General features: G+C 39.2%; 1 protein-coding gene and 1 pseudogene across 7 annotated transcripts; one reads left to right on the top strand and one right to left on the bottom strand.

Annotated features, from left to right (window-relative positions):
- Positions 1-43,951: 43,951 nt before the first annotated feature.
- Wac (WW domain containing adaptor with coiled-coil) lies at positions 43,952-106,817 on the bottom strand. 7 transcript variants are annotated; one of them, XM_038332768.2, is made up of 14 exons: positions 106,422-106,817; positions 105,442-105,478; positions 103,806-104,001; positions 72,740-72,846; positions 67,935-68,050; positions 66,986-67,098; positions 61,911-62,219; positions 56,192-56,437; positions 54,713-54,835; positions 53,786-53,934; positions 51,515-51,633; positions 49,882-50,068; positions 49,250-49,377; positions 43,952-46,903 (listed from the first exon to the last, which is right to left on the bottom strand). In XM_038332768.2, exons 3-14 carry the CDS (start codon positions 103,942-103,944, stop codon positions 46,834-46,836), a joined length of 1,806 nt encoding a protein of 601 aa, XP_038188696.1. In that variant the 5' UTR covers positions 103,945-104,001; positions 105,442-105,478; positions 106,422-106,817; the 3' UTR covers positions 43,952-46,833. The 7 variants fall into 7 exon arrangements, with proteins under 7 accessions (XP_038188696.1, XP_038188694.2, XP_038188700.1 ...); XM_038332766.2 differs by lacking the exon at positions 106,422-106,817 and adding an exon at positions 105,847-106,299 and having other exon boundaries at positions 49,882-50,065; positions 103,806-104,019; XM_038332772.2 differs by lacking the exon at positions 106,422-106,817 and adding an exon at positions 105,847-106,297 and having other exon boundaries at positions 103,806-104,019.
- LOC119817883 lies at positions 82,284-85,049 on the top strand (annotated as a pseudogene).
- Positions 106,818-144,179: the final 37,362 nt, after the last annotated feature.

Consider the following 144,179-nt stretch of genomic DNA (forward strand, 5'->3'; position numbering starts at 1 on the left):
ATTGGCGTGTTCTCTCTCTGCCGTTTCATTAGTTTGGCTAAGGGTTTGTCAATCTTGTTGATTTTCTCCAAGAACCAGCTTTTTGTTTCACTGATTCTTTGGATTGTTTTCTGTGTTTCTATTTTGTTGATTTCTGCCCTCAGTTTGATTATTTCCAGTCTTCTACTCCTCCTAGGTGAGTCTGCTTCTTTTTTTCCCAGAGCTTTCAGGTGTGCTGTTAAGTCACCAATGAGTGCTTTCTCTGTTTTCTTTAAGTGGGCACGTAGTGCTATGAAGTTTCCTCTTAGCACTGCTTTCATTGTGTCCCATAGGTTTGAGTATGTTGTCTCTTTGTTGTCATTAAATCCAGGAAAGACTTTAATTTCTTTTTTTCTTTATTTTTAATTTAAAAACTTTCCATCTCCTCCCCTCTTCCTCCCCCTTCCCTCCCCTCCCCTCAACCTGTACCCTCCCTCCCTCCCTTTTCAGGTCAAGGAGTCATCGGGATTCCCTACTATATGTTAAGACCAAGGTCCTCCCAACTCCCCCCTGGTCCAGGAAGGTGATCAACCAAGCTGAGAAGGCTCCCACAGAACCTGTCCATGTGGAATAGTCAAAGATCAGCGCCTTTATCCTTGGCTTCTCCGTCAGCCTCCACCGTCGGCCACATTCAGAGAGTCTGGTTTGGTCTCATGTTCCATCAGACAACATCCAACTGGAATTGGTGATCTCCCATTAGTTCTGTCCCACCGTCTCCATGGGTGAATGCACCCCTCACGGTCCTGATTTTCTTTCTCATGTTCTCTCTCCTTCTGCTCCTCATCAGGACCTTGGGAGCTCAGTCCGTTGCTCAAATGTGGGGCTCAGTCATTTTCTTCATCTATCGCCAGGTGGAGGTTCTATGGTGATATGCAAGAAATTCATCAGTATGGCTATAGGAACTGGCTTTTTCAGGCTCCCTCTCTTCAGCTGCCCAAGGAACTAACTGGGGGCGTCTCCCTGGAAACCTGGGAACCCCTCTAGGGTCAAGTCTCTTGACAACCCTCAGGTGGCTCGCTAAATTAAGATATATGCTTCCCTGCTCCCATATCCAACCTTCCTGTATCCCAAGCATCCCATTCCTCCGAGCTCCCCCCATTCTCCCCTGCATGCTTTTTTCTCCCCATCTTCCCTTGGCCGCGTCTCACCCAACCCTCAAGTTCCCAATTTTTGCCTGGCGATCGTGTCTACTTCCAATATCCAGGGGGATTACTATATCTTTTTGGGGGGGTTCACCTTCTTATTATCTTCTCAAGGATCCCAAATTATAGGCTCGATGTCCTTTAATTATGGCTAGAAACCGATTATGAGTGAGTAAATCCCATGTTCATCTTTTTGGGTCTAGGTTACCTCACTCAGAATAGTGTTTTGTATTTCCATCCATTTGCATGCAAAATTCAAGATCACATTGTTTGTTTACCGCTGAGTAGTATTCTAGCATGTATATATTCCACAGTTTCTGCATCCATTCTTCCACTGAAGGGCATCTAGGTTGTTTCCAGGATCTGGCTATTACAAATAATGCTGCTATGAATACAGTTGAGCAAATGCTTTTGTAGTATGATTGGGCATCTCTTGGGTAGATTCGCCAAAAGTGGAATTGCTGGGTCCTGGGGTAGGTTGATCCCGAATTTCCTGAGAAATTTCCACACTGCTTTCCAAAGTGGTTGCACAAGTGTGCATTCCCACCAGCAATGGATGAGTGTACCCCTTACTCCGCAACCTCTCCAGCAAAGGTTATTATTGGTGTTTTTGATTTTAGCCAATCTGACAGGTGTAAGATGATATCTCAAAGTTGTTTTAATTTGCATTTCCCTGATAGCTAAGGAGGTTGAGCATGACCTTAAGTGTCTTTTGGCCATTTGAACTTCTTCTGTTGAGAATTCTCTGTTCAGTTCAGCGCCCCATTTTTTAATTGGGTTGATTAGCATTTTAAAGTCTAGTCTCTTGAGTTCCTTATATATTTTAGAGATGAGACCTTTGTCAGTTGCAGGGTTGGTGAAGATCTTTTCCCACTCAGTAAGCTGCCTTTATTTCTTAGTGAAAATGTCCTTTGCTTTACAAAAGCTGCTCAGCTTCAGGAGGTCCCATTTATTCAATGTTGCCCTTAATGTCTGTGCAGCTAGGGTTAGGCGTAGGCAATGGTCCCCTGTGCCCATTTGTTGTAGAGTGCTTCCCACTTTCTCCTCTATCAAGCTCAGTGTGTTCAGATTAATATTGAGGTCTTTAATCCATTTGGACTTGAGTTTTGTGTATAGTGATAGATATGGATCTACTTTCATTCTTCTACAGGTTGACATCCAGTTATGCCTGCACCATTTGTTGAAGATGCCTTCTTTCTTCCATTGTGTACTTTTGGCTCCTTTATCAAAAATCAGGTGTTTATAGGTTTGTGGTTTAAGATCCGGGTCTTCTATATGATTCCATTGGTCAACTTCTCTGTTTTCATGCCAATACCAAGCTGTTTTCAATACTGTAGCTCTGTAATAGAGTTTGAAGTCAGGGATGGTAATGCCTCCAGAAGTACCGTTATTGTATAAGATTTTTTGGCTATCCTGGGTTTCTTGTTTTTCCATATAAAGTTGATTATTGTCCTCTCAATCTCTGTGAAGAATTTTGAGGGGACCTTGATTGGGATTGCATTAAATCTATAGATTGCTTTTGGTAGAATTGCCATTTTTACTATGTTGATCCTCCCAATCCACGAGCAGGGGAGATCCTTCCATTTTCTGGTATCCTCTTCAAATTCTTTCTTCAAAGACTTAAAGTTCTTGTCAAATAAATCCTTCACTTCCTTGGTTAGAGTTACTCCCAGATATCTTATGCTATTTGTGGCTATTGTGAAAGGTGATACTTCTCTGATTTCCCTCTCTGCTTCCTTATCCTTTGTGTATAGGAGGGCGACTGATTTTTTGGAGTTGATCTTGTAGCCTGCCACATTACTGAAGGAGTTTATCAGCTGTAGGAGTTCTTTGGTGGAGTTTTTGGGGTCGCTTATGTACACTATCATATCATCTGCAAATAACGAAAGTTTAACTTCTTCCTTTCCAAATCGAATCCCCTTGATGCCCTTATGTTGTCTTATTGCTATTGCTAAAACTTCAAGCACTATATTGAAGAGATAAGGAGAGAGTGGACAGCCTTGTCTTGTTCCTGAGTTTAGTGGGATATCCTTGAGTTTCTCTCCATTTTATTTGATGTTAGCTGTTGGCTCGCTGTAAATAGCTCTTATTATATTTAGGAATGAGCATTGTATCCCTAATCTCTCCAGGACCTTTTTTTATCATAAAAGGGTGCTGAATTTTGTCAAATGCTTTTTCAGCATCTAATGAGATGACCATATTTTTTTTCCTTCAGTTTATTTATATGATGGATTACATTGATAGATTTTCGTATGTTGAACCAGCCCTGCATCTCTGGGATGAAGCCTACTTGATCGTACTGGATACTTTTTCTAATGTGTTCTTGGATTCGGTTTGCCAGTATTTTATTGAGAAGTTTTGCGACAATGTTCATGAGTGAGTTTGGTCTGTAATTCTCTTTCTTGGTTGAGTCTTTGTGTGGTATAGGTATCAGGGTAGCTGTAGCTTCATAAAAGGAATTTGGCAGTGACTCTGGTGTTTCTATATTATGAAATACCTTAAGGAGTATAGGTATTAGGTCTTCTTGGAAGTTCTGGAAGAATCCCACATTGAAACCATCTGGTCCTGGGCTCGTTTTGGTAGGGAGGTTTCTGATAACAGTTTCTAATTCTTCGTGACTAACAGGACTATTTAGAGCATTTACCTGGTCCTGGTTTAACTTTGGCATATGGTATTTATCTAAAAAAGTGTCCATTTCTTTTACATTTTCCAATTTTATGGCATACAGGCTTTTGTAGTAAGATCTAATGATTCTCTGAATTTCCTCTGTGTCTGTGGTTATGTCCCCCTTTTCATTTCTGATCTTAATAATTGGCGTGTTCTCTCTCTGCCGTTTCATTAGTTTGGCTAAGGGTTTGTCAATCTTGTTGATTTTCTCCAAGAACCAGCTTCTTGTTTCATTGATTCTTTGGATTGTTTTCTGTGTTTCTATTTTGTTGATTTCTGCCCTCAGTTTGATTATTTCCAGTCTTCTACTCCTCCTAGGTGAGTCTGCTTCTTTTTTTTCCAGAGCTTTCAGGTGTGATGTTAAGTCACCAATGAGTGCTTTCTCCGTTTTCTTTAAGTGGGCACTTAGTGCTACGGAGTTTCCTCTTAGCACTGCTTTCATTGTGTCCCATAGGTTTGAGTATGTTGTGTCTTGGTTTTCATTGAATTCAAGGAAGACTTTAATTTTTTCTTTATTTCTTCCTTCACCCAGGTATGATTCAGTAGTTGACTGTTCAGTTTCCATGACTTTGTGGGCTTTCTGGGGGTAGCATTGTTGTTGATTTATAATTTTAATCCATGGTGATCCAATAAGACACAGGTGGTTACTAATATGTTTTTGTAACTGTGGAAGTTTGCTTTGTTGCCAAGTATATGGTCAATTTTTGAAAAGTTTCCATGAGCCACAGAGAAGAAGGTATATTCTTTCCTATTTGGGTGGAATATTCTATAGATATCTGTTAAGTCCATTTGGTTCATTACCTCCATTAAGTCTTTCAATTCTCTATTAGGTTGTGTCTGATTGACCTGTCCATTGGTGAGAGAGGAGTGTTGAAGTCTCCAACTATTAATGTGTGTGGTTTGATGGCTGCCTTGAGTTCTAGAAGTATTTCTTTTACATACGTGGGAGCTTTTATATTAGGGGCATAGATATTCAGGATTGAGACTTCATTCTGATGGATTTTTCCTGTAATGAGTATAAAGTGTCCCTTTCCATCTCTTCTGATTGATTTTAGTTTGAAGTACACTTTGTTGGAAATTAGTATGGCCAAACCGGCTTGTTTCTGAGGTTGATTTGCTTGATAAACCTTTTCCCAACCCTTTACTCTGAGTAGGTGTCTGTCTTTGTGGTTGAGGTGTGTTTCTTGTAAACAGCAGAATGTTGGATCCTGTTTTCGTATCCAATCTCTTAGCCTGTGCCTTTTTGTAGGTGAATTGAGTCCATTGATATTAAGTGATATTAATGACCAGTGGATGTTAACTCTGGTTATTTTTTTTTTGTAGTAGAGTTTGTGTGTTTCCCTTCTTCTAGTTGTGCTGGTGAAGGTTCGCTAGATGCCTGAGTTATTGTGGGCGTTGTTGGACTCCTTGATTTTTGATTTTCCTTCTATTACTTTCTGCAAGGCTGGATTTGTGGCTACGTATTGTTTAAATCTGTTTTTGTCCTGGAATATCTTGTTTTCTCCATCAATGGTGAATGCAAGCTTTGCTGGGTATAGTAGTCTAGGCTTGCATCCATGTTCCCTTAGTGTCTGTAGCACATCTATCTAAGCTCTTCTGGCTTTCATGGTTTCCATTGAGAAATCAGGTGTAATTCTGATAGGTTTCCCTTTGTATGTTACTTGACCTTTTCCCTTTGCAGCTCTTAATATCTGTTCTTTATTCTGTATGATTTGTGTTTTGATTATTATATGGCGTGGGGATGCTTTCTTTTGATCCAGTCTATTTGGTGTTCTGTAGACTTCTTGTACCTTCATAGGAACATCCTTCTTTAGGTTGGGGAAGTTTTCTTCTATAATTTTGTTGAATATGTTTTCTGGGCCTTTGAGTTGTAATTCTCCTTCTTCTACCCCAATTATTCTTAGGTTTGGTCTTTTCATGGTGTCCCAGATTTCCTGGATGTTTTGTGTTAAGAATTTGTTGGATTTGATTTGTTCTTTAATCTGTGAATTTATTTCCTCTATAGTATCTTCAGAGTCTGAGATTCTTTCTTCCATCTCTTGTATTCAGTTGGAAATACTTGTCTCTGAAGTTTCTGTTTGTTTACTCAGAGTTTCCATTTCCAGTCGTCCCTCAGATTGTGTTTTCTTCATTACCTCCATTTCATTTATCAGGTCTTGTACTGTTTCCCTTACCTGTTTGATTGCTTTTTCTTGTTTTTCTTGGGTATCTTTGAGAGATTTATTTATTTCGTCTACCATTTTGTTTGTCATCTCCATTTCTTTATGGCAGTTTTTTACCTCCTGTTTCAGGTCCTCTATTATTTTCATAAAGTACTGTTTAAGGTCGGTTTCTTCTATATCTTCTGGGGTAGGGTGTTCAATTCTTGTTGTTTCGGGATGTCTGGATTCTGGTGATGTCATGTTGCCTTTCATGTTGTTGGAGGAGCTCCTGCATTGGTGCCTGCCCATCTCTTCCTTCAAATAGAGCTGGGAGGCACTTGGTGTCCTAGACCAATCTTTGCTGTGACTGAATCTGGTTGGATCTCCCCAGTGCCAGAGGAGGACCTATTCCTTGTGTCACAATCTGAAGAAGCCTGCACTCCCTTGCAGGAATCCTCAGACCTGCCTGGAGGCCAGAGTCTGAAACCTTTGGGTGGATGACCTTAGTACAGGAGCAGGACACCTGAAAACTCTAGGGAAGGCTTGGGAGATGCAGGGACATGAGAAACAAAGACAAGCCTGCAGAGTGAGCTGGGCAGAGGGGGTCTGTGCTCTCTTTCAGGGCAGGTTGCCACAGGGTCTGCACTCACTCACCAGTCCAGATGGAAGTTCAGGGCTCAGGATCAGGGATTCCAGGCAGCCCAGGGATGCCGCCCGGACTAAAGGGCCAAGGTGGGGGCAGGGCGGGATGGAATATCACACAGTGAACCTGGCAGCACAATCTGAAGGAGCCCGAACTCCCTTGCAGGAATCCTCAGACCTGCGTGGAGGCCAGAGTCTGACCAAGACTTTAATTTCTTTATTTCTTCCTTCACCCAGGTGTAGTTCAGTAGTTGACTGTTCAGTTTCCATGAGTTTGTGGACTTTCTGGGGGTAGCATTGTTGTTGATTTCTAATTTTAATCCATGGTGATCCGATAAGACACAGGTGGTTACTAATATGTTTTTGTAACTGTGGAAGTTTGCCATTTTACCAAGTATGTGGTCAATTTTCGAAAAGGTTTTGTGAGCTGCAGAGAAAAGGTATATTCTTTCCTATTTGGGTGGAATGTTCTATAGATGTCTGTTAAGTCCATTTGGTTCATTACCTCCATTAAGTCTTTCAATTCTCTGTTAGGTTTCTGTCTGATTGACCTGTCCATTGGTGAGAGAGGAGTGTTGAAGTCTCCAACTATTAGTGTGTGTGGTTTGATGACTGCCTTGAGTTCTAGAAGTGTTTCTTTTTACATAAGTGGGAGCTTTTAGATTAGGGGCATAGATATTCAGGATTGAGACTTCATTCTGATGGATTTTTCCTGTAATGAGTATAAAGTGTCCCTTTTCATCTCTTCTGATTGATTTTAGTTTGAAGTCAACTTTGTTAGAAATTTGTATGTTCACACTGGCTTGTTTCTGACGTTGATTTGCTTGATAAACCTTTTCCCAACCCTTTACTCTAAGTAGGTGTCTCTCTTTGTGGATGAGGTATGTTTCTTGTAAACAGCAGAATGTTGGATCCTGTTTTCGTATCCAATCTCTTAGCCTGTGCCTTTTTATAGGTGAACTGATTCCATTGACATTAAGTGATATTAATGACCAATGGTTGTTAACTCTGGTCATTTTTTTGTAGTAGAGTTTGTGTGTTTCCCTTCTTCTAGTTGTGCTGGTGAAGGTTCGCTAGATGCCTGAGTTATTGTGGGCGTTGTTGGACTCCTTGATTTTTGATTTTCCTTCTATTACTTTCTGCAAGGCTGGATTTGTGGCTACGTATTGTTTAAATCTGTTTTTGTCCTGGAATATCTTGTTTTCTCCATCAATGGTGAATGCAACCTTTGCTGGGTATAGTAGTCTAGGCTTGTATCCATGTTCCCTTAGTGTCTGTAGCATATCTATCCAAGCTCTTCTGGCCTTCATGGTTTCCATTGAGAAATCAGGTGTAATTCTGATAGGTTTCCCTTTATATGTTCCTTGACCTTTTTCCTTTGCAGCTGTTAATATCTGTTCTTTATTCTGTATGTGTTGTGTTTTGATTATTATATAGCATGGGGATGCTTTCTTTTGATCCAGTCTATTTGGTGTTCAGTAGACTTCTTGTACCTTCATAGGAACATCCTTCTTTAGGTTGGGGAAGTTTTCTTCTATAATTTTGTTGAATATGTTTTCTGGGCCTTTGAGTTGTAATTCTTCTCCTTCTTCTACCCCAATTATTCTTAGGTTTGGTCTTTTCATAGTGTCCCAGATTTCCTGGATGTTTTGTGTTAAGAATTTGTTAGATTTGATTTGTTCTTTAATCTGTGAATTTATTTCCTCTATAGTATCTTCAGAGTCTGAGATTCTTCCATCTCTTGTATTCGGTTGGAAATACTTGTCTCTGTAGTTTCTGTTCGTTTACTCAGAATTTCCATTTCCAGTCTTCCCTCAGATTGTTTTCTTCATTACCTCCATTTCATTTTTCAGGTCTCGTACTGTTTTCCTTACCTGTTTGATTCCTTTTTCTTGTTTTTCTTGTTTTTTTTGGGGGGGGGGGGGTGTATCTTTGAGAGATTTATTTATTTCGTCTACCTTTTTGTTTGTCATCTCCATTTCTTTATGGCAGTTCTTTACCTACTGTTTAAAGTCCTCTATTATTTTCATAAAGTACTGTTTAAGGTCGGTTTATTCTATTTCTTCTGGAGTAGGGTGTTCAATTCTTGTTGTTTCGGGTTGTCTGTATTCTGGTGATATCATGTTGCCTTTCATGTTGTTGGAGGAGTTCTTGCATTGGTGCCGGCCCATCTCTTACTTCAAATGGAACCAGGAGGTGCTTGGTGTCTTAGACCAATCTTTGCTGTGACTGAATCTGGTTGGATCTCCTCAGTGCCAGAGCAGGACCTATTCCTTGTGTCACAATCTGAAGAAGCCCACACTCCCTTGCAGGAATCCTCAGACCTGCCTGGAGGCCAGAATCTGACCCCTTTGGGTGGATGGCCTTTGTACAGGAGCAGGACACCTGAATACACTAGGGAAGGCTTGGGAGAGGCAGGGAAGTAAGAAACAAAGACAAGCCTGCAGCAGGAGCTCTCTCTTGGGGTCTTCATTGCTGTCTAGGTTCTCTGGCATTGTGACTTGTAGGACTGGTTTTATTTTCCATTATGTCTAAAAGCCACTTCTGAGTGAGTAATATATTTGTCTTTCTGGGTTTGGGTTGCCTCACTTAATATGATGTTTTCTATGACATCTTAAAATTTCCAGCCAATGGGTCCTCCTATTTCAATCACTAATTAAGAAAATGCCTTATAGTGTTACCTAGTGGCTCGTTAAATGGGGCCATTTCTCAACTGTGGTTTCCTCTTTTCAGGTATGTCTAGGTTTGTATCAAATTGATATAAACCAAACAGCATATTCTGTGCTCAATCATGAGAATTTGTTTTAAACAGAAACCCTGAGGGATGGATAATTATATAGTTCTGACCAAGATAAAGTCTTTCTCTGTGTCTGGGTCTCTCCTGCAAGGTGGTCTATCAAGCTATCAGATTGTGTGAACTATCTTTCCAGGAGTGTGATGCTCTGGCTTGCACCAGGCTTCCAAAATACTTTTTCCTCTTTGGGAATCACATTCCTGGGAAAATTCAATTTGGAAAGATACATTGTCACAACATTCTGATCACCAAGAGAATGGGATAAATATATCAGTATAATGCCCACATTTCTGATATGACCATTACAATTGTACATAAGTAATTGTTTTATTTCATGTTTGATAGCATTATTTTTTATATTATAAAAAATTTCTGCCTCCTCCCCTCCTCTCACTTACCTCCTCCTCCCACCTCCCCCTCCCTCTCCTGTCTGAAGAGCAGTAAGGGTTCCCTGCCCTGAGGCAAGTCCAAGTTCCTCCCCTCCTCTATCCAGGTCTAGGAACGTAAGCATCCAATCAGGCTAAGCCCCTCCAAAGCCAGAATGTGTAGTTGGAACCATTGTCCTTGGTTCTCAGCAGCCCTCCCGTGGTTTTTCAGTCCCAGTCCAGCTGGCCTTGGTGAGCTCCAATTAGATCAGCCCCACCATCTTGGTGGGTGGGAGCACCCCTCACAGTCCTGACTTCCTTGCTCATGTTCTCCCTCCTTCTGCTTCTCATTTGGATCTTGGGTGCTCCGTCTGGTGCACCAACGTGTGTCTCTGTCTCTATTTCCATCCATTGCCAGGTGAAGGTTCTATTGTGATATGCAAAATATTCATCAGTATGACTATAGGATCTGGCCTTTTCCAGCTACCTCTCCTGAGTTCTTTATGTATTTTGGAGCTCAGACATTTGTCTGTTGTGGGGTTGGTGAAGATCTTCTCCCAGTCAGTAGGTAGCCCTTTTGTCTGTTTTTCTATGTTTGATAGCTTTATTTTTTTATATTATTAAAAATTTCCACCTCCTCCCCTCCTCCCATTTACCTCCCCCTTCTCCTCCCCTCCCCGTCCCTCTCCTGTCCGAAGAGCAGTAAGGGTTCCCTGCCCTGAGGGAAGTCCAAGAGCGTGGGTGAATGGGATGGTTGGGATACAGGAAGGGTGGATATGGGAGCAGGGAAGTATATATCTTAATTAAGGGAGACATTTTAGGGTTGGCAAGAGAGTTGACTCTAGAGGGGTATCCAGGGAAATGCCTCCAGCTAGCTCCTTGGGCAACTGAGGAGAGGTAGGCAGAAAAGGCCAGATCCTATAACCATACTGATGAATATCTTGCATATCACCATAGAACCTTCATCTGGCAATGGATGGAGATAAAGACAGAGCTACACATTGGTGCACTGGATGGAGCACCCAAGATCCAAATGAGAAGCAGAAGGAGGGAGAACATGAGCAAGGAAGTCAGGACTACGAGGGGTGTTCCCACCCACCAAGATGGTGGGGCTGATCTAATTGGAGCTCACCAAGGCCAGCTGGACTGGGACTGAAAATCCACGGGATAAAACCAGACTCCCTGAACATGTCGGACAATGAGGGCTGCTGAGAACCCAAGGACAATGGCACTGGATTTGGTTCCAACTACGCATTCTGGCTTTGGAGGGGCCTAGCCTGATTGGATGCTTACCTTCCTAGACCTGGATGGATGGGGAGGAACTTGGACTTCCCTCAGGGCAGGGAACCCTTACTGCTCTTCGGACAGGAGAGGGACGGGAAGGGGAGGAGAAGGGGGAGGTAAATGGGAGGAGGGGAGGAGGTGGAAATTTTTAATAATATAAAAAAATAAAGCTATCAAACATAGAAAAACAGACAAAAGGGCTACCTACTGACTGGGAGAAGATCTTCACCAACCCCGCAACAGACAAATGTCTGAGCTCCAAAATACATAAAGAACTCAAGAAACTAGACTTTAAAATGCTAATTAACCCAATTTAAAAAAAATGGGGCACTGAACTGAACAGAGAATTCTCAACAGAAGAAGTTCAAATGGCCAAAAGACACTTAAGGGCATGCTCATCCTCCTTAGCTATCAGGGAAATGCAAATCAAAGCAACTTTGAGATACCATCTTACACTTGTCAGAATGGCTAAAATAAAAAGCATCATGATAGCCTATGCTGGAGAGGATGTAGAGTAAGGGGAACACCCATCCATTCCTGGTGGGAATGTAAACTTGTGCAACAACTTTGGAAATCAGTGTGGCAGTTTCTTTGGAAATTGGGAATCAATCTACCTCAGGATCCAGCAATACCACTCTTGGGAATATATCCAAGAGACGCCTAATCATACTACAAAATCATTTGTTCAACTAGGATTATAGCAGCATTGTTTGTAATTGCCAGATCCTGGAAACAACCTAGATGCCCCTCAATAAAAGAATAGATAAAGAAAGTGTGGAATATATACACATTAGAGTATTTTTTACTACTCAGCTGTAAAAAATAATGACATCTTGAATTTTGCTTGCAAATGGATGGAAATAGAAAACACTATCTTGAGTGACGTAACCCAGTCCCAAAAAGATGAATATGGCATGTACTCACTCATTAGTGGACTCTAGCCATAAACAAAGGACATTAAGCCTATAATTCGCAAGCCTAGAGAAGCCAAATAACAAGGTGAACACAAAGAAAAACATATATAGATCCTCCTGGAAATTGGAAGCAAACAAGATTGCTGGGCAAAAGTTCGGAGAATGGGGGTGGAGGTAGGGTGGGTGTGAGGTTGGGGAAGGGGAGAGGGGGAGAGAGAAGGGAGAAAGGAAAGACTGGAGAGAGCTTAGGGGATTGGGAGGATGGAGATGGAGGAAGGGCGGATATAGGAGCAGAGAAGAAGATATCTACATTAAGGGAGCCATTTTATGTTTGGCAAGAATCTTGGCTCTAGAGGGGATCTCAGGTGTCTATGGGGATGTCACCAGCTAGGTCCTTGGGCAGCAGAGCAGAGGGTGCCTGAACTGGCCTTGACCCACTATCACACTCGAATATCACCATAGAATCTTCATCCAGTGATGGATGGAGATAGTGACAGAGACCCTCATTAGCACAATGGACTGAGCTCCCAAGGTCCAGATGAAGAGCAGAAGGAGGCAGAACATGAGCAAAGAAGTCAGGACCACGAAGGCAGCTTCCGCCCACAGAGACGGTGGGACTGATTTAATGGGAGCTCTCCAAGGCCAGCTGGACTGGGACTAAACGAGCATGTGATCAAACCAGACTCTCTGAATGTGGCTGACAATGGGGGATGACTGATAAGCCATTGATAAAGGCAATGAGACTTCTTTCTACTACATGTACTAGCTTTTTGGGACCCTAGTCTATTTGGATGCAAAGCTTCCTAGGCCTGGATATAGTGAGGAGGGCCTTGAACTTCTCACAGGGCAGGGTTCCCTGCCCTCTCTTAAGGAGGGAGGGGAAGGGAGGAAAGTGAGAACGGGAGCAGTAGGGGAATGGGAGGAGGGGAGGAAGTGTAAGTTTTTGAATGGTAAAATAAATAAATTTTTAAAAAAAGAAATGGAAGAAGATACCAGAAAATGGAAAGATCTCCCATGCTCTTGGGTAGGTAGAATTAACATAGTAAAAGTGGCAATCTTACCAAAAGCAGTCTACAGATTAAATGTAATGCCTATCAAAATCCAAATACAATTCTTCACAGACCTTGAAAGAATGGTACTCAACATCATAAATCCAGGATAGCCAAAACAATCCTGTACAATAAAAGAACTTCTGGAGACATCACAATCCCTGACTTCAAACTCTATTCCAGTGCTACAGTAATGAAAACAACCTGGTATTTGTGTAAAAACAGGCAGGAGGACCAATGGAACCCAATCAAAGACCCGGATATTAATCCACCACCTTTGAACACCTGACCTTTACAAAGAAGCAAAAAATATCAAATGGAAAAAAGCATATTTAACAAATGGTGTTAGCATAACTGGATATCAACATGTAGAAAAATGAAAATAGATCCATATCTATCACCATACACAAAACTCAAGTCCAAATGGATCAAAGACCTAAACATAGAGCCAGCTACACTGAATCTTACAGAAGAGAAAGTGGGAAGTACACTTGAATGCATTGGCACAGGGAACCACTTCCTAAATATAACTCCAGCAGCACAGACATTGAGAGAAACAATTAATAAATGGTATCTCCTGAAACTGAAAAGTTTCTGTAAAGCAAAGGACATGGTCAACAAGACAAAATGGCAGCCTACATAATGAGAAAAAAATCTTCACCAACCCCACATCAGACAGAGGTCTGATCTCCAAAATATACAAAGAACTCAAGAAATTGGTCAGCATAAGAACAAATAATTTAATTTTAAAAATGGAGTACTGACCTAAACAGAGAACTCTCAACAGAGGAATCTAAAATGGCTGAAAGGCACTTAAAGAAATGCTCAACATCCTTAGTCATCAGAGAAATGCAAATCAAAACAACCCTGAGATTCCATCTTACACCTGTAAGAATGGCCAAAATCAAAAACACTGATGACAACTTATGCTGGAGAGGTTATGGGGAAAAGGAACACTTCTGCATTGCTGGTGGGAGTGCAAGCTGGTACAGCCCCTTTGCATGTCAGTATGGAAATTTCTTAGAAAATTAGGAAACAACCTTCTTCAAGACCCAGTAATACCACTTTTGGGTATATATCTAAAGGATGCTCAATTGTGCCACAAGGACATGTGCTCAACTATGTTCATAGCAGTATTGTTTGTCATTGCCAGAACCTAGAAACAACTTAAATGCCCCTTGACTGTAGAATATATAAGGAAAATGTGGTAAATTTACACAATGGAGTACTACACAACTGAAAAAAATAACAGCAGCTTGAAATTTGCAGGCAAATGGATGGAGCTAGAAAACATCATTTTGAGTGAGGTAACACAGACACAGAAAGACAATTATCACATATACTCACTCACAAGTGGTTTTTAAATATAAAGAAAAGAAAAACAGCCTACAAATCACAACCCCAGAGAACCTGGACAACAATGAGGACCCTAAGAGAGAGACATACATGCATCTAACCTACATGGGAAGTAAGAAAAATACAAGATCTCCTGAGTAACTTGTGACCTTGGGAGAGAGTTGAAGCAGAGGAGAAAGGCAGGAAGGGGATCAGAAAAAAATGTAGAGCTCAATAAAAATCAGTTAAAAATTCAAAAAAATACTAAATAAAAACTTATAGCTTAAATTTACTGAATGTTCTAACATGTGCTGTTTTGACCAGAGTAAAGTACAAGGACTCACATCTATGGCTTCTTGGTGATTTCACATCTCTAGAAAGAACTTTACAACTGCAAAGGACATTACATCAATTAAGAAAGGCCATTGAGTATGACTTGTTAAAAACACTTTTGAGACAGTCAGTGGTGGTTCACACGTTTAATCCCAGCACCCAGGAGGTAGAGGCAGGCAAAGCTCTGTGAGATAGAGGCCAGTCTGGTCTATAAAAAATAGTTCCAGGATAGGCTCCAAAACTACAGAGAAACCCTGTCTCAAAAAATGAAAAAAAAAACTTTTGAATTTCTGGTATACCTACTGTTTGTCTATTACTTCTTTTCGTTTATGTTAACCAAGAAATGCTCAATGTAACATAAACAGGTACAAATAAGAAACTTGGAACACCAGGTTGACCCAATTGTTTCATAATAATGCCAACAGTATTTCCTGTGAAAGTGATGAGGTATACTTGGCTGTTTTTCTTTTGGGGGGGGCCATACTGTACCGGCAAAGGTACCGGCGGTTATAGGGGTTAGGGAATAACCACGATAGTCCTTTATAATAAATCAGTTTTAATACAAGGGGAAATAAGGGAACTTACAGAACCAAGGGTCCAGCGGAGCAGAAGGTACGCAGGGGAGAGCAAAACGGGGCTCCTTCCGGCGCCCCGATCCTATTTAAGGGGTATCCTACTCCGCTGGGGCAGCCACGCCCCTGAACGCAGGGATTGGGCCAGCTGCCCCAACATCTCCCCCTTTTGTCTAAATAAGACAGATTCAGAAACCAAATACAACTATATACAATGGGAACAGATCATATAAAATTACAAGAAGTAAACAATAGCAGGCGAGGAGTATATAACAAAAAATTTTTCTAATCACTCTACTTTGGGAAGTCTAAATAATCTAGAAGGTAGCTACCATTATCTAATCTTCAACCCCATCAAAGATCTGAGAAGGAGAGTAAAATTACCAAAGCAACCAGGAAGCATAAACGAGAAACTTCCAAAATGTGCAACAGAAGACAGAGACAATTGACTACCTGGGCAACCACACGAAGTCTTGATAGCAATGTTGAGGCAACCAACTTTGGCTGAGGCCTGAAAAAACCTGACATACCATTATACAATGGCAAGGAACCTTTAGTAGAACTATCCTATCCTGTCTTGGCAAGATAAGACAATTCTGTTTTATCCACTTATGGATATTTCGTACTTTAGTCAGTAATGGAGGTATGGGCTTTTCTTTGCCCCAAGGCCAGTTCTGCCAAGTAGAAGACAAACTCCCAGTGGAGTGTCTTTGGTGCTCAACGTTCTCTCAGGAGTAGAGCATTGTTGCCAGGAGTGATTGTGTCTCATAAATACAAAACTCTAGGTTAGATTAAAGGCCATGTTCTACAGCTCTTCAAAGAGGTCGAAGATTATGCTATCTATACTAAATACAACCTCTATGTGTCTAAAAAACCTGATTGTCCTAAATATAAATACGAACAACATATGATTCTCAACACTTATGTAACTGTATGACTAATAGAATAGACAACTGTACAATAAATGAAGACAATGATTTCCAAATGTAAACAGGGTCATTACATAAATAATATCTGAGGTAGAAATGTACATTGCAATATAGTAAACAATGTCATTACATAAATAGTATCAGAAGTAGAGATGTACATTGCAATATAGTAAACAATGTCAATATAACAATTGTTTCAAACAGAGGTAGTATCATACTCTCATACAATGTTCAATATATCAATATACAAGAATCAACACTCATATAGTTTTTCAAAAAACAATAACTCAAAAAAATCAATTATTCCTTCAGATCACCAGTTAATCCCTCCCCCCCTTTTTTTAATATATATATATATATACACATAATTTATACTCCTGAGTCCATATAAAGCCTTCCACAACCCGACCACCCTATACCAGCCACCAATTAGTGTCCCTAAACCTGAGGGTAAACTTTGTTGGGAGGGGGGGGCGTCGTCATCTAAGATTGCTTCCAGCTGACATAGGGGCGACTTTTCTTCCCAGGGGTTCCTGTGAAAGCACATGATGGTAGAATACCCAGGGTAACATTTCATCTAGGAAAAATGTGTCCAGCCTCTGAATTTTTTTAGAAAATGAGGCCAGAATGTTGTCAAAAATGTGCACCATTCAAAAGTGTTCTGTGCAATTGGTACCAAAAAACAGGCCAAATATTAGCGCTACAAAAACATGACGTCATAATAACCAGTTGGAGTTGATGTCGCGGGGCCCCGTCTTCATCCTGGAAACTGCAAAGATTACTGAAGAAAAAATTTTGTCGTTTGTTGCGAGAGAGATAAGCATTATCTACAAAGACACATACAGACGTATATGTGCATATCTTCAATGAAAGGTGCATTAAAGACAACCATAGATATGAATGAAGGCAAAGAAGGCAAATATATTGGTACCATTATCAACATTATTGTTATTAATATTCTGTCTCATAATTTGACTCCTAACCTGAGACAGAAACTCTGAGAAATCTCTTATAAACAAGCTTGGAATTGGAGAGGTGAATCTGTAGTGTGAAGCGGCGGGGCTGCGTCCAGCCACCCGGCCGCCGGCTAACTTTACACCTGAAATAATTACATGGAAACTGTATTCTTTTAAAACACTGCCTGGCCCATTATCTGTAGCCTCTTATTGGTTAATTCTCACATCTTCCTTTAACCCATATTTAGTAATCTGGGTAGCACCACGAGGTGTGGCTTACCAGGAGAGATCTTAACCTGCATCCATCTCGGAGAGGAGCAGCATGGAGACTCACTATGGCGACTGCCTGAAGCGTCTCCCCCACTCTACTTCCTTGTTCCCACAATTCTGTTCTGTCTACTCCACCTACCTAATTTTTTGTCACTTAAAGGGCCAAGGCAGTTTTCTTTATTAATTAACCAATGAAAGAAACATAGACAGATAACTCTCCTCCATCATTTCCCCTTTTTCTGTTTAAACAAAAAAGGCTTCAACTTTAACATAGCAAAATTACATATAACAAAACAGTTATCAAGCAAGTATTACAGTTACAATATTTAAATCTATTTTATCTTTTATCATAACTAAAGAAAACTATAACTATCCATTCTTCAATTCCATCAAAGACTCCAGAAGGATATAATACTACCTAAGTAAACAAGAAATATGCAGCTGTCAACCTCTAGAAATGACAGAGACAATTCGCTGCCTGGACAGTCACCCAAAGTTCCTCTGTACCGTTGGGGCATCCATCTTCGGCCTTTAGGCCCATAGTGTCCAGCAGACATTCCCATGAAGCAGGAAATTCCAAAGACAGTTCAGTCACTTTCTGCTGTGTCCTGCAGAATGTCTCACAGACTCTTTCACGAATCAGGAACCCCAAAAGACCATCTCACCTTTAAGTAAGTTCAGCAGTCCTCTCTCTGCGGGTTCTTTGTGTCCAGTTTATGCAACAGTCCAGGCAAGAGCAGTTTCTTGCCCAAATGGCTATCAAACTCTATAAGGAGCCTCTTCAATACCCATCTTCCTCTTGAAGTAGATAGTTGCTGCCAGGAGCAGATGTGTCTCATTGTCATGAAAAGCCCTAAGTTATTAAAACATTAAATGCCATATTCTACAGTCTTTGAAAGATATGAAGAATGTCTATCTAACTGAAATATATTTCTACATATCTAGAAAATCTAATAACATGACTACAAGCTTAACTATTATCAATGATTATCCATTAACAACCTATATTTCCTAATTATACATTACATTTTTAAATGAACTACACAATTACAATACCTTAATCAAGATCAGAAATACATATACATATAACAAATTGACCTTAAAATCCATACAAATTTCATACAAATATTCATACAAATAGAAATGCAAATTCATATCTATATCATCTCCCCCTTTAAATGTAAAAGAACATTTATAAGCAATATTTGGGAAAATGGGCACAGTTTTTTCTCTCCAAACTGCTTCCTGCTGAATGGGGGCGCTGTTATTTAGGTCTTTCATGGTGTAACCTGTGTGCTAGGTTCCTCTCAGTTGGCAGTTGAGTGAAGTAATTTTTTGAAGATGTTCATAGCAACCTTTCAAGAGGGCGTGGTCTATCATACCATATTGGGATAGAAGCAATCCACAGAGTCTCGTCCTCTGTGAAAACAAAAGAAGAAACTCTTCCAAAGCATCATGTTCTTAGATCCAAATCCTGAAGTCATACCATTAAAATGTCCATTCTGATCTAGCCTGGCAGCCCATATAATGAAATATCTCTCTGTATTTAGCTCCTTTACAGTCAAAAATTTCAAAGAAAACACAATAAAATACATAATCCAGACTCTCTGTGAATTTTCCATTTTTACGTGGCTTATATTTACTCTATCAATTAATTTATTCTGTCTCTTTAAACACTTTACTCTTTTTTTAAAGGCATTAACTTTATTTTCTATATTTTATTTTTTTCTCTTTTAAGCCTACGTGAGCCATTTAAAGGCCTTCTATGTCTGAATCTTTCCTATTGTGAATCTGTAATTTTTTAATATCCAGGAGCACTTCTTAAAAGGTTAACCACTTCTTAAAAACTTAAGTTGCGCCAGGTAGAGGTAATATGGTACCGCCTGTTTACAGCCAAGTCTAAACCTTAACTGCGCTGTTATTATGGTAATTACGAAAGACCTGCCTGAGGTCAGCACAGTTTAGCATGGCGGAGCAGAGCCAGAGCTGCTACTGCCTCAGTCATGGTGGCAGAGCACCAGGAAGCCGCGTTTTAAAATGACTCAGCTTTTTCTCTGCCGCTATTGCCAAAACAGGAAATCTCTCTATGGCACGTCCAGGCAAACAGCAAAAAGCTGTGTTAAACTCTCTCTCTCCTTTATTTAAAGCCCTCTCAGGTTTTTAAGTGGATTTAGTCACCACGTTGGAGCGCCAAATGTACCGGCAAAGGTACCGGCGGTTATAGGGGTTAGGGAATAACCACAATAGTCCTTTATAATAAATCAGTTTTAATACAAGGGGAAATAAGGGGACTTACAGAACCAAGGGTCCAGCGGAGCAGAAGGTACGCAGGGGAGAGCAAAACGGGGCTCCTTCCAGCGCCCCGATCCTATTTAAGGGGTATCCTACTCCGCTGGGGCAGCCACGCCCCTGAACGCAGGGATTGGGCCAGCTGCCCCAACACCATACCACCCAGCTCCCAAATAAATTACACAGTCTTAGTCTTTTGAATGTCTGACCTTAGCTTGGCTTGTTGCTAGCCAGCTTTTCTTAACTTAAATTATCCCATCTACCATTTGCCTCTGCGCTTTTCCTTGTCTTACTTCTGTATATCTTAACTTTCACTCTACTCCATGGCTGTCTGTGTGGCTGTGCAGCTGTGCAGCAGGTGACTAGAGTCTTCATCCTCTTGTTTCTTGACCATCCTCTTCCCAGATTCCTCCTCCCATTTATTCTCTCTGCCTGACAGCCCCACCTATCCTTTCCCTTGCCTTGCTACTGGCCATTCAGCTCTTCATTAGACCAGGCAGGTGTTTTAAACAGGCAAAGGAACACAACCTCACAGAGTTAAACAAATGCAACATAAAAGAATGCAACACATCTTCACATCATTAAATAAATATTCCACAGCATAAATAGATGTCTGGAATAATAGGAATAATACTTCTGTCCCTCGAGCAAACACAAACTGCTAGCTCCCCATTAAATAGATTTAAATTTATTATGAGATTTTTTAAATACATATGATGGAGAAGTGTCTATGTGTTACTTTCATTATTAATAAAGATACTGCCTTGGCCCTTTAAGAGAACAGAAGATTAGGTAGGCGGAGTAGACAGAACAGAATGCTAGGTAGCAGGAGTGGGAAGACACTTCAGTCGCCATAGTGAGTCTCCATGCTTCTCATCTCCGAGACGGACGCAAGTTAAGATCTCTCCTGGTAAGCCACACCTCGTGGTGCTACACAGATTACTAAATATGGGTTAAAGGAAGATGTGAGAATTAGCCAATAAGAGGCTGAAAGTATGGGCCAGGCAGTGTTTTAAAAGAATACAGTTTCCGTGTAATTATTTCGGGTGTAAAGCTAGCTGGCGGCCGGGTGGCGGGATGCAGCCCCGTCGCTTCCTTCTACATACATGCACAACACTCACATACTTCTCTTTTTTCAAGTACATTTTTATCATTTGTTGATGGAGCAGCAGGGCTGCGTCCCACCACCCGGCTAGCTTTACACCTTAAATAATTACACGGAAACTGTATTCATTTAAACACTGCCTGGCCCATTAGTTTCAGCCTCTTATTGGCGAATTCTCACACCTTGCTTTAACCCATATTTAGTAATCGGTGTAGCACCACAAGGTGGTCGCTTACCAGGAGAGATCTTAACCTGCATCTGTCTGGGAGAGGAGAGGCATGGTGACTGCATATGGCGACTGCCTGAAGCATCTGCCTCACTGCCTTCTACCCAGCATTCTGTTCTCTTTACTCCGCCTACCTAATTTTCTGTCCTATTAAAGGGGCCAAGGCAGTTTCTTTATTAACCAATGAAAGTAACACATAGACACTCCTCCATCAATCATTTTTTTTTAAAAAAAGAAAACAAACTATTTTTGTCATTTTACATACCAATCCCACTTCCTACTCCCTCCCCTCCTCGTAATCCCTCCTAGGCTGAGCAAGGTATCCATCCAAAGTGAATGGGTTCCCAAAAAGCCAGTACAAACAGAAGGGATAAATCTTGTGCCACTGCCAGTGGCACTGCACTTTGCCCAGCCATACAACTCTTACCTACATTCAGAGGGACTAGTTTGGACCTATGTTGGTTCTTTCCCTGTCCAGCTGGATTTGGTGAACTCCCATTAGCTCAGGTAAACTGTGTGAGTTGGTGTTCCCATCATGGTCTTGACATTTTTGCTCATTTTGTTATTATTCCCTCTTTTCAACTGTAGCTTGGGAGCTCAGCCCAGTGCTCCACTGTGAGTCTCTCCCTCTATTTCCATCAGTTGCTGAATGAAGGTACAAAGGTGATATTTAAAATATTCATCAAACTGACTACAGGGCAAGACTAGTATGGGACCCTCTCCTCTATTGCTTGGGTCTTAGCTGGGGTCATCCTAGTAGATTCCTGGGAATTTCTCTAGGGCCAGGTTTCTTGCTAGCCCCATAATGGCTCCCTCAATCAAAGTATCTCTTTCCTTGCTCTTTTCTCTGTCCTTCCTCCATCTCGACTATATCGTTCCCTCACATTCTCCTCTTTCCTTCCTTTTCATTTCACCCCTCATTCTCCTCCACCTCCATGCTCCCAATATTGTCAGGTGATCTTATCTATTTCTCCTTTCTGGGTGGACCTATGTATGTTTTTCTTAGGGTTCACCTTGTTACTTAGCTTTTCTAGGACCATGAACTAGAAGGCTCATTATCCTTTGCTTTCCACTTATGAGTGAGTACATACCATGTTCATCTTTCTGGGTCTGGGTTTCCTCATTCAGGATGGTTTTTTCTAGTTCTATTAATTTGCATGCAAATTTCAAGTTGTCATTGTTTTTAACATTGAGTAGTACACTATTGTGTAAATATGCCACATTTTCTTCAGTTGAGGGGCATCCAGGTTGTTTCCAGGCTCTGGCTATTACAAATAGTGCTGCTATGAAAATACTTGAACCAATGTCCTTGTAGTTTGATTGAGCATCTTTTGGGTATATGCCCAAGAGTGGTATTGCTGGGTTCTGAGGAGGATGATTCCCAATTTTCTGAGAAACCGGTTTACTGATTACCAGAGTTACTGTACAAGTTTGCATTCTCACCAGCAATGGAGGAGTGTTTCCCTTTCTCCACATCCCCTCCAGCATAAGCTATCATTGGTGTTTTTAATCTTCACCATTCTGACTGGTATAAAATGGTATCTCAGAGTCATTTTGATTTGCATTTCCCTGATGGCCAAGGATGTTGAACATTTCCTTAAGGCCATTTGAGATTCTTCTGATGAGAATTCTCTGTTTAGTTCTGTATACCAATTTTTATTTGGATTATTTGGAATTTTGAGTCTAATTTCTTGAATTCTTCATGTATTTTGGAGATCAGTCCTCTGTCTGATGTGGGATTGGCAAATATCTTTTCCCATTTAGTAGGCTGCCTTTTTGTCTTATTGACTGTGCCCTTTGCTTTACAAAATGTTTTCAGTTTTAGGAGGTTCTATTTATTTGTTGTTGCTTTCAGTGTCTGTTCTACTTGGGTTATATTTAGGAAGTGGTCTCCTGTGCTCATGCAATGAAGGATACTTCCCATTTTCTCTTTTATCATGATCAGTGTGGTCTGATTTATATTGAGGTCTTTATCTCATTTGGACTTAAAATTTTTGTGTAGGAATAGATAATGGATCTATTTTCATTCTTCTACATGTTGATATTATCAGTTATGCCAGCACCATTTGTTGAAGATGTTTTCCTTTTTCTATTGTATAATTTTAGGTTCTTTGTCAAAAATCAGGTATAGATTAATATCCAGGTCTTAAATTTGATTTTATTTGCCAATCTGTCTGCTTTTATGCCAGTACTAGGCTGTTTTCATTACTGTAGCTCTAAAATAGAGCTAGATTTCAGGAATGGTGATGTCTCCACAAGTTCCCTTATTGTGCAGGATTGTTTTGGCTATTTAGGTTTTTTTGCATATGAGGATGATTTTTGTTCTTTCAAGGTCTGTGAAGAATTGTGTTGGGATTTTGATGGGGATTGCATTGAATCCATAGATTGCTTTTGGTAGGATTGCCATTTTATTATGTTGATCCTACTTATCCAAGATCATGGGAGATCTATCTATTTTCTTCTGTAATTTCTTTCTTCAAAGACTTAAAGTTCTTGTTGAACAGGTCTTTCATATCTTTGGTTAGTGTAATCCTAAGATATTTTATGTTATTTGTGGTTATTGTTAAGGGTGATGTTTCTCTGATTTCTTTCTCCAGCTTTTTTTATCATTTGTATATAGGAGAGCTACTGATTTTTTTAAGTATATCTTACATCCTGCCACATTACTGAAGTGTAGGCTTTCCCTAGTAGAATTCTTGGGGTCACTTATGTAAACTATCATATCGTCTGCAAATAGCGAAAGTTTAACTTCTTCCTTTCCAATCTGAATCACCTTGATCAGGATTTGTTCAGATGACAAGCCTGGTAAATGGATTAGACTTGAAACATTTTCTTAAGGGGTTATTTTAAAACTACTTCCTTACTACCATGTATTTATCCTCCTCCTAAAACCTATTCTACATCTCTTTCCACCAAGTATTCCTCATCTTAATTGAGTGAAAAGTGTCAGGTTATGTACAACTACATAAAACACTTAGTATATAATATATACCATAAGACCTACATCAAGCAATTGCTAATACAACTGAACTGTTTATTAAATAACCATTGTGACACTATCCTTATCAACTTACCTCTTACAGTAGCCCCAAACCTAGCTTATAACCCCACACATTTGTGAATCCACTTCCAACATCCCAAACCTAATAAACACAAACATAGGCACACTGACTACTTGAGCTGCATCCTGTAGTGAGAAGGCAAGCAGGCCTGCTTTTTGTCCTGCCCAGCTCCCTCACAGCTAACTTTACACCCAAATTAACAACACAGAAATTGTATTCATTTAAACACTGCCTGGTCCATTAGCTCTAGCCTCTTACTGGCTAACTCTCACATCTTTATTAACCCATTTCTATTAATGTGTGTAGCACCATGAGCTGGTGGCTTACCAGGAAGATTCTAACCTATGTCCATCTTGGGCCGGAGCTTCATGGTGACTGTCTGACTCTGCTTTCTTTCTCCCAGCATTCTGATCGGTCTACTATCTAAGCTGCTGTCCTATCAAAAGGCTAAGGCAGTTTCTTTATTAACCAATGAAAGTAACACCTTCAATGAAAGAAGACCTTCCCATATCAGCATCCAACTTCTCAGTCTATTCCATTTTATAATTAAGATGACATTCAGACTTAAAGCATGCACCAATGTGATCCTTACAAGATTTTATGGAAATTATCTCTCAGAAACTAACACTAGTCATTATTCCTGTATTAATTCTTGAAAAATATTCAGTGTTACTTTATTAATACCTATTTGTACATAAAAGCATATATAATTATGACTAAGAACAAGACCACTTGTTATAATATGAGTTATCTCTATGGTGATGAGGAAATTAATGCAGCATGTTTTGGTGTAACTGACAGAGTCAGAATTACCATAGGAATTTAACAATAAACAAACATATCTGTTCTCTGCTTCCTGCAGTACTTTATTGCATCATCATTACAATAAATACATAGACAGCAACAGCTACACTGTCTCTAAGAGCATTTCATCATTCACAATCATCACAGGTTTTTGGTTTTTTTGTTTTGTTGTTTGTTTGTTTGTTTGTTGTGACATAACCTCATGTAATCCAGGCTGGCTTCTAACTAGGTACACAGCTAAAGATTTTAAACTTCTGATTTTTCTGCCTAGAACTAAACTGTGTTAGCATATAGCAGGTGACTTATATGGTGCTAGGGAATCAAACTCAAGGCCTCACATATGTAAGGCAAGTATCTTACCTACTGAGCTCTATTCCAAGCCTAGACTTACCAATCCAACTTTATAGTGTTAACTCCATGCCTCCCATTTCCACAAATTGAGTCATCTTACCCTTGATTCTAATATAACTAGCCAATACAGTATGAAACACAATTTACTTCCTTGAACTTCACTTTATGTGTAACATATTTCTTTAACTACTATTATGCCAAATATTCCTTCATATATACAGAAAGGTCAAGTAAGTAGTCTCATCAATACAGTAAATCAGAGAGGTTAACATTGTCATTTCTAGATTATAAGTATGGACCCTGCTCTTAAGAAATCAAAAGTCTGTGTGTTACACATTACAGCATGTTCTATAAGCTGGGACAGCTAAAGAAGCTGTCTGTCCCATACCGTAAAAATGTTGGTGTCTACCCTCCCTACTCCAATACATCTCCTAATTCAATATTTAAATTATCTTTGCATCAGGCAGCTTAACTGTCAAATTCACTGCACAGTTATTGTTTATAATATCAATTTAGAAATAAGTATAGCAGCAATAATCCCAATTTTTGTCAACAATTGAAAACCAAAACCTGGGAAAACAGCAAATAATTTTAGCACCAACAGCAGCTTCCATGAGTCTGATAATAGCCATTATAACTAATCTGTTTACCAGAGGAGAGTTGACTCAAAACAACAGATATGAATTAGTTCTTCTCATAATACTGCTAGCTTTAGCAAGTCTTACCCCAGAGAACTAGCCAAACTGTTCCAGGACCATCCCGGTGCTCCAGCAAAGTCAGCAGGACTCGGAGAATGGTTTGGAAGGTAGATGGGCTCAGAGAAGGATCCGGAAGATAAGTAGGCAAGGAAAGGTTCTGGAAGGCAGGCGGGTGAGGAGAAGGATCTCAAAAGTGGTTAGCTGGACATGAATCTACCCTCGGCTATGTTTCCTTGAACACCTCTATTGCCAAAGTGAGCTGTTCCCTGACTGTTCTACTCATCCTTCCACACCTGACTGGTGTTGAGGCCTGGCCTCCAGCTCCCTGGGCTCCACCATCAGCCTTGGTTGACTCCCTGCCCAGTTTGACTCAGGTCCTGGGGATAGCCAAATACCAGTTCCAGGGTTATTGATACACTACCCCAAGGGTGATGCTCTGGGCTGGAAACAGCTGAAGGGAAAGCTAAAGCCAAGTGACCAGTAGGGACAGCGCTATGTGAGCTCAACTGCCCTCCCCCCCCCCCCCCCCCGCGCCTTTCTGCTGGTGCTCTAACCTGCCAATCACCTGGGAGAGGAGCCCTCTCCTGAATCCCCTCACAGACACGGCCCCAGTGTTCTCCTTACTGTTGCCTTTTCCGAGATCCCTACACAGAAATATTCTCCCACCCTGACTCAGAAGACCTGGGGATCCCAGGGCAATGGCAGCACTGAGGGCAGAGGCTGGTCGGGTAGAACTGGAGCAGCTACAATGGAGAAATCAAGGACAGTAGAAAAAGCAGTCAGTCATTAGCTGTAACATTGGAACCCTGGAAAGCAGACCTGGTCCTCTAGTGTAAGAATCACACAAAAGTTCGGAACTTGAAGCAGGCCCAGGTTTGGCTGACTCTGAGCCCTGCTGGTCTAGGATTTCTACCCTTTCCATTAAGGGGATCTCAAGTTAAGGTGAAAACACGCCGAGCCCAGTTAAACAATGATATATTCAACATAGTTCTGAGCTCTGATTTTCTTTCAAGGACTGAGGGATGTTGCTGTTATTAAAGTAATATTCAAGAATTTAAAGTTTTTGATAGATTTGTGTCAACAGTAAGATAAATTGTGTACACCCACTGCCCCTTTCAACATGTCAGGAAGGCAATACATTTTGAGAATTAATGAAACCAGTACGAAGATACAGAAAAGCAATCCAGGCAAGAATTCTCATAGTACTATTCTCCCTTTTCTTACCCCCAGATACTAAAGGCAAAGTAAGAAAGTTCCCATTAAAAAGAAAAGTTTTTAAATCAATTGTAAATTGCATTATTTTTTTCTTAATGTCTTAGTACTTAATACTTAAGTACTTAATACTTAAGTACTTAGTACTTAAGAAATTAGTTATATATGGCCTTCCTATCTGAAAGAGAATTGTCTGAAAAAAATTATCTTTATTATTGTTCTGTTTGTTTTATTTTGGTCCTTGAAATCTTTTCTGAGACTATTTTTTTTTACTTTGACAATTCATATCCACCCTGAACTCTTGCCTACAATTCGCTCCCAGACTCTGCTTCTCCCTCCCTCCCACACACACACACACACACACACACACACGCACGCACGCACGCACGCACGCATGCACGCACACACAATCTGAATGTATATAAAATATTTATGAATGTATATACAATTTGCATAACTCCTTCAGTCCAGGTAGGACAGTTCTCTTGCATAAGGATATAGTGCCATCTACAGGAGCATAGATAACCTCAGTAGCCACACTGTAAATAAAAACGGTTCCCGTCTCCTAGCAGACACCCACTGCTAGTAGCTTCTTAACTAGGGCTAAGGCCACATGAGCCCCTCCCAGATCCAAGCTGGAATGTTGTCTCCCTCCATCTTGTGCAAAAATCCAGATTTGCTGTGTTTTCCTGAGTGCAGCTGCCATGTCATGTCCTGAAGACAGTCTTCACAACATCCTGCCCATCCCCAGTTTCGGCATTTTTCCATTCTCTCTTCTATGATTTTCCCTGAGTTTTGGAGTGGGAAGTTGATTAAATGGAGTCCCATTTAATAAATGACACACCAAGTTGTAACCAGACTTAGCTCTTAACATTTGCTTAAAACTATACCATTTGATGCTCAACTTCCTAGACCTGGATGGAGGGGGGAGGACCTTGGACTTCCCACAGGGCAGGGAACACTAACTGCTCTTTGGACTGGAGAGGAAGGGGGAGGGAGAGTGGGGGAGGGGGAGGGAAATGGGAGGGTGGGAGGAGGTGGAAATTTTTAATAATAATAAAAAAATTAAAAAGCTATGCCATTTGAATATTAGTTCCTATGAAGAAACACACATTGGCTTTCTTTTTTACCATCAGTTTTTTATTATTTCAAATGCATTTTAATTAAAATATAATTGCATCACTTTGCTTTTCCCTTTATTCCTTCTTACCCTCTATGTCACACCTCTTTTTCACACACACACAGAGAGAGAGAGAGAGAGAGAGAGAGAGAGAGAGAGAGAGAGAGAGAGAGATTTGATTTCTGCTGTTCCCCAAGGGGCACAGTGGCAGAAATGCTGCAGGTCCCCAAGTGGTGGCTATGGGCAGCAGGTCCTGAGACCCTGGAAGGCCATGAAGGCAGCCAGGTCTCAGGCAGGGAGCCACATGGCAAGTGAGAGACCAAGACAGATAGGCATGCCATACAGAGAAAGTGGGTATTTATTTAGTGGGTTATGAAAGGGAAAAGGGGGAAGGGGAGAAGGGAGAAGAGCAGAGAGAGGCAGAGGGGGGAAAGGGGAGAAGTGGAGAGAAGGGAGTGAGACAGAATCTGCCTCTTTGGGAGAGAAACCAAAAGGAGGAGACTTGGGCTGCAGGCAAGAAGGAAGATCTGCCTGCTTCAGGGGTGAATGGGACAGGGAATGGGTGGGGCTTGTCTCTTAAAAAGACAGGACAGACCAATACATTTCTATCTCATTTTTATAAATAAAAAGGCAGGAGATTAGACACAACAGGTTAAAAGGAATCGGGACAGCAGATTCTCAAGACCACTTCCTGCTTATTTGTGGGTGTTGTCTTGAAGGAAAATCTGAGAAAGTTGGGTGCTGGTCACATCCTGGGGGTGTTGGTCTCTTTGCTTCTGTCTGGTATTTGTGGTATGGAAATGTGTGGTGTCTCTTACACCTGTTTAAGGTATTGGCAGAACATAGGACAAAGGTAAGTTTAGGAAAAATAATTAGGACCAGGGGATTAAGAGAGGTGTATATGAGCAGTTTAAGGTGGATCCTTCAATTTGGCTCCCTGGAATTCACAAGAATTTTTGGAGTTTATGAAAACATAACTTTTAAACAGCAGAAATTTTTATCAGAATGACTGTGACAGATATCTTTGCATAATAAAAAGTATCTTTAAGATTATGGAAGGCACAGATTGAACTCAATACCCATCAAAATCCCAGCAAAATTCTTCAAAGATTTTTGAAAGAACAGTACTCACCTTTATATGGAAAAGCAAAAAACCCAAAATAGACAAAACAATCCTGTACAATAAAAGAACTTCTGGAGTTCAATCCCTGACTTCAGACTCTACTACAGAGCTACAATACTGAAAACGGCCTGGTATTGGCATAAGAACAAACAGGAGGAGCAATAGAACCAAACAGAAGACCAGGATATCAATCCACACATCTTCGAACACCTGATTTTTGATAAAGAAGCAAAAAATATTAAATAGAAAAAAGAAAGTATATTTAACAAGTGGTGCTGGCATAACTGGATATTAACGCATAGAAAAATGAAAATAGATCCATATCTATCACCATACACAAAACTCAAGTCCAAATGGATTAAAGACCTCAACAAAGAGCCAGCAACACTAAACCTTATAGAAGAAAAAGTGGGAAGTACACTTGAATGCATTGGCACAGGGAACCACAGCAGCACAGACATTGAGAGAAACAATTAATAAATGGGAGCTCCTGAAACTGAAAAGCTTCTGTAGAGCAAAGGACATGGTCAAAAAAACAAAACAACAGCCTACAGAATGGGAAAAGATCTTCACCAACCCCACATAAGACAGAGGTCTGATCTTCAAAATATACAAAGAACTCAAGAAATTGGACACCAAAAGATCACATAATCCAATTAAAAAATGGAGTACAGACCTAAACAGAGAACTCTCAACAAAGGAATTTAAAATGGCTGAAACACACTTAAGGAAATGTTCAACATCCTTAGTCATCAGAGAAATGCAAATCAAAACAACCCTGAGATTCCATCTTACACCTGTAAGAATGGCCAAAATCAAAAACACTGATGACAACTTATGCTGGAGAGGTTATGGGGAAAAGGAACACTTCTGCATTGCTGGTGGGAATGCAAGCTGGTACAACCCCTTTGGATGTCAGCGTGGCAATTTCTCAGAAAATTAGGAAACAACCTTCTTCAAGACCCAGTAATACCACTTTGGGGTATATACCCAAGGGATGCTCAATTGTGCCACAAGGACATGTGCTCAACTATGTTCATAGCAGCTTTGTTTGTCATAGCCAGAACCTGGAAACAGCCTAAATGCCCCTTGATCAAAGAATGGATAAGAAAAATGTGGTACATTTACACAATGGAGTGCTACACAGCAGAAAAAAATAAAAACAGCTTGAATTTTGCAGGAAAATGGATGGAGCTAGAAAACATTATTTTGAGTGAGGTAACCCAGACACAGAAAGAAAATTATTATATATACTCAGTCATAGGTGGTTTTTAAACATAAAGCAAAGAAAACCAGCCTACAAACCACAATCCCAGAGAATTTAGACTACAATTCAGACACTAAGAGAGACTTACATAGATATAATCTACATGGGAAGTAGAAAGTAGAAAAGCATAAGATCTCCTGAGTAAATTGGAAGCATTTAGACCTTGTGGGAAAATTGAAGGGGAAAGGGGAGCAGAGAAAAATGTAGAGCTCAATAAATATCAATAAAAATGTTTTAAAAAGATTATGAAAGGCAGTGTAAGAGAAATTTGTTAACTTGTATTTGTCCTCACACTTTTTTAACTTGTAGGTACATGCCTTAATAACTTGTATTTTTATTTTGCTAAAATTTGTTTGGTGAGTTGTCTTTTTAAACTGATAAAACCTCTCACCTATCAAGCTGCTTCAGAGATCTTTGAAAGAATAAAATCTTATTTGAGTTATTGATTAAAAATGACAAAGAACTTACTTGGATGGCACCTAGAGCTGCTCCTCAGGGTCTTCCACGGTTGCTGAGGGTCATATTTGCCTTTTTGCTGTTTATTGCAGGAACTTCCAGGCTCCAGAAGATCCTGTGGGCTAGAAATCTGTAGGAAGACAAGCCTACCTTGACCTGAGCAGCTAGACTGTTGATTCCAGCAATTCTGTTCACATCTGGAAATCTTCAGTTTAGATGAAAGGCAGTTTTTTTTCCCAGTGGTCAGCACTTGGTAGTTGAAGCAAATTGAGAATGAACGTCGTTTTGTGCCCATTTGTCTTTGGCCTTCTTTGGAGGAAATAGAGTACTGCTGCTAGGAGCCAGCCTGTCTTTGTATAGAAATTTTTTTAATAATTAAGCATTTAAATGCCATATTACCCAGATCTCTGAGAAGATGAAGGCTGTTTGCTGGGTATAGATGAGTTATAACTACAGCATAGAATCTGCCTGGAGAGCTGAGTCTGAGCTTGACTGTACTGGATCTCAACAGGTAAAGCAAGGTTGGATTAAATATATAATATTTTATTTAAGAGAATAAAAATAACATACCAAATTAAAACATGAGACATTGCTTTGTAGACTGGAATTAGAGACAATGAACAGACAATTATAACATTTAACAGTAAAAATAGGTATATTTAAGTTATATGTATGAACACACACACAGTGAACAGGAAGTGGAGCTCTTGGTGGTTCCTATCACAGTCATGCCATTGCTCAAAAGAGACATGTAACAGAGTCAATAGAGCCCAAAATTCCAAAAACTCACAAAACAGACCTTAACATAACAGGTTTATCACTGACTGCAGCAGTGTCTCCTGGATGTTAAGGTAATACCATAATGCTAAAAAGAACAAGTGCCTTAAGATTTGCTTCAGGTAAAACATTAAGAGGTCTAATAATTCCCCTTTCTAATAATTCCCCCTTCTTTTCCTCCCTCCTTCCCACCGTCTTCCATTCCGATACTATATCATTGTAATCATAAGATTTTAATATGTCTAAAATTTATTTCTCTTCAAACATTTTTTCATAAGCTCCAAAGAGCCAATTGGACCTATGTAAACAAATCAGACTCACCCAGAATAAGTGTCATTCTAATTTTTCCCTTATAATTCCTGGTCTTGGGAACCCCTGGGAAACGCTGTACTCTGCCCCTAAAAAAAAACCTCTATCTTCCATCTGACTTCCTCTAACTTCCATGTGAGAAGTCAGGTGTAATTCTGATAGGTTTCCGTTTATATGTTACTTGACCATTTTCCTTTGCAGCTCTTAATATCTGTTCTTTTTTTCTGTATGTTTTGTGTTTTGATTATTATATGGCATGGGGATGCTTTCTTTTGATCCAGTCTATTTGGTGTTCAGTAGGCTTCTTGTACCTTCATAGGAATATCCTTCTTTAGGTTGAGGAAATTTTCTTCTATAATTTTGTTGAATATATTTTCTGGGCCTTTGAGTTGTAATTCTTCTCCTTCTTCTACCCCAATTATTCTTAGGTTTGGTCTTTTCATTGTGTCCCAGATTTCCTGGATGTTTTGTCTTAAGTATTTGTTGGATTTGTTTTGTTCTTTAATCTGTGAGTTTATTTCCTCTATAGTATCTTCAGAGTCTGAGATTCTTTCTTCCATCTCTTGTATTCTGTTGGTAATACTTGTCTCTGAAGTTTCTGTTCGTTTACTCAGAATTTCCATTTCCAGCCTTCCCTCGGATTGTGTTTTCTTCATTACCTCCATTTCGTTTTTCAGGTCTTGTACTGTTTCCCTTACCTGTTTGATTGCTTTTTCTTGTTTTTCTTGTGTATCTTTGAGAGATTTATTTATTTTGTCTACCTTTTTGTTTGTCATCTCCATTTCTTTATGGCAGTTTTTTACCTCCTGTTTAAGGTCCTCTATTATTTTCATAAAGTACTCTTTAAGGTTGATTTCTTCTGGAGTAGGGTGTACAATTCTTGTCATTTCGGGATGCCTGGATTCTGGTGACGTCATATTGCCTTTCAGGTTGTTGGAGGAGTTCTTGCATTGGCGCCTGCCCATCTCTTCCTTCAAATGGAGCCAAGAGAGACTTGGTGTCTTGGTCCAATCTTTGCTGTGACTGAATCTGTGTGGATCTCCTCAGTGCTGGAGCAGGAGCTATTCCTGACTGCATGGAACTCCTCAGCACTGAATAAAGGATGCTGGTAGCCCCAGTACACCGCAGACAAAAGGGCAAACGTGGTGGCAGGGCGGGGTCGAGTATCACACAGTGAACCTTGCAGCACAAGCTGAAGGTACCCACACTCCCTTGCTGGAATCCTCAGACCTGCCTGGAGGGCAGCCTCTCACCCCTCTGGGTGGATGGGCTTGGTGCAGGAGCAGGACACTGGTCCTGTGCCAAGGATCTTGAATACACTAGGGAAGGCTTGGGAGAGGCAGGGACATGTGTAACAAAGACACCCCTACACCAGGAGCTGGGGGAGTGGGGCTGTGCTCTCTTCCAGGGCAGGTCGCCCCAGGATAGTACACACTGACCCATCCAGATGGAACTTCACAGCACTGAATCAGGGATTCCTGGTTGCCCAGGGACACCGCAGGGACATAAGGGCAAATGTGGTGGCAGGGTGGGGTTGAGTATCACACAGCGAACCTTGCAGCACAAGCTGAAGGTACCCGCACTCCCTTGCTGGAATCCTCAGACCTGCCTGGAGGGCAGCCTCTCACCTCTCTGGGTGGATGGCTTTGGTGCAGGAACAGGACACTGTTCCTGTACCAAGGACCTTGAATACACTAGGGAAGGCTTGGGAGAGGGAGGAACATGTGTAACAAAGACAACCCTGCTGGAGCTGGGGGAGTGGGGCTGTGCTCTCTTCCAGGGCAGGTCGCCCCAGGATAGCACACTCACCTGTCCAGATGGAACTCCACAGCACTGAATCAGGGATTCCTGGTAACCCAGGCAAAATTTTCAATAAATAAACAAAGAAGAAAAAAACAATAGATTCAATAATCTACCTTTTGATCCTATTATTCCTATATCTCCCTCTTTTTTTCTTTTCAGAGATTCCTGAACATACTATCTGGTTTACTTTCCTCCTTGACTATAACCAATAACAACTTGCATCTAATCCCCTAAATGATGACAAACATTCATAATCCACCGAATAATAAAATCCACCCAACTATCTCTTGGGAATGTGCATGTCATAGTCTTAAAATTATTTCCTGTTGTCTGATGATGACATCTTTTTTTTTTTTTTTTTTTTGGTTTTTTTTCGAGACAGGGTTTCTCTGTGGCTTTGGAGCCTGTCCTGGAACTAGCTCTTGTAGACCAGGCTGGTCTCGAACTCACAGAGATCCACCTGCCTCTGCCTCCCGAGTGCTGGGATTAAAGGCGTGCGCCACCACCGCCCGGCTATGATGACAACATCTTTAAGTGACCCTGAGAAAATTGGGATAATGGTCAAGTCCTAAAACAGGTAGCTGTACCATTTGTTGTCCATTCTGTGTGTGATGGGAAAGTGCAGGGCTCATCTGGAAAAGTTTGGACCCTCACAACTAGCAATTTTGGAATTGTCTGGAAATTTTTGCAGTTCAAACATGTTTGGGTGGTTTGTTTGTCAGTTTAGTGGTCTTAGAACAATCTAGTGGGATTATTTATTGCAGGACCCCATCATCTTCTTGGAGACCTTAAAAGCCACTGCTAGGAATGGTCTCAGTTTACTGCAGAAAACAAAACTATTTTAAATCCTATAAGTAGTGTATATCCAAAAGGTAACTGGACCACAATATTTTAAGTATACTTAAGTTACACAGACTTAGTTTTTAGTTCCCTGCATCAGAGTCAAATATGAAATCAGGTACAGGAAACTAAATGAAGTTTATATCTAGAATTAGGTATGCTGTATATGACCACTAATATCATAATAGAAAGTTTAATTATATATAAATAATAATCTCACAGATTTTGAGATAATATTTATACCTTCTGTAACTATTTCAGCCACATAAAGCTGATACTTCTGGGTTCTAGGGGCCATACATGTGCAGACAAACCCTCACACAGAAGTGCCTAACAGCCCCCAGGAATATTAAAGGGCTCCATGTGACCGCTATGTGGCATGGATAACATCATCCATTATGACTCAGTTAAGCCCTGTGTGCATGTGTGGTTGCACCATCCATGTATGACTCAGCTAAGCCCTTGCACACTTGCATGGTTACAACATCCATGTATGACTCAGTTAAGCCCTTGCTTGCATGAGTGAACCCGTCATCTATGTATAATGTAGCCATGTCAACCCCCTATGTGCATGTGCTAGGCAGCTTTTAAAAGCTGGATGTACCATCTTTCTCTCTCTCTCTGCACACTGACTTCCCCAGGCCTGTATACATCTTCTCTAATAAACTCCTAAGTGGGTTTATTGTGTGTTCCATGTTTCCTTCTCACTCATGCCAAGTAATTTCATTGGTGCTGTGAGACTCAGGAGGCTCTCCCACCCCAGGCTCTCCCAGGGCCAAGATCCAGAACTGGGTATTTTTTCCCACAACAACCATGTGTTCCATTTGCCTAAGCACAATTTCTATGTACACCACCAGCTTCAATTGGTGAGTTTCCCCAATTCTGGTCATCTTAAACATTTCTCTGAACCCAAGGACTTGACCATTGAGCACCCAGCAATCTTCTGGTGTTCCTAGAAATGGGGGGGAGACAGCCTTCAACCACCATCTTTATGGCTACTGTTAAGTCCTTCATTGACATTCATCTCTGGATTGCTTCCCTTAGCTAAAATCATGTTTGGATGACCCGGAGTCGGTCCTCCCGTGACTGGGGGTCCAGGGTCCCTCTACTTTTTTCTCTTCTCCCCCCTCCAGCCATGAGAGGCTGCTCAGAGTGACCTCTGACCTCCCTAAATTCTGAGTCGCCCTGACCGGAGCCAGTCAGGCCTTAGCACCCAACCTATAGGCAGAGGAAGCTCTCCTACATGTCCTGCAGGTTTATCACCATTTTACACCCTGCCTATAGAGGGGAGACATCTCTCTGTAGGCCTTGTAGTATCTGTTTTCAAGGTTTCAGCTATGGTTAGCAAGCCATCAAAGACTATCAATTCAGCTTCCCCACTGGGATGCCATTTAGAGGCCCTAAAACCCCAGGACTAAATGCCCTACTTACAGATTCCCACACTTGTCCATCTTTGTTTTTAAAAATGGCCTTATTACAATCAGATAACAATCTAAAGTGACCCCTAATGGCACTTTTGATCCCAATATTTTACAGGAGCTTTCTAACTACTGTCAGCACACAGGCAAATAAAAGGAGTTTCCTTACATCCAAGCCTTTTACTATCTAAGCTCTAAGCCTAAACCCTCTGTCCTTGCAAGTTTCTCACCTGCTCATATTTTCCTGGCTATGCCATCTGAACTGGAAGAACCTCCACTTCTGCTCTGGACCCAGCTAACAAACACCTGCATTTCCAACCTCAGGGGATAGCTACCTCTGTTCCTTCAACTCCTACCCCCATTCCTCCAGTCCCTACCCCTGTTTTTTTTTAGCTCCTACCACCATCCTTCAGCTTCTACCACCATCCTGTCAGCTCCTACCCCTTGCCATCTCCCTCCTCTCACTCTTCAGCTCTCTCTCCCCCTAACTACTCCATCAGCCCTGATGGATCATTCTTCCTCTCCAGTGCCTGGCAGCTGCCCAGTTCTGCCATCCACTTTACCCCTCCTCTCACATGCTTACATGCTGCTATGGAACCCAATCTTGACCAAGCCAAGTTGGCTACAGTTCTCCCATTGTGAGAGGTGGCCAGCGTAGATGGACTGATTAGGGTACATGTTCTTTCCTCCCTCTCAGAACTCTCCCATATAGAACAAAACCTGGTCTCCTATATGTCTACCACATTTATGAAGCAATACCAATATATTACCCAGTCTCATAATCCCACCTTTCATAATACCTATATGATCCTATCTTAATGATCTACTTCCTGAAGGGTGCAGGCGTGTTTGTGAGAAGACCAGATGATATTCACCAAACATGCAACACACCCTTCAGAGCAGAGACAGTCCCCGAACAAGAACTTCACTGGGACTATAACACTCCAGTTGTGATTTTAGCTAGGGACTGGTTTTAGACAGGCTGCCCTTAAGCCAGTAAACTATAATAAGCTCTCAGAGATTATTCAAGATATGAAGAAAATTGCATTTTTGGAACACCTCACTAAAGCCCTGTTACAATATACTAACTTAGATCCAGAAAGCATGGAAGGCAGTTACTTATGACTCATTTTTTTCCCCTCAGTGCTACCCTGACATTAAGGCTAAACTTAGGCTATTATAAAAAGGCCCCTTGACCCCCAGGCAGAAGTCTCAGAGTTAGCTTTTAAGAGGTGTGTCATGCCAGGAATTACAAAGCCTGTAATCATTGTCATGTGCTAGACACCACAAGAGACCATCTGATCCCTGCTGTTTGTGCTGCTCTCTTGCCCCCAGGGCTCAAGAATTGCCATGCCCATGTTTCAAATGTAGTAGAACTGGTCACTGGGCCCAACCATGGCCTAATCTTCATCTTGATCCCACAAGACCTTGTCCAAGATGCCATAGGGAAGGAATTTGGGCAGTCGATTGTCTTTGTGCACATAGTGGCATAGAGACATCAAACTCAGAAAATTCCCCAGTTGACCTTCTAGGTCTGGCCATGGACAAGTGAGGCTGACTGGGCTCCTTTGACCTGACCACAACTGTCATCTGTAACTGGGAGCCATGGGTAAACATCACGATATCAGGACAGCCCATCTCCTTTCTCTTGGACGCTGGAGCCACATACTCAGTACTGAGGGAATTCTGGGGGCCTACCTCTCCTTCTAGTTTCCGTGCTGTTGGGGTATGGGGACAGCCTTATCTACCTCAGCAGAATCCACCACTGAACTGTGGTTTTAGGGGTACTTATTCATTTTTAGTCATGCCAACCTGCCCAGTACCTTTTATGTGCCAATTCATGCCCACTGCTGATTAAAATAGGAGATCAGGTACTATTCTCTCCCCCAGACCAATGCCCCTCACCCCTTTCCCCTAAATGGCAGGGCCCCTTTAAAGTAATTCTTGTAACTCCTACAAAATCCAAGCTCGAGGGACTCTTATTGGATCCACTTAAACCTTTTACTCTTCCAGCTCAAGATAACTAAAACAGGGCTCTGCTTTGTTACTGACAAAAAGATGAGTAACTTCTCCAGTTCCAGAAAAATAGAAGTCACATCACTGTACTCAATTTTCCGTGCCAAAAAATCTCCATGTACTCTCCCTTTCCTCTTTCTCATTTTACCAACTTCTCTATATCTCCAATGTCATACTTAAATTTCCAGTTAACCACTCAGCTGTTATTACAGGGACCATCATTAAACATAGAGCCAGAGGTACAAGGATTGCCAAAAGCCCAGGTGGTAAGAAACAATAATGAGTTTGGGGAGAGTCACAGCCCCAAACTCCAAAAACTCACAAAAAAAGACTTTAATCAGGTTTATCACTGACTGCAGCATTGTCTCTTGGATGTTAATACCATGATGCTAAAGAGAACAAGTGCCTTAAGATTTGCTTCAGGTAAAACATTAAGGGGTCTAATAATTCCCCTTTCTAATAATTCCCCCTTCCTTTCCTCCCTCCTTCCCACCATCTTTTATTCCAATACTATACCATCATAATCATAAGTTTTTAATATGTCTAAAATTTATTTCTCTTCAAACATTTTTTCATAAGCTCCAAGGAGCCAATTGGACCTATCTACATAGACCAGACTCATGCAGAATAAGTATCATTTAATTCTTCCCTTATCATTCCTGGAAAAATCCCTGGGAAATTCCCTCCTCCACCCCCCCCCAAAAAAACCCTCTATCTTCCATCTTGGGACTCTCCTTCCTTAATCACCGGGATCTAATTTTTTTCCAGACATAATTTTCTGCCTTTCCAGCATCTTGCGAGGTCCAAGCCTCCAGCCAGCAAGTTTCACAGAGCACCCAAAAACACAAAAGTAATCAGCCACCCCAAGAAATGGCCAAGCATCTCAACTCTCAGAAGCCCACAAAACCAGCAGAAAGCAGTGATGAGAGACCTTATGATACCCCATTCCCACCAATTAAAGACCCTAAACTCTACCAAATTTTATAAAAGGGTGGAATGTAATGATTTCAGTCACATACAGCTGATACTTTCAGATTCTAGGGGCCATGCCTGTGCAGACATGCCTCAGGCAGAAGTGCCTAATGGCCCCTGGGGATGTCAAGGGGCCACATATGACCCAGGTGTGGCATGGATTACATCATCCACGTATGACTCAGCTAAGCCCTGGAGCGCATTTGTGTGCCGTCATCTGCATACAACATACCCACATGTGCACATGTGCTAAGCAGCACTTAAAGCTGGATGTGCCATCTTCCTCTCTCTGCACACTGACTTCCCCAGGCCTGTATAAACCCCCTCTAATAAACTCCTAAGTGGGCTTGTTGCATGTTCTGTAGTTTCTTTTCACTTGCACCAGGTAATTGTCCATGGCCAGACCTACAGAAAAGTTCTAAAGAGTCAAAGTAAACCAAAAGATTATGCTATTAATGGCAATAGAACAGTCCCTTAATTTTGGTTTTTCTTCTGTTCCATATGAGGTACACCTTCTGACATGACACAGAGATCTTGGATTTTTAACAAGCATCCTTGGCTTTAGAAAAGAAGAGAGTCACACTCCAACTCTAAAGTCAGCTTTACTTTTTAATTGAACTGGAGCTAAAATAAGACTAATTTTTTAAAGTTTGTGCAGAGCAGCAATAATAAGCAGTTGGGAAGATTTATGAAATTCTATCTTTTTAGAGGTGTGCTAATGATAATTAAGGCAATTTACTCATTTGCATGTGGTATTTTCTCTTGATGATTCAACCTTTTTCAGATGTCTCATTTGTCCAATAGACTCCAGCTATCTCAGTTGGATGCTTTTAATCTCCTGGAAAATCAAAACAAAATGCTGTCCCTACCTTAACTTTGGGGTGTTGCTTTTTTTTGGCACCCAAAAAAAATTTTTTAAGGCAAATATTTTTAAGGCAAAATGTTTTGAGCTTTTTTTTTTTTTTTTTGACAACAAAAAAGTATTGTCTCTTAATAAATTTTTTTCATACCCGAACAAAGGCATTATAAGTTAACTGGATTGAATGGCCAGGCTGTTTGGTGAACTAGTACCTCTCCTTAATCAAGAGGGCTCTCCTGTTTGAATCTAATCTTTATCAATCTTGATGTATCCATAGCTGTTTTTCTCATGTAAAAACAAAAGTAAAACCTCTTTCCCTACATTAACACATATCCTGGTTTCCATTCTGAAGTTAATACATCTTAAAAATACATAGACTGATTTAATTCAGCATTTTTTCCTACTACCCAATGCCTCCCTGCAGCTGACCTTTCTCATTAGCATTTACAAAATTTAAAGTTAATAAAGCACTGTGTAATCTATATCAAGGTCTTTATTACCCATTTGTTTGTTAAGCGTATCTTTTTCCCCCAGTGTCCTAGAGTCAAACTTAAGGGGGTTTAAGCGTATCTTTTAAAGTGAGACTAGATCTTTCTATAACTGCCTATCTAGTAGGATTGTGTAGTATACCTGTAATATGCTTTATGTTAATACACCAAACTAATTTTACTAGAGCTATTGGTGGAACACTGTCAGTCTCAATTTGTACAGATAGCCCCATAAATGTCCATAACTTCTAATAATTGTGTAATTACAGAATTATCCTTTCCAGAACATAAAGCAGTTGCTTATTGAAATTCTGAGTATGTGTCTATGGTATGGTGAACAGACTTTATTTTCCGAATTTCAAAATGAAGTACATATATCACAATTATGACATTTTTAAAAAATTTACTTGGCTTGTTGCAAAGTGATAGGAAAAAACCCTTGCTACCAACATAGTGTTTCTTATGAAATTCTGAGACTTGTAGTAGACTTTTTACCAATAGATGATCAATTTAATTATTACCTTGTGCTAGCAGGCCTGGTAGACTTCTATTGGAAATTATATACAAGGGATTATTTCTAATTATTGTAAATGAATAAACAACAAAGTTAATTCTGAATCATTTGGAATAAGTTTAGTGGTTTTAATATGTAAAATAACTGCATATTGAGAGTAAGTGCTTATGTTCTGGAAAATTTAATAATACCATGAGAATAGTTCTGATTTTTGAAATGAATCATAAGGGCTTTCATTTTACTTAATTTCCCTGACTTATAACCCATCCTTCTGATTTTTCATCAGTACAGAATGTAAAAAATTGGTAGCCGGGCGGTGGTGGCGCACGCCTTTAATCCCAGCACTCGGGAGGCAGAGGCAGGCGGATCTCTGTGAGTTCGAGGCCAGCCTGGTCTACAAGAGCTAGTTCCAGGGCAGGCTCTCAAAAGAAAAAAAGCTGCAGAGAAACCCTGTCTCGAAAAAAACCAAAAACACCAAAAAATTGGTGCTCCTTTCACAATATGATGGAGAATCCAATTACTTCTTTTTATAAAGTCTCCTGCTTTGGGAATATTTGTTGCTAATCTTTCCCTAAAAAATTAAGCTCTTTGCCAGTGCTCATATTCTGCCCATAATGAGGTAATTTCAGCATTAATAAATGGTACTACAGTTTCTGCTGATTGCTGATTCCTTTCAGAATCTTTTTTCTAAATAGGTCTTTTTTTTTTTCCTGTTTGTGTGGCTTAAAAAATTTATTCAAAGATATCTTCTCTGGTAAGAATTCCTGTAGGAGAATGAGAAGAGCAACTGGAATACAGTCAAGGTCTGGATCCAACCAATTCAGATGTACATCTTATTTCTTTACTACAAAAGCCAATTCTCTCTTACCCTAAGCTGTTTTCTTGAGCTATTTAAATCTATTTAAATTACCTTTTAAGGTTTAAAATAAATTACTTAGCTGGAGTAGTTAACCCAATTTTGGGACATAGCCAGTTAATCTCTCTCAGCAATTTTTGAAAATACTGAGTTTGTAATTGATTTCTCCTGATTTGTACTTTCTTTGGTTGAACTTTCTGTAACATTTATCTCATATCCTAGGTAATTAATAGATTCTACCCTTTATAATTTTTCAAGAGTAATTCATAATCCCCAACAAGTTAAAATTCTCTGTATTCATCAAATATTTTTCCTAAGGTATCTGTCTAAACCACTAAGACTTCATTCATTGAACAATAAATTATAGATTGAATAAACTATGAATTATTTCAAATAGCTGTTGCACAAAATATTTTCCAAGGTGGCACTTTTAAACATCCTTTGTGGAAAAACTTTCCACTGATACCTTTGTCTATGATGTGGTTTACCCTAAGAATGAATTTTAAATATTTCACAAAACATTGAGCACTACAGGGAAAGCATTGTAAAGACACACTTCACCCTCAAGGCTTTTGTTTAGCATTCATGTTCCTCCAGAGAATGGAAACAATACTCACAGATAAAAACCATTGTCCTTATATCCTGATTATATATATCCAGGAAGTTTCTGACAAATAATAATCAGTTGATGCTCAGGCCACATCAGGCGCCCAATCATTCAGATGTACTCCAAGGTTGGGCAATTCTCACATTGCAAGCATTTGCTAGTAAATGTATGGTGAAACATTAAAATGGGCACTGTTTTTGTGCTAAAATGCCTGAAGTATATAGTTGGGTAAATGAGAAATAGCCTAAGCAAAGGTATATTGTCTATTGGAGACATCTAGAGAAACCTGTAGCCATCACCTCCTCCCATGTCCCTTTTTGCTGTTCTTTTCCTGCCGCACCAGAAGTGCTCAAAACGAAAGCATAAAAGAATTTAAGGAACCTTTGTAAGTTTTAAATTCTGGTTCCCTCCAAAGCCTTGTGACAGCTCAGCATTAAGGAAATATTAAATACTTAAGACATATTGTATGCAGTGCTCTTTGGAAGTCAAGTCAATAAACAGGCAGCAAGATTTCCTACTTCTAGTGGGTATGGCCTGCAATGTGGAAGTGGGGAATTGAGTTCTTCCAAGGCTTGAGGAGAAATCCAGACATAAAATCAGCCTAAACTGAGCAGTAGGTCTGTCAGATTCTCTATACAAACGGTGTAGTTTACCTCCCAGCCAGGGAAAGGTACAGATTAACAGGCAGTGTGATGTATACGGGTGTAGGATGAGTAGTAACTATGAGAACCTAAAGCAGAAATGTTAGGATGTACTAGTGTATGACAGCAGAGTAGACTACCATGGTCACTTCTGAATGGCATCAAATGCAGTTTGAAAGGCGAAAAGCTGGAGGGTAGGCTATGCATGACAAGGAGAAAAACGATAAGACTAGAGTCTTCAACAACCACAGAGAAAAAAAAATCTAAAGAACAAGTCTTTTCCAGCTACTCACCTCATCAAGGCAAATGCAGACACTGTCATCAAGAACTCAGTTCAGTGCAAAGGAAATCTGAATGTCTTGAGTGAGTCTCTCCATTCAAGATATCATCTAGGCAAGCCGCATGTAGGAACCCCCACCCCCAACCAAAGTGCAGGAATCAGGAGCAGACAGCAAAGCACATCAGGGCCTGAATCTCTAAATCAACCCAGATTTGCACTTTTGGGAGAGGGGCTTGTTCTGAGTCTTGGGACTCACACACAGTGTGAACACAGGTCCAGACCTGAATATCTAGATCTCTTGGAATTTTCACTCAGATCACTGAAAGAGCACCAAAACACAACTACTAACATTTTAAGTAGCTACCTAGTACAAGTATTTTAAGTTTCCTAAAAAACACAATTTTACCCCTAAGAGTGTTTCCACACATTTCTGAAATAACTGCACAATAGAGTCAAAACATTTTTTATTACTTTTTAGCATCATTTTGTATACTTCTGTACAAATACAAGAATAAAGCCATATTTACAGGTGTTGAAAAGAAATCTGGATACTTAAACCCAGCACCTAATTACAGTAGCTTGAAGTAGGAACTGCAAGACTCTGGTAGGCAGAGTAAATAGTCTTTCCTGCATGTTCCCTGTAGAGCTAAGGTATTGATAAACAGAACATGGAATGAAAAAAAAAAGCAAACTCATTTGCTTTTTTTGAAAAGCCTCTCCTCCCTAAGATTATTTTACAAACAAGCATGAAACAATAGTCGCCCACTTAGGGACTCTTACAAAAAAAAAAAAAAAAAAAAAAAAAAAAAAGTAGTCTGTGTGCTTACATATTACTTTTAAATTTACAGCCCCAAGTTTGGAAACCAAGGTAAGACTAAATAGAAAAAAAAAAAATAGAGATGCCAGTTCTCTTCAGAGGATGATTTTCTAACAGCTTTATCTTCATCCATGTGGTGACAGTAGCTACAAAGTTTAAATATTTACTTTTTAAATGGGGGGGGGATGTCTTCTAGAGCTATCCAGAATTTCTAGTTTTCAAATTCTTTAGACCAGGTTACATGTTCAAATTGATGGCAACTAAGGATAACCTGGGATACACTGCACCTGCTCTAACAGCTATGCCTTAGTCACCTCAGAAGAGGAGCTAGGCACAGCATGTGTATTAAAGTTCAATATTTTACAACAAAAATACAATTGGAACAATTAGAAAGTATTTCTACAAGATACTGAAAATTAAGCATTTTTTTTTTCTAATATACTTAACTAACCCACCAAAGGCTGTAAATTTTAAACAGGAATAAAGTGACATAATAAAGGGAGTATTGACAACAAAAATCATTTATGCAACTCACAAGTTAAGCTATACCTGACCACAAAAGCAAATTCTGGGTTTTAGCTTGACATAGTTCTTCAGGACTCTATTTACACATATGCGCACAATTCAGCAGACGGTAAAAACCTCCACAGGTATGAACATTTCATTGTAACTCCTGACAATGCTCTCTTCTTGATATTTAAAAAGTACTTGTAACAAGAGCAAGTTAGCTTCTAAGGTAAAGTATCCCTCCTCTCCACCATACCATAGCATGTGTGTTAGCAAACACCAATACTTTTAAGATTTGCTGGTAAAGTTAGAGTTTCAATATTACCTCCCATAGCTTAAATATAATTAAATGAATCTAGTCAAAGCCAAAAGTAATTTTTAGAAGTATTTCAGAAAGTCAACATTGATTTTGGAGCAAAACAAAATTCAGCCTTTGGTGATGATAGATCTGGAAGCACACAGCGTACCAACAATGGCAAACAAACAGAAAATCCCCTTAAGTCAGAAGTTACAATTTTGAGTTTAAAAGACGTGTCTGAATACAAAAGCTCCTGTGATTTGGTACAACACTGGCAGTGTCATGCTAAGGCCATGTGACTGACATTTTTAAGCAAACGGGGGGAGGGGCAGACACAAGGTAGTTTTATAGTAGCAATGGTTTCTTTTTTTTTATTTTAAAATACTTTAGGAAACAATATACAAAGCTGAGCTTTCCCACAATTTCTGTGTAACAGCAGGAAACTCCGATTATACAAACTGAGCATTTTGTGATGGCTAAGAAAAAGCAGCACCAGACTTGGAAGAGTTAACTACAACGCAAACATCCTTCAAAATGAAATGCCATAACAGCAAGACCAGTAAACCAGCTTGAACAAATGACACCACTTGGGAAGTGACTTCATCATTCTTGTTGAATTTCACATTCATTAAACATATTTTCCACAATTTATTGTTAATATGATTTAAACAAAACCTCCCTTTTAGGAATAACTGTAATAAGATATAAATATTCAACAAGAATAGTTATGATAAAGGTTCCCCATGTAGTCCAAATTCTAATATGCACTGACCGAAGGAAAAGAAAGTAACAAAATTTATTTGTTTAAACATGTTTATTACAACAGATACAATTCACATCTGACTAGCTTTGCTTCCTTTTCCCCTCCCACAACCACGTTCATTGGGCCACTTCCTTATATTTGAGCCGTCAATGTACTTTCAGCACACTTGCCCAGCAATACTTTTAAGTCCATTCTTACAGGGTGCAAATGGATTTCAATAATTTATACAAACATGTGGGTTATGCTCAATCACTGCAACTTCCAGCTACTGTACACAGGAATGAGAAGGTTATAGAAAAGTGCCACAGCAACAGTGCCCTAAGAAAAGAGAAGGGGCACCTTAAAAAAATGGATAAAATCAGGCCAAGAACTTCAGAGGGAATGGAACATACAGATAACGAAAACATTTCTTTGCAAAACAAATGAGCAGCACTGCTCCTGATCAGGTCCAAGTGTGGAACAGTTGTCTCATGATATTTGTACACTGCTCAAAATTGTATCCTTAGACACAGATCGCCTGGCGCTTGCACTGGATTTTTGAAAATGCAAGATTTATGAATGATAAATTAACCCCCCAGATTTTTTCTTTTTTTTTTTTTTAAAAAAAGCTAATTTTGCAGACAGGTTCTCATGTAAAAGGCTAGGTATTTAGCCACCTCAGCATTGATTAGTTTTGGATGTCTAAGCTCTGTTACACATGGCTTCCCATGGCTTCACTCTACAAAACATATTTACAACGTGAAGATACATCTACAAGAAATCTACATTTCAAGGGTTTTACAAATCAATCTTGTATCTTTCCCCTGAATTGACTCTCACAGATCCCCGTCCCCTTGTTATTTCATTTGCCCAGCTTAGCGGTCCACTTAATGCAGCTCAAAACGTTATGACTGGGCAAGAGATTTACAGTTCCTATAGGATATCATGTGCAATTATTCACATCTTCAAACCATGAAGGAATTCTGATTTTTCAGCTTTTCAAGTTCCTTTATTTGTTGTCTCAAAAACAGTATCCTGAAATATAAAAACATATTAAGATCTGTATGTTACAGAAAACTATAAAATGAATACTAACGTTGAATGATTAAAGGCTTAGCTTACAATTAAGAGCACTTAACAAGTCATACATTAAAATATTGGAAACATAAACTGGAAAATTTCTTAATTTCCTATCATTTTTCAATATTTACTTAAATATACAGAATGATTTGAAATTTATATGTAGTACAAGCATTAAAGAGTAGGTAGTAATTGAGATAAAGCTGTCTTGCATTTATTCTTGCTCATATTATTATTAAGGTTAGAACTAAACAGACAAAAATCTATAATAATTATTAACAGATGTAGATAAAACGTATGCCAAATAAAATCTATCATTTCAAATATACCCATGCTACCTAATCTTATCTACATGAAATATCAGGTAAGTATATACACAGGGGGAAGTTCTAAGTTTGCAAAAACACTGTATCTTGGCTAGAAAATATATGCTTTTATTTCCAATGGATCTAAAAATATAAACAGCAATCTCAAATTTTAACTGAGCCAACTTAACCATGCAATCTACAGCTAACCTTAAATCATGAGGGACATTTCTATTAGCTGCCATAAACATCTCATTTTTTTTTTTTTTTTTTTTTTTTTTTTTTGGTTTTTCGAGACAGGGTTTCTCTGTAGCTTTGGAGCCTATCCTGGAGCTAGCTCTTGTAGACCAGGCTGGTCTCGAACTCACAGAGATCCGCCTGCCTCTGCCTCCCAAACATCTCATTTTTAAAGTAATGATTCCTTGTGAAGCAGTTTTAAATCAAGAAATCAGAGTTATAAACCTAAGAGAAAAACTCCAAATAGAGACTATGAGGCGCCAAAGCACTCAGCAGGCAGACTAAATATTAAAAATACTTCTAGAAAATGATAAAATTACAGATCATGAAGATCTCAATTTGATTTATATAATGCCTATGTCTGACTGACCTAAAACCAGGTAAACCTCAACCTCCTGAAATCGACAATGGTGTGTTTCTTCCAATCAACTTCCTGTTTGCACGCTTATCTCATCTAGATCACTCTACACTCGCCAGCTACCCCTTTCTTAGGGTTAGAGACTGACACCACCAAGGATGCCGTCGCCTTAGTCAAGCAACATCAAATACCCAGGTCTTTCTGCTGTGTTCATCTTATATTTGAAAAGCTCAGGAAATGAACGATTCCTTAGGTTAAACTGCACTCTTCTTAGCTGAATGAGTGTGCTCTTCTTGTCCTCTCCTGCCCTAGCATGTGAAACATCATCTTGTATAGTATAAACAAGCTGCACATGGTATCTAAACCCCAACTATTTAATCACATTGTCTCTTTCTTAAGTATCAGACTGACTTTTTGTTATCGCAATGGTTGTATTCAAGAAGCCATTATTTACTAAATAATACCACAACACAGACATGATGCTTGCAGTCTACTACACAGAGATCCTGCAACCTCCCATGACATTGACAAGTCACTAAATGCTTCCTTAAGTAAGTGAAAAGGTGAAGCTTAACAAATGTTAAAAGAAAATTAGAAGCTGGAGTTACCAAACTTAAGAATTTTCTATGAAATTATAGCAGATAAATAAAATATTCATGCTGATTTTATTATTGTAACTCAAACTTGAAAAGCCATGAACAAAGTTAAAACCTGCCCAGATACTACTGTCCCAATAAAATTACAGGATTTGCTACTAGTTTTAGACATCTGATGTGGGGTCTTAAAATGTACTTCCAGCAGATACAGGCAGGAGAAAAAACACTATATATAATTCCTGCAAAGACAATTATTTCAGGGGCTAGAAAAATGGTTCAGTTAAGGAAGCACTCGCTGCACAAATATGAGAATCTTAGTCTGTATTCCCTGAATGCACGTTAAAAAGTCAGGTGTGGCAGCATGTCTCTGTGACCCTAATATTGGCGCTGCGGAAACAGGAGGATCTCTGGAGTGTGCTGGCCAGCTTGCCTATAAGGTCTAGGAGATACTGCCTGCCTCAAAAATACAAGCTTGCAAGCAACTGTGTGGTATACATGCACACACAGATTAACAAACATATTGGCTGTCATGTGCTGTTTAAACTATCAACATGTTTATTTCAACCCACTGACCAGAAAAATGGAAAACAAAGAACAGTTGGTAGGGAAGTGACTTTACTGTCTATCCTATGCCTGAAAACATCTCACTGCCTGATTTCTTCTTTTCTTATCGACATATCTGTGGCTTTCCTCTTACTTTTGTTTGCAATATGCTTATTCAACTCATTCAAACCATTGCAGTGATTCATCATATGGGAAAATACACATGCAAACACAAACACACATGTACCATCAAAGAACTTACCTCTGCTCTCGCAAAGTTGCTTGAATTTCACATACTCGAACTAAAGATCTCAAATTTTTTAATTCAGTACATATTTCTGACATGTGAACACTTCCCATATTATGGGCTTCTTCACGCAATCTTGATGCCTATAGTTAAAGGAATGAACAAGCATAAAAAAATATAAGAACTTAATACTAAAAGTACAAAGTGATAAGCAGTTTTTTCAGTGGTGCAAAGTGTTTTAGTTTTTCCTTTGGGGTACCTTAAAAATATAGTTTAAACCAGGCGGTGGTAGCACATGCCTTTAATCCCAGCACTCAGGAGGCAGAGGTAAGGGGATCTCTGTGAGTTCGAGGCCAGCCTGGTCTATAAGAGCTAGTTCCATGACAGGCTCCAAAGGTACAGAGAAACCCTGTCTCGAAAAACCAAAATAAAATAAAATAAAAATATACAGTTTCAGTAAGATTAGGTATGGTTTTAGTTCATCCATATTATCCTAGCACTTTACCAGGTAAATGATAAGATATTAAGTTCCAAGCAAGCTTTGCATTTACATAGTAAATTTCAGACCAGCATCACACAGAAGAAAAAGGAGAAGTGAAAAAATAGAAAAGAGGAGAGGAGGGAAGACAGGAAAGGGAGAGACATACCTGTTTCTCTGCATGGTCCGCAGGCCACCCTTGAACATGTTTTATGAGATTATCATTGAAGTGTGCTGCTAGTGTAGGTGTTAATGAACACGCAGGCCGAGCAGATGTATTCTGTGGTACAACTGTTGCATTTGATGCATTACTACTGGAAGTATGATTTGGACCAGGTGATGGACTTCTCTGGCTGCTGCAAGAGAATACAACTGAATTCTGAAGCTGGCTTCAAAGTAATTTTTAAATACTAAGAAACTGTGTATTAATTTTTAAAAAGTCCAAATTCTTACAAAAATTTGTTTTTTTTTTTTAAGTATGCTGATCCAAGATAAACTAAAAAAAAAGTCTTTGGAACTTTTGGAACATTACTGTTTATATAAAGTTTAAATTCAAGCTGCAAACAACATAATAGCTGACTTCAGATACAACAAACATAAAGCAAATATCAATAGTCACAAATGTAAGGCACATGTGAATACTTCACAAATTTTTAGTTAAAGGGAGGTATATCTGTTCAATATCAAAATATTCTTCAATCAGAGGATGAAATAAAATCAAGCAAAATACAGCCATTTCATTAAAAACTCTAAGTGAGCACACTGATAAAAATGAGACCAAAAAAGCCACACACTAAGATTAGTTGTCTTCCTTTAAAACTGAATGGCTCGGGCACGCATGGGGTGAAAACCCAAATTTCAGTCACTCAAGATGATTTCCTATCTGCTGCACCAGACAACTTGGTGCTGAATGGATTTCAGCTAATTCTAAAATGTAAATCTCCCCAAAAAAGATTTTTTATCACTAAAGATAGATTTAAAATAACACTGTATCCTTTAAGGTTGTTTAAAGAGTTTCCTAACACTCTCCCAACGGGAACATTACTAAAGTAGCCAGCTTCCAAAGGGGATAACTTTGAAGGGAACAAGTCTCATTTGAATGATAAATTCTTAAATGCATATATATATATATCAGTCAGAGCTGGGGAGTAGTGGTGTATACCTTTTCTCCCACCACTTGAGAGGCAGAGGCAGGCAGATCTCTGTGAGTTCAATACCAGCCTGGGCTACAAAGAGAGTTCCAGGACAGCCAGGGCTGTTAAATAGAGAAATCCTGTCTCAAAAAAAACCAAAATGTCCATTATTTTGCCACTTCACAGCAAGAAATAAAAACAGTAAAAATCAAGTAAAAAACATTTAATACATTTCATTTGAAATTGTATCGTAATGAACACAGAAAAGAGCAAACACAATACAATCCTATATAATATTAAACATGATTTGTGTAAGAAAGGTCAGATTTGAAGATATTAGGAAAGTGTAACACACCAACTTTGGAGGTGAGGGCTTTCGTTTTTTACTTCATCAACACTCTCAAAACTTGAGTAGGCTATAAAGCAAATATAGTACCAAACATGAAGTCGTGTGCTTTCCATGTATAAGTATCATATATTTTAGTTCCACTAGTTAAATTTTAAAAGAGCCATTTTCTTCAAATAATCCAATTATAACTGTTGTACGGTCTTTATAGATGGTTTAACTCTTTCAGTAAAGCCACCCTATCAATAAGTTCTTCTGTGAAGTCTGATCGTGTACATCTTGCTCAAACACCACAAAATGCCACATTAAAAAAACCAACTAACCTTAAGCGCTGAAGACTTCGAGGAGAGACAGGCTCATGACCCTGCTGCTTGTCAGCAGTTATAGGCTGCTGTGTGGCCGACTGTGACACTGGTCCTTGCTTAGCTACTGGAGTACTAACCTAAAAATGTCAAAATTGTAAGACAAGCTTTAACCAACCCAGGCAAATAAGCAAAACAAAATAGTTAAGAGTTGTCACAACTTTGGTTCACTACATTAATATTGGTGATGATTGTTTGGCTTTTAATTATACATTTACACCCACATCTAGTCAATGAAGCTTAAAATTAGCTATTTCTACAAAGTCAAATTAAAATTGTATGTGTATTTGCCCATGTAGGTTAGATTTTTGAGAGCTGGTTCTAGATGTCTGGGAGCAACCCATACTGAGTGCTAGGATCCAAACTTCCACCTCTCTTCAGTAATAATAACTCTTTCACAACTTAGTCATCAGTTTGCTCCCAATATTAAAATTTGAATCGTTTGTTTTATAAAACATTCTATAGTAAAAAATCACCAGAGCACATTAACCGAACAGAAAAAACTGTTATTCAGTAATTTTCTAGTATACAATAGCATTTCTCTTTATGATACCTAAAAAATTAAGCATTTTAGCCGGGCGGTGGTGGCGCACGCCTTTAATCCCAGCACTCGGGAGGCAGAGGCAGGCGGATCTCTGTGAGTTTGAGACCAGCCTGGTCTACAAGAGCTAGCTCTAGGACAGGCTCTAAAGCTGCAGAGAAACCCTGTCTCAAAAAAAAAACCAAAAAAAAAAAAAAATTAAAAAAAAAAAAATTAAGCATTTTATTACTGGAATACGGATATTCTGATTATCAAAATGTGTTTGCAAATATACATTCATAGTGTGTGTGCACTCAATTTAAGAAATGTTCAAAAGATAGAATATACATATTCTATAGATAGACTATATATCCCCATAGATAGAATATATATATTTACATGTCATGGTCAAAGAAAATGAAGTTTTAATAATTCTCTCTGAAAATTTCTTCCCTTTATCAGTAAAAACAAACAAATGAACAATAACAAAGATACGAGCCCACAACTTTTACACACAGAAAGCTCTAACCCTCACTGACAGAATATCTAAAAAGGTTGAGAGATGACTCAGTGGACAAAGGCCTTGCTATACAAATGTCAATACAAGACTAACAGCCCCAGAACTTTGTAAATGTCAGCCTAGCACAGCAGCCAACCTAGAAAACCAGCACTCAAAAGGCAGGGGCAGGATTCCCACATCAAATTGGCAAGTCTCATTAGCCTTATTCATAATCTCTAAGTTCAACTAAAAGACAATAATTAGGTGAACAACTGAAGATGACTCCATGTGTGTATAAACAAGCCTCTACACATAAATACATAAAAAAAAAAACAAAAACAAAAAACCAAACAAAACCGGAGTCAGAAGAACTGGCATTGACTTATGAATTGTGGTCAAGATTCAAATATGTGGGGCTGGAGAGATGGCTTAGCGGTTAAGATCATTGCCTGCTCTTCCAAAGGTCCTGAGTTCAATTCCCAGCAACCACATGGTGGCTCACAACCATCTGTAATGAGGTCTGGTGCCCTCTTCTGGCTTGCGGGCATACATGTAGACACAATGTTGTATACATAATAAATAAATATTTTTTAAAAAAAGATTCAAGCATATGAGTGATAAGTAGCAAAATAAGTGTAACATTAGTAAAACCCAGTTATACTCCAGTTATATTTTAAAGCTGTCTAAGCAGGTATTTATGGAAGGTTTTTGGTACCTAAATACAGCCAGTGATGTTAGGAAAAAATGATCTGTGTATTTAGGACCTTCACTTTCAATTTTAACTCCACCACAAAAACTAAATTTACACAGATATTTAATTTTACTAAGTGAAGCAAACAGTATGTGATTCTCTGGCAAAAGCTAAACATTGTCAAATTCTCCTAAGGTGGTTCACTTTTAAAAGGAAATTTTGGGAGAAAAAAAACAACAAAAAACCCAAAACCCAACAACAAAAAAGAGTCTAGAGAAATTTGATAAATACTAAGATTCTCCCAAAGATCCTGCATACCTGAATTCCATGTCACAATCACCAAAATAATCAGGAATAAATCACACAGTACAGTTCAGATTCAAGTCTTATCAGCATGACCCATCTAATGTCACCTACTAGTTATTCATTCCATGACTAACTCATTCTCATAGGGCCATTTCCTGAAATGTAGATTCTAAAATGTGATCATTTCTACAAGCCAACCATTTCCGTAATTCCTACCTTTGGCTGTGATGAAACAGGTGGAGTACTAATCAAAGGTTTGATAGGGACTGTGTTAGTCTGAGGTGTGCTTATTCTTGGAGACACATAGGATCTTGGGGATGAAGCATCAGACGTTAGAGACATTGGAGACTGATTAGATGGCTGGGCTGTGAGAGAATAGAGCAACTAATATCAATCACTCCAAACAACCTTTTCTTTGCATGTAGTGTCACTCTACACATTGCAAAGACACAAGTGATTATCAGAATCTTATATCCTCACTGAAGGAACAAAGCCTATAGTGAGGGCAAAGTCCCTTCCTTCTCATCCTGGAAAGCTAAGCCTGAACCTATTCTCACACAGCAGCCTCCTCATCATGCTTACTTAATTACTCTCCACTTAGGCTCAGGAAGTGTCAATAATACTCTGCCTCATGTGGCTAGTCAAGTGGACTTCTACTGTTAAACTTCTATTCCTCAACATGCTATGTCTGCTTTGTGGACTTTGCGACAGACATCATTGTGTTTCAGTATCGCCCTTTTGGATACATTTGAGGCGAGGAGACACAAACTAACTCAAACACAAAAGTGATTTCTGCATCCTCTAATCAAAAATTGTCTAACAACTCAGGGCAAACTTCCAAGTCCTCAAGAATGTGAGATACTTTAGAAAAGACTGAGGGTATAGTATAGCTTTCTTTTTGAGTAAAATAACTTATATTTTAACTTACATATTTGATATATTACAAACACATTAATACAAGTAAATACCAAAAATAAAATCAAAGGAAACAAACACAGTTGGGAGCAAGCCCATTATCAAAAATAAAGCAAAACCATTATTCTAACTGGTGTTTTCTCAAACTAAAAACAAACTTTCCCTTAATTTCAAAACAAAACAAAATGGAAAGAATCTTACAAATGACCTAAGAGAAATAAAGAATACCTTGTGTAGAGAGCTGGGCAGCTTGAGAAATCAGAGAGGTGATATTGAAGGCAGATGGTCCAGCAGTAAGAAACTTGTGGATGATAGACTGCAGGGAAGCTTGTGTCACAGCTGCTGTAAGAACTTAAAAATATTCAAAATCCCATCAAAATAAAGAAGTTTACCTGCCATTAGTGACTGAACTGAAACTTGAAAATACTAGTAATAGTAAAAAAGACAAACTGATTTCAAAAATATTCAAAATAAAAGCCTGGCACACATAAAAACATGGGCATAAGGACTTGAAATGACGGGAGGAAGAAAACAGGAAACAATAAAGGTTAAGTCAGTCATCTCAACTCAGCTGTCAAGAACAGTAGAGCCTATGTAAGTGAGTGTTTCATACATTATTGGCAATCAATTGAAGAAATGGCTGCTATTTCATATGACTTATTTTTTTCTACAAGCTGACCTAACAAGCCCTGCATAACAATATCACCATGTTTTAAAATTGGATACAAAAACAGCTGGCAGCCGGGCAGTGGTGGCGCACGCCTTTAATCCCAGCACTCGGGATACAGAGGCAGGCGGATCTCTGAGTTCGAGGCCAGCCTGGTCTACAAGAGCTAGTTCCAGGACAGGCTCTAGAAACTACAGGGAAACCCTGTCTCGAAAAACAAAACAAAACAAACAACAAAAAAAGAATGCTTTTTATCCACAAAACTAAAGAATAGCATGTATCTTGCCAGGTGGTGGCAGCGCACACCTTTAATCCCAGCACTCGGGAGGCAAGAGGCAGGTGAATCTTTGTGAGCTCAAGGCCAGACTGGTCTACACAAAAGCTAGTTCCAGGAAAGGCTCAAAAGCTACAGAGAAACCCTGTCTCGAAAAACCAAAGGAAAAAGAAAAAAGAAAAGAAAGAAAAAGAATAGCATGTATCCTACAGGATAAATCAAAAGCATCAAGAAGTTGAGAGTAACAAGAAAACCAACCAGTGTGAAACTCATCTACTTTTCTGGATGAATATAAATCACTTAACACTACTGTTAAAAGAAAATGCACAAGTCGACACTGATTAAACATATTTTTATGATTTAACATTTCAGTTTTAGTATTTTCAAATTTAAACTACTTTCTTTTTTGCTCAGACTTCTATGAGATGGTCCAAATACTTAAGAAACAATGAAAACTCAGATTAAAATGAATGTAATCAAACAAACAACAGAAACACTAATAAAAACAAATACAACTACTTCTATCCCCCTCTCTCAGAACTTCTAAGCCCTTTGTATTAGGAGACTTGAAAACTGTACACAAACACTGCTAACTCAATCATACAACCAAGGGCATTGGAGGTATCAATACTAAAGCAGCACACCCTAAAATTTTGAAAAGAAAACAAATATCATTGCTGAGTTGAGAATAAATAATAAATTGCTGAGTTTATAAGTAACTTTGCATAATATATTAATGTTCAAAATTGTTATTATGACTCCTTACCTTCATTTATTTTGGATATATCCACATTAGAATTATTAAGCTGTAGCGTGGCTTGTAAAGCAGGAAGCAACTGTCTAAGAAGATTTGGGTCCTGAAGTAAAGGAGGTATTGGTGATTGTGGCACAGGAGAAACAGGTACTGTTGAAGCAGAAGTTGGGGGTGCAGATGTGGGGTTCAGGCCAGAGGCTGAAGATGTGGAAGGAGTTGTGCAAGAATGTGATACTGATTTGTCTCCTGGAGCAGATTCTAAATAAAAGGGAGATGAGGTTCAAAACATTGTCAACATCAGAAACTACACACAATCATAGCATCATCTTCCACGTGCTACATACTTAGTACAAGATGCATTTCATCCTCAGAAAATTATAATATATAATATACTGAGGTAGAATCTCTCTCTCTCCTGGGTTTCTCTGTCTAACAGCCCTGCTGTCCTGGAACTAGCTCTTGGAGACCAAGCTGGCCTCAAAACTCACAAGAGATCCACTTGAGATCGACCTGCCTCTGCATCTCAAGTGCTGGGATTAAAGGTGTGTGCCACCACCGCCCGGCTGAGGTAGAAATTTTTATATTACTATTTATCATTTATCCATTATCTAGTATTTGAAAATAAAAGATGGATGAAATGTGTCTGGAAAGCCGCCACCTCTATCAATGTGTATATTCGATGCACCTGAACACAAAGCACCAATAGCATAATTTTTATAGGGCTTAACAAATTGGAAATATAAAGACTTTATTAATTCCTGGTGAAAAAGAACACAGCCGGCAAGATACCCCCTGCCTGACTAATACTAGCCCAATTTAACTTGTGTGGCTGTGTGTGTCTTTAAAATTATGAGGGTTCATTGGGAACGTGAAGCAGAATCATTCCAAGGTTCATGCCAGTGTGGGCAACATTAGTGAGATCTGCTCTCATAGTAATAGCAAACCAGAATATGAATTAAAGAATTCTAAATACCACTAGATTTTACTAAATAGACCCAAAAAGGGGGAACAATTCAGAAAAACAAGACACATCACATTGGTAAAACTTAATTCTAACAATATACTAGATGTTTATAGAGTAACAAAAACACTAACAATTCTTAAGGAGACTAAACTTGGCCACACTGAATATAATTCATGACATCTAGAAAAGGTGAAGATAAACAACTTCCTTCATGGTCTACAACTACTCTTAGATATGTGCCTTCAGAGAAACACACACACACACACACACACACACACACACACACACACACACACACACACACAGTAACTAAGCACTGCTCTTTATTTTAGTTCAAAACCAGTATGTGAGCTGGGCAGTGGTAGTGCACACCTTTAATCCCAGCACTTGAGACAAAGGCAAGTGATTCTGAGTTCAAGGCCACCCTGTTTTACAGAGTGAGTTACAGGACAGCCAGGGCTATACAGAGAAACCCTGTCTCAAAAATCAAACAAGTCCGATAGTGGTGGTGCACACCTTTAATCCCAACACTCAGGAGGGAGAGGCAAGCAGATCTCTGGAGGCCAGGCTGGTCTACAAAAGTTAGTTCCAGGACAAACTCCAAAGCTACAGAGAAACCCTGTCTTGGGTTTAGAAACCCCCTCCCCGCCCCCAAATCAATCAATAGACTATGAACATTTGTTAAAGCATCCCTTTATGTATACACTTAAAAATCATATACATATTATGATTGATAAGGCTGCATAAATAAAGTCAAACGTTCATAGAGTCAAGAACCACTGCATAAGAATCGCACTGTTAACTAACATGATCTTAAACACTTGTATTTAATTCTAGGAACTAAATAAGGCACTTTCACGACCCCAGAGACAGTGGAAATTACCAAACTTGCTGAGTATCAGTCTTTTCACAACACCAATTCCATGGTCAAAGAACTAGGAATAATACCATTCTAATGTATGGATTTCATAGCTACTTTCCCAATGACAGGCTAATAAATTTATCAGCTCAGAAGCCCTTAAATATTTTTTCAAACCCTAAGTTTAGCAGACTGCTTATCACCTACTTCCCAGTTTTGCTGGCTTGGGTTCATAGACAAATAAAAGAAATGTTATTGAAATGATAATTTATTTTTAGGAAAATCTGTTGTCACCTACTGTGGTTTAACTTAGGACACCTATTACTTATTTGTATTCATTAATATTTATTTGTACAAATTATAATTAAAACTTTTTTTAAGATACTGTCCCTTAAAAAGCATTCTCCTTTTACTTTCTTCAGAGAAAAAAAATGCTATTTTATTTACTACATGAATTATCAAATCAGTACTTACATTCCTATGGCATTATTTTCTCCTTTCATTGTAGAGTTTGTTCCCTTGATAGGCAGGGTAATGTTGGTAAAGGTAGAAAGTTTTCAGTTTTGTTCTGATGCTGCTGTGTCTACTCAAGAGCTTTCAAATGTAAAAACTTAAAAATTCTGCAGTATTATTCTTTACACCAAATAAATGAAACTCAGAAAAAAATGACACTAGTAGGTATCACATAAAGAAATAAAGTGGAATGTAGTACAGCAGTAGAGAACATCCTTAATCCCAAGAAACTGGGTCAGGTGGATCTGAGTTTTAGGGCAGGCTGGTGGACAAAAATTGGGCAGCCAGTGACTGAGTAGCCCAATATATAAATAAATAGATGACTAATTGATTGATATACAGAAGAGAAAGAGAGAGAGAGAGAGAGAGAGAGAGAGAAAGAGAGAGAGAGAGAGGGGGGGGCAGGCAGACAGACAGACAGACAGACAGACAAAGCTAGGCAAGCCTTTACTCCCAGCACGCAAAAGGCAGGGGCAGGTAAATCTGAGTTCAAGGCCAGCCTGGTTTAAAAAGCCTAGTTCCAGGGACAGTCAAGGCTACACAGAAAAGCCCTGTCTTGAAAACAAACAAAAAAGGTGCAAAACAAGTTTGCTTCTGAGTGCTATCACTTAATAGACTGCTTATCATAATTGCTTAAGTTACATAAAATATAGTATAATACAAAGCAGGGCATGCTCCACTTTTAAAATATATTTCTACAAGAAAGTTTATGCTTCTACTTATAAATTGTTGACTTGTACTTCCAACTTTTGTCAGAAGAGGGAGGAACTTACCTACATTTAAACTTGAAAAGAGTTCTACTGATAACTCTTCCAAACTACCCTTGGGAGAAAAAAAGCTAGTCAGAACGTATTCCATTTCTAGTCTGACAAGTAACTCCCTTCTGGCATATAGTAAGATTGTAAGAATCAGGTAATACTAATTAATTCTCTGTGGTGTTCTGACAACAGAGAGCACAGATACATGGAACTCCAAAGTACTGCTATATCCAATGAAGAATCATATTCTTATTTTGCACAAGTGTTTGTTTCATGAACCAATATAAAACAATAGGTAACAACCGCACCTGCTGTCAACACACATGCGCATGGACATGTCTTTTTCTACATGTGTATAACCATATACAAATAGTTTGCAATTGTTACTTCCATTCAACTGAGAAAATCTGCAGGCAAATTAAAAGTATGTCTGTCAATATAGCTCAGTGGTAGAGTGTTTATTATGTGAGTTCCTCCCTTCAATTCCTGGCAAAGCCCCCACAAAATGAGGGAAGTTAAAAAAGATATTCTTAAATTGCCACACTACAAGAACAAAAACACATTTGCAACGTTCTATACAAATACATTTTTCTAATTTGATATTTATCTCTCAATTTTTTTTGCATGTGTCACAGAGTTGTATTTTATGACTACAGTGAAATTTACCAATTTGTACAAAGGTAAACAAACATTTTTGGAATATTCAATGCTCATATTATTAGCAATTATCTTCTACTATTCTTTTTACAAAGCTGTTTTTGTTACACTTTTCAAAATGTCACCAAAAATGTACAAGTTAAACATACTTCGAAATTTTGCAAACAAATTTAAACTGATTACAAAAAACATACTTTACCACATTGCCTAGTATATATTCAACAGCATCTCTAACCCATTTGTTTTATGAAGATAGTAACCTTAAAGGTAATTTAAAACAAGAAATGGGGGGCTGAGGTTGGTCCACTTTAGTCAATTAATGTCCAATTTATGTCAACAACAAAAGGCCATTCGTGACTAAACAAAGTCTAGGGGGCTCTGTCATATTTTACTTACTCTGGGGCCACCTAAAACAAAATAAGGAATTTTAGACTAAGTAACTCATCCCGCATATTAATAAATGACTACTTGTTCCATTCTCAACCAGAATGTTAGCTATGTGACTTAGATGTGCTATGAGCTGGCATGCAGGTCTGCTTCCATACCTGTTTTGTCTTAGCAAAATAACTTAAAAGAAGTCATTCCTTTAAATTACTAAATGAAAAACTTGCTAATTTAAATTGATCTAATATAGGCGTCCTTGAGTAAAGTACAAGGACTCACGTCCACTGCTTGTTTTGTGATTTCACAACTCTAGAAAGGACATTACAACTAGAAGGGGCTTTGAGCTGTTAAGAAAGGTCATTGGGTGCTACATGATAAATATGATATGGTGGCATATCTAATGTTTATCTATTCCTTCTTGTTTGCATGATAAGACAAGCTAACCAAGAAATGGTCACAGTCACCTACTTAAACAGGTACAAGAGAAAACATGGGAACACTGGTTCACCGTAACACCATTATTTCCTGCAAAACTGAGGAGTTTCAGGTTTCCCCATTCTTCTGCCCTTCAAGCAAACACAAACTGCTAGTTCTCCATTAAATAGATCTATACCTACTGTGAGACTCTTTAATTAGATGCACAACACACACACACTCCTCTCTTTTTACAAGTACATTTTAAAACAGTGGCCAGTGCAGGTGTTTCTCCAATTCTACCATATTTATCACCACTATATTTCAGGTGTCCACTTCCTACCTTTTACAACAAACCACAAATGTCTGTTTGCCCAGGTCCAGAGCATCAATCACTGAAGGTCAGTAAACCAAAGATCCTGCTTATACACTAACACAGACCAACACATCAACCTAATCTGAATCAACAATTTCTAGTACATATATAATTGGGATTGATTACAGATTCCTTTCAACTTCCCTGAGAATGAAAACCATATCCTGATCTGCAAACCTGAATTAAGAAAGCCTTATGAAAGGGAACATTTTAACAATGCTTTTAGTGTCTACCACCCCCAATTAGCTCTTGCCACAACTTGAGCATGCTAAGGATATTGCAATAAGGATGGCAGTCGGGTTACAATGTTTCCTTCCAATTCTTAGATCTGAGGTCTAACAGAAGAGAAGCGAGGCTTGATTCATTTTATTTTCTGTTTCATGCTGTAGTTTTCTAATACACCAGCTGAGGCCAGTATCTCCTTGAAGTGGAAAATCATACTTTAAAATATCTTTAAGAGAAAACAGATCTCTCACAAGCTAACTAGTTAATAGCCACAAAACCCGAAAAATATTAAATGCAAAAGGAATGTACTGTGCCATCTGAATTCCACATGTTATTAAAACCACTGACTGCTAAGTGCTACTAACTCAATACTTGGTTTGGGTATCAAAGACAAAAAAAATTGAGTCTTGAGAATTATTTAAAAAAAAAAAAAAGCCCAATGACTATTTTTAGACCTAAGTCTGCCTAATAACATTCTAAAAGACTGAAAAAGAATTTACAATTAAGATCTTACTCAAGCCAAAGGAAAGAATATTACAAACTATAATTCAACGTGCAGTATCTAGTTAATAACAGCATACCTTTTCTCTCTGTTTTCTGTGCAGGGACAGAAGCTGTGGGTGTAGGCAGTTTTGATAAAGTAGATGCTCCATTAGCATCAAATGATTTCTTTGGCTGGTGATCAGACTGAAGCGTAAATGGACTAGAAGGAACAGTGCTTGGGGTAGCGGTTGGATGAACCACTGGTTTGATGGGGTGCTGTACTGGCGTAGAGCTACTGTGAGTCTCTGCTCTTGGCAGTCTGTAGTCTTTGTCATTGTGTCTGCTTGTTTGAGACAAAATATTCTGTGGGAGCAAACTACTGGCATCGCTGGAATGCTTGTCTTCCACTGTAGTTCACAGTTCCCAAAAGAGATGTTGGAAGGGGGAAGAAAAACATGCTGTTAGAATCCTGTGTTATGAACATCAGCTAACTGAGCAACATAAACTGCAATTATGTTCCTTTCCATAAAACTGCAAGCCCAGTTAGTATCTGTAGTTTTAACAAGTATAAATACCAATACAGCAAGTTTTAACTACTGTAAGTATTAATCCATACTCAGAATCAATAGGTCAAATTGTTTAATGGATTCTTTGAAGTTAAACTATTTCAAAAACTTTTAAAACAGTTATAACATTTTACTCAAAAAACTGTTTCCAAAAATAAAAAGGCAAGAGATTTTTTTAAAAAAAATATGGATCATAGATTCATATAATTAACAAATTATCCAGTGGTTAAATTAGAAGAGAACATTGGCATCAATAATTTCAGTTTTTTTTTGAATACTAAAGCTATTAATGTGGACTCTAACGTGTTTTATTTAGACCTTACAATGATTTAAGATGGTTTAACATATACAGAATTGTATATGTTACGTAATAGATAGATAAATCAGTAAAATATTTTTAATAACACTGACAAGGGTAAAGTAACCATATTTCACATTTACATGCTATTCTGAAGTCCAACATATATAAACATAATCAGAAAAATGTGCTTATCACCAGCAACTATATCAGAAGCATTTAAACTCACAAAGTATAAGAAATAGTTCAAATTCTGCCAATAATTTAAATTTTGATATGGTGCTCCCACAAAATAATACAAAGGGAGGAAATTTTTAAAAAGCATGCAGACAAAGATCATTAATTAAAGCAAAAAACCTCTAATATCAGAAAAAAATCCCCACCCCCCAAAAAACCACCCTAAGATTAAAAGGATGGGACAGGTTTTGACAGTTGCATAAAGGATGCCCACTGTTGAATGTTTTTGTCCCCTAATCTACAGCTCTTCTAAATCTTCAGATCAAGAAGGTATAAGCATAAGTCAATTTTAAATTGTCACTATAAAACTACGACAGTACACTCAAGGTCCTCAATTATAACAAAAGAAACTCTCCAGTTATTGAATATATAGATTCAGTATGATACACAACTCACTAGATGAGCTTATGACAGTGGTGTATAAAATACTGCACATACACACACCAGTAAATTACATCTTGTACTAACAAAATACTATTTGAATCTTACTCTAGTTTCTTCTTAAAAAAAAAAAAAGATGCACCTATAACAGAAACTCTCAGATATGTTCATCGGAAATAACACCATTTTAATTACTGTAACTTTTATTTCTTTACAAAAAAAACCCCTTTTAGTTCTATATAACTAAAGCAAAAGTCAAAATGTTCAGAAGAAAATTTTAAAATGTTAAAATCTTAAGTCAAAAAGACAGCATAGTATAGGAGCTGAAGAAAATGGAGCATCAACTGCTTCCTATCATCCATCACAAGACAGCGGGCATTTACAGAAGTGCCTCTATCAGTACCACTGCTCTCCAGACTTTTCTGAACGCCATGATGAAAGGTGTGACTAGCTAATCTAACATGTATTGATTTATAATACAGGACAATCTCTCTAACAAAGAATGGCCAGATCCAAAATACCCCCAGAGCAGTAAGAAATCTCAACTGAGGTTGCTCTAAATTTACAGAAATCATACTATTAAGTACAGAAAGAAATAATCCAGTAGAAGAGAAGTGCAGAAGTCCAATTTTTAATAATCAGATTGTGGTAAAAACTCTACTACCTCTCTGCATGTAAGAATCTTTCCACTCCTTTCATCTCTTGAAAGGAACACATTCTAAGCACTATTCTACTCAAATGTCAAACACACACAGAGACCAATGACAGTGCCAAGTAACTAAACGGAATATTGATTTTATTACTATAGTACCTTATATAACTTAGTGGAAAAATTAAACAGGAAAAAAATGAAACCTAATATAGCTGAAGTTCTTTCCAACCACTACGTAAAAGTTTAAAAATAGTAAATAAAGCATATATCTCAAAAATACTCCTAGGTCAAGAGACTAAAAGTTTAACATTCTACCTTTTTAAAAATATAGATCTACCTGTGTTTGTCTCCCTAGTATAGTGATTAAAAGTTGTGCACCACCATATAAAGCCTTTCTAACTTTTAAAATTATAAACATGCCTTATTTTGAAATCATGAACAAGATGCTGGTATATAACATACATACACAAAAAATAACCCGTTCATCACTGTTTCTTAAGAGTTTAATGCCAAGGACCTGCTTTGCAGGGGGAGGGAGGGTTTTCAGGTACCAAAGAGGGAGGGTGGAGGGGAAGTGATGGGGCAGGAGGACAAACACGATTTGAGGGTAAATCACATTGGCTGTCAGAGCATTTAATTGAAAAAAAAAAAAAAAACTATACTTTTTTTTGTTTTATGTTTGTTTTCTAGATAGGATTTCTCTGTAGCTTTGGAGCTTTCCTGAAACTCACTCTGTAGACCAGGCTGGCTTCAAACTCAAGAGATACTACTCCTGCCTTTGCCTCCCAACTGCTGGGATTAAAGGCATGTGCCACCTTGGCCCAGCTAGAGTACACTTTGTGTAATTGCACATAGGATTAAATAGGAGACAAAGGACTTGTGAGCTGGGGTGTGGCTTGAGATAAGGGATTGAGGAAGCTAGCCTTGACCTTGACAAAAGGCTAGAGTGACCAAGCAGTAACTTTCTACAAGTCCCCAAGGGAATGGAGACCCTTGTCCAGATGCCTGACCTTGGGGGGAGCGTGGAGGACTTCTGGGAAGCAGACACTATATATATATATATGTATGTATGTATGTATGTATGTATGTATGTATGTATGTATGTTATGGGCCTGTTTTCCTCATAACATTCCCAAAAGGGAAGGCCCCGATAAATTACTCTTTTCCCAATATACTGTACCATTCTTATTTCTCTACATCTATTAACTGAATTCTTGCCCCTAATGGCTTCAAGCTCGAGATCTGAATTGTAGGCATTTCATCCTTGGAATCAGGTGTCTAGTAAATCTCTAACTTTCCTGTTCTTGGTGCGGGGTTTGTAGGGCACAATGGAATTTCTGGTTCTGTGGTGGCAGGGATTTTTTTCTTCCCAAAGAATTACCATTGTACATTTTTATTCTATATCAAAGCCAACACAAAATTTCCCAAAGGGAAAGGCATTAATAATAAAATCATTAAAAATGAAAAGTAAAAAGGTGCTGGAGAAGTGTGTTCTGCAATATTAAAATGCAAGCAGCAATAGTAACCATGCATTCCAAGCCAGTTTCCCTTTATTTATAAACTCTAGAGAAGAAAGACCTTTCAAACTTTAAAAATAAGAAAACGTGACTTGCCGGGCGGTGGTGGCGCACGCCTTTAATCCCAGCACTCGGGAGGCAGAGGCAGGCGGATCTCTGAGTTCGAGGCCAGCCTGGTCTACAAGTGCTAGATCCAGGACAGGCTCTATAAACTACAGGGAAACCCTGTCTCGAAAGACCAATAAAAAGGAAAAAAAAGAAAACATGACTTTAGCTACAGACCCATGGACCATAGAGGAACTCAATTAAGGCACATATAAAAATCAGCCAGAAATGGGAGACATAGCCTTTCCTTTTTGAGAAATACCAGCCTAAAAGTAGTTACAATCAGTTGGCCCAATTCAGTGCCTTCTAATTCTAGGATTTATTTCACAAGCACAATAGATTTTCCTTAAGTCTTGATTTTAAAAGTTCTTTTCTAGTCCACGTGTGTCACTCCTACACAATCCCCCTCCCCCTGCCAGGCTATCAACTGCATGAGACAACAAACTATATGCTATTTAATTAACCAATATAAAAACGTAGGCTCCTTTTTGTTCAGTTTGAGACAAAGAGCAACACAGGATTAAAACCCACGATTTATGTCTCAAAATGAAATGTACTGTAATTCTCTAACTTAATACTTTAAATTAGTCCTTTTATTCATATTTTGAAGATTTAATGTAGCTATACTAAAAAGTTCACCCTAACTAATTTTCCTACCAAAGAATAAATACCCCTTATTGAAAATTAGTTGTATACAAAGTACCTTAAATACAGGTTGAAGAACAGCTTCTGTAATTAAATATTAATGTTTCTGTGAAGCCACAGATCACAATTTATACAGATCTCTATAAACACACTGGAATTAACTTCTAAATATAGATAATGGAGTTAGATCCCAGGAATATTATTATAAATCAGGGATACACCAAAAACACATTACAGCATGTGAGCTACTGAAATAAACAAGAGTACAGCCTAGACTACATGTGCACTCAGTACACAGTCAGGCAAAACATTAATTGTGAAATTTATTTTCTAATAAAGTGTTACTATCTGATGTGATTTTCTAACATTATAGTGAAAATGACAAAAGTTTTAAAATTTGCTTTTGTATTACTGTTATGTCAAACAAAATCCAAATTTGTGTCCATCTAACATATTGGTAACTTCTCATTGGTAACAAAATGTCAGCAGTGCACTGGTATCAATCTGTATGGCTAGAACTCAATTATTATTACTTTTTTTTAGTTTGAAAAGTAAAATCTTGCTCTTTACAAATTTTGTATTAATGAGAACCACATATACCACTATTCACCCTGAACCTGTTTCCCTTTCCAGGAAATAATCGAAGAAGTTTATAACAGAAATCACATATATTTCCATGGCAATTTACACATGCAGATGGCATTGGTAAATTAAAACAAACAATAGCAACAAATCAAAAGTACTGTTAGAAAGACAACAAAAGAACACTTACTCCCACTGGTGAACCCACTAGTGGCTGTTGCTTGCATCACCTCTCTTCTGTAATCCCTATCTTTTGGGAAACTATTAACTGCCAACTTATTTGCTTCTTTTTGTCTCTGTTCTCTAGAAGGAAAAGATCAAACATCAGTTTATGAATAAAAATGACATGAAGTACTTGAGTCTCTGTAGTAACTTTTCTTACCAAATGTTCAACATAACAGTACATGGAACAAAAGAGAAAATGGTTTGCAGTTGAAACTGGTCTCCAAAATAAAATACAGCAAACAGAGAACTAAGAATGTTTTTTAAAGAAAACCACCAGCTAGTCATACTAACTACAGTCTAAACTCCAGAAAATAGTTCTACTAAAAACTGTAGTAAAGTTTTCACATAAAGGCTTCTATTAAAATATAAAGATGTTGTCACGCATCTTTAAACCCAGCACTTGGGAGGCAGAAGCAGGCCTGTGGGTTTGAAGCCAGTCTGGTCTACAGAGCAAGTTCCAGGACAGCCAAAGGTACTCAGAGAAACCCAGTGTGTGCATGTGTGTTGGGGTGTGTGTGTGTGTGAAGTGTCCAGAAGGAAAGTGTGGTAGATAAAGGTGAGTATTAGGATTTCAAATCCAGCCTTGGCTAGAGAGAGAATATTAGACCAGCCTAAGTACCAAATTTCGCCTCTAAACAAATAAAATTAATAAAAAACTCTATTACAATGTCAGATGACACATTACTAAGGATTTCAGCAAATATACTGAGTGTTCTGAATATACAGGCCTTCATAGATGGTTGCCTGTATGTTCAAGAATTTTACATGAAGAGAAAACACAGAAATGGGACCATGACCAAAACTAAAGAAATAAATGGTTTCACTATGTAGAACCTAAATGATACTGTTTAATGCCACAGTATGCTGACCTTCAGAATTAAGTAGGCAGTACTACCAGATTAAAAAGCAAATACCTTTCAAGCCACTCTTTTGGTTTCTCCCACTGTGAAACTTCTGTGCGACAATTGTAGTAATATTTTTTTCCAGAAGAGCTAATATGCTCAGACCAGTCATCTGCAGAATCATAAGGCTTAAAAATAATTTTAAAAATTACAAAATGTCATTTAATCATTTGATATGAATATTAAAAACTTCAATGAGTTTTATACCAGACATACATACATATATACATATATATATTAGAATACTGTGTCTACTAAAACCTTTATATCTAGAAAGATAATTATATTACTTTATTAGGCTTGGGAAGAACATGAGATTATTAATATCTTGAATTTAGAAGGTTAAGTAGCATTATCTGCAAAACCAGTGACACGGGAAGGGGTGTTCTCAACCGACATGAAGGCATGAAATCATTATTTCTAAACTCAGAAGGAAAATGGCAAGCACAGTGTTAAAGGACAGCCGACCATTATGTGCTGTTACTTAGTGGAAAAAAAAAAAACCCAAAAGTTTTTCAAGACAAACAAAAAGCTGAGAATTTTGTTTGCCTTTAAAATCCATGGTATAGGCTAAGCACTAAGAAGAATCTTGTCTAATGGAGAAGACAAGGTAACAGTATAGTTCTTAACTAATTTTCAAAATTCTCAGTTGATTCTGTGTAGATGCTAGATAGGCCATGTGAAATCACGATGAAATTAGAGAAATCTGGAAAGTGGTTACATGGAACTGGTGCCTAAGATTAAAAAAAAAAAAAAAAAAAAGGGCAGGTAAGCCAAATTCTTGGTTCATCAACCCCAAGCTATCCAGGAACTGTTAAGTATTTTTGTTTTGGCTGTTCTCCTTTAAATGTTTGCTCAGAGGTTAACATTAGCCAAGAAATAATAAACGGTTGAGAGACTGGTCAGAGAAACATACTAAGATTAAGGCTAATAATAAACAGACAGTCAGCAGAACAGATAGATACCAGTGTCTAAACCACCAGTGCTTTTCAAAGTAATAGTCTGCAATATGTCTGCTGTCTCAACGGATTCAACATTCTGTATTAGAATATATAGGCTCAGTGCTTCTTTTACCAGCACCTGTCCGGGAAGGTGCATGGGGTAGGGGTAGGGAAAGAGAGATGATAAACAACAGTGTTCATTTTAGAGACCCGGTTTACATTTAAGCAATCAAAAAAAAAAAAAAAAAAAAAAAAACCAAACCAAACCAAACCAAACAAACAAGCAAAAAAAAAAACACCTCAAAAGTTCACTGAACATATAATCCAGTAAAACCCTGTCTTCTACCACACAACGTTCACAGCCTTGATATTTAAGGGTCTACAACACTAGCATCAAATCTCAGCTTGTCCAAGTGGAATATCTTACTGTACAAAGTAAGTTGCAAGTTACTTTCCCAAACGCAAAGCAATGAACATCATCTCAACACCATTTCTATTAAGGAGCCAAGTATAAGAATCCCTTAAGCAATGGTGTAATTTAAAAATACCAATGTGTAAATGGCAGGAGTCAACATTTCTGACTTTACAAGAAGTATCTAAAATTAACAAACTTAGCCCTGCACACAGTTCACATTTTCTAAATTAAGCTTAACATGTAGCCACAGACTCTAGGTAATATTACAAATACTTGAGGAAAACCCCGAGTTTCTTCCATATGACTACCCTTTCCCTCTTCAATCTATCTTAATCAAAGGGGCATTTACTCAGAAGCTATGGAGGACTTGTGAACGAAGGCACACCCCAAAATAAATAAATAAATAAATAAATAAATAAATAAATAAATAAATAAATAAGCAAGCAAGCAAGCAAGCAAGCTGGATAGGAAACATCTATGATCTTCTTCAGAAAGCTTATCTTCTTTTAAAACATTACACATATTAACACACTTGGCTTGGTTGGCATTTTAAATTAAGCATTAAAATATTTTTTATCTTCAATATAGTAAACATCAAGTTTACATAAATTGAGTAAGAAAAGCATATGAATGCATGACTTTAAAAGACAGATCTCTAAGGCTTTGCAGCCAAGCTGGTCTGCAAAGCAAATTCCAGACCAACCAAGATTAATTACATAGTGAAACCATGTCTAAATCCTCCCACAAAAGGAACTTCTACCAAGACACCTATCTACTCTCTCCTTAAATTCAAACCTTTTAGATCTCTTACATGAATGTGGCTGTTTCTTCTTCAAAAAAGTTATCTCCACTTTCTCAACTGTTCATACTATCAATTTTCCTAAAATTACAGAAATGTGATATTAACTTATGAGTTACTAATAGCCCATTAAATAACAACGCTGGCCTTCCCTATTAACAAAAAATTTCATGAAGTCCTAATAACTCTTTGATAAGTCTTTTAGTAAATTAAGGAGAATGTCTCCAGGCAAAACTGGCTGCAGAGCTAGGCATGGTGACAAAGCATATCTTCAATTCCAGGACTCAGGAGGAAGCAAAGTCACGTGGATCTGAGTTCTAGGTCTGCCTGCTCTACGTAACGGGTAGCAGGCCAAGTGGAGCTACAGTGAAACCCTGCCTCCAAAGGAAGGTCTGCAAAAATATGGTATACAAAATATCAAGAGCCACTTAGCTGATAACAAGAGGGTTTGTTACATGAATGTAAAGTTTGAGCTAAAAGCACTTTCCAGCTACTCAAAATTAGGGTAGGATACTTAGAAGACGGAGGGATTCCATTAGTGTTCTACTTTTGTTTCTGATTGGACTTATGTGCATACATATACACAAACTTGTGCATGATGGGGGAGGTAAGAAAGCCACAATGCGTAGGTCAGAAGGGTACTGTGAAGTAGTTGTGTTTTCACTTTCCTTCTTCCCTTTCCATGGATTAGACTCAAGTCTTCAGGCTTGAAGAGCAAATGCCTTTCTTTCCTGAGCCTCCCCTCCAGCCCTATCCTACGTATTGTTTCTAAACAGGAGTAAATTTTTTCTACCTTTTTGGTTGTCTGGCCTTCGAGCACATTTTCCCCCTAAATGAGTCAGAGAGCCCTTGTTTCAAAGTCTACATACCCAGGGCTGGAGAGATGGCTCAGAGGGTTAAGAGCACTGACTGCTCTTCCAGCAGTCCTGAGTTCAATTCCCAACAACCACATGGTGGCTCACAACCATCTGTAATGAGCATATTGAGATCTGGTGCCCTCATCTGGCCTCCAGGCATACCATGCAGACAGAATGTCGTAAATTAATGAATAAATCTTTAAAAAAAAAAAGACAGAAAGAAATAAACTGGAATCTTGGCGATAAAATAACTACCATCGTTTCTTTCCTTACAGTATCTTAAACTACTCTACATTTTACAAATTTGATATTCAACTAAATATTACTCTTTAAACATCCCAATCTCCTACAGTAATGTATAGTCCCATCTGACTTGACAAAAGAAAATACCATGCTAAGATCTGCCTTTCAACACCAAATAAAACATAATAATCATCCAAAATATCTAAGGTAAAATTTATTGAGTTATATAAAATTCTCAGAGAATCTTTATGTGTTTTTGTCTGCATGTATATATGTACAATATATGCAGAGCAAATGCCCACCAAGGCAAAAGGCAGCGTCATATACGCTGAACTGGAGTTACAGTTCGTTGTGAGCTATCAAACTGGTGCTATTAGGACCTGAACTTGGGTAATCTGGAAGAGCAGCAAATGTTCTTAATCTCTGAGTCATCTCTCCAAATGCTGTTTTTAACTCTTTCCTGTATTTGACAGTCCTAATAGTGATAACTTTTAAAACTACAAATCTACAGTTGCTTTGCATTACATAATTCATTGGTTCTCCACTGCTTTTCTATGAAATTCATTTTCTTTTGTAACACAGACACTATGATTCAGGTCTGATGTTTTAGTCTGTGGACAGTTCCTTCCCTTTCCCTAAATTATCAAATATTCTAGTTATTTTTTTTCTTTTAAAAGACAAGTTTTTGCTAATTCCCTCAGTTCTGCCTCCTGTATCAGCCTCCCAAGTTCTGATATTATTGGCATACGCCACCTTTTCCATCAATTTCCACACATCTCGGTCTTTTAACTGCTGTCGTTGTCCTTCTTAAGACTGAGCCGGGTAGTGGTGGCACACGCCTTTAATCCCAGCACTCAGGAGGCAGAGGCAGGCAGACCTCTGTGAGTTCCAGACCAGCCTGGTCTACAGAGCTAGTTCTATTACAGCTTCCCTGTCTCTGTTTTCTCGAAAACAAAAACAAACAAACAAACAAAAACCTAACAATATCTTAAACTGGCTAAGTTATACACAACTTGTTGGGAGAGATGGGAGGTCTTAAGAATTCTCAAATCAGCTTTCAACATTCTGAACTGCTACCATTTCTGTCATCAACACCACACACAATCAAGTTCAATGAAAATGAGCTAGAAATTAAAGTATTCTTCTGCTAAACGAATACATTTGGACCCACACTGAAATAGCCAGTTATTTCATTAACCAATGATTGCCAACTTATTTAAAATTATGGGCTTTTTGTTGTTGTCTGTTTTATGCCTTTTAGGACCAGGATATTGTCTTCACTCTCTGACAAAGTACAAAGTTCAGAACAGAGAATAAACAAGCAACTTATTTATCACTAAAAGAAAACAAACCATAAATAACTTCAGAAAAGTCGGTATTGTTTGTACTTCATATATAACAAAGGCAATGTTTCTTGTTATATGAGCAATAAATCCAAAAATACATTAAGCTCAAATCTAGTTGAACCATTTTAAAAATTAAAAGACGTCTAAGAAGATTTGTAGTATTCCTTTTCATTTCGACAGCCCTTTTAACCAACTGAATACTGTTTTAATACTTACTGCATCTGAAGTTTTGCTTGGATTATTGCTTGGATTAGAAGATTGTGAATTTGAACTATGAAGAGCACTGTGGTTGTGTGAATTTTCTTGTGGCGAGTAACTGGTCCCTTAAAGAGGAAGAACAAAAAAAAAATCTAATTGTAGATTTTTTTAAGCCATGCCACTGTAAATATTATTTGACTATCATATCCTATGGACAGCAGAAAAAAAAAAAAAAAAAAAAACCACAACCCATGTAACCCTTTAGTTCAGACGAGCACTGAATTCATATATCCTAGCATCAATGTTGAAATTATAGGTGTATGCTATAAAGCTCAACTCATGCTTTTTATACTACAAAGGAAAAAAACTGATCCTGCTATAAATAAACATTGCTTAAAAATAAGACTGCATAGTTGAACATGATGGTATACATATTTAATCCTAAAACTCTACAGGCAGAGTAGGATCTCTTTGAGTTTGAGGCCATCCTTTTCTACATAGTAAGTACCAGGACAGCCAGGACTATTGTGGAGATTTTCTAAAACCAAACCAAACAAAAAACAACAAAGAAGGGAACCACAATGACAACTTTTGAATGGAGTGTGAAAACCCAAATGATTAAAAACAAGAGATTCCAGAAAACTTGCTGTTTTCAGCATTTTTGAGATCTGATTTTTAAAAATAATCCCTAAACTTGCTCTTTTAATAGTTTTGAAAAATTCCTAAACCAAAATAACATCAAGTTTTTTTAAGAGTTTAAAATCTAAAGGAGAAACCTACTCAAACTGGTTAATATGACATAAAAAGCTTGCTCCTGACTGGGCCAACTCTACCTAAACATTCTTAATCATGACCCGAGTCTTACTAATTCACATCTCAAAGACACCAGGGGTAACAGTTTCTCCACTACTGTTTTAGGGAAAGTCAATGTAGAGGGCTTGGAACATAGCTCAACACAGAGTACTGTCTGTCACATCAACACAAACGACACCAGGAAAATAAAATAAAAGCCAAGGAGCATAAATCTAAATATGAACAAAAACTCATCAATAAATGGTGTAAAACGAGTCAACACATGTCAATGTTTCCACGTCATTTCAGTTTTTCAGGCAAGAGACAATATAACTGACATTTCATTTATTGTTTGTTTGGTTTTTCTAAAGGTTTCTTTGTATAGGCTATCTTGGAACTCTGTAGGTAGGGCAGGTTGGCCTCAAACTCAGACATCACCCTGCTTCTGCCTCCCCAGTGTTGGGATTTAAGGTGATTCACCACTTCCAGGCCACAACTGGCATTTTAAAGGAAAGTATTGGAGACAGTATGGATGATAACTATAATGAATAAAGACTAAGAGTGGTGTGTTTCAGATGGGTTAAGGTAATGGTCCTGTGGTCCATGAATTACCAAGAAAAACTAAATGGATAAAAAAGAAAGATGAACTGAGAGGGGAACAACTACTGAGATTCAAGAGATCCAAACAGAAACTGTCAGCTGATCTATTCAAAACCAGAACAGAGAGGAGCAAGTATTTGAATGTAGACTGCCAATTCCCCATTAGAGGTGAAAAGCAGATGAATTTGGCGTGGTAATACACAACACAAACATTGGTGACAGAGACAGCTACAGCCAAGATTAAATTTTGGTTATGGGTCCTTTTATAAGTGAAGCTACGAATAGAATCAAATGTTAAAAAAAAAAAAAAAAAAAAAAACTACTGATGTTGTCACAAAAGACCAAGAGGGTTAACCATTAGTATGGTTAACAAAGTTAACCTAGTGCCAATGTGGACAATTCAATAAAAGAAATTCACACAAAAGTCCAACAGTGGCAAAGCCTAAAGACTTGCATCTACTTATATTACAGTTATAATCTTATACGTTAACAAATAATTTTTCTAGATATAGTAGGCAATAAATAAATCCAACAACACAATAAAATCTGAAACCAATAAAAATTAGGCGAAAGCAGGACAGAGGCAGGCAGATCTCCAAGTTTCACACCAGTTTATCAACAGCTCATATTAATGAGGGAACCTAAATTCCAGAAAAATTCCCTAATAAGAGCTACTCACCACTAAGCTCACTATTATCTAAGCTATGTGCACAAAATGCAGCTTGTGTTGAACATCAGTTTCCCAATGAGTCTAAATTTTTTATGTCCTAGGCAGTTGGTAGGGGTAAAACTACATCAAGCTAATTTTAAATTTAATTTGAGCTTCCAAGAGATAGCATTCCAAAGCTACTATCAAAATCTGATGCTGGAGGAATGATAGGTATTGTTCATAGGCTACTAGGTAGAAGACACTAGGTAGCATGGTCCTGGATTCCTCCATGTTGCACCATGTCCATCTTTCTCTACTCTAGAAAATCAACATCATGATTAAGAACTACAAATTAGATCCTGAAGCTTCAAAACAAATCAATGACAATGGGATGGTATTAAGGGCCTCAAGATAGTGGTTCTCAACCTTCCGAATGCTGAAACCTTTACTAGTTCATAACTAAAAATTTACTACTGTTTTGAGACTTAATGTAAACATTCAGATGTGTTTTCCTTTTTACCATTTGATTTTTTGCGCCTTTGTCAAAAACCAGGTCTTTCAAAGTGTGTGAATTAATATCCAGGTCTTGGATTCGGTTCCATTGGTGCTCCTTTCTGTTTTTAATGCCAGTATCAGACTGTTTTTGGTACTGTAGCTCTGTAGTAGAGTTAAGTCAGGGATTGTGATGCCTCCAGAAATTCTATTATTGTGCAGGATTGTTTTTTTGTTTGTTTGTTTGTTTGTTTGTTTGTTTTTAGCCCAATTTGAAAAATCAAGGGAAACAAAGCCCGGAAAGCTGGCTCAGAAGTTAAGAACATTTGATGCTCTTTAGAGGACCTGGAGTTTATGTCTAGCATTCATATGGCAGCTCACAACCATATGCAAATCCAGACCCAAGGAGTCCAACATCCTTTGTTGGCTTCCAGGCACACACATGGCAGACAAACATACATGAAGACAAAACATCCATACACATTAAATAAATATTTCTTTTAAAACTTTAAAGATACACAAAAAAAGCACACGGCTGCTGAGTGACAGACCCAAGATTTACATACCCAAAACCAAAGGTGAAGATAAAAAACAAAAATAAAAGCAGCCCTTGGAGACAGTTCTTATGTTTATCTAGTAAGGGAAGAGCTTCCTGAACCAGAAGAAAGTCTAGGTCTTTGCCAGAGAAGATAACTCATTAATACCGCAAACTTCAGAGGCAACAACCTGGCACTCCCCTCCAATAAATTTATCATACTTCTGTCTGTATTTATACACAAGATAGTATTTGTATACAAGATTACTAACAATTATAAAAAAACAAACTTTAATAAGAACCAAAGACAACCAATATGCAAAGACCAAAGGCGTACAACACAAAATAAACTGGTCAAGAATCCACTTTTCAAAGCAATCTTGAGGAATAAAATTTTTCCTCCACAACTTAATAACACAATCAAAGAAACAGTACAACAGAAATAATCAAAGATGGCTAAGAAATATAAGTTAGTGGTAGACTGTTTCTATTCTGGTTTCAAAAAACAGCATAAAAACAAAAATTGTCGCTGGGATGGTGGTGGCACATGACTTTAATCCCAGCAGCTGGGAAGTAGAGGCAGGCGGATCTCTGTAAGTTCAAAGCCAGCCTATCTACAAAGAGAGAGTTCCAGGACAGGCTCCAAAGCTGAAGAGAAACCCTGCCTTGAAAAACCTTGGAACGAACGAATGAATGAATGAATGAAGAATTGTTATTGCTTCTCAAACACTGAGAAAGTGTAGGAAAGCAACCACTTCTAGATTTGACTGGGGCCTGCTTCCACAGGAGGAACTGACACTGGGTTTTATAAACTAGGTCAAAAGCCCACAGTTTGGAAGATCAGAGTTCCAAGAAGATACATCTAAACACTAAAGCTGTTCAGCAAAATGGATACTGCAAAACACCCTTCAAGTAGTCATGTTTCTACTTACAGAGTTAGTGATGTTCTCAACCTTATTCAAAGAAACATCTCTGTGCAGTGAGCACTGGACAATGCAAAACCACAAACCTGATCTAAGTACTCAGAACAAGTGATTGTTAAGTGCTCTGTTCCAAATGGGACATCTATACCAACTACCCCAGGCTTATGAAGCATTGCTGAACATGGGAAAGCAAGAATGCAAGAGCAAGATGATCAGGAGGAGAACTGTGAATGCTGTCTTTGGAATAGAACATGGCGACTGCACTACTGAACTCACTACAGTCATGGATACCTGCAAAAGATCAAACCAACAAGATCAATCAATGCTCCAGCAGGCAGTACTAACTGGACTTCGAGAGTTACACGCTCAAGTGTGTGGACGTGTGTGTGCCTGAAGTGGGAAGAGGACATGGGGGGGGGGGGGGGAACAGATTCATGGGTAATGTGGGAGTGGAGGTTGAGGGTGGATAACAGTCAAGAAGCATTGAATGCAAGTATGAAAATGTCAAGGAATTAGTTAATTGATGGAGGGGCAAGGGACAGAGGGAAGGAATGAATGAACACCACTCAAAACAATGGCACACCTAAGAAGCATATGATCAAGAAATCACAAAGCATTTATACAGACAAATGGGCAAATATGCTTAATCCCAATGGTCAGGAGGCACGATCAGGGAAAGGGGCAAACAGACTTCTGCATGCTCAAGGCCAGACAAGAATTCAAAATGAAAGCAATTATAATTTGGGCAAAAGAACAAAAAAGAAAATTCAAAGACACAATCTGCAGAACTGCCAGCTCTGAGGGGAGTAGTAGAGAATGTCAAACCCAACTAAACATTATCAGCTTAGTCAATGGGATCAACGCCAACTGCTTGTTTTGATGACTACTGCTTTCTTTTATGCCAAATGACAGACACTATAGAGCCATGTATTAATTTACTCCATAATATACTCATTATAAATTTTCATTGTTATATATTATTAGTCATACCTGACTCACTCTGCACATGCCCACATGTAAGAGCAAGCACATGCCTAACACGAACACTATTCTTATGTAACAATCATTTAATCTTTGGAAACTTATTATGTGTTGAAGCTCCTGATGGAGGTGGGTCTTCTGTTTGAGTTGATTTCATTGGTTAATAAACTGCCTTGTCCCTTTAAGAGGACAGAAAATTAGGTAGTTGGAGTAGACAGAACAGAATTGTCGGAGAAAGGAAGCAGAGTTGGGGAGACGCTTCAGGCAGTCGCCATAAGCAGTTGCCATGCCTCTCCTCTCCAAGATGGATGCAGGTTAAGATATCTCCTGGTAAGCAACCACCTCGTGGTGCTACACAGATTACTAAATATGGGTTAAAGCAAGATGTGAGAATTAACCAACAAGAGGCTGAAACTAATGGGCCAGGCAGTGTTTAAAAGAATAGTTTCCGTGTAATTATTTCGGGTGTAAAGCTAGCCGAGTGGTGGGATGCAGCCCCACCATTCCTTCTACAAGCTCCTATAAGAAACCAACAGTAAAAGACGTATCTCACTTATATGGATCTGTCTAATTTCCAAAACACAATTAGGTGAGGCTCTTGATAATCTGAGGCCTTTTGAATCTGTGTTGAACTGCTTAGCTCATTCTGACGGCCAGGTTTGGGAATTACAGATCTCCTATAACTATAAAATATACTAATGGGTGTATTTCAAGTCCACAGAATATCCTAGCAGGCAGACTAAAATCCAGAGCTATATTGTATTCTTATTTCTGGAATCTGTTTTCACAGTGATGGTCTAGGTATACACTTGGCTATAAACATCAGACACTACTTTCTATGTTATACTTTCATTTTATCACTAAATATAGAACAGCAACAATACAAACCTCTGAAAATAGAAGCTCAAGAGCCTTAGAAGTTAAAAATTAAAAATTGCCATTAGTCTGTTTATGTACTATAATTTTTCTATAGTACATAATAATATACTATATTAATATCAAACATTAATATGCTCATTATCCAGAAAAAGATGGTGAGATTTTATGAGCAAAATGAAAAGCAAATGCGGTCCACTTAATGTTATTCCACACTAGAAACAAATATTGCTGCACTGGTATTCTAACTCCTTTCCTTGAAAAGCTGTTAAGTATCTGATAATGACAACGTGACTAGAGAACAAAAACAGGAAAATTAGGTCATTATTAATATAAAACAACTTGGCTCTGATAACATTGAGAATATTTTGTTTGTATCTACATATGATCGCCAATACATTTGTATATGAGTATCACAATTGCTAATTGATAAAATTGCTAATAGATAAAATATTAGCAATCTACAGGGCTGGGCAGTGGTGGCGCACACCTTTAATCCCAGCACTCAGGAGGTAGAGGCAGGCGAATCTTTGTTGAGTTTGAAACAAACCTGGTTTACAAGAGCTAGTTCCAGGACAGCCCGGGCTGATACACAGAGAAACCCTGCCTCGTAAAATCAATGAAATAAACAAACAACAAAAAAAGCAATCTACATAATTTTATACTGTGGAACTGAATGAAAGTTATGCTGAACTTGGGATGGTAGGCAAACCTACATATGCTTAATGCTTGAGGACAACTAAGTCAAACCATCTGAGTAAGAAAGATCCTTAGACTCACATGTAAATTATTCCTGACATTTCCACCTTAATAGTCATACCCAATAAATAAATATGATAAAAAGAAAGAAAGCTAAGGAGTTGCCTTAGCCAGTAAAGGCAACTGCAACCAAAGCTAAAACCTAGTTCAGGCCACAGGACCCACATGTTAGAAGGAAAGAACACATCGCCTTTATCTGTCCTCTGGAAATGAAACAAATGAACTAGCTAAAAGCAGTAGAAGGTTAAGGACATGTGTCTACAAGTAGTGTCATACTTCAAACACCATCCTGAAATTTGCTTTAATACTAAAGAGCAATGTATATGAGGTCTGAAGCAAGCCCTACCACTTCCAAACCTTTTTTTATACCTCTGAACAAAATCATCAAGCTTGGTTACTAAGCCAAACTTCAAAAAATACTAGCTTTTTATAAGCAAAACTTCCAAAATCCTAGGAAAGACAAACTATTTGAAAAGAATAATACTAAAAGATAAACTAATTATGAGAGGGTTTCTTGTTACTTTTTCTGATTTTGGAATAGGGTCTCACTCCATAGCCCAACTGGCTCTAAACTCAAGAGTCCTTGTCCTTGCTTTCTGTTAACATGATAAGCTTGAGTTTATCTGGGAACCTCAATTACAGTACATCACCATCCCTGGGGAGGTGATGCTATGGTATATAAGAAAACAAATAATTTTTAGATGCTTGTCTGATTACTAAACCAAACACTCTATTGTAAAACAAACACCACCCTGATTTCTGTTTCTTCCAACACTCTGAATGCAGCATACATTCTAAGGTTCGAGAGCTATTCTTCACACTTGTTTCAGGTGACTTTTTCAAAAATAGGTTAATTGTTGTAGGGAGAGGACCTGCTTGTTCTTCCTGGCTTCCTAGCTAGCTTAGCCCAGAAATTGTATTAATTAAATCACTGCTTGGCCCATTATCTTTAGCCGCTTATTGGCTAACTTTCACATCTTGATTTAACCCATTTCTATTAATCTGTGTATAGCCACTTGGCAGTGGCTTACTGGGAAAGATTCTAACCAGTGTCCGTCTCAGGCAGAGGATCCATGGCGTCTCTCTGACCCTGCTTTCTTCCCCTAGAATTAAGTTCTGTTTTTCCCGTCTACCTAAGTTCTGCCCCTATCTGGCCAAGGCAATTACTTTAGTCATTAACCAATACAAGCAACACATAGAAAGAAGGACCTCCCACACCAGGTTAATCATTCAAGTTCTATCAAACCATGCACCACATCAGTTTCTCATTTTGGACTCAGTCTCTTAGAGTAACCCACTTCTCTCACTGCATCTCCCACTCTTCAAGACGAGATAAGGGAGTAAACAAGAAGGAAAGGTGAAAATATGCCAAAATAACATTTTATTGAATTCCAGATCATTTTAACATTATTCCTTTAGTTTTTTTTATTTGGGTTGCTTAAAATGAAAATTTATCTTTCATACAAATAATGACAACACTGTTATGTCACTAATTTTATACTGTTACTATATTGTCATAGTGTTGACATTGGAAACATTAAGTTATGGCCTAAAGGTTTATCAGTCAATTATATAAATGTAGCTCCTGACAGAAAAGATGGCACAGGTTCCATGTAACAGAGTCAGAACAGGGTGGTTATCAGAAGGGAATCCAGAAAGTAAAATAGGACACATTGCTCTTAGATGGAATTCTGCAGCCCCAGGATAACACTGGAGTACATTCCTGAGAACATCCGGGTTCAGAATGAGCTGCGGTAATTTGCTTGGCACTAGGAAAATGTGGTAGGTGATCTGGGGGCAGAGACCTAGAGGTGGAAAGGGGAGAGGAGTGGGTAAATCAAATTGGAGGGCCACTGAAGAATCTGCCACTGTAACACAAGGACCTGGGCTTGAGTGATGATGACTCTTGTTGCAAGACATTTGACCATAGAAGATGTATCGCTGTTTTATCTCACCTGCTTAAGGTGCCTTCTGGTTGGTTTAATAAAGAGCTGAATGGCCAATATCTAGACAAGAGAGAATAGGCAGGACTTCCAGGCAGAGATAGGAACTCTGGGACGAAGCTGAGAAGCAAGGGATTCTCCAAGTAGATGTGGGGGCAGTTGGATGCACAGTATGGAGGAGAGGTAATCAGCCATGTGGATATAGATTAATACAAACATAGATTAATATAAACTGGTTAATTTATGTTATAAGAGCTAGTCGGGAACAACCCTAAACTGGGATGATAGGACACAGGTTCTATGAAGGGGAAAATAGGAAAACTGTGTGTGACACCTTTAACTGCGCACATGGAAAGCAAGGAAATTTAAAGGGAGAGGATGAGGGTGAGATAAATAAGTTTAAAAAAAGACTTAAGGACATCTTACTTAAAAACATATATGTTAGTGTTTGCAAACTTTGAAAATAAGCTACCCCACATGAAGTGATAAATGATATGCTCAAAAAGCCATAAATAAGAAGACACAGTGCCAGGCATGAAAAACCTCCCTTCAAATTGTTGGTCAGAAGATTTGAGGAGACTAGCAAAACAATTTACCCTTGTCCCTGGTTACCTCTCAGAAACTGGAGTTAAGTCCTTTACTGAAGACACCACACACTTGTGATACAGCACTTAGAGGAACCAAGTTACAAGAGTAACTGATCTGGAAGCCTCCTGTCTGATGACTAGCTCTCACACAATCCAAAGGTGCTATCCAAGCTGCCCAGGAAGAAAAGTAAGCAACACTCCTACCAGTCAGGATGCTAATGAACCACAACAATGATCATAAAGGCAAGATATCCCCCCAGGTCAAATAGTAGCAAGTATATCTTGGGGTAATCAATAGCTGTCTATCTGGATTTAAGGATTTATAAACTGTAGTATAAATCCAGGCCACTACCCTGTGGTGACTTTACAGACTACAAGAAATCTACAGTGCCATTTTATTAAACCAGCATTAAATATTTACCGATATGCCTACAGGTAAGTGTAGCCCTCATCACTCAGCAGCTTCTTTTTTCAACAGACAGAGACTATTACAGAGTCAGTAAGTGGTCAAAATGCAGAGAACTGTTTCTGAGGTCCCTAACACATATCAGTACATCTATAACACAGTCTCTACATACTACATAGAACAATACAGAGGAGGTAGGAGAAAAGACTTCCACAGCCAGAGTTCCAGGGAACCACTACAAGAATGTGTTTTCTAGACTTGACAGGAAGTTGCACTCATAAAACCTTAACATAAGACACCTAAACAAGACCAGCACAACACCAGATAACATGCCTCATGGATGGGAGAAATCTTACAAGGACTCACACCTATTTGAAGCGCTACAAGCAATTAATGGCTGATGAGAGTCTTCTCCAGGGACAAGCCTCATGATATAAGCTATCCAATCCCAAATGAGCAGTCCTAGACACATTACATACAAACAATACTAAATGGACAGAACATATATACTCTTGTGTGTTTGTGTGTGTGTAAAACAACAGAGGTCATCAATTTGACAGGAAGTAAGGGATAAGGGAAGCATTGGGAAGGAGGGTGGATTCTGGTGTGGGAGAATTGTCTGTATTGACAATCATGTTTTAAATAAATGCTGATTGGCCAGGAAGGAAGTATAGGCGGGTCAACCAGACAGGAAGTAGGGGTGGGGCTATGATAACAGGAGATTCTGGAAAGGAGGAAAGCCCATTTTCTTCCAATCCTGCCCAACCACAGAAGAAAGCAAGATGTAATCTGCCTGGCTGAGAAAGGTACCGAGCCATGTGGCTAACATAGATAACAATAATGGGTTAATATAAGTTATCAGAGTTAACAAGAACCCTGAGCTAATGGGCCAGTCAGTTTATAAGTAATGCAGACTCTCTGTGTGATTTCTTTGGGGCTTAACGGGTGCAGGAACCGGGCGGGACAGAAACCCAACAAGCAAGCCCTCATGTTACAGTACTCATGTATGAAACTCTAAAAGATTAAAAAAAGAAAAACCATAAGGAATGAGACAGAATGTTTTTTTTTTCAAAAAAAGTTTAAAGATTTATTTTTATTTTACATGCATTGCTGTCTCATCTGAATGTATGTCTGTATAAAGATGTCATGGAACTGGAGTTACAGACAGTTGTGAACTGCCATGTGGCTACTGGTAACTGGGTCCTTTGAAAGAAAAGCAAGCGTTCTTAACTGCTGAGCCACCTCTGCAGCCCCACAGAATTTTTTAATAATCTAACACTCACTTCATGTTCACTGAACTTGCAAGAGCCAAGATATATGGACCTAAGTAGTCAATAAATAAAATATGGTGCATAGTCTCATTCTGAGATTCTGGAGGCAGGATCGCCACTTTGAGGTAAAGACCCCATGCCAACTCATAAAGATGCCGCAGACCAGAAGAACTCCAGTCTACAGGCACCAGCAGGCTACTCTATTACATCACCTATGGTGATATCTGTTGCTGTAACCATGGTGCTCCATCTTTAGTCAGAGGTTCAACCTGGACCCTAAGAGCCCTAAATCAACCCAGTCGCCACCCAGCAGTCAGCAGTTTATGATGCCACGAAGCTCTTCTCCATGCAGTGGTGGAGATGGCATGGAGCCCCAGACCATTACACAGCACACAAAGCAGATTCAGAGCCTCAAGAGGAAGATTCAGAAGTCTGAAGAAAATTTTGAACAAAAAAAGAAATATAGCCTTCAACACAGGACAAGATTTCGAATCCTGAGGTTCTGAAACGGATGAATGATTTGACTAAGGAACGCAGCTCAAAGAACTATAAAGCTGAAGCTGTTGGAAGAACAAGGAAGTACTCTCAAAACCCCCAGAGAAACCTACCCTGAGGAACAGCCTTCAGTGCCCAGAGAAAATGGCATGTTAGAAGCTGTGAGTCCTAAGCCAAGCTCTGCTGCTGAAAAAGATACTGTGGTGATGAAGAAGAGAGACCAGACCCAGGATGATGTGAAGGTAACTAAGCAACACAAGAACCTCATTAAGCCTTTTTATGACGAATGGAGGATTACCAAGCAATCTTGTCAACACCGTCCCTGATTCTAACAATTACGGAAGATGATTCTGATAAAGACTGCCCACAGAGAAGCAACCTTCTTGTTCCCCCCCCCCCCCCCCCCCCCCCCCCCCCCCCCCCCCCCCCGAGACAGGGTTTCCCTGTAGTTTCTAGAGCCTGTCCTGGAACTAGCTCTTGTAGACCAGGCTGGCCTCGAACTCAGAGATCCACCTGCCTCTGCCTCCCGAGTGCTGGGATTAAAGGCGTGTGCCACCACCGCCCGGCAGCAACCTTCTTTACCATATCCACAACCTTCTTTACCACATCCAGTGTCCAGCCTTCCAGTTGATCACCTCACCTACTCTGAGACAGAAGCCTATGAAGACTGCTACCAGATGAAAAGAAAGAAGGGAAGCAACCAGCTCTCCATGTCTAACTTACACAGGGCCACTATGCCAGTCCTTCTTAACCATCTCCGAGAAACTAGGGCTGACAAGAAGAGGCTACAGAAAGTCCCGCGAGAATTTGATGACCAGTTTTTCAAACAGATGGAGAGAAGTCCACAGAAGGAAGACAGGATGCCAATGGCAGAATACAAGCACATGAAAGCCAAAATGAGCCTGCTAGACGTCCTCATCAGCATCAAGGATGCTGGCCAAAACTATTTGAGATTTGGCTTTGATCAGTTCCACCAAGATAAGTCAAGTTCATTTTCCTCTACTGTTCTTGCTAAGTAGTTTTAATGTACGGAAAACTGAGCACTTTATAGAGATAGTATTAGCTGTTTTTACAAAGGAAGAGCTAGTATAATTATATACAAAAAGGGATTTAAATAGGGAAATAGGTAATATTGAGATTGGCAAAAAACATTCAGCCTACTAAACACCAAACTGAAACCTACACAGTCAAATGTAACTTGGTCTCAAAAAAAATATAAAAATCTAATCTTGTCAAACTAAAATAACACATAGGCAGACTACCGGCTAGCGACAGGCTTTATTTAATGCCCAAAGGTTTACTTTACTGGATATACTGAAAAAGAGCAGGGTTTAAATTAAAAAATTAACTGGTGAGACAAGGAAACTTCTGCTCTTCATCCAGGGAAGAAAATAGCTGGTAAGAAGGTAATTTGTCCTGTATGTCCTGTGTTTTAAACACCATAAAAATACACCCAACTGTGTCACTAATTTCTACATGAAAATAGTACATTATCTGATCTGTCCTACTCGAAAATTTACAATTTTCTGGTTACTAAAGTTCATTTGGATGGCATGTACTTTGTTAATTATCTTAGTCTATAACTGACAAATGTTTGTAAAATAAAATATTAAAAATTTAAAATAGGCAGATGTGTGTGTGCAGTATAATAATGCAATGTGACCATAGATTATTGCTATTTTTCTTGTTTCCTACACTAAGATTATATAACTATTTTTCATTGTGAATATGCATCTTACTTAATGTTCCAAGGTCTGTACTTTATAAAGTTAAACACTTCTTATAAGTTGCATTCATTCTGCGCAGGATGAAAAGCTTGGAAATCAACCAAGAACACCTTTTGATTTGCTTTTAGTGTATCTTGTTTTTTTTCTCCCTTCATTTAAAACACATTTATTAGCTTTGGCTTTTGTAACCAAGTAACAGACATTTTCAACTTTGTCCTATTTCTGTTTCCTGTAATTTTTAAGCATGGTGTGAAGAAACTCAGATTTTTATATTGCCTGGGCAGAAAAAAAATACTGATTCCAGAAGCAGACCATATCAGAAGCATATTGTTTTCTCTGTATTCACCTGATGTTTTAAAACTTTTATAAAACAGAGTAATGGCCTTCACAAATTTAACTGAAGTCATCTACTTGTAAAAGGACAGATACACAACTATTTAAGGTTTACAAATTACATCTTTGATAAGCGAAATGGTTTCATGAAATGTATACAACTGATATTAAAATGTAACTATATTCTATGTTTGTAAATATTTTATACAACATACAAATATCTTGGTATTATTAAAAAATATGGTGTACACACGCACAAAAGATTATCTTGCCATTTGTACCAACAAAGATGAACTTGCAGAACATTTTGCTATGTACAATAAGACAGAAAAACAAACACTGTATAAAATACCACTTCTATGTGGAAGCTTTAGTTGAACTCATAGAACAATAATAATAGGACTTGGGCCCCACTGGAAAATGTTGGTTAAAGACACAAGTTTTTATTTTGAACGCAGTAACAAGTTCTAAGGGTCTAATGCAAAAGCTCAGTGGTAAATGTATTCACTTGCCAATTATACAATATATCATTTATGAAACCATCACTGTGGATAATTGAAAAAAAAAAAAAAAAACCTTGGTCAATTAAATATTTAAAAACCAGCCCACTGGTGGTGGTGGCACACTCCTTTAATCCCAGCACTCTGGAGGCAGAGGCAGGCGGATCTCTGTGAGTTGGAGGACAGCCTGGTCTATAAGAGCTAGTTCCAGGACAGGGCCCAAAGCTACAGAGAAACCTTGCCTCAAAAAGAAAAACAAACAAAAAGACAAAAACAAAAAAAAACCCAAATCACTGACAGCTATTACTATATGTCTAATCTTTTGAATCAACATAGAAACATTTCAAATCTAGGAAGTTTAGTCACCTAAGTTACAAAAATATTAACTTAGCAGTCTTTTCAGGAATATAAATATGGAATTAATACAATCTACATCTAGGCTAGAAACAGTGCTGATGTAAACAGTTCACAATCACTGACATGAAAGCTCCTAATGCAACCAAGTACTCAAGAGTGGAGTTTATAACAATCTTTACAATACTATATGCACCTTTCTGTCATTTGAATCAAAGTGCAATCCCAAGGTTCTCTTATGATTCAAGAGACAAAATGTCACTAAGAATTGAAAGGTAAATCCTGGATGCCACATGTACACACCACAGTACTCCAATCACATACAAACGTTTTTAAAACTTGGGAGAATCAGACTGAACATGCATGCAGACTTTTTTTTTTTTTTTTGGATAACATTTCTTCAACAGCCCAGCACAGCAATTACTTACAGGATACTGTACTTTATACCAATGTTACATACATTGTAACCACTACTACAGGTGACCTATATATGCTATCTAAATAAACTTTCTATAAATGATTTACACATGGTAGAGGTGGATTTGAGAAGGATATGAAATCAATCCCTAGGAATAACAAGAAACTATACTTCTCTGAATTTAAGGGCCCATGGTTTCTAATCATCAAGGCCTCAAATTATAGTTTTAAAACTTATTTAAATATTTTGTAGGCTTTAACTTAACGTATATCTGCAGATCTCCCACCACAAATCAAATTCTTAGTTCCTGAAATTCCACAATTTCTAAGCCATATAAGAGTACTAAGTGGCTTGCAAACTTCTGTGTGAAACATCATCATGACTTTTGAAAGCATGATAAACCTGCATACATCAAATTCCCACCATCCACAAGTTTGTACATACTAGGTATTATTATGTGAGACTAGTGGCATTCCTATATACCTCAAGTAATCATAAACCAAACTTTGAAAAATAGTACAATATTACTATTACTAGCCATGCCCAAAAATGAAAAGCATGGGTCTGCCTCTGTGAAACTGGGTGAACAAAAATGTACACTGAAAAACTGACACAATTTAAAACCACTAGCTGTATATGTTAAATCCTCTGGAGAGAGGGGGAGAAATATGTTTAAGGGCCTTGTAAAGAAAGATTCTAGGGAAACCAAGCGCTTGACCATTCTGTTCCTGTCATGAATACAAAATGCGATTAAAACATCAGTCACTGTAACCCTTCTGATTATTACATTTCAGTAAATTGTTACTACTCTCTAACAGTGTGGCTGAACCTGAAAATGTACAACTCCAGAGACAAAAGTAATAGGGGGAGGGCCAAAGCTAAGTCTTGAGGGTAGTCATAAAGACAACCAAGAACATTTTTTATACAGGGTAACAATCTGCAAGTTACATGTGAAAGAGTTAAATAAAGATGCAAATGAGAAAACAAGTATTACAGGCCTGAAAATAGAAAATTCCTTTTATCATTTAATAATTAGCATGAATGGGACAGGAAAAGCAGCAGCCAAATTTAAACATTACAACATATTCACAGTATATCCAGCACAATATTTACCACAGACAAGATATATGCCACAATGAACATGTTGATTAATCCCTAGGCTAGATGTTAACTGGTTAGAGAAAGTAGCTTGCAAATTAATGCCTAAGAAGTACAAATATGGGGACTGGAGAGATGGCTCCGTGGTTAAGAGCACTGACTTTTCTTCCATAGGATGCAGGTTCACAACTATCCAGGGGATCTGATACCCATGGAAAAACACCAATGTCCATTAAAAAAAAAAATTAAGGCATGTGAAGCTTTGATTCTTTGCCTGAAAACACAGATGACCCTAACAAAGAGCTGAACGGCCGACAGCGAGACAGAAAAAGGACAGGCAAGGTTGGCAGGCGTGAGAGTATAAATCCAAGGAGAAATGCAAGGAGAGAACAGGGGGAGGAGGACATCAGGGGCCAGCCACCCAGCCACTCAGCCACCCACAGAGTAAAAGTAAAATATACAGAAGTAAAAGAAGGAAAGAGGCAAGAGGTAGTCCGGATAATTTAAGTTGCCAAGAAACAAGGTAAGGTCAGGCATTCTTAAGGTTCTGTGTGTGACTTTTTTGAGAGCTGGGTGGTGGGTCCCCCAAAAGCCAAAAAAATATCAAAGGAGTAAAATATCACATAACAAATATGTAAAAGGGGCCAGAAAAGGCAATAATAAACTGAAGATAGGACATCTACCAAGAACAAAAATCTCAAGCTAGCAAAGTTAGAAAGGCTGTAGCTAGCTATTCCTTGAAATGTTTGTTCTTTATTTCAAGGCCAACAGGAGGGTACTAAAAGATTTTTACATAAATTACAAATGTGCTTTTCATAAAGTGACTGAGGCCAACCTGATCTACACAGTGATAGTGGCTGGAGTGTTCAGAAAAACCTGGGAGGGAGGGAGAAGCATATGTTAATTATCTAATTCCAGTCGAGAAATATTGTCAAGCATGGAAAAGGTGCTTCAAATAGGTCAGTGGGATGCGGATACTACAGACGAAGATAAAGATATCAAAGTCAAGATCTTTTAAACTAGATGTGGTGGTGCAGGGCTGTAATCCATAAACTGATGAGGTACAGGCAAGTGGTTCAGGAATTGAAGGCTAACCTCAGCTACGAAGCCAGTTTGAGCCAGCTAAGCAAAAATAAATGAAGAAAAAGCAAGATAATTAAGTCATTAAATCTTAAGACTCTCACCTCAAGGCCTACAATTTATACTAATTCTAGGTATTTGAAAATTCCATTTCATGAAATTTAGGTTTCTTTCTTGCCTTTTTTTTTTTTTTTTTGGTTTTTTGAGACAGGGTTTCTCTATACCTTTTTGGAGCCCGTTCTGGAACTTGCCCTGTACCTTCAGGCTGGCCTTGAACTCCAGAGATCCACCTGCCTCTGCCTGGGATTAAAGGTGTCACCACCACCCCACCCAGCTAAAATTTAGGTTTCAATATTCACACCACATCTGCATTCTATTAAACCTAGAAAGTTAACACAGCTCTTCATTACTCAATCTTAAATGGCACTTTGAAATGAATAACAGAGACAGAGAGGTTCAAATAGTAAAAGCTTGCTCATTCTAGAACAAGTTAATCTGTTTTTCTGGGAAGATACTGATCTCAATCCTAAGTGATCAACCCTAAACACATAAAAATAAGGGCAACTAACTGGACTCAGTAAGACATTGTGTATATTACTGTGTATAAAGCAAAGAAAAACAGAATAAACTACGAATTCTAGAAGGTGTGGTTGAGAAATACAGAACAAACTGGAATGACGTAGAAATATGCAAATATAGTATACTCATGTATAGCATCCTCAAATAATTTTTCCTGAATTTTAATAAACTTATAAAGAGTAAGACCAAGAGATGGCTCAGAGAATAATAAGACCACTTACTGTTCTTGCTGAGGACATGCATTCGATTACCAGCACCAATGTGGCATGTCTGTGGTGCACAGATACAAGCACAAGCAAAACACTTATACAAATAAAATGAAAATTAAAAACATATATAGATTGAAGGAGCTAGAAGAGGTAGCCATGGGAACAATGAAGTACAGCATTCTCATGTATAAATTCTCAAAATAATTTATGAAAATTTTGTAATGTCTTTTTGTATTTTTTGATGTGTACATGTGGATTCCAGAAGACAACTTGTGAGTCAGATTCCCCCCTTTCACAATAAATACCCTTTAAAGTGAACTCAGGTCAATCACATTTAGAGGCAAGTTGTCTTCACTCTCTGAAACGTACTACCAGTTGTGGATTTTCAGCTTAAAATTAAACCCACCAGAAACAAAAATTAGTATTAATTAATTAATACCAAGAATTTGAGGATCAAAAACTACTCTTTCTGAGGTTAAGTATTTCTTTTTAATTAGCACACCAAGTGTTAGGCTTCTTTATGGTATTTATTTTTATTATTATTATTATTGTTGTTGTTGTTGTTGTTTTGGTTTTTTGAAACAGAGTTTCTTTGTAGCTTTGGAGCCTGTCCTGGAACTAGCTCTTGTAGACTAGGCTGGCCTCCAACTCAGAGATCCGCCTGCCCCTGCCTCTGCCTCCCAAGTGCTGGGATTAAAGGCATGCATCACCACTGCCTGGCTTCTTTATGGTATTTTAAAAATACAACTTGTTTTTGAAGATCTTTCCCCCACATTCTCTCTCTTGCACCTTTCCATCCTCATAGACTTTTCTGTTTTCATGTCACAGGCATTTTTCATGGCCATCCCAATCTCATTCTGGAGACCTATTTTCCCTCTCTCCTTTAGTTTCATGACCCACTATACAACATCATGACACAAATACACATATAAGCAGCTAAGATCTGGGGACAAGAGATACCTCAGTCAGTAAAGTGCTTCCTGTACAATTATGAGTACTCAAGTTCTACTTTAGAATCCATGTCAAAAAAAAAATCTAGGATGCATTTATGAAAGAGAACATGCAGTTATTTCATTTCCTGAGTCTGGGTTATTTCATTAAGTTTTTCCACATTCATCCATTTTCTTCTAAATTTCATTTTTCTTTATGACTGAATAAAACTGCATTATGCACATGAACCACATTTTATCACCTATCCATCAGCTGATGTACAAATGATGTACAATAGCTAAGCTGATCCATTTCCATACTTCTAAATAGAACAGAAATAAACATGGATGTGCACAAATCTGTGGTAATATAGCTCTCACCAAAGCTCTTTGCAGGGGTGGAGAACATTACAGAAAGCCCTACTGGTAAAAATACAGAGAACAACTGACCATGGGGTACCCAGCCCCAATTGACATGAAATGTACAGTAGGATGCATACACTAAAAGGGGGCAGAAGATTGTACAACTTGGGACCAGGACATCTGCTGTGAGACCATATTTCCTAGAACTCACAGGGAAGTTACACCCAAGCCTCAGCAAGACAGTTACCTAACAAGACCTGAGCAAGGACAATACGAATAGACACTAAAATCTCATGGGTCCCACCCTTAGAGTACATGATCTCTTCTGATCTCTGCTGAGAGGGAGATGTAGATATAAGCCCCTTAATCCAACACCAAGTCTTGTAAAGATACAAACAAGCCACACTGAATGGATTCACCAAGTCACACATACATGTGCACACACGCGCACAACTACACACACACAAATACAACCATAATTCAGAAAAAAGAGGACATGAATTTGAGCTGGGGTCAGGAGTGGATAATATATGAAGGATTAGAGGAAACAGCGGGTTGAGGGGGAGATGATTCAACTGTATTTTAATTTTTTTAAAATTGCAAATTTAAATAACAATTCCTGCAGTAGAATACAATCCTTTGGATATGACCAGGAGTGGAACTGCAGTGGGATCTAGTTTTCTATTTCTTTCTGAGAAAATTTTGTTCTTGAAAATGAATAGCATATTTAAAAGACAACTTAAGACAAACTAGAAGGCACACAGAAAGAACTAATTAAAGCAATAAAAGTAATACTGCTCAGATATCCACCTGTCTCTGCCTCTACAATGCTGGGATTAAAGGATGTGTCCCAAAGCTATTTTTAGTCGTTTTAAAACTTACTTGGTACCTTTACAAATGAGTTCTACGTATTCTTGACATTTTTAAGCCTTCCTCAAGTTAAACACCAAAGGTGGCTCTTTTGCTGTCTGCTGTTCTCCATTACCTTCTAAATAAAAACACTAAATGAACATCTCCACATCATAAAAAGAAACAGATTCCTTCACTACCCTTCTGGACTGGGAACTTTAGTTAGCATGTGTTTGCAGGATATATAGCAAATCTCTGCAAAGCAGAAATTAAAGCAAAAGTCCAAGTTTCTCCCATACAGTCTTGAAGCCATTTATTTGAAAAGGAGTTTAGTGATAATAGATCTCAATATGGTTCTTTTAAATAGTAATCAAGTTGTTGTATTTTTAGTCAGAATGCTAAAACCTAGGAAAGCATTAACCTCCAAATTTTAACTGAGGTATACCTAGTATTCTTTCCACTTGGTATTCTTCACCTCCACACACATTGACAGATTCAAAAGGACATGTCTCACAGATGTTAGATTCCAGTCAGTATGCAAAGATTTTTAGCAGTATGAGTCCCCACTCCCAACACTATAAAGAGTATCAGGCATGCACTCTCTCACTGAGTTAGATCCTCAGCCCTTCAACAGTTTCTTCTTCACTGGCCCCAGTCAGTATGCAAAGATTTTTAGCAGTATGAGTCCCCACTCCCAACACTATAAAGAGTATCAGGCATGCACTCTCTCACTGAGTTAGATCCTCAGCCCTTCAACAGTTTCTTCTTCACTGGCCATTCCTAACCACAATATTCTGACTAATATTACATTACAGACCCCAAAACTCCATATGCTTCCTGTCTTCTACTGACTCCAACAGAAGTGATACTGAACCAAGAGCTAAAATATCTAACATCAAAGATGCAGGGCTTCTGCATAAATGAAAATGAAAACAAAAATGAAATTTATGCCCTGGCAATGCTAAAGCATGCATGAAGCTGTGCTCGTAACTGCTGAGCTATCTCTCGAGTCAGCATAAAACTCCACTCTTAAAAGCATGATATGTAGTCCTGATAGTCTAAAACTCATAGAAAATGTGGAATGTGCTTCAATTTTCATCACAAGAAGGACTTTAACAAGACACCAGTAGTACTGATATTAAAAATCAACAATGGATAAAAGAGACTCCATGAAACTAAAAGGCCTCCATAAACAAAGAATTCCATCATTTGAATGAAGACAGCTCATAAAATGGAAGGGGCAAATGACATTACCAGTTATACATCTCACAAAGAATCTAAAGATCGATTTACCACATGATCCAGATATACCACTCCTGTTACAGATATGCTAATTTGTGTTCATGGCTGCTCTATTCACAACAGATAGATAATGGAAACCTAGATGTTCATCAACTGATGAGCAATGAAAATACAGTTTACATACACAATGTATGTAAACATTATTCACCTAGAAAAGATAAATGAAATTTCCAAGTAAATGGATGGCACTAGAAAATACCATTTTGAGGGTCTGAGAAAAACAAACAATGCATGTTCTCGCCACATGCAGAGGCTAGCTAACCTTGTGTGTGTAAGCCGAAATACCAGAAAGCAGGATATCATGGGGGGGGGGCAAGAGGCAAAAAAGGAAAGGGGCACAGATTACTACACAGGGTAGTATGAAATGGGAAAGATACTCAAGACATTTGAAAATGCCTCATGGAAAAACTATAGAAGCTTCCTAAAATATTTACATACACATATGTGCATATTATTATATATATAAACATGTTTACATACACAACGGATCATTCACCTAGAAAAATATGAAATATGAAAAATATGCAATTTCCATGTAAATGGATGGTAATGGAAATTATCATTCTGAGGGAGGTAACCCAGAACCAGAAAGACAGACACTGCATGCTGTTCACTCTCACGGAGTTAACTTGGTACCTACACCCATAACAGGGAACAAAACAAAAACAATGGCTGGCTAGGTCATAGGCGCCCTGGGATAACCGATTATTGTTTTTCTAAATACATACTTTAACTTACCTTTGTAACTGCAGCTAAGTGCAATTCTCAACCCTCATCAGAAACCCACAGGTGCAGACAATAAAGTGACAGTGAAATAGTCACCTGTAAACCGTTTATCTTTATTACAAACCACTGCTACCAAGGCTCTAGGATCAACTTGAAAGAGGGGAATCAGTTTAAAAGCCAGAGGGAGTAGCTATCTGTAGTAAAACAGTATTTGCTGTGACATCTATACAGCACCATTACACACTTGAACCATCAGTGACTGGGAATGCATACACTAGACCTGCACAAGATGAAGGTAGGCAAAATCCCAACATGAATAAGGAAGAGCTCATGACATCCCACTCCTATCTCAAAAGTTTTGGCAATTGATGGATTCAGGAGAAAAAAGAATTTTCTTTAGAGACCAGGGCTCTAAAAAGGTATACTTGCGCCTATAAGAGAAGGTCCTACCCCGATACAACAAGTCAGCACTAAGTGAACCGATTGAGTCAAAAGCAGCGCGTGGCCAGGCAGTGGTGGTGCACGCCTTTAATCCCCAACACTCCGAGGCAGAGGCGGGGCAGATCTCCTAGTCTACAAGCGAGTTCCAGGACAACTAGAACTGTTACAGAGAACAACCCTGTCTCAGAAAAAAAAGAAGTGCACATGAAGTTGAGAGAAGAATAAGAGGCAAGGGCATAAAAGGGGAAGAAATAAGGGTAGATGATCAAGGTACAATATATTCATGTATGAAAACGCCCAAATAATAAAGAAGGGAATAATAGACGGCTAACAAAACCAAAACTTAAGGATCTTTAAGTCAATAACCTTGAATTTCTCAACAAGATTTTGATTAATTATGAGCCCATAGGAGAAAAGCCTGGTCCTAAATAGATGAGTTTCCAGGAAAGCAGCCCAGCAAAACTGGCTCAAAAAATGTATCAATTAATTCATTAATTTAAAATTTAAGAATAGGAAGTATAATTTAGCCAAACATTTTAGGCTTGATGACAAAACATTTCCTTCACACGCAGTCTTGTTACTACTATCCACAAAAAACTTGAGTCAACTGGGTGGTGGTGGTGCTCGCCTTTAATCCAACACTTGGGGAGGGCAGAGGTAGGCAATACTCTCTGTGAGTTCAAGGCCAACCTGGCCTTCAGAACAAGGTTTCAGGTCGACTCCAAAAAGCTACAGATAAACCCTGTCTCAAAAAACCAAAAGCTTGGGTCATTACTCAAAAAGAATACACATATCAAAATAAAATAGGCCCTTAAAAACCGAGAAATGAAATCTACATTATTATCACTGTAGAAAAACCACAGATGAAGATTAATAAAAAAAAAGACTTATTAAGCAAATCTATTTGCTGATATCATACTAAGGAAAAACTATTTCCAAAAATCAAACAAATATTTCTAAGGAAGGAAACAGCTCAGTGGTAAAGCAACTGCCTAGCATGAGGTCGCTGCCTTGGGTGTCCAGTTCCACAAAAGAATTACCTAGAATAATGGGAAATCTAATATGCAGAGTCATACCTGCAAAAGCCAGTAAAACATAACAAAAGAAAACTAAAATGTAATGGTGATTTAGAATTAATTCATGTAGACATGGGCCAAAAGGACAAATAAAACTAGTTCATGTGGACAAGGGCCAAAATACAAACTGAAATCACACAGGTCTAAATGAAATACAAGGTTCACTCTTGAACTCTAATCCAAAACCTATAAAATAGGAACAAAGGAGTCAACATTTTAAATTTTACAGGTTTCAGTAATAAGCAGGAAATTAGCTTCTGTGGAGTAAGTAGATCAAGACAAGGCTACTCTTGGGATAATATGAAAGTCAAGGCCACCCTAGCCTACTAAAGAAAAGGTCTCAAAAAGTAAGTCTGGCCCAAGTTTCTTAACTCACGTATGTTATTCCACTTTTTCAAAGCACAACCAACACTGGTATTGAGCGGTAATTTAAAGAACCGATCTCAGCCAGTATGGTGGCATACACCTTTAATCCCATACACTGGAATCAGAAGCCAGCAATTTCCAAGCCAGCCAAGGAAACATATAAACATTGGGTAGGCATGGTGGTAATAAACCTTCATGTTCCCAGCATTGGGTAGCAGAGTCAGGATCTGTCTGTAAATTCAAGGCCAGCTTGGTCTACAATGCAATTTGAGAACAGCCAGGGCTACGTAAAGAGTCTCCGAATTCCAAACAAAACAAAAAGATGTCTCTTATCATTACATCAAAATATTAATGTTCTTTATTTACTCAACCCTCAAGGGTCTTTACAATTCAAGTAATCTCCAACAGGCACAGTCTTTTATGTATTAATATTCAAAATTATTCTTATAAATCAGAAATATTAAATAAAAAATGTTTTATGCATCTCTCCTCATAGTAGGAACAGTCCAAGTATCATACTTTATAAATATTGCTTTTATCGTTACCAGAATAAACTAGTTATGAAGATAAAGTAGGTCAGAACTTTTCAAAACATGTTGTCGTCATACAAATTAAGAATAATTTTTTAAGGTATCTAGGCATATGTTAATTTATCAGCCTAAAATAAATATCCTTTAAATACTGTTTCTAAAAGTGTATTGTGTGTGCATTTGAGATGTTAGTCCAGGTACATGCTATACCTTAAGTGTAATGGTCAATAGACAACTTTCAGGACTTGGCTCTCTTTTGGACTTGTACAGCAAAGTGCTTTGATCTCATGAATTATCTCAAATTTTAGAAAATAATAGGTGGTACTTAAAGTTACTATAAATACACTGACTTGAGTGATTGATTTCCAAACATAAAAGACCAAGTTTACTACTGAACCATCCTAGGCCAACTTCATGAGTTGGGGAGATTTTAGTGCTTAAAATAATTTTATCTAAAACAACAGTGGCTATAATTACCAAAATTCATTATTTCCAGTGGTCTATGCAGTTGCTAACATAGGTTAGAAACTTCTCTAGGGTCAGACATTAGCTAGATACCTGTGCCACAAGACATTAAGTTCGCTATTTAAAACACATACAAATAATACTATCTATTAGTATAAGGTGATAGAAAAGTCCTTTTTAAAAAGTTTTAAAAAATACAGAATACACAGTCTAGTAAATAATCACTCTAATGTGAAGACTCCTCATGTCAAGGTGAGAGCTGGAAACTCTCTAGAGCTGCAAATTACAAACATCTACATTAAACCAGTTTTTTGTTTATACTGAGCTATAAATTTTTCTCGGCTCCCATCCCTTCCTCTCCCCTCCCCTCCAACCCTCTCCCATGGTCCCCATGCTTCCAATTTACTCAAGAGATCTCGTCTTTTTCTCCTTCCCATGTAGATTAGATTCATGTATGTCTCTCTTAGGGTCATCTTTGTTACCTAGGCTCTCTGGAATTGTGAATTGAAGGCTGGTTTTCTTTGCTGTAAGTCTAAAAGTCACTTATGAGTGAGTACATATCAGATTTGTAGTTTTTGTAGCATATATATATTTGTACCAATTTAATTTAAAATTCTATTTTCTAGATTCCATCAACTAACCACTATGATTCAGAGTGATTCAGATATTATAGAATAAGCCACAGCAAGTTGTTCTTGCAATCCTGACAAGCAGCCAAATCTGGTTACCATTATTCCACACTTCTTTTTGCCTTTAAACCCCATATCACCCCCAACCCCAAATTTGGTAATGGCAAAATGGATATGAGCAAATTCCTTAGGCCTGTTATGTAGTTCTCCTTTACCGAACTATCCACCCCTTTCCTTTCTAACTCTAGATGAAACAGTAAACCTAGCTAGCCGGATCTGATACTAAATTTTAACTATTCAGGAGTACATGGCATATAACCCCAGCACTCAGAAGCTGGCAGGAAAACTGCCACGAATTAAAGGCCAGCCTGGGCTAGAGTATAAGACCCCATCTTCAAAACAAACAATTCATTCATGATAGTAAGAGCAAGACTAAGAATTTGAAGTCACTGAAAAACTCTTAAACCTCAGAGTGGCATGAGCTATCCAACACCTTAATTAAGTCATTCTAGTTCTTGTATGGAAAAAAAAAAAACTATGTAGCAAAAATTTGGGGAAAAAAAAAACCCACTCAGGGTCTTTTATAGGATTACCTTATCACCATAGAGGTTGGCAGTGCGCACAAAAGCATCTTTGTCTAGGTACTAGGATGTATAATCTGAGGGCAGATATAAAGTTTTATATGCAGGGAAGACTTAGCTTGCTACTTTTAACAACTGGCAACAGGGTTTTAATCAATTTCATCAGTAGACCAGTACAAGCTATGAACTGATTTCAAAGGGCAGCTTTGTGAACAGATGAGAATACAAAGGGACTTTGCCACAATAAGGTGTCCCTAAGACCCTTAAGAGACTGGACGGACACGGATTGGGACGGACGGACAGACACACACAGACACACAGACACACACACACACACACACACACACACACAATTTTATATACATATAAAAAACCTGAAATACCAGGCTCTGGAATGATTGGGAATTAGTGTCACACCACTTGCTACAGTGTCTCAAAGGCACCAACTCAGTGTCATCTTCACTCTTTCAACAGTCAACTGAAATGCTACCCCAAAACCACACTACATACACACACTAATACAGTTGTTTTCAGCAAAGACAATCATAACTTTCTTGTAACTTATAGAGCAGAAGTCCTAGATATGTTACTCCAATTTTTTTTTTGTCATACCCATTTTTGTTTTTAATCCAGCTAAGTAGAAATCAGGTCTTTAAGACTGTCTTAAACAGTCAAAGTGGACTACCCAAATAGAAATGCAATAAAAGATAACTCAAAAATGCGGTTTCTCAAAAGCAAACCAGAAATGTAAAAATAACGGCAAGACAAAAAGCTCTAAGACAAATGACTTGTTATAATTACCAAAATTTACAAGCACACATTCTTAGACCATATGGGAGCCTGTGTGTTTTCTAAGATTAAGGAAAAAGTCCCAGAGTTGAATCACTGGCATATTAAGATTGCTGATATGCTCCAGCACTTCAAAGATATAGTCAGGAGAATCAGGAATTCAAGGCCAGTATTCAAGGCCACTGTTTCAAAAAGATCAAAAAATGAAAGCATTTTAGGGATGAGAAGGCTCAGAGGGTAGAGGGCCTAGTTGGATCCCCAGGCACCACACCATAGGAGAGAACTTCTGACCTCCATATATGCCCATACACATAAATATGTAATTAAAAATAAAACGCATCAAAAGCATGCTGAGGCAGGAGGATCAAAACTGGGTAAGGCTACTACAGTGAAACCCTGTGACAACAACAACAACAAAAACAACAAAGATTAGACTGCTCATCTTTCTATCTTGCTCTGTTGATCATAAAATATTTCCCGTTTTTTTACTCGCCTAAGAGTAATGTAATTCTGTCTATATTATAAAAATTGATTTTTTAAAGAAACTATTTTCATTAGACCAAAATTACATTAGCAATCAAATTATTAAAATGCAAATAGTGTATTAAATTCTGTACCAAAGTAACAACTCGTTTTATAAAATGAAATAGATAAAAAAAGCTTTATCCTCTGGTGGGAAGAGTACAGCTTCTTCCTAAAGAAACTTGTGGTATGACTTAAAGATGAAACATCTTTTAAAATAGAAAGCACTAGTATAGAACAACTTGACCTAAAGCTATACATGTATACTGTACTATAATGTCCACTATCCTAACTTTGATATCTAACAAATTAGGTAAAAACTTATCATTAATGGAAGCTGAAGTTATTAACAATCAAAGCCAAGTCTTTAAATAATGTATCCCATATTAAACACTACCAAACAAGTCTGTCTCACTTCTGAGTTTAGAACTTACCAGCATAGAATTTCCAGAATCACCCCTAACACTAGTTTTCCATTGTATTTCCCTCTCTGTAAAATTGTGAAAATAGATATTACCTGTGTGCTATTTCCAATGTTAACATGAGGGTCAAGTGTATCTCAGTGGTTTCTACTGTAAATTCAAAACCCTGTTTAAAATGAGCACAAGGCTACACTAACTACTATCTATTAAACTTAAATATTTCTAATGATCAGTGTTGAGTAATTCTTCAAGATGTTAATGTATTACACAAAAATGTTAAATACCTTTTGAGGTTTGGGGTATCTCTTTAGACGTCACCAGCTGTACAGGTATTATCCAAAAGGCTTTTCAATTAAACATTTTGACAACATTTCAGATTTTCTAATGAGATATGCTTAATAATAAACACAGTGAATGTAAGAACATTTCTAGAACTGATGGAATAAGATATATACATATATACATACACACCTAAGAAACCTCAAATCCTCAGACGCAATACTGACTTTCCAATACATGCAGTTTTCCTTTCATTAAAAACAATTTCAAGCCGGGCAGTGGGAGGCAGAGGCAGGAGGATGTCTGTGAGTTCAAGACCACCTTGTTATACAAGAGTGAGATCCAGGACAAGTTCCAAAGCTACAGAGAAACCCTGTCTCAAAAAAGAAAACAATAACAACAACAAAATCCAACTTTAAGTAATAAAATGCATAATTTTACTAAATTCCCACAAATTCAGGAACCAACACATACTCAGTTGAGACATCTCTCAGAAAAAAAAAGCATCTATCGAGTCCTCCAAATATACTTTTTCACACTAATTCGCGGAGGATGGGAAAGAATATCCCAAGACAAAGTTCTATGAACAAGTTCCATGGAATCCCTCCCTACAAAGACATCATACCCTAAATTATTTAATACTCAGAATCCTCAAGACTTGCTTTTCTCTTGTTTTGAACAAAATGAAAATAAAAACAGATCCAGAACTGTGGTTCACTCCTCTAATCCCAGAACTCGGGAGGCAGAGGCAGTAGGGTAATCCCACAGTAAGACCCTGTCATCCCCACCAAAAGAATACACATTAAATATACATCCCTACCCCCCCAAAAGAATATACATTAAATATACATGTATAATGGACTTCAAAGATATATCTGGAATTCCAGAATAAAGATTGACTTTATGAGAGGCAGATGGGTCTCTGTGCGTTGGGGCCAGCCTGGTCTATATATCAAGTTCCAACCTAGCTAGCTCTACAGTGAGACCCCTTGGCCCTCTCAAAAAAAAAAACCAAAACATTAAAAAGCAAGCAAACAACAAACACAAAGATTATTTTATCCTGGTGTAAAGGACTAAGAAAGAATGGAGTTATACTATCTGTTAGGCTCAAGAACACAAAAGTGATAGAAGTAAATTACAAAGTGAGGTATAATTTAGCAAATGACTAGAGATTAAAATGACTAACTGCTTGCAAATGGAACTAATCACCCCAGATATAATAAGAAACAAAGGCCAACAAGTATGAGTTCATTTACGAAGGTGAATGAAAATCAAAATGCAGAAAACAAATACAGAAAAAGGGGAGCAACTAAACCACCACTAGGCCTAAGTGTCAAGTCAAAAACTCAAAATCTGGAATACTTCCAGGCAAAGGATCACATCATAAGCTTGACATCTAAGACCATCACACAACTCTTAGCACATGATTCACATCCAAATAAACAACAGAATTTAGTGAGAATTATTTCAACTCTAAAGGAAATTATTGCCTCAGTATAAATAGATAAAATCATTTATAGGTGTTTTCTTGAGTATGTGTGTAAAATTAATTTCATACTGGATTTTGCAATGAATGCGTAATTGGAATCAGTTGTTACAAAAAACAACTCGAGAGTCTATCAGATCAAGTAGCATATCCTTTTGTGTCAATTACCAAAAAGTATACTAAAAGTAGAATTACTCTTGCCTTCTAAAAGTTAATGTGTAAAATGAGCACTAAAGAGAGTGATCAATAGTACTGCGCAAGGATGCATGGAATACGACAGAAAATGTATCCATAAAACTGATAATCATCATTTTGGTACCCAAGATTTTCTAACACTAGCTAACTTGCCACTTTAACATGTAGTTTATCTGCACAAAACTACTCCACACAACTATCTTCCTCCCATGCAATACTCCATCCTAAAGCAATCTTCTGACCATTATTAATTCCTCAACCCAGTAATTATGCAGAAGCCAATATTTCTCAATACATAATCACAATGAGTGTAGCTGATTCTACCCTAAAAGGCAAAAAGCAAACAAACAAATAATAAGAGTAAACTAGAAGATGCAAAATATTTTCTGAAAGTAATTAAAGGCATTAAGAACTAGTCAAAAGTAAAATCAAAAAGCCATGGTATACTACTGTGGACCTTCTCTAGTTTTCAACTAATACCATTTTAAATGATATCTACTAAGGTAATAAGGTCTTATGAAAGAAAAATATATGGCTTTTAAAGACCTTAGTGAAATTATTATATCCCACCAAAGTGGTCTTTAGAAGCAAATGGCTACATTTATAAACTGTGAGCAAAGTCAGTCTACAAATGTACTTACTCCCAGTTCCCACCACACTTTGAGCAGGTAACAAGAAGGTATCAGCATATGAAAAAGAAATATGGCTAACTTAATCATCCTTAGCTAAATAACACATTTGAAGTCAGCCTCACTATATGAGGCCCTATCTCAAAAGGTAAAATAAAAATTTCTAAAAAAGACTATCTTTAAAGTTGAGTATTTCAATTAAACTTTAACAGGACGCTAGGGGGAAAAAACAGGCTAGAAATTTTTAAATGGTTACAGATGGGCAGTGGTGGCACACATCTTTAATCCCAACACTCGGGAGACAGAGGCAGACACATCTCTGAGTTTGAGGACAGCCTTGTCTACAAGAGTTAGTTCCAGGACAGGCTGGCTGCAAAGCTATAGAGAAACTCTGGGGGGAGGGGGGATTTTAAATGGTTACAACAAAAACAAATTTCCTGAATCACAAAAAAGCCACCTTGAGAAGCTTCCTCTTTAAATGTATAAACCTCCTCTTTAAATGCATAACTAAAAAAAAAAAAAAAAAAAAAAGAAAAGATAAAGAAAAAAGAAAACTTGAACAACTTAGGAAATAAGCTGAAGCACCAAAGACTTCAAACTAAACTGAAATCCTTAAGAACTCAAAGTTCCTTTCCTGGAAAACTGTTCATGAACTCTGTTGTCATTAGTAAACATTTAGAAGATTGTATTTGTAAATGTACTCTTTATCATCAAACACTAGTCTATGAGCATGCCAATACCATTTTCCTACAAGGACTGCTGAATTTAACAAAATGAATCTAAACTTGGTAACATCAACACACAGTAACTTCCTTAAGCTGGACATGCTAAAGGCACCACTGTTCCTTTAATCCTAAAAGTAAATAGACATGACAGTTTGGGCCAGAAAGCTACTTACCACCTTCCCTTTCTCTAACTCTTTGAGTATGCACATTTTTGGCCTTATTGTGACCTGTGCTGTCACTGTATTTGTTTTCAGGACTATCAGATCTCCGCAACATTTTATTTGGTGGTGAAGGATCTGCGGCGTCTCGCATCTTTTCATGTCTGTGATCACCACTATTGGGGTGACTCTTTGACGAATACTTAAGTGCCTGTAAAACATCACCCCCCCAATGAAAGAGAAAATTTGAAACTTTAAACTCAATTACCTATTTAAATTACAAATTTCGATGTGTTAACTTCACTTATATCAAAACTCACTTATTTCCATTTTCAATACTTCCCTCATTCAGTGAAAATCTACATGTTCAAGAGTTACTATGCAACTCCTGATAACAAATCTAACAACAAAACACAAAAGGGGGGGGGGTCCTATTATGTAAACTTTAAAAAACAAGTATCTTGGCAAACTTTGAAACTAAAATCATTTTGAAAGCTTAAACTACAATTCATTTATGCTCTGAAGCTAATGCACTCAGGCACATCAATAAAAATGCAAGTTTTAAGATTATAATTTAAAAAAGACAAGTTTTTTCATTTCTTTGATTCAGAAAGAGCACTAGCACTAATCTTAATTTACAAGCTCTTTCAGCGATAAAATACTCTTTAAACTGTAAGAATATTTGACAAAAACAAACTGATACGTGAGCAATTCTTCTAAAGAAGGGCAATTCTAAATGCCCTTAAAAGAATGGTTTTACTCTGCCAGTGTCTTAAGATGAACACAATGTATCAGTTCTTCACCAGTAGTTCATTGGGGAGGGGTCATAATCTTTGACACATGCAAACACTGACATCTGGCAAGCTCCTAAACACAAGCATCAGGCTAGAAACATGCTTGCTCTCTGGCCAGCCTAGTGGCTCCCACGTGTAACCCAGCACTCACAAGATTAAGACAGGAGTAAAACTGGAAGCCAGTCTTGTTCCTATTCTTTCACCTTTTAAAATTGATCAGAGGCATTAAGTATTTACTTCTTTTGTCATCAGACAGCTACTGTTTTGAAGGACACTTCAGCAAAATCTTTAAAACTTCCCATGCAAACACTTCCGTAAGAACAGACACGCAGAGTCATTTCTATTAGTATGAAGCGCCCACGTAACATTTAAACTAACTCAAAAACAAAACCTTTCCCTTGAAAGAGGCTAACTTGAACTAGAAATTAAAATGGTAAGAGGATAGTTTACAAATGTAATTCACTTAGGTACTTCTCCTTTTCATCTACTTTTAAAACCTTCCCATTTATCTTTTGGCTCCCCAAAACAAATAAGTAAATGTGTCTCTGAAGTCACCTCTCGCTACACCCCAGCGATTCCTTCCCACTCAAACCAAACTAGGTCTTCCTGGTTGTATTTTTTCTTTAAGAAAAAAGAAAAACCCTGAACTTCTAGCCACCTTTCAAGCTAAGTCCTTAGAGGAGTTTGGAGAGTACTAATGGAACCCAATACCAAATTTTAAGCGGGTCAGTCGTGCTACTTTCGGATTTGTTGCACCGAAAGGCCTGTAGCGACTTCTGAAGCCTGCGCTCGAGTAGCAGTCCCTCCCTTCCCCCTCCGGCCCCTTCCAATCCCTCCACCCCGGGATCGGCTGGTACCTGGAAAGGCTGAGAGTCCCCCCTCCGGTCGTGACAGCTGAAAAACAGTAAGAAGGGGGCCGTGGCGTGAGACACCGCGGGAAACGAAGAAAGCAGGTCTCCCCGGCCGCCCTTGCCCGCGGGCCGCCAACCAAACGTACCGGAGCGGATTCGCGCCGCGGACAATCCCCGGGCTCAGAGGCCCAGGCCGGTATCCGGTCCGCAGCCGCAGCCCGCTCGCCGCGCCCGCCTGCCCCCCAAGGGTGCCCGCCTGTCCGCCCGACCCAGCCCGCCGCCTCCTCCGCCCGATCCCGATCGGGGTTAACAACAAAAATGGCGGCGCGGCCAGCTCCCGATAAGGACGCCCGCCCGCCCGCCCGCCCTCCGCCGCGGCCCGACCCGGCCCGAAACGAAAAGACGATTTACCCATCACTGAGTCTCTGCTGTTTCCTCGCATACATTACCATCAATGCCCGGCTGTGTGTGTGTGTGTCGGGGAGGGGGAGAGCTGCCGCGAGGCAGGCGGGCAGGCGGGCGGGCGCGCGCGCGGGAGGCGGGCGGGCGGCGGGCAGCCCCGGCACCAGGACTTGGCGCGCCCTCGGCGGCTCGCCGCACCTCCCCGTTACTGGCGCCCGCGCTCCCGGGCCATCTCCCTCCGTCACCACCGCTTAGGGTCGGCCGGGGCAGCTGCACCAACTACACCGCGGCAGCGCGAGCCGGGGGGAGGGGAGAGAGGCCGTGTTCCGGTCCCGCGCAGACAGCGAGCACCTCCAGCACCTTCCCCTCCTCCCGCTCCGCCACCGCCTGCCCTCCTCCCCCCGCCGCCGCCGGGTCCTCAAAGCTCGCCGCCTCCTGCCGCTGCCGCTGCTACCGCCGCCGCCGATCCACCAACTACATCCGGGCAACTCGGCCGTGGCCGCCTTCGGAAAAGCTCGGCAGTTTCCGCCACACCCCCCCTCCTACCCACCCCGCGCGGCTTGAGAACGCCGCCTTCGGCAAACCTCGGCTTGCTCCCGCCCTCCTCTTCCTCTGAGGCCTGGGCTCGTCGTCCCGCGACCCGGCAAGCCCTTTCCGGTTGCTGCTTTCCTCACTCTCGAATCTGGCCACTCCCGTTCCACCTTAGGGGTAGTCGTGCTCGGGGGCCTGCGAGAGACGGGCCCCGGGGCCTCCGGGCTGCGCGGGGTGGGAGCCGCCTTCGGGAGGAGAACCGTGGGGCGCGAGGGACGCCATAGCGTACTAAATGCAGAGCGGCGGCAGCTGCGCGTGCGCCCAGAGGCGCAACGGCGGCGGGGGCGGGGTGCCCTCCGCGAGTCGGCCGCGGCCCCCGCCCCTCGGGCTTCGCGTTGGGGTCGGAAAGCCCCTAATTGGGCGGCCCGGACGGTTGCCGGGGAGCCTCGGTGGGCCGCGGCGGAAGTCGCCCTCAACCGACCACTGGAACCCGGAAGCGCGGCCGGGTGCAGTCACCTGCCCAGCTTGGGCGCCGTCCTTGGCGCTGGAGATCTAAGTGCCTAGCGGAAAGGTGGTACGGAGTCTCCCCACCGCGACGTTCTTCCTCTCCCTGGGAGAAAATCCTTTGGAGAATGCCGCGGTAAAGAAAGCGGTGCGGTGTGCTGAGTGAGGTTGCTATAAATTATTTGGGATACACGGGGAGGAGAAACATCAGCAACAGCCTCTTCTTGGCGATAGTCTACTGGTTTGTTATTGTACTGAAGATGGGTTTAACAAAAAAAAAATTGCAGTAAACAGAAGAGAGTAATATGCACATCAGAAAAAACAATACCCCTTCAAATAAAAAATAATAATAAAGCACCAAGAAGATAATTTGGTATCCAAAAAGTCTAATTAGTGTAATGTGGGAAGAGACCTTGCAATTACAACTGAAAAAAATTTAAATAATGATATTGTGGGCTTGTCAGATCCACATATCAAATGTTAAGATTATTATAAGAAATAGTAAAAAAAAAAAAAGTGCTTACTGAAGCTATCGTAACAAAGAGGATAAAGGTATTACATATCTTGCACAGAAATCTTGAAGACTGGCATCAATAGATAGGTTTTCTCTGTGTATTCTCTGGGTAGCCTTGGCCATCCTGGAAGTCACTCTGTAGACCAGGCTGGTCTCGAACTCTTAGATCCACCTACCTCTGCCTCCTGAGAGCTGGAATTAAAGGCACCACCACCTCCCTGCTAATATCACCATTCTTTCTTTCCTTTTGATGAAGTAACACAGGAGTGAACTATGGAGGAAATGTTCCAGATGTACCACTGATACACATTATTCCATATTTCCAAATTTAGTTACGTAATAAAATTCATTTGTCGCTCCCACATCTGTTATCCAACTACAAAGATCTGGGAATGTTAACATGCCTGGCGACTGTTCTTTGCGAGGATTGAACAATGCTACCCTGCCTTTCATTTCACACTATATATGTAATGCTATGGTTTTCACAATTTTTGTGCTTTTGTCTTGGTGATTTTATTTAAGTGCCCCCAGGGCTAGCTCACATTCTGTCTGGTAATCCTAAACACAATAAGAATCTGGTAAATCTTAGAGGAAAAAAAAAAACACCAGAGTTAGATTAGTTTCATTCACACTTGCCACTAGTGCTTTTGGCCATGAGTGTCCTGTAAATGTTTACAATTATTTTCAAGAACATATCTTCAAACAAACACATAAAATTATCTTATGTATTGGCCAATTAGTTGATGAAAATGGAATCAGAAGTTTACGAGGACTTAACCTTGTTACTAGAGGAGTAGTCAGTATTCATAATTTCTTTATTAATAAGGACTACAGATAACAAAGGTCGCATGTGTTTCCTAGCACACAAATCAAGTATTAGGTTTATTTTTAAAAATCTACTGCCTATGGCTGGAGATAAATAAGGCTCAGTGGTTAAGAGTACTAGCTCTTCTTCCCGAGGGCCTGAGTTCAGTTCCTAGCATCTGTAAAAATAAATAATTTGTTGTCTAGTTTAGATAATCCTTAGACAAATCCTAAAATACCCTCAGTCCTTTTTTTTTTTTTTTTTTTTTTTTTTTTTTTTTTTTTTTTAGCTGCCTAGGATACAGTTCCGGCGCATTCACTATAGTATATACCTGTGACAGAAGAGCTCAACTTGGCTGAAAAAAAAAAAAAAAAAAAACAAGCAAACAAAACAGGCTGGAGAGATGGCTTGGTAGTTAAGATCACAGATTGTTCTTCCAGAACAGAGGCCCTGGGTTCAAGTCCTAACACCCACATGGCAGCTCACAACTATCTGTAACTACCCTTCCAGGGAATCTAACACCCTCATGCAGATATGATTATGGACAAAACAATGATGCACATAAATCAAATGAAATCTTTATAAAAAAAAAAGCCAGCTAGCCATGCTAAGGATGAAGTTATTTTCCTGACTGCCAAAGTGCACACAGGCAAATCCCTAGGGCTGTTAATCCATATATTCTTCCTCCTCAACCAGCTGTGTAACATCTTTCTTCTTCTTACCCTAGCAACAGAAATCAGCAGTAACAATTCCTGCCTACTCCTAAACAACCAACTTTTTCATATCTGAATATGACACAATGCTTTGGTAACTATAAAATATCCTATGCAAAAACAAACTTGCCACAAACACATAATTGTCTGATTTATTTTACCCCCTTAGTTGGATCACTTGCGTCAATTTAAAATGTGCTATACTAACTACCATCTTTGGAAGGTTGGTGGTTGGTTTACATCTCCCTCTAAAGCAGTGGTTCTCAACCTTCCTAATGCTGCGACCCTTTGATACTGCTCCTCATGGTATGTTGAACCCCAACCATAAAATTATTTTCATCGCTACTTCATAACTGTAATTTTGCCACTGTTATGAATCCTAATATAAATACCTGTGTTTTCTGATGAACTTAGACCACTCCTGTTAAAGGGTCGAGATTCACAGGTTGAGAAGCACTGCTCTAAAGACTTTTATTAACTTTTGCTCTTTCTTTTTTATCTAAATTCCTTTATTGGATTCTTACACATTTGTTTTCTATTTTTCTCTTAGACCCATATAGACCATTCCCTCACCCCTGGGCTCTGCTCCAGATTGTCAGTAGTCTCCATTCTCTCTCTCTCTCTCTCTCTCTCTCTCTCTCTCTCTCTCTCTGTGTGTGTGTGTGTGTGTGTGTGTGTGTGTGTGTGTGTGTGTATGTGTGTGTATGTGCGTGTGTATCCCTCCGTTTGAGATAGGGTTTCTCTGTATAACTGCTCTGGCTATCCTGGAACTTGTAGAACAGGCTGGCCTCTAACTCACAGAGATTGTCTGTTTGCGCAACCACTGCCCAGCCAAGCTCCTGCCTTCTGAGACTCTGCACTCTTGCTGCTCTTCCTGCTTGAACAGCTGTTCGTTGCTTTACTCATTCTTCCTCATTTTCTTACCCCTGAAACCTGGAGTACCCTAGGATTCAAATTCTACTACTGGTACTTCTCTGTTCACAATCTAGGTGAACCACTCAGAAATAGCTAGATACTAACATTTATGTAGAAGGGGCGGCAGGGTTGCGTCCCGCCACCCGGCTAGCTTTACCCAAAATAATTACACAGAAACAGTATTCATTTAAATACTGCCTGGCCCCTGGCCCGATATCTGTAGCTTCTTATTGGTTGATTCTCATATCTTGCTTTAACCCATATTTAGTAATTTATATAGCACCATGAGGGGTGGCTTACCAGGAGAGATCTTAACCTGCATCCATCTCGGAGAAGAGAGGCATGGCGGCTCACTATGGCGACTGCCTGAAGTGTCTCCCCAACTCTGCTTCCTTTCTCCCACAATTCTGTTCTGTCTACTCCGCCTACCTAATTTTCTGTCCTCTTAAACTGCCAAGGCAGTTTCTTTATTAATAATGAAAGTAACACATAGACACTCCTCCATCATTTCCCCTTTTTCTGTTTAAACAAAAAAGAAAGGCTTTAACTTTAAAATAGTAAAATTACATATAACAAAACAGTTATCAAGCAGGAATTACAGTTACAATATTTAAATCTATTTTATCTTTTATCATAACTAAGGAAAACTATAACTATTGAACCATTCTTCAACTCCATCAAAGACTCCAGAAGGATATAATACTACCTAAGTAAACAAGAAAAAAGTAACTTAAACTCTAGAAGTGACAGAGACAACTTGCTGCCTGGACAGTCACCCAAAGTTCCTCTGTACTGTTGGGGCATCCATCTTTGGCCTTCAGGCCCATAGTGTCCAACAGACATTTCCATGAAGCAGGAAATTCCAAAGACAGTTCAGTCACTTTCTGCTGTGTCCTGCAGAATGTCTCACAGACGCTTTCACGAATCAGGAACCCCAAAAGACCATCTCACCTTTAGGCAAGTTCAGCAGTCCTCTCTCTGTGGGTTCTTTGTGTCCAGTTTATGCAACAGTCCAGACAAGAGCAGTTTCTTGCCCAAATGGCAATCAAACTCCATAAGGAGCCTCTTCGATGCCCATCTTCCTCTTGAAGTAGCTTGGTGCTGCCAGGAGCAGATGTGTCTCATTGTCATGAAAAACCCTAAGTTATTAAAACATTTAAAATGCCATATTCCGTAGCCTTTGAAAGATATAAAGAATGTCTATCTAACTGAAATATATCTCTACATATCTAGAAAATCTAATGACTACAAGCTTAACTATTATCAATGATTATCCATTAACAACATATATTTCCTAATTACACATTACATTTTTTAAAATGAACTACACAATCACAATAGCTTAATCAAGATCAGAGATACATATAAATATAACAAAATTGACCTTAAAATCCATGCCAATGCAAATTACTCATCTCTATATCATATCCCCCTCTAAATCTAAAAGAACATTTATAAACAATATTTGGGAATGTGGGCACAGTTATTTCTCTCCAAACTGCTTCCTGCTGAATGGGGGCGCTGTTATTTAGTTCTTTCGTGGTGTAACCTGTGTGCCAGGTTCATCTCAGTCGGCAGTTGAGTGAAGTAATTTTTTGAGGGTGTTCACAGCAACCTTTCAGGAGGGCGTGGTCTATCATACCATATTGGGATAGAAGCAATCCACGGGGTGTCATCTTCCGTGAAAACAAAACAAGACCCTCTTTTCCAAAGCATCATGTTCTTAGATCCAAATTCTGAAGTCATACCATTAAGATGTGCATTCTGGTCTAGCCTGGCAGCCCATATAATGAAATGTCTCTCTGTATTTAGCTCCTTTACAGTCAAAAATTTCAAAGAAAACACAATAAAATACATAATCCAGACTCTCTGTGAATTTTCCATTTTTACGTGGCTTATTTTTACTCTATCACTTTACTTTATTCTGTCTCTTTAAAGACTTTACCCTTTTTTTAAAGGCATTAACTTTATTTTTTATATTTTTTTCTTCTTTCTCTCAAGCCTACATACATTCATCCAACATTGTGACACATTTAAAAGTCTTTTATGTCTGAATCTGTCCTATTGTGAATCTGTAATTCTTTTACTGTCGAGAAACATGTTTGATTTGTGCCTTTACATAGCTAAGCGCTTAAGATTCTAAGCTGTGACATTCCTAGGTCAAAAACAGGTACTGTGTGCTTGCCACGCCCAGTCCAACATGGAGAAGCCACTTGTGACTGAATCAGTTGCAGCTCTGGGCTGCAGAGTGGTGAGCTGTTCTGGATGTTGGCTCCACCTCTCTCCAATTTCAAAATGGAGGATGTACCATTTTCTACTAGCTCTGGGGCTACCAGGTAGGAGCCGCACTCAGCACTTTAATTCTGAGACTGAGTGTGCAGCACAGAAACTCTTTTCGTCCAAGTTACAGCCAAATCTGATGCGCAGAGCACTACACAGCCTGGAAACATCTCTCTGTATGGCGGCAGGAATCCGCCATGCTCTTCCGCCTGCCTAAGCCTGATTCCGCCATCTGCCCAGGTGCAGGTGGGGAGCGCTGAGCCATTGGCCCGGTCTCAGAGCATTCTCCTTCAGATCCTGAGCGGGAACACAAATATCCAGTCCCCATAAAAGCCATTGAAATGCTTTAAAGCCAGTTTGTACTGGCGGCACAGCACAAGGAAGCTGTGTTTTAAAATGACTCAGCTTTTTCTCTGCCGCTATTGCTGAAACAGGAAATCTCTCTACGGTGGTATGTCCTAGCAAACAGCAAAAAGCTGCGTTAAACTCTCTCTCTCCTTTATTTAAGGCCCTCTCAGGTTTTTAAGTGGATTTAGTCACCACGTTGGAGCGCCAATCTGTAGAATAGAGCGGCGTCCCGCCACCCGGCTAGCTTTACCCAAAATAATTACACAAAAACTGTATTCATTTAAATACTGCCTGGCCACTGGCCCGATATCTGTAGCTTCTTATTGGTTGATTCTCATATCTTGCTTTAACCCATATTTAGTAATTTATATAGCACCATGAGGGGTGGCTTACCAGGAGAGATCTTAACCTGCATCCATCTCGGAGAGGAGAAGCATGGCGACTCACTATGGTGACTGCCTGAAGTGTCTCCCCAACTCTGCTTCCTTTCTCCCACAATTCTGTTCTGTCTACTCCGCCTACCTAATTTTCTGTCCTCTTAAAAGTCCAAGGCAGTTTCTTTATTAATAGTGAAAGTAACACATAGACACTCCTCCATCACATTTAAATCTCCAGTTCACACTGATCCTTAAACACTAGACTCAGACTTACTCTGCATCACACAAGTTAATACATCCAAAACCAAACCTCTCATACACACTCCCCACAAAGAATCCTAATCTCCCATAGAATGATAGGTCCATTTTTCTAGTTAAGGCTAAAACTTTGGAGTCATCCTTGATTCTTTCATACTTCAGCTCCATTAGCAAATTCTGCCACTAGTAACATCCAAATACAATCAGCATAGGATTTCTGTTTGCAATCTTCATCACCTTAGCATTGAACCAAGAGAATGTCCTCCTACCTCCTTATATCTTTTGCATGTCCACAGGATCTACTTCCTTCCACACAGTAGTCATAGTGGTCCCTGTAAAGGTTAATATTATCCTGGAATCCTAGCACTTAGGCTATGGCAGGAGGATCACAAATATATGACTAACCTAGGTAATATGGCAAATTCTTGGACCAACATGAGCTTCATAGTGAGACTTTGTCTCAAAAAAAATGAAAACGTTTGTACTATTCCTAACTGAAAACTCACCACTGTGTGCCTATCTCAAAAACTAACTAAAATTACCTGGTGCAAGTGAGAAGGAAGCATGAAACATGCAACAAACCCGCTTAAGAGTTTATTAGAGATGTGTAAAGGCCTGGTGAAGTTGGTGTGCAGAAAGAGAACTGCCAGGACAGGCACCAAAGCTACAGAGAAACCATGTCTTGAAAAAACAAAACAAAACAAACAAACAAACAGAAGCCAGCTTTTAAAGACTGCTTAGCACGTCGGGCCCACAGGGGGATGATGTAACTACATTATACGCAGATTAGAGAGCCCACGCATGCACACAAGGTCTTATGTAGCTGCATCATACGTAGGTGATGCAACCATGCTGCACAGGGGTCACACAGGGCCTTTTAAGGACCCGGGGACAGCTAGGTATTTTTTATTTTATTTTATTTTATTTTTTATTTTTTTTACAGCTAGGTATTTTTGCCTGAGGGCTTGTCCTCACATGCGTGGCCCTGGAACCTGGAAGTGCCAGCCGTGCAAGTTGGCTAAAATCGTAACATTCCACAATTTTATTTATTATAAAAATTTGGAGAGTTCGGAGTCTTTAATGGGTAGGGATGAAGCAGCATCAGGTCTCTCATGACTGCTTCCTGCTGATTTTGTGAGCGTCGTTAGGTCTCTGGAGACTGTTTTTTGCTGATTTTATGTGTGTCAGAGAGTTGAGAGTCGAGAGTTTTATGTGCTTGACCATGTCCTGGGGTGGCTGATTATTTTTGTGTTTTGGGGGGCTCTGTGGAACTGGCAGACTGGCAGCTTGGACCTCGCAAGATGCTGGAAAGGCAGAAAATTATGTCAGGAAAAATTTTAGATCCTGGTTATTAAGGGAGGAGAATCCCAAGATGGAAGATGGAGAGGATTTTGGGGTGTGGAGGAGGGAATTTCCCATGGGTTCCTAAGATCAGGAATGATAAGGGGAAAATTAAATGATTAAATAAATCTGGGTGAATCTGGTCCATTTAGATAGATCCAATGGGCTCCCTGGAGCTTATGGAAAAAATGTTTGAAAAGAAATTTTACACATACTAAAAACTTGTGATTGTGATAGTGTAGTGTTGGAATAGAAGATGGTGGGGATGAGGGAAGAAAAGAAGGGGGAATTATTAGAAAGAGGAATTATTAGACCCTTCAATGTTTTACCTGAAACAAATCTTAAGGCACTTGTTCTCTTTAGCATCATGGTATTACCATGGCATCCAGGAGACACTGCTGCAGTCAGTAATAAGCGTGTTATATTAAAGTCTGTTTTGTGAGTTTTTTTGGAATCTGGGTCTGTGATTGTCCCCAAACTAATTATTGTTTCTTACCACCTGGGCTTTTGGCAATCCTTGTTCCTCCAGCTCTATGTTTAATGATGTAATAACAGCTGAGTGGTTAATTGGAAATTTAAGTATGACATTGGAGATGTAGAGATGTTGGTAAAACAGATAGGAGAAAGAGGAAGAGGGAGAGTATTTGGAGTTTTTGGCATAGGAGAGTTGAGAATGGTGATGAGAATTTTATTCTTCTGGAACTGGAGAAAAAGTGATTGATCTTGGTGTCCTCTGGAACTTAAGTTTGAGTTACTGCATACAAGGGGGGTATATTGAGCTGAAAGACTAAAAAGTTTAAGATGAGACAGGTGGATCCAATGAGAGAGTCACTCGAGCTTGGCAACTGTGGGAGTTACAAGAATTACTTTAAAGGTACCCTTCCTTTCATGGGAAAGGGATGAGGGGCATTGGTCTGGAGAAGAGAATAGTGTCAGGGTCCAGTGCTAGTCTGGACCATAAATTATTTCTATAGACCAGACCCCAACATAAACTATCTCTCTCTGGATCAGCGTGGAGGCACAGGAATAAAGACACAACTCACATGGCCTTACTGGGAGGGAGATTCTCAGTGGTCCCTCATGAATTCCTGAGTTCACAACCTGAAGAATTCCTCTCGTTTATTCTCCAAATAGCCATGTATATCAAAACATAAAATGAGGGGGAGATACATTAACATCTGTTTCCTAGGTAGCCAGGTGAATGGCTTTTAGTCACATCTACCTCTTTGACCACACCTTTCTATGCCCATTTTGTCACATCCACAGCTATGTCACTAGCTTGGAATGGACACCTCTTCTCAGGTGATCTACATAATTACAAAAGAAAAGGAACAGCATATCCTAACCTTTTATTAGGGTTAGTGACAGCCTGTCTGGAGGTTACATGACCACTTCAGATACTGACTATGGCTTTAGAGCCTGGCTGCCATACCATATAGAAATATGGGCCTACAGAATAGTACCTGATCTCCTATTTTAATTGCTGGTGGACATGAGTTGGCACATAGTTGAGGTAATGAGTAGTCAGTAAAATCTGATAATAGGGAGTAAAGATGGGATAATTGCAGAGTAAGCAAGTAATCAGGAAGGGGAGAGGTTTTAGGTGAGAGATCAGAGGTTAAAAGAAGCCACCCATACATGAGTTCAAAGGGTGAGATGAAAAGGGGGCTTTTGAGGAGAGCCCTAAGCCTAAGAAGGGTCAGAGGAAAAAGTTTTAATGAGTCGAGGTAAAGCTCCTGTGACATCTTAAACAAGAACATTTTTTTAAATTGATTTTATTGAGCTCGACATTTTTCTCTGCTCCCCTCCATAGTTCTGCCTTGTCCCATGCTCCCAATTTACTCAGGAGATCTTGTCTTTTTCTACTTTCTGTAATGGAAGAATTAAAAATGCTGCAGGATCCCCAGTGGTGGCAGGCATCAGAAATGCTTGCTGCAGGTCCACAAGCGGTGGCAGCAGGCCGTGTGGTGGAAGGCAACAGGCCCTGAGAGCAGCCAGTCCCAGCCAGGGATGGCTGCAGGTCACTGAGAAGTGGCCAGTCCAGGGCAGGGAGACACATGGTGGTGGGCAAGAGACAGAGACATGGATAGGCATGCCATGCAGAGTGAGGCTGGATGTTTATTAAGTGGGTTATGGATGGAGGGGAAAGGGGGAGAAAGCAGAGAGAGAGAGACAGAGAGACAGAGAGAAAGAGACAGAGAGAGAGAAGGGAGAGACAGAGGGGGGAAGGGGAAAGGGGAGAAGTGGGGAGAGACGGAAGCTGCCTCTTCCAGAGTGAGATGGAAAAGAGAAGGAACACAGGCTGGAAGCTGAAAATCAGCCTGCTTCAGCTGGGAGTGGGAGTAGCTTGTCTCTTAAAGGAACAGAACAGATCATTACATTTCCATCTCATTTTTAATAAAAAGGCAGGAGGATAGGTATGACAGGCATTACACTTTCTACCTCCCATGTAGATAATATCTATGTATGTCTCTCTTAGGATTCTCATTGTTGCTAAGTTCTCTGGGATTGTGGTTTTTAGGCTGGTTTTCTTTGCTTTATGTTTAAAAACCACCTATGAGTGAGCACATGTGATAATTATCTTTCTGTGTCTGGGTTACCTCACACTAAATAATGTTTTCTAGTTCCATCTATTATCCTGAAAAATTCAAGATGTCATTTTTTTCTTCTGTGTAGTACTCCATTGTGTAAATGTACCACATTTTCCTTATCCATTCTTCGGCTGAGAGGCATTTAGGCTGTTTCCAGGTTCTGGTTATGACAAACAATGCTGCTATGAACATAGTTGAGAACATTTCCTTGTGGCACCATTGAGCATCCTTTAGATGTATTCTTAAAAGTGGTATTACTGGGTATTAAATAATTTCCTAATTTTCGGAGAAATCGCCAAACTAACATCCAAAATGTACAAGCTTACATTCCCACCAGCAATTCAGAAGTGTTCCCTTTTCCCCACAACCTCTCCGCATAAGTTGTCACCAGTGTTTTTGATCTTGGCTATTCTTACAGGTGTAAGATGGAATCTCAGAGTTGTTTTGAATTGCATTTCTCTGATGACTAAAAATGTTGAACAATTCCTTAAGTATCTTTCAGCCATTTTAGATTCCTCTTTTGAGAGTTCCCTGTTTAGGTCTGTGCTCCACTTTTTTATTGGATTATGTGTTCTTTTGGTGTCCAATTTCTTGAGTTCTTTGTATATTTGGAGATCAGACCTCTGTCTGATGTGGGGTTAGTGAAGATCTTTTCCCATTTTGTAGGCTGTCGTTTTGACTTGTTGACTGTGTCCTTTGCTTTACAGAAGCATTTCAATTTCAGAAGGGCCTATTTACTAATTGTTTCTCTCAATGTCTGTGCTGTTGGGGTTATATTTAGGAAGTGGTCTCCTGTGAAAACGTGTTCAAGTATATTTCCCACTTTCTCTTCTATAAGGTTCAGTGTGGTTGGCTCTATGTTGAGGTCTTTAATCCATTTAGACTTGAGTTTTCTGCATGGTGAAAGATATGGGTCTACTTTCATTCTTCTTCATGTTGATATCCAGTTATGACAACACCACTTGTAAATATGCTTCCTTTTATCCATTTGATATTTTTTGCTTCTTTATCAAATATCAGGTGTTGGAAGATGTGTGGTTTGATATCCGGGTCTTCTATTCAGTTCCATTGGTCTTCCTGTTTGTTCTTATGCCAATACCAGACTGTTTTCAGTACTGTAGATCTGTAGTAGAGTTTGAAGTCAGGAATTGTGATGTCTCCAGATGCTCTTTTATTGTTCAGGATTGTTTTGGCTATCCTGGGATTTTTTTGCTTTTCCATATGAAGTTGAGTACCATTCTTTCGAGTTCTTTGAAAAATTTTGCTGGAATTTTGATGAGCATTGCATTGAATCTGTAGATTGCTTTTGGTAAGATTTCCATTTTTACTATGTATATTCTGCTTACCCAAGAGCATGGGAGATCTTTCAACTTTCTGGTGTCTTCAATTTCTTTCTTCAAAGATTTAAAGTTCTTATCATACAAGTCTTCCACTTGTTTGGTTAGAGTTACTCCGAGATATTTTATGCTATTTGTGGCTATTGTGAAGGGTGTTGATTCTCTGATTTCTTTCCCACCCTTTTATCATCTGTGTACAGGAGGGCTTCTGATATTTTTGAGTTAATCTTGTATCCTGCTACATTATGGAAAGTGTTTATGAGCTGTAGAAGTTCCTTGGTAGAAGTTTTTGGATCACTTATGTAAACTATCATATCATCAGCATACAGTGGGAGTTTGACTTCTTCTTTTCCAATTTGTATCCCCTTGATCTACTTTTGGTGTCTTATTGCTCTAGCTAGGACCTCAAGAACTATATTGAAGAGATATGGAGCAAATGGACAACTTTTTTGTTCCTGATTTCATTGGGATCACTGGGAGTTTCTCTCTATTTAATTTGATGTTGGCTGTTGGCTTGCTGTATATTGCCTTTATTATGTTTAGGTATGTTCATTGTATTCCTATTCTCTCCAAGACCTTAATCATGAAGAGATGTTGTATTTTGTCAAAAGATTTTTAAGCATCTAATGAGATGATCATATGGTTTTATTTTTCAGCTTGTTTATATGGTGGATTACATTGACAGATTTTTATATGTTGAACCATCCCTGCATCTCTGGGATGAAGCCAACTTGATCATGGTCCATGATGGTTCTGATATGTTCTTGGATTTGATTTGCCAGTATTTTATTTAGTATTTTTGCATCAATGTTCATGTGTGAGATTGCTCTGTAATTCTCTTTCTTAGTATTGTCTTTCTGTGGATTGGATATCAGGGTAAGTGTAGCCTCATAAAAAAAGTGTGGCAATGTTTCCTCTGTTTCTATTGTGTGGAATAATTTGAAGAGTATTGATTGGTATCAGTCCTATTTGACATTCTTTTTTTGTTTTTATTATTATTATTATTATTATTACAAATTTTCACCTCCTCCCATTTCCCTCCCCCTCCCCCCACTTCCCTCTCCTTCTCCAGTCCAAAGAGCAGTCAGGGTTCCCTGCCCTATGGGAAGTCCAAGGTCCCCCCACATCCAGGTCTAGGAAGGTGAGTGTAAGACCTGATTCTTTGTTATCCTTGGTACAGTTCATGCACCATTGTACCATACGCGCAAGTCGGGCAAGGGCCTGGAGATTGAAAGAACACACAAAGAGACCTGGGTCATTAGAAAGGAGATCAGCCAAATGCTGTTTATTTAACCTTGGGGAAATCCTTATATACCTCATTGCTGCACAACAATTTCCACCCAGGCAGGTGGGAAATTACCATACCAAAGGTGGAGTCAACAATGCCCTACAGCTAATCACCAGGCTGGGCAGAGGGAGCACAGGAACAAGCAGAATGTTTTAGCTGGCTGACCAGAAACTGTCCTCAAGACGAACCCTATGAACAAGGGTAGACCCTGGCCCTACAGGTCCCCCTTTTATATAAATTATATAACTAGGCCTGTCTTGGGTGGCATTGGATGTCAGGCAATACCCCTTACCCATCATGGGAAAGCATCCAGGTCAAAACACATTTCCTGTCTCAGGTTGAGGCAGCCCCCCACATACCTTTCCCATCATTGGCTCACTAGTCACCCATCACCGAGTTCAGCCAGATTTGTGCTGAAAGATTCTCTGGGGCAATAGCTAAGAGGACTTGCCACGTGGCAACATTGACCTGAGCTTGCCTTTGGCTCTGGCACCATGAAACCATGAAGATGATGCTCCAGCACATATAAGCACTCCTAAAGGAGGCTGTGCCTGCTCAATCCTTAATAAGTCTGCCCAAATTGGAGCCCTTTAAGTAAGGTCTCAGCACTGGTGAAAGGAAACCTGGTATAATAAACTAGAATAATCTCAAAAGCCAATTTGTAAATTGTGCACTCCAGGGTCCGTGAATAACAGCAATAAGCCTTTTACTGTATAACCTAGCAGTGGACTTTAACCACAACCAATATCAAAATTTACTGCAATATTCATTTGTAAATTTAGCTCAATTTGAAAGGCCAAGGCATTTGCAACCTGCCCTGAGAAGTTATCCATTGTGCTAGCAGAAGCAAATGACTGACTAAAGGAAAATCCAGCAGCACTAGCTGCTCTGGCAGCCACAGCAATGGCTGCATTATCGTGGGATGGGTAGACAGGTCCTTAGCACTCGGACCACCACAGCCTCAGGATCCCAGCAACTCTTCAGTTGATAAGCCAGTGTCTACTAGATCTCTTGGCTCTGTCCTGTTTTCAGGCTTCTGGACGGGAAAATCCACAGCATGCACCAGATGCTCATGTATCCATATTGGATTGTCAGCATCATGCGGGAAAACACAAACAGTCCTTCTTTCCCACACCAGTACAGGAGGATCTGGACCATACCAGGTGCCATCTGCTAGATCCATTTGACATGAGGCATTCTGGAAGAATCTGGCCACCGATGCCGGTCAGCAGCAGTATGAGATTGAGCATCAACAGTCAAAAAATTTAAAATCTATAAAATAAAAGACAAATGGTCACTGGGGGTAGAACCATATTCTCCCTTTTTTGTTCTATGCAAATAGGCTTTGAGCGTACGATGCACTCGCTCCACTATAGCTTGTTCTTGAGGATTATAAGGTATTCCTGTTTTATAAGAAATAGAGAACTCAGAGCAAAATTTAGCAAAGCCAGTGCTGGTGTAGGCTAGCCCATTATCAGTTTTTACAGTTTTTGGAACTCCCATGTGGGCAAAAGCCTGGAGACAGTGACTTCTAACATCCCATAATTTTTCTCCTGTATGAGCTGAGGCAAAAATAAGATGAGAATATGTATCCACGGTTGCATGAACATATTGCAAATGCCCAAAAGAAGGAACATGGGTAACATTCATTTGCCACAAATGATTAGAAGGAAACCACCAGGATTAACTCCCAAATAGGGAATAGTTAAAAGTTCTGTACACAGAGAGCCTTTTTTGACAATACCAATGACCTGCTCTCGAGATATCTTAAAATGAAATCTTAAAGACCCAGCATTGAGATGAAAATGATTATGAGCTTTTTCTGTAGCTTCATAAGATTCTTGACTAACTGCACAAATTTGGCGGGTAAGCTGATCAGCCAATGCATTCCCCTCACTCAAGGGACCAGGAAGGTCAGTATGAACCTGAAAATGCCCTACGTAAATGAGAACAGATCAAGCCCAAAGCAAAGTTTGAATACCCAATAACTGTATCTGGACTCAAGATACAGAGGCAATATAAGCTGCAGTTTCCAAAGGTGCAAGAATTTTGTTTATATATTGACTGTCAGTAAAAAGGTTAAATGGAATATCAGCATATTTCTCTAAGGCCATTTGTACAGTGATCAATTCAGCCACCTGAGAAGATTTAGTATTAACAGGCTGAATATCAAAATCAGGAGGGGAGGTTACCACAGCTCTCCCGGTGGAAGACCCATCAGTAAACACATTCCATGCCCCTGCCAGAGGCTGCAAAGAAATAATTTTAGGGAAACATACCGGATGATTTTTTTTAAAAAGTTGACCAACTTATCAGAAGGATAATTGTTGTTCTTTTAAAAATGGTATAAAGTCCCAGGTGGCAGCTGTAGGCAGGCAGCAGGTCCAAGCAGCCAGTCCCAAGGCAGAGACTCGCGGGTCCTGAGTGGGTTGCCCAAGATCCCAGGGTGAGTCGCCAGCGGTGGCTCATCCTGGGCAAGCTGGTCCCGCCATGTGGCGAGAGGGGAGAGACAGCTCACGGCAGGTTTGGACATGCGGTGGGTAAAAGACACATAGACACAGTAGGCAGGCATAGAACTGAACATTTATTACTTAGAGGAGAGAAAGAGAGAGAGAGAGAGAGAGAGAGAGAGAGAGAGAGAGAGAGAGAGGAAAAGAAAAGAGAGGGGGGGGCAGGGAGACAGGCGTGCACACGCCAAGGGATAGGGAGAGAAGAAGATTCAAGATGGCGGTGAGAGGGGTGGGGGGGTCGCTAGAAGTGGGCGTGGCTTGCCCCTTAAAGGACCAACCAAAAGAATAACAATAATGATTATCAAACTTGCAGGGATTAGTGCATAAAAACAAGGTCCAATCTTCAGCAAAATTTTGCAGCCAAATTATTTCTGCCTGGGTATATGGTGTAATAACCTTATCAGGTAACATTACAAAGGTTTGTAAACTAAGTTTATACCCTTTCTGAATAACACATAGTACAGCTGATGGGTATGAGATAACAATTTTTAAAGGTGACACATGTTCATGTACCTATAGAATGGGTCCTTGCTGCCAAAAAACTCCAGTAGGACTATGCTGAGAAGGAAAAATTATCAATAGCAGAATGAATATGAGCAGAGGCAAGCTTTTCTTCAATTAAAGTAATACATTGTCTTGCCTGAGGTGTCAGCTTACAGAAGGAAATTGGATCTGAATTCCCCTGTAGAATGTCCATACAATCATTTATTGCTCTAAGATCTTATAGCAACCTCCATTTACCAGACTTTTTCTTAATAACAAAGATAGGAGTATTTTAGGAAGAAGTGGATGACACTATGCATCCTACCTCTAGCTATTCCAGGAATTCACTCTGTAGACCAGGCTGGCTTTGAACTCACAGAGCTCTGCCAGTCTCTGCCTCCAGTACTGGGATTAAAGGTGTGCACCATCACACCTGGCTTTTTTTTCTTGGGCTGAATAACCATCCCTTCACCAGCAGGGCAATTCCTTTTAATGTGTCCTGATCATTTGCATTGAAAACAATTCCTTGACCTAGCTCTACCTTGACTCTCCCTAAGGGCAGAAACAATACCTGACCCATCACGAGATTGCCATCAATGTCTCTGCATAACTGGATAAAGTCATTTAAAATTTCATTTCTATGGGGGGCATATAGCCTCTTGACAGTATGTTAGCATTTTCCTAGGCCAATTGCTTTATGACGGGCATAGCTGAGTCCACATCCCCGAAAATGTGACTTCCCACCTGTAGCAGGTGGTCAATAAACTCAGAATAAGATTCTGAAGATCCTTGAAGGGTCTTAAAAAGCTGTTCTCCTGTCCCTTTGTTAGGTAAAGTTTTCCGAGCTTTAATGGCCACGGCAGCTATCTGAGCATAAATCGCAGGATCATATGCAATCTGTGCTGTTAAGCCAGCATATTGTCCTTCACCAGTTAACATGTCAAGGTTATGCTGGGGGAAACCCACGATGGCATTATTCTGTGCGGTCTTTTTGCAATTTTCCTGCATTTTACCTCTCCATAACAAATAATCTCCCCCCGAAAGACAAGCCCTTGCAAAGCTGTATCCAGTCACTGGGTGTAAGATTGAGTTCTGCAAAGGATTCCAATAAAGCTATAGTGAAAGGAGCATGAGATCCATAGTCCATAACTGCTTCTTTTAACTGCTTAATATCCTTAAAGGCCAGGGGATTATGCTGCCTGATCCTCTGTCCTTGCGGATCAATAATTTCATCTGTGCTTCTAAGGCCAGGCACCTTCCTGTGCCAGTCAACATGCTAAGGTCACACTGGAGGGAAACCCATTACAATCCTGCATTTTACCTCTCCACAACAATCTCCTCCCAAAAGACAGGCTCTGCAAAGCTGCCTTCCTTCTTTTACTAACTTTTTTTATCAGTGCAATCTCCTTTTCCAAAGTTTCTTCTTTCTCTTCTATATTCCTTATAGTAGTCTTCCTTCTCCTCAAAACTCTTAATAGAACCTGCATTCTGAATCTCCTCAAAGGTTTTGTTCAAATTCTCTAATTGCTCTTTTACTTTACATCATCACTGAGAAGAGCATCTCTGGCCTAAGCCCAATAGTGAAAATATCGCTGTGGGAAATTCTTCTGGCCCTCACTCTTTCAATGCTTTAACCTTTACCTGCTCCCAATAAGAAGTAATATTAAAGCCCCCGGCATGTAGAAACCAGGGACTAAACTCTCTCAAAAAATTGGGCAACAAACTACCTTACACAAAAGAAAACTCTCTTAAGGAACTCTTGTGCTGTCTACTTTTAATACCGGTGCCTTCCTTGCCTTGCTTCTCTAAAAGCACTATCAATTGGCCCTTTATCAGCCATCAATACTGAAACAGAATTACTTGTACCCATTACCAATACACTCTCACCACTCAATTTCTTACCTGCTGGTCAGCCTTCCGAGGACGACCTCTCAGGGATCCCTACTTCCTGATCTCGCTGATGGGTCTCCAACTGTAGTTGCTGAATATCCTCCAATTGTAACCCAATTCTGTGTTACCCTCTCGGTACAGTTCACATGCCACTATACCGTATGCGAGTCGGGCAAGGGCCTGGAGATTGAAAGAACACACAAAGAGACCTAGGTCATTCGAAAGGAGATCAGCCGAATGCTGTTTATTTAATCTTGGGGAAATCCTTATATACCTCATTGCTGCACAAGGATTTCTGCCCAGGCAGGTGGGAAATTACCATACCAAAGATGGAGTCAACAATGCCCTACAGCTAATCACCAGGCTGGGCAGAGGAAGTACAGGAACAAATAGAATGTTTTAGCTGGCTGACCAGAAACTGTCCTCAAGATGAAGCCCATGAACAAGGGTAGATTTGGGCCCTACAGGTGAGGATCCAAACAGACTAGGTTCTCACAAAGCCAGTACATGCAGTAGAATCAAAACCCAGTGCCACTGTCCTTGGCTTCTCAGTCAGCCCTCCTTGTCAGCCACGATTTGATCATGTGCTCCATCAGTTCCAGTCCAGCTGGCCTTGGTGAGTTCCTATTAGATCAGCCCCACTGTCACAGTGGGTGGGCGACCCCTCGGGGGCCCTGGCTTCCTTGCTAACGTTCTCTCTCCTTCTCTTCCTTATTTGGACCTTGGCAGTCTAATGCTCCAATGTGAGTCTCTGTCTCTTATCTACATCCATCGCCAAATAAAAATTCTATAGTGATATGCAAGATATTCATCAGTGTGACTATAGTATAGGGCATGTTCAGGCACCCTCTCCTCAGCTGCTCAAGGAACAAGCTGGGGACATGTCCTTGGACACCTGGGAACCCCTCTAGAGTCCAGTCTCTTGCCAACTCTCAAATGGCTCCCTTAATTAAGATATATATTTCCCTGCTCCTATATCCACCTTGCCTTCATCCCAACTGTCCCATTCCCCCAAGCCCTCCCCGTCCTCCCCTTCTCACTTCTCTCTCCGCATCTCTCCTTACCCCATCCCACCCCCACCCCCAAGCTCTCAATTTTTGCCTGGAAATCTTGTCTACTTCCAATATCCAGAAAAACATGTTTTTCTTTGGGTTCACCTTCCTATTTAGCTTCTTTAGGATCATGAATTATAGGCTCAATGTCCTTTATTTATGGCTAGAATCCACTAATGAGTGAGTACATACCATATTCATCTTTTTGGGTCTGGGTTACCTCACTCAGGATAGTGTTTTCTATTTCCATTAATTTGCAAGCAAAAATTTAAGATGTCATTGTATTTTACCACTGAGTAATACTCTAGTGCATATATATTCCACACTTTCATTATCTGTTCTTCCATTGAGGGGCATCTAGGTTGTTTCCAGGTTCAGGCTATTACAAATAATGCTGCTATGAATGTAGTTGAACACATACTTTTGTAGTATGATAGGGCATTTCTTGGGTCTACTCCATAGAGTGGTATTGCTGGATCCTGGGGTAGGTTGATCCTGAATTTCCTGAGAAACCGCCACACTGATTTCCAAAGTGGTTGCACAAGTTTGCATTTCCACCAGCAATGGATGAGTGTTCCCCTTACTCTGCATCCTCTCCAGCAAAGGCTATCATTGGTGTTTTTGATTTTAGCCATTCTGACAGGTGTAAGATGGTATCTCAAAGTTGTTTTGATTTGCATTTCCCTAATGGCTAAGGAGGTTGAATGACCTTAAGTGTCTTTTGGCCATTTGAACTTCTTCAGTTGAGAATTCTCTGTTCAGATCAAGACCTTTTTTTTTTTTTTTTTTTTTTTTTGGTTTTTCGAGACAGGGTTTCTCTGCAGCTTTTTCAGAGCCTGTCCTGGAACTAGCTCTTGTAGACCAGGCTGGCCTCGAACTCACAGAGATCCACCTGCCTCTGCCTCCCGAGTGCTGGGATTAAAGGCGTGCGCCACCACCTCATTTTTTAATTGGGTTAATTAGCATTTTAAAGTCTAATTTCTTGAGTTCTTTATACATTTTGGATATCAAACCTTTGTCTGTTGAGGGTTGGTGAAGATCTTCTCCCATTCAGTGGGTTAATGACAGTGTCCTTTGCTTTACAGTGTCCTTTGCTTTCTCAGTTTTAGGAGGTCCCATTTATTCAACGTTGCCCTTATTGTCTGTGCTACTGAGGTTATACATAGGAAAAGGTCTCCTGTGTCTATATGTTGTAGACTATTTTCCACTTTCTCTTCTATTAGGTTCAGTGTGTTCAGATTGATATTGAGGTCTTTAATCCATTTGGACTTGAGTTTTGTGCATGGTCATAGAAATGGATCTACTTTCATTATTCTACAGGTTGACATCTAGTTTTGCCAGCACCATTTGTTGAAGATGCTTTCTTTCTTCCACTGTATACTTTTAGCTCCTTTGTCAAATATCAGGTGTTCATAGGTTTGTGGGTTAATATCCGGGTCTTCTATTCCATTTCATTGGTCGACTTCTCTGATTTTATGCCAATACCAAGCTGTTTTCAATACTGCAGCTCTGTAATTGAGCTTGAAGTCAGGGGTGGTAATGCCTCCAGAAGTTCCTTTATTGTATAAGATTGTTTGGGCTATCCTGGGTTTTTTGTTTTTCCATATAATGTTGACTATTGTTCTCTTAAGGTCTGTGAAAAATTTTGTTGGGATTTTAATGGGGATTGCGTTGAATTTATAGATTGTCTTTGGTAGAATTGCCATTTTTACTTTGTTGATCCTACCCATCCAAGAGTATGGGAGATCCTTCCATTTTTTTCTTCAAAGCCTTAAAGTTCTTGTCAAATAGATCTTTCACTTCCTTGGTTAGTGAAATTTCAAGATACTTTATGCTATTTGTGGCTATCATAAAATGTGAAGTTTCTCTGAATTCCATCTCTGCTTCTCTATCCTTTATACATAGGAGGGCTACTGATTTTTTTGAGTTGATCTTGTAACCTGCCACTTCACTGAAGTTATTTAGCAGCTGTAGGAGTTCTTTGGTAGAGGTTTGGAGTTACTAATGTACACTATCATATCATCTGCAAATAACGAAAGTTTGACTTCTTCCTTTCTGATTCGAATCCCCTTCATCTCCTGATGTTTTCTTATTGTTATTGCTAGAACTTCAAGAATTATGTTGAAGAGATATGGTGAGAGTGGACAGCCTTGTCTTGTTCCTGAATTTAGTGGAATGGCTCTGAGTTTCTCTCCATTTAATTTGATATTAGTGTTGGCTTCCTGTATATTGCTTTTATTATATTTAGGTATCATCCTTGTATCCTTAACCTCTCCAAAACTTTTATCATAAAGGGGTGTTAAATTTTGTCAAATGCTTTTTCCGCATCTAATGAAATGATCATATGGTTTTTTCTTTCAGTTCATTTATATGATGGATTATATTGATAGATCTTTGTATGTTGAACCAGCCCTGCATCTCTGGTATGAAGCCTACTTGATCGTAATGGATTATTTTTTTTAATGTATTCTTGGATTCTGTTTCCCAGAATTTTATTGAGAATTTTTGCATTGATGTTCATGAGTGAGATTGGTCTGTAATTCTCTTTCTTGGTTGGGTCATTGTGTGGTTTTAGAATCAAGGTGACTGTAGCTTTATAAAAAGAGTTTGGCAATGACTCTTCTGTTTTTATATTGTGAAATACATTAAGGAGTATAGGTATCAGCTTTTCTTGGAAGTTGTGATAAAATTCTGCATTAAAACCATCTGGTCCTAGGCTTTTTTTGGTTGGGAGGTTTTTTTTTTTTTATGATAGCTTCTATTTCCTCACGACATATAGGTCTATTTAAATTGTCCACCTGGTCTTGATTTAATTTTGGTAAATGGTACTTATCTAAAAACAAGTCCATTTCTTTTACATTTTCCAACTTTGTGGCATGAAGGCTTTTGTAGTAAGACCTAATGATTCTCTGAATTTCCTCTGTGTCTGTTGTTATGTCCTCCTTTTAATTTCTGATCTTGTTAATTTGCATGTTCTCTCTCTGCCTTTTGATTCATTTGGATAAAAGTTTGACAATCTTGTTGACTTTCTCAAAGAACCAGCTCTTTGTTTCATTGATTCTTTGAATTGTATTCTGTGTTTCTATTTTGCTGATTTCAGCCCTCAGTTTGATTATTTCCAGCCTTCTACTCCTCCTGGGTGAGTCTGTTTCTTTTTTTTCTAGAACTTTCAGCTGTGCAGTTAAGGCTCTAATGTGAGCTTTCTCCCTTTTTTTAATGTGGGCACTTAGTGCTATGAACTTTCCTCTTAGCACTGCTTTCACAGTGTCCCATAGGTTTGAGTATGTTGTGTCTTTATTTTTGTTGTATTCAAGGAAGACTTTAATTTTTTTCTTTATTTCTTCCCTGACCCAGTGGTGGTTTAATAGTTGACTGTTCATTTTTCATGAGTTTGTAGGCTTTCTGGGGGTAGAATTGTTGTTAAATTCTAACTTTATTCCATAATGATCCAATAAGAAACAGGTGGTTACTAAAATTTTTTTGTAACTGTGGAAGTTTGCTTGGTTACTGAGTAGTTGGTCAATTTTCAAGATGGTTCCATGTGCTGCAGAGAAGAAGGTATATTCTTTCTTATTTGGGTGTAATGGTCTATAAATGTCTGTTAAGTCCTTTTGTTTCATTACCTCCATTAAGTCTTTTATTTCTCTGTTAGGTTTCTGTCTGATTGACCTGTCCATTGGTGAGAGAGGAGTGTTGAAGTCTTCTACTATTAGTGTGTGTGGTTTGATGGCTGCCTTGAGTTCTAGTAATTTCTTTTATATAAGTGTGTGCTTTTATATTAGGGGCATAAAAATTCAGGATTGAGACTTCATCATGATGAATTGTTCCTGTTATGAGTATAAAATGTCCCTCTCCATCTCTTCTTGATGTGGGAGGGTCTTCTGTTTGTGTTTGTTAATAAAGAAACTGCCTTGGCCCATTTAATGGGCCAGCCATTAGGTGGGTGGAGTAGACACAACAAAAAGAAGGAAGTGAGGTAGATGGCTCAGTCAGACGCCACGCCTCTCCTAAGTGAGATAAATCGCCATGCCCCGTCTTTTTGGGGCAGACTGCTGTGCCTCTCCTCAGGGAGACATATGCGATGAAGCCAGCCACCAGGTCAGACATGCTGAATCTTTCCCGGTAAGACAGCATTCATGGTGTTACACAGATTATTAGATATGGGTTAGTCAAGATGTGAGTAAGAGGATGAAAGTAATGGGCCAGGCAGTATTTAAATGAATACAGTTTGTGTGTTGTTATTTCTGGGGCTAAGCTAGTCAGGCAGCCAGGAGCACGGTGGGAAAGCAGCCCGCAGCTCCTCACTACATCTTCTGATTGATTTTAGTTTGAAGTCAATTTTGTTAGAAATTAGTATAGCCACACCTGCTTGTTACTTAGGTCCATTTGCTTGATAAACCCTTTCCCAACCCTTTACTCTGAGTAAGTGTCTGTCTTTGTGGTTGAGGTGTGTTTCTTGTAAACAGCAGAATGTTGGACCCTGTTTTCGTATCCAATCTCTTAGCCTGTGTTTTTTATAAGTGAATTGAGTCCATTGATATTCAGTGATATTAATGACCAGGGGTTGATACCTCTGGTTATTTTTTTTTTTTGGTAGTAAAGTTTCTGTGTTTCCCTTCTTTGAGTTGAGCTGGTGTAGGGCATTTTGGACTCCTTGGTTTGTGATTTTCCTTCTATTACTTTCTGTAATGTTGGGTTTGTGGCTATATATTGTTTAAATTTGTTTTTATCCTGGAATATCTTGTTTTCTCTATTGATAGTAAATGAAAGCTTGGCTGGGTATAGTAGTCTGGGCTTGCATCCATTGTCTCTTAATTTCTGCAGTACATCTATCCATGACCTTCTGGCTTTCATGGTTTCCATAGAGAAGTCAGGTGTAAGTCTGATAGGTTTACCTTTATAAGTTACTTGTCCTTTTTTCCTTTGCACGTTTAATATTCTTTATTCTGTATGTTTTGTGTTTTGATTATTATATGGCAAGGGGATTTTTTTTTGGTCCAGTCTATTCGGTGTTCTGTATACTTCTTGAACCTTCATAGGGATATCTTTCTTTAGGTTGGTAAAGTTTTCTTCTATAATTTTCTTGAATATATTTTTTGGGTCTTTGCATTGTAATTCTTCTTCTTCTACCCCTATTATTCTTAGGTTTGGTCTTTTTATTGTATTCCAGATTTCCTGAATGTTTTGTGATGAGAATTTGTTGGATTTGCTGTTTTCTTTGATCAGAGCGTTTATTTTCTCTATGGTGTCTTCAGAATCTGAGATTCTTTCTTCTATCTCTTGTATTCTGTTGTTTATGCTTGTTTCTGCAGTCTCTGTTCATTTACCTAGATTTTCCATATCCAGCCAGCCCTCAGTTTGTGTTTTCTTCATTGCCTCTATTTCAGTTTTCAGGTCTTGAACTGTTTCCTTTATCTCTGATTGTTTTTTCTTGGTTTCTTAGGGTATCATTTATGGATTTACCCATTTCTTCAAACTTTTTGTTATTCTTCTCATCCATTTCTTTAAGGGATTTTTTTAACCTCCTGTTTAAGGGACTCTATCACTTTCATAAAGTCAATTTTTTCTACTTCTACTGGATTAGGGTGTTCAAGTCCTCCTGTTGTAAGTTCTCTGGGTTCTGGTGTTTTCATGTTGTTTTTCAGATTGTTGGAGGAATTCTTGCATTGGTGCCTGCCCATCTCTTCCTAGAAATGTTCCCTGATGGATCTTCTGGTACAGGATCAGGTCCCCTTGCTGGACAGGGACTTCACAGACAAAAGGCCTACCTTGCTGCAGGCAGGTTATTGCAACAAAGGAACTCCTTCCCGGTTGTGCTCACCACCCCGTCCCATGCCCAAATAGGCTGAGCTGTTGGATGTTATGGCCCCAAAGAAGGGAGGAAAAAGAAGGGGTAGCCTGGTTGCAAGCTGGGATGGGATAGGAAGAGAGAGGCAGTAGGCGGGGATAATAGCCCCTGCAGGAAGACTAGGATGTATAGGGGTTGAGGAATGTCTGTGTTCCATCTCCTGGGCTTCTGCCATGGGTCAGGAACTCACTCACCCCTCTGATGGATCTTCTGGTGAAGGATCAGAGTCCCTAACTGGCCAGGGACCTCACAGACCCTTTGACATTCTTGTCGAATTCTGAGCTGAAACCATCTGGTCCTGGGCTTTTTTTGGTTGGGAGACTTTTGATCATTGTTTCTATTTCTTCAGCAGTTATAGGTCTGTTTAATTTGCTTCTCTGGTCTTGATTTAATTTTGGCAAGTGATATTTGTCCAGAAAGTTGTCCATTTTCTTCAGGTTTTCCAATTTTCTGGAGTACAGCTTTTCGAAATATGACCTGATGATTCTCTTTCATGTATTTCTTCCATGTCTGTTGTTATATCCCCATTTTCATTTCTGATTTTTTTTCTCATGGTTTTTTTTTATATTTAAAAATTTCCATCTCCTTCTCTCCTCCTCCCCCCGATTTCTGATTTTGTTAATTTAGATATTCTCTCTCTGCCTTTTGGTTAGTTTGGATAAAGATTTGTCTATTTTGTTGATTTTCCCAAAAAACCAACTCATTGTCGCATTGATTCTTTGTATCATTTTCTTTGTTCCTATTTTGTTGATTTTAGCTCTCAATTTGATTATTTCCTGCCATCTAGTTCCCTTAGGTGAGTTTCTTTCTTTTTGTTCTTAAGTTTTCAAATGTTCTGTTAATTCAATAGTGTGAGATTTTTCCTGCTTCATTATGTAGGCACTTGGTGGTATGAACTTTTCTCTTAACATTGTTTTTATTATGTCCCATGAATTTGGGTATGTTGTGTGGTCATTTTCATTAAATTTTAGGTATTCTTTAATTTCTCCTTTATTTCTTCCTTGACTCATTGATGATTCAGGTGAGCATTGTTTAATTTCCATGCATTTGTGGGTTTTCTGGAATTAGTATTGCTGTTGACTTCTAGTTTTAGATAATGGTGATCTGATAAGGTACATTGGGTTATTCCTTTTTTTTTGTATTTGTTGAGGTTTGTTTTGTTACCGAGTATGTGGTCAATTTTCAATAAGTTTCCAAGAGGTGCTGAGAAGAAGGTATATTCTTTTCTGTTTGGATGGAATATTCTATTCTGTAGATGTCTGTTAAGTCCATTGGAGTCATAACATCTGCTAGTTCTCTTATTTCTCTGTTCATTTTTAGTCTGATTGTTCTGTCCAGTGGTGAGAGGGGAGTGTTGAAGTCTTCCACTATTAGTGTTTGTAGTTTAATATATGATTTAAGCTTTAGAATGTTTTTTTTGACATATGATGGTGCCCTTGTATTTGGGGCATAGATGTTCAGTATTGAAATTTCCTCTTGATGGATTTTTCCTGTGACTAATATTAAATGATGTTCTTCTCTCTTTTGCCTGATTTTAGCTTGAAGTCTATTTTGTTAGATATTAGGATAGCTACACCCACTTGTTTCTTAGGTCAATTTGATTGATTTTTTTCCAACCCTTTACTCTGTGACAATATCTGTCTTTGAGGTTGAGATGTGTTTTGTGTATTCAGAAGAAGGATGGATTCTGTTTTTGTATCCAATCTGTTAGCCCGTGCTTTTTCATAGGTGAGTTGAGTCCATTTACATTAAGGGATATTAATGACCAGTGATTGCTATCTCCTGTTAATTTAGTTTTCATTGTTGGGGATGTTAATTTGTATGTTTTCCCCTTCTTTGGGATTTGCTGCTGTGAGACCATCAGTTGTCTGTTTTTTTTTTTTTTTTTTTTTTTTTTTTTTTTTTTTGGTGTGGTCAACTTCCTTGAGTTGGAGTTTTCCTTCTAGTATTTTGGGTAGAGATGGGTTTGTGGCTAGGTATTGGTGAAATCTAGATTTGTCACGGAATATCTTGTTTTGTCCTTCTATGATGATTGACAGTTTTGCTGGGTGTAGTAGTCTAGGCTGGCATCCATGGTCTCTAAATGTCTTCATAACACTTGACCATGACCTTCTGGCTGATGGAGGAGTGTCTATGTGTTACTTTCATTATTAATAAAGAAACTGCCTCGGCCCTTTAAGATACAGAAAATTAGGTAGGTGGAGTAGACAGAACAGAATTCTGGGAAAGAGAGGGGAGACGCTTCAGGCAGTCGCCATGCATCTCCTCTCTGAGATGGATGCAGGTTAACACCTCTCCTGGTAAGCCACCCCTCGTGGTGCTATATAGATTACTAAATATGGGTTAAAGCAAGATATGAGAATCAATCAATAAGAAACTACAGATAACAGGCCAGGGGCCAGGCAGTATTTCAAAGAATACAGTTTTCGTGTAATTATTTTGGGTAAAGCTAGCCGGGTGGCGGGACATAGCCCACCGCTCGTTCTACATCTGGCTTTCATTGTCTCCAATGAGAAGTCAGGTGTAATTCTAATAGGTCTACTTATATGTTCCTTGGCCTTTTTTCTTTGCAGCTCTTAATATTCTTTCTTTACTTTGTATGTTTAGTGTTTTGATGTCCCAGACAAATGCCCGGACCCACAGAGGTCCTGGCTCATGCCTACTCCCTCTGAGGACCCAGACTCAAGCCTTGCCTCACCGAGATCTCTGGTTCCTGCCTATTCCCTCAGAGGTCCCAGGTTCACTCACCACAAGAACAATTTCTAAGGAATGTTTAGTTTGTTCTGCCTTCCTTGAAGACTGAAAATGGTATGAGATATGAAAATGCCAGGGAATGTTAAGAGCCTTAAAGTTTGAGCGATCTGGGAGGTAAACTTGGCTATTATCTGACTTTAGAGAGATTGGGATTCCAAACTGAAAGATAATTTCTTAGAGAAGAACATTGGAATCTGTCTGGGCTCTCTTGTTAGTGGTGGGGAATGCTTCAATCTACCCAGGCATGGTTTCCATAATAAAAAACCAGGATATATTTAACTCATCTGACTGTGGGCATATGAGTAAAATCAAGCTGCCAGTCACTTCCTAGAAAGGAGCCACTGGCCTGGTGAGTGGGAAAAGGAAAGCTATGATCTTTGGTCTTGGGATCTGACTTTTGACAGATTTTACAAGGAGCAGTTATAGCTTTTAAGAACTCTAAGTCCTGGGCTGAAGAAATGGCTCAGTGGTTAAAAGCATTGCCTGTTCTTCCAAAGGTCCTGAGTTCAATTCCCAGCAACCACATGGTGGCTCACAACCATCTGTAATGAGATCTGGTGCCCTCTTCTGGCTAGCTGTATACATAATAAATAAATAAATAAATAAATAAATAAATAAATAAATATTAAAAAAGAACTCTAAGTCCTTGGGGGTGGATTGGAGGTGAGCCTTAACAAAATGAGACAGAGCTTTGCTGTTAGGATGAAAAAGCTGATGAGCTGATGAGCTGATGTAGGTAGGACAGAATTTGCCAGGTGTCAGGGGGTGTCTACAAGAATGTGGGCTGTACTATAAACCCCCTCAGGTGACTGAGGTAATTTTGGGCTCTGGAATGCTGCTATTCTAGTTGCTTGGTCATCCCAGGTATTTTCCTTGGAAAATAATGTCAGTCTCTGATGAGACCCACAGTGAATAATTCTTATAGCTTTGAGGAGATGGGATGCTTTTAACAAGTTCATAATGTAACCTGAGTTAGTTATGGATCCTATTTTTGTTGTAAAAAGCCCACGCCCATTCCAGAAAGCTGTGTGGGAAAAGAGAATACAAAAGGCAACTTTTTTAAATTTAATATTTTAAAAATTTCCATCTCCTCCCCTCCTCTTCCCCCTCCCCTCCCCTCCCTTCCACCCGTACCCCCATTCCCTCCCTCTCCAGGCCAAAGAGCCATCAGGGTTCCCTACACTATGGTAAGTCCAAGGTCCTCCCAACTCCCCCCAGGTCTAGGAAGGTGATCAACCAAACTGACAAGGCTCACACAGAGCCCGTCCATGAAAAGGCAACTTTTGAATCTGTAAACACTTAAAAAATGCCTTTTTGCTAACTGGAAGGAACGGGCAAAGGCAATTAACTGCTAATTATTGGTATGAAAAGGGAGTACTTCTACCACCCCAGTGTCTGACATTATGGCATAGCCTGCTCTATGGGTTCCCTGACATAGAAAGGAGCTGCCATCGATGTACAAGGTATAAGTAGCCTGGGACAGTTTGCCCTCCCATATATTTGAGGAGTGGGGCAGTAGTATCCTATGCAGGAATAAGATGGGGAAATAATTAATGTTAGGTTGAGGTAGGAGATTTGAGATATTTGGGGTTGGGCAGGATTAGAAAGTGCATGTGGCATCTTCTACTAGTGCCACCTGGAGGGAAAGAACTCAGGAAGGGGTACAGTTTGTAAACCTTCATAAATTAAGAGATGGGACAGATTGTGGTGGGAGAAAACAGTGGATGGTGATCCAAGGGTTAGTTTCTCTGACTCACTAATAAGATGCCCGGTGGCCACTTAAATGTATATGCAGGGTGCCCAACTCTGAATGCTGAAGTCCAGTTTCTTTGACAGGTATGCTACAGGTGCAAAGAAAGGGCCCATCTGATGTCCTAGGACCCCACATACATATCCCTCCTCTGTTATATAGAGGGAGAAAAGACAAGTTAATTTTGGGAGATGAAGAGCTAGGGCCTGATAAGGACTTGGTAGGAGTCTCTGGGAGAGTTTAGTGATGGGATGGAGAAGGGGCTCATGCAGAAAGCTGAGAGCTGCCTCATATAAGGGGCTGTGGGGAGAGAAAAAGAGGGAATCCAGGAACACAGGAAGCCAGCTATTCCTAGGAATGATAAAACCTCTTCTTTTGTAGAAGGAACTGCAAGGGACTGAATTAGTTTTTTTTCTGACTAGGATAATAGCTTTTTGGGTTGGGGTAATAGTTAATCCCAAGTAAATGACATGGGAGGTAAATTGTTGGGCCTTAGAAGGTGAGATTCTATAGCCCTTTTTGGACAGGAAATTTAAAAGAGTGGAGGTATCAGTTTTGCTAATCTCCAAGGATGGACTGCTAAGTAAAATATCATCTACATACTGTATGAGTTTAGACTTAGGGAGAGACAGTCAGAGTAGATCAGAAGCTGTCCAAATAGGTGTGGGCTGTCCCGGAATCCCTGGAGAAGGATGGTCCAGGAGAGCTGTGTGGAGAGATGAGTACCAGGCTCAATCCAGGTGAAGGCAAAGATATTTTGAGATTGAGAGCTGAGAGGAATAGAGAAAAAAGCTTCCTTGAGATCTAGAACTGAGAAGTGGGAGGTTCCTGGAGGGATAGTGGAAAGAAGTGTGTAAGGATTAAGCACTAGAGGATGAAGAGGGACCACTACAGATTTAATGAGCTGGAGTTCTTGAACCAGGCAATAGGTTCCATTAGGTTTTTATTTTTTTATTTTTTTCTTTCCATGGTTTATTTATTTTTTATTAAAAATTTCCATTTACTCCCCTCCTCCTCCCCCTTCCCTCCCCTCCCCTCCACCCATACCCCCACTCCTCCCCTCTCCAAGCCAAGGAGCCATCAGGGTTCCCTAATCTATGTTAAGTCCAAGGTCCTCTCAACTCCCCTCAGGTCCAGGAAGGTGATCAACCAAGCTGACAAGGCCCACACAGAGCCCGTCCATGCTGTAGAATCCAAGCCCATCGCCACTGTCCTTGGCTTCTCAGTAAGCCTCCACCGTCGGCCACATTCAGAGAGTCCGGTTTGGTCGCATGTTCCATCAGTCCCATTCCAACTGGAGTTGGTGATCTCCCATTAGTTCTGTCCCACCATATCCATGGGTGAATGCACCCCTCACGGTCCTGACTTTCTTTCTCATATTCTTCCTCTTTGTGCTCCTCATCAGGACCTTGGGAGCTCAGTCCGGTGCTCCAATGTGGGGCTCAGTCATTTTCTTCATCCATCGCCAGGTGGAAGTTCTATGGTGACATGTAAGAAATTTATAAGTATGGCTATAGGATCTGGCCTTTTCTAGCTCCATCTCCTCAGCTGCCCAAGGAACTAGGTGAGGGCATCTCCCTGGAAACCCAGGAACCCCTCTAGGGTCATGTCTCTTGACAACCCTCAGATGGCTCCCTTAATTAAGATATATGGTTCCCTGCTCCCATATCCACCCTTCCTATATCCCAAGCATCCCATTCCCCCAAGCTCTCCCCATTCTCCCCTTCATGCCTTTCTCTCCCCATCTCCCCTTAGCCCCGTCCCTCCCCACCCCCAAGTTCCCAATTTTTGCCCAGCAATCTTGTCTACTTCCAATATCCAGGAGGATTACTATATGTTTTTCTTTGGGTTCACCTTCTTACTATCTTCTCAGGGATCCCAAATTATAGGCTCGATGTCCTTTATTTATGGCTAGAAACCGATTATGAGTGAGTACATCCCACGTTCATCTTTTTGGGTCTGGGTTACCTCACTCAGAATAGTGTTTTCTATTTCCATCCATTTGCCTGCAAAATTCAAGCTGTCATTGTTTTTTACCACTGAGTAGTATTCTAGCATGTATATATTCCACAGTTTCTTCATCCATTCTTCCACTGAAGGGCATCTAGGTTGTTTCCAGGATCTGGCTATTATAAATAATGCTGCTATGAACATAGTTGAGCAGATGCTTTTGTAGTATGATTGGGCATCTCTTATGGGGCACTGAACTGAACAGAGAATTCTCAACAGAAGAAGTTCAAATGGCCAAAAGACACTTAAGGTCATGCTCAACCTCCTTAGCTATCAGGGAAATGCAAATCCATTAGGTTTTTAACAGCAAGTATAGGGGTGTTAAAAGGTGGGGTAAAGTAACTTTTTTCTTAGAAAGTCAGAGATGATAGGCTTAAGTCCCCTAAGGCTCTGGAGAGAGAGGGGGTACTGAGCTTGGGTAATGTACTTAGTAGGATTTTGCAATCGAATAACAATGGGGGAATGATGCTTAGCAGCAGAGAGGTTTTGGGTGTCCCAGACTTGGGGGTCCACCTGAGAGGCTGGTAGAGGAAAGGACACAATGGAGCTGGGAGCTGGAAGGAGGAGGAGAGGAACTCTTGGTGAATCTGGGGTAAGGTGAATGGAAGGAGCAAAGGAGATGGAAGCTCCTACTTTTGCTAAAGAAAATCTCTTCCCATAAGAGGTACTGGGCAGGTTGGCTCGACTAAAAATGAATGAGTGAAATAAATAACCCTAAAAAACACAGTTAAGTGGTGGGGTCTGCTGAGGTAGATAAGGCTGTCCTCCTACCCTGACAATAGGGAAACTAGAGAGGTAGCATCCCAGAATTCCCTCAGTGCAGAGTATGTGGCTCCTGTGTCCAAGAGAAAGGAGATGGGCCATCCTGAAACCATGATGTTTACCCATGGCTCCCTGTTACAGATGACCAGCTTTACCACATTTGAAACACAGGCCTGGCGGTTCCAGCACTCAGGAGACAGAGGCAGGCAGATCTCTGTGAGTTCAAGTCTACCTTGTTCTACAAGAGCAGGGAAGGCTCCAAAGCTACAGAGAAACCCTGTCTTGAAAAACAAAAAACAAACAAAAAGACTTTCTACTTTTAGAAATCCCACAAAATAAGGATGTGTCCCCTGACAGTTTAAAGATATATTTATTTTTATATTTGGAGTGTTTTTGAGTATGAGTATTTTGCCTGCATGTATATATGAGTACCAATTATGTCATTCCTTTGGACTTCAGAAGAGAGTGTTGTGAGCCATTAGGTATGCTATTTGTGATTATTGTGAAAGGAGATACTTCTCTGATTTCTCTCTCTGCTTCCTTATCCTTTGTGTATAGGAGGACAACTGATTTTTTGAAGTTGATCTTGTATCCTGCCATGTTGCTGAAGGAGTTTATCAGCTGTAGGAGTTCTTTGGTGGAGTTTTTGGGGTCGCTAATGTACACTATCATATCATCTGCAAATGACGAAAGTTTAACTTCTTCCTTTCCAATTCGAATCCCCTTGATCCCCTTATGTTGTCTTATTGCTATTGCTAGAACCTCTAGCACCATAATGAAGAGATAAGGAGAGAGTGGACAGCCTTGTCTTGTTCCTGCATTTAGTGGGATGGCCTTGAGTTTCTCTCTGCTTAAATTGATGTTAGCTGTCTGCTTGCTGTAAATAGCCTTTATTATATTTAGGAATGACCCTTGTATTTCTAATCTCTCCAAGACCGTTATCATAAAGGGGTGTTGAATTTTGTCAAATGCTTTTTCAGCATCTAATGAGATGATTATATGGTTTTTATCCTTCAGTTTATTTATATGATGGATTACATTGATAGATTTTCATAAGTGGAACAAGCCCTGCATCTCTGGGATGAAGCCTACTTGATCGTAGTGGATAATTTTTCTAATGTGTTCTTGGATTCGGTGTGCCAGTATTTTATTGAGAATTTTTGTGTCAATGTTCATGAGTGAGATTCCGTAATTCTCTTTCTTGGTTGAGTCTTTGTGTGGTTTAGGTATCAGGGTAATTGTAGCCTCCTGAAAGGAATTTGGCAAACACTCTTCTATTTCTATATTGTGAAATACCTTAAGGAGTATAGGTATTAGGTCTTCTTGGAAGTTTTGGTAGAATTCTGCATTGAAACTTTGTGGTCCTGGGATTTTTTTTCGTAGGGAGATTTTTGATAAAAGTTTCTAATTCTTCTCGACTAACAGGTCTATTTAGATTGTTAACCTGGTCCTGGTTTAACTTTGGAATATGGTACTTATCTATAAAACTGTCCATTTCTTTTACATTTTCCAATTTTGTGTCATACAGGCTTTTGTAGTAAGATCTAATGATTCTCTGAATTTCCTCTGTGTCTATGGTTATGTCCCCCTTTTCATTTCTGATCTTATTAATTTGCATGTTCTCCCTCTGCCGTTTGATTAGTTTGGATAAAAGTTTGTCAATCTTGTTGATTTTCTCCAAGAACCAGCTTTTTGTTTCATTGATTCTTTGGATTATTTTCTGTGTTTCTATTTTGTTGATTTCTGCCCTCAGTTCGATTATTTCCAGTCTTCTACTCCTCCTAGGTAAGTCTGCTTCTTTTTTTTCTAGAGCTTTCAGGTTTGCTGTTAAGTCTCCAATGAGTGCTTTCTCCATTTCCTTTAAGTGGGCACTTAGCCCACTTTCCTCTTAGCACTGCTTTCATTGTGTCCCATAGGTTTGAGTATGTTGTGTTTTGTTTTCATTAAATTCAAGAAAGACTTAAATTTCTTTATTTCTTCCTTGACCCATGTGTGGTTCAGTAGTTGACTGTTCAGTTTCCATGAGTTTGTGGGCTTTCTGGGGGTAGCATTGTTGTTGATTTCTAATTTTAATCCATGGTGATCCGATAAGACACAGGTGGTTACTAATATTTTTTTGTAACTGTGGAAGTTTGCTTTGTTTTTGAGTATATAGTCAATTTTCGAAAAGGTTTGTGAGCCGCAGAGAAGAAGGTATATTCTTTCCTATTTGGGTGCAATGTTCTATAGATGTCTGTTAAGTCTATTTGGTTCATTACCTCCATTAAGTCTTTTAATTCTCTGTTAGGTTTCTGTCTGATTGACCTGTCCATTGGTGAGAGAGGTGTGTTGAAGTCTCCTACTATTAATGTGTGTGGTTTGATGGCTGCCTTTAGTTCTAGTAATTTTTCTTTTTCATAAGTGGGTGCTTTATATTAGGGGCATAGATACTCAGGATTGAGACTTCATTCTGATGGATTTTTCCTGTTATGAGTATGAAGTGTCCCTTTCCTTCTCTTCTGATTGATTTTAGTTTGAAGTCAACTTTGTTAGAAATTAGTATGGCCACACCTGCTTGTTTCTTAGGACCATTTGCTTGATAAACCTTTTCCCAACCCTTTACTCTGAGTAGATGTCTCTCTTTGTGATTGAGGTGTGTTTCTTATAACCAGCAGAATGTTGGATCCTGTTTTCTTATCCAATCTCTTAGCCTGTTCCTTTTTATAGGTGAATTGAGTCCATTGATATTCAGTGATATTAATGACCAATGGTTGTTAACTCCTATCATTTTTTTTTCTGGTAGTAGAGTTTGTGTGTTACCCTTCTTTGAATTGTGCTGGTGAAAGGTCGCTAGATGTCTGAGTTATTGTGGGCATTGTTGGATTCTTTGGGTTGTAATTTTTTTCTATTACTTTCTGCAAGGCTGGATTTGTGGCTATGTATTGTTTAAATCTGTTTTTGTCCTAGAATATCTTGTTTTTACATCAATGGTGAATGCAAGCTTTGCTGGGTATAGTAGTCTAGGCTTGCATCCATGTTCCCTTAGTGTCTGTAGCACATCTCTCCAAGACCTTCTGGCTTTCATGGTTTCCAGTGAGAAGTCAGTTGTAATTCTGATAGGTTTCCCTTTATATGTTACTTGACCTTTTTCCTTTGCCGCTCTTAATATCTGTTCTTTATTCTGTATGTTTTTTTGTTTTGATTATTATATGGCATGGGGATGCTTTCTTTTGATACAGTCTATTCGATGTTCTGTGGGCTTCTTGTACCTTCATAGGAATATCCTTCTTTAGGTTGGGTGCCACTGACCGGCTCAGGGGAGCCACTCAGACCGTGGGAGAAGCAGGGTCTTGGTAACAGGAAGGCACAAATTCGGCGAATGACAGACAGACACAACACACAAGAGAGTGCTCGGAATCTGCTGCAATTTTACTAAATTCATGTTTTCATTATATAGTATTCAAAGAACAAACCAGAAGGTCATGTGTCATCAGTTGGCACAGTATGAAAGCTTCTCTTAGTCACATTATCAGGGACAGGTGTTAGACATAAAACATCCTTAGAAAAGGAAATCTTGTCCTTGGGAATGTAAACCTCAGTCAAGTGGTTTCATCTTAAGAATAGAAAGTTTCTGTCTCATTATCATTATCATGGCCTTTCCTCTTTTTAACCCTTTCTTCATATCATCTAGTGACCAAATATGCCTAATCAGTTCTCTGCACCTGTGGTGATATACTTTTTAGTACCTTCTTATGCAGCAGATACCATGGGGGTTGGGATCTAGCAAGCCTATTCATAAAATTCAAAGTATAACATAACAGACTTTGTCCATCAACATTAACCCATCTATTCCCTTGCTCATCATACTCCCCGTGTATGACAAAGGTTCTGCTGTAGTCTCATACATTCCCATACTGTGCTTCCCTATCTCAAAGCTGTTCCTGAAGAGAATGATCCTTGTCTTGTATATGTAAAGACTATCATTATTATGAAAGAAATTGTGCAAAGCTTATATCCCGCATAGCCAGCTAATCAAGAAATCTGTCTATGCCCCAAGGGCAGCCAATACCGGGATGTCTGCCATTGACCTCCAGGAAGCATAGTCCCATGGGACAAGTCACTCCCATCCAGCATAATGACATATGTCATGTCACACAGATGACACTGGAGTTGGTGTGGCAGTTGGGGATTTGTTGAATATATTTTCTGGGCCTTTGAGTTGTAATTCTTCTCTTTCTTCTACCCCAATTATTCTTAGGTTTGGTCTTTTCATGATGTCCCAGATTTCCTGGATGTTTTGTGTTAAGAATTTGTTGGATTTGTTTTGTTCTTTAATCTGTGAGTTTATTTCCTCTATAGTATCTTCAGAGTCTGAGATTCTTTCTTCTATCTCTTGTATTCAGTTGGAAATACTTGTCATGAAGTTTCTGTTCGTTTACTCAGAATTTCCATTTCCAGTCTTCCCTCAGATTGTGTTTTCTTCATTATCTCCATTTCATTTTTCAGGTCTTGAACTGTTTCCCTTACCTGTTTGATTGCTTTTTCTTGTTTTTCTTGTGTATCTTTGAGAGATTTATTTATTTCATCTACCTTTTTGTTTGTCATCTCCATTTCTTTATGGCAGTTTTTTTTACCTCCTGTTTTAGGTCCTCTATTATTTTCATAAAGTACTGTTTAAGATTGATTTCTTCTATTTCTTCTGGAGTAGGGTGTTCAATTCTTGTTGTTTCAGGATGTCTGGATTCTGGTGATGTCATGTTGCCTTTCATGTTGTTGGAGGAGTTCTTGAATTGGCGCCTGCCCATCTCTTCCTTCAAATGGAGCCAGGAGGGACTTGTCTTAGACCAATCTTTGCTGTGACTGAATCTGGTTGGATCTCCTCAGTGCCAGAGCAGAAGCTATTCCTTGCAAAACAATCTGAAGGAGCCCACACTCCCTTTCAGGAATCATCAGACCTGTCTGGAGGGCAGCCTCTCACCGCTTTGGGTGGATGGCCTTAGTACAGGAGCAGGAAACTTGAATACACTAGGGAAAGCTTGGGAGAGGCAGGGACGTGAGAACCAAAGACAACACTGCACCAGGAGCTGGGGGAGGGGAGATGTGCTCGCTTCCAGGGCAGGTTGCCCCAGGGTCACACACACTCACCTGTCCATATGGAACTCCCTTATTTTGTAGTTTTAACCAATAACTACCCCCTTTACAACTGAATTCATATAACATTCATATTTTTTTCATACAATGGATTTAAACTGCTTAAAAAATGACCTGTTCCACTGCTTGAATTTCAGGGGAGATATGTTTAAGGTCAGAACTCTTCCTCAATGTTTGTTTTCAGGTGCTCTATTTCTATCTGCTGGTTTTGATTCTGCCATGTCTCATGGCTAGCCTTTCAGAGCAGCAAACTATGCTTCACTTTCACTTAGGCATTGCTAGTCTGGAGTACTGGGTGCTGAGAGGAATCTATAATTGAGTTTTGTGTTCACCATATATGGATCATTTCTC

This window comes from Arvicola amphibius, chromosome 6 (assembly GCF_903992535.2).
Source record: "Arvicola amphibius chromosome 6, mArvAmp1.2, whole genome shotgun sequence".
NCBI classification, from domain to species: Eukaryota; Metazoa; Chordata; class Mammalia; order Rodentia; family Cricetidae; genus Arvicola; species Arvicola amphibius.

Coding starts and splice junctions, on each gene's coding strand:
- Wac (XM_038332772.2), bottom strand. CDS start 105,887: ATGGTAATGTATGCGAGGAAACAGCAGAGACTCAGTGATGG. Junction 67,099..67,934: donor CCAAAAGAGTGGCTTGAAAG/GTATTTGCTTTT, acceptor TTTTCCTTCTAG/AGAACAGAGACAAAAAGAAG. Junction 56,438..61,910: donor ACAGAAAACAGAGAGAAAAG/GTATGCTGTTAT, acceptor CCTTTTATTTAG/AATCTGCTCCAGGAGACAAA.